We start from the raw sequence: 118,962 nt of genomic DNA on the forward strand, positions 1-118,962 counted from the left end.
AGGTTTATCAAGGGCTGTAGTCAGGTTGTTGGTCCCCTTACCGCCCTGACCTCCCCAAAAGTTCCCTTCACCTGGTCGGATCGGTGCGATGCCGCGTTTAGGGAGTTGAAACGCCAGTTCTCTACTGCGCCAATTCTGGTGCAGGCCTGATCCTAGCCGCCAGTTTGTTGTGGAAGTAGATGCCTCTGACTCAGGGATAGGAGCTGTGCTGTCCCAGAGCGGGGAGTCCGATAAAGTTCTCCACCCCTGTGCCTATTTCTCCCGCAGGTTGACCCCAGCAAAGCAGAATTATGACGTCGGCAATCAGGAGCTCCTGGCGGTGAAGGAGGCCCTGGAGGAGTGGAGACACTTGTTGGAGGGGAGCTGTGGTTCCATTCACGGTTTTCAACCGACCATCGGAACCTGGAGTTTATCCGGACCGCTAAGCGTCTGAAACCCCAGGCAAGCCCGTTGGTCTCTTTTTTTTTGTGGCTGTTTTGACTTTAGGATCACCTATCACCCCGGGACTAAGAACCAGCGGTCAGACGCACTGTCCCGGGTGCATGAAGAGGAAGTCAGAGTGGAGCTGTCGGATCCACCAGAAACATCATCCCGGAGTCCACTATCGTCGCCACACTGACGTGGGATGTGGAGAACAATCGTCAGAGAGGCCCTGACGCGTCACCCGGACCCCGGCGTGGACCACCTAACCATTTGTACATCCCACGAGACGTAGGACTGCAGTATTGGACTTCTGCCACGGTTCCAGGCTCACCTGCCCTCCAGGGGTGCAGAGGACCGTTGGCAGTCATTCGGCAGCGGTTCTGGTGGGCGTCTTTGGAAGCCGATGTCCGGGAGTAATGGTCCGGCGGGCCTGTACCAGCCTTGCCAGGGCCAAGGCATCCACCAACTGGAGAAGGGACTCCTCCAGCCACTGCCTGTGCCTCATCCGCCCTTGTCCCATAAGCGGCCTGGACGTCAGTCACGGGTCTAGCCTGTGTTCCCAGGGATGACAGCCATCCGTGATGATAGTGGACGCGGTTTCTCAAGGCGGCCCACTTTGTGGCCTCCCGAAGCTCCCGTCGGCCCAGGAGACTGCAGACCTCCTGGTCCACCATGTCATACGTCTGCATGGTATCCCTGCGACATTAGCCTTTCATCCGGTACCACCCACAGACCAATGGCAAGCAGAGCGGCTAATCAAGACTGGAACAGGCCCTGCGGTGTATGACCTCCGCACACGCCGACAGCCTGGAGTCAACATCTGGCCTGATCGAGTACGCTCATAACAGTCAAGTTTCCTCAGCAACCAGCCTCTCCCCATTTGAAGCGTGTTTGGGGTACCAGCCCCCATTGTTTCCAGCTGGGGAGGGAGGAGGTCGGGGTTCCCTCGGTCTAGGCCCACCTCAGGAGGTGCCGTCGGGTGTGGCGTACAGCCCGCTCTGCCCTGCTGTAAGCCCAGATGAGGGTGAAGAGCCATGCAGACCGCCGACGTGACCCGGCCCCCGGAATATCAGCCCGGGCAGGAGGTCTGTGCTGTCAACAAAGAACATTGCTCTCAACACGGAGTCGCAAAAGCTGATGGACAGATATATCGGACCATTTCGGATCACCAAATCATCAGTCCAGCCGTAGTGAAGCTGGGAGTTTCAGCTTCACTGCGGATCCATCCTGTTTTTCATGTCTCCAAGATCAAACCATACCACACCTCGGACCTTTGCACCCTCGGACCTGCGCCGCCTCCTGCCCGTAGGCTCTGGATGTTCGCCGGAGGGGTCGGGGTCTCCAATATCTGGTGGAGCCGGGAGGGTTACGGACCTGAAGAAACGCTCCTGGGTGAAGAGGACTTCATCCTGGACCCGCCCTCCTGGCCGAGTTCTACCAGTTACACCTGGACAAGCCGGGTCGGGGCGCCAGGAGGCGCCCGTTGAGGGGGGGGGGTCCTGTTATGTGGGCCGCCCGAAGAGGAAGTACTGCTGGCCAACGCCAGAGGGCGCCCTGCCTGTTGTTGGGTTTCAGGCACCAGAGGGCGCAGTCACCACCCAGGAGCCAGGACTAACAGCTGTCAGAAATCATCTCATCACCATCCCATCCCATATAAGACTGGAGGGACACCACATCTCTGCCGAGATATCAGTTTACCACTCAGATAAAACTCTCAGCCGTGTCTGTGCTCACGCACTACTCATTGTCTTTCTTTGAAAACCTTTGCAGACGGACCTGTTATCTTCAAATCAGCTGGAGCTGGGTTTTGGACGTTTTAAGAGTGACGGACTTTACTCCTCTTTCCAAAACCAGAGAAGTAACAGTCGGTCACTGCACGTATCTGTATTTTTGTGTCGAGGTGAGATTCTCCCACAAACGGAATCGAACTGAATTGCTGATTGTTCTGCTGGGTGTGCACACACCCACCATTAACCTGTCTTCTGTTCCTGCCAGCAGTACCGGATCTGACAGCTGAAGTAGAGGCCACCTGGGGACTCGGGACTTGGCGGCTTCGGTGTACTGCAGGTCTTCGTTGGCGGCGGAACCTTGTGGGCCCCGGCTCTTCTCTGGATAGGCGTCTCCTACCCTCGGACCTGCCCACACGTCACCTGTTGAATTTTGTAACTGACTGTCTAAAAGTAGTATTCGACCTGTTGTGCACATTTGCCACAATAAATTGTATTTATTTGACTATCTATTAACCGTTCATTTGCACCCCTGTTGTGGGTCCGTGTCATTACACTCCTCCCAACAGTTAAGTGTACTAAGCCATGATAGGAGTGAAGATTTCTCAATCATCACAACTTCCGAGTCTAGTAAAAGTAAAAAGTGTATTGCACAGTCCACACACACACACACACACACACACACAACACCACACCACACACACACACGACACACACACACACACACACACACACACACCAACACACACACACACACACCACACACACACACACACACCACACACACACATGCCTAGAGGTATCCCGGGACTGGGCCAGCTCAGGCATCTCGCAGTCCTTTGGGTTAAGCAAGGAAGAAGTATGTCCAGTGTTCATGAGAGTTCCATAGTGGCAGTGATTATCGTAGATAGTGCAGTGCAAACCGTCCCTGTGGTGAAAAATAGTGGGCTAAAAAACTGTTCTAGTGTCTTGTAGTAAAACTTAGCATCCTTGAATAACTGGAGGACATGGGGTCCTTAGGCAGTCCAGTCCCCAATGATGATGTCCTTCTTAGGTTGCCAACTGGCTCCTAAGGAGGTTCAGTCATGTCAGGGATGTTGGCAAAATGTGGCACCAGTCCATGCTCCCAGACATGACTTGGACAATAAACTTCCTCTGCATTGCCCTTTCTACCCAGCTGTAGCTGGGTACTGCCCTTGCCCAGGAAGTAACCTGTATGGAACTGGTGTCCCATCTGGGGCAGAGACTCATCTGCTTCACGCAATGGAATCTAGGATTAGCATGGGGCACCAAGATGATCAGGGCTGATATAGGTCCTTAAAATTTAGGCCATATATAATCTCAAAGCCTTCATTTGACTTTTAGAGCAGAATCTCTTGTTCCTGACCTGGTGACAGCCTTGGGTTTGAACAATAAAAACCTAGATGAGTGAGTCCATCCCAGTCAACCTGTGCAGACGGTAACTCTAAAAGATAAATGTGATTATCACAACATGTTACCTCAAAGTACTTCACAGGGGTAAAGGTCTACGATGACAACAGTTATAAGGAAATCTCCCCTGGGCATTTTTTTTTTAATTGTAGGAAGAAACCTCAGTGGATCCAGACTCAGTGGGTGACCATCTGCTTTGTCCAAACGACCAACAACAAAAGAATCGAATAAACCGAATAACTGCAGCCATGTTCATCCTCACAGACTTTTATCTAAGTTTTAGAGTTTTGCCACAATAAAGAAAGTAACTTGTAAACCCAAGAAAGTAACTGAACTCACCATCCTCTGTCACACTGGTTGCTGTTCGGATTCTTTGCAGAACCGACATTCTCTGCACTGCGAGGCGGACAAAGGAATCACTTTGTCTCCTAACGGACACAAAAGCAATGTTGATCATGTGATTTATCTGAAAGGAACGTTAGGATCATCCGAGATGGAATGAATGAAAACAAACAGTTGATGGGATGACTTTTAGATTACAGATTACTCCAAAACTAAGGAACCGATTTTCATGTGCAGGGAAAAAAGCCAAAGAAGAACTGACTAAGAAGTGGATCCCAGTGGATGATTAATTACTTAGACTTGGCTACAGGTACAGACAGAAACCCGAAAATATTACTATTGGTGTAATTCCGTTCCTTCCTTCCTTACAAAAAACATAGCAAACATTAGCAGTAAGTCCCTTCGGCTGCTCCCTTGTTTGCACTTGGGGTCACCACAGCAAATCCAAGGTGGATCTGCATGTTGAATTGGCACAAGTTTTATGCCGGATGCCCTTCCTGACGCAACTCCACATTACTGGAGAAATGTGGCAGGGGTGGGATTTGAACCCTGAACCTTCTGAACTGAAACCAAGCGCATTAACCACTTGGCCACCACCCCTTCCTAATGTTACTGATCAGTCAAGATCAAAGTGCAGTGAGAAGGATCAAAGTTGTTTTTAATGTCACTCAGTTCCATCTATCAACGGCTTTAATCAAACACAATTAAAGGATTGCATTGCCGAGCATCCTCACTGTCAAAGGGGAAGCAACACAATGTCTACAAGTTCTCACATATCGACTCACCCAGGTACCCTGTATATAAAGAAACATAAATAAAATGAGATGGTGAATTGAAAGTTGGATAATAATGAAAATTCCCAGCACAAAACAAGTTTTGATGCGTGTCTCACAGTGTCAATCCTACTTTACCACAAATAGTTTCATCTTTTCAACACAACAGGTCACCAGGGATCTTAAAACTACATTTCAGGTGGTCCAACATTCAAACTGGATTTCTGATGTGGATTTTTGGGATGAAACGGCACAAAAGTCTAAACCTTCCTTGGGGACAATAAGTTTCTTCCAGCACAGATGTGTATTTGCAGGATTTGATGACGTTCAGTATAAAACAACTGACTTTGCTCGACATCCAACTGTTTATAGTTCAAAACCTTTGCCAAGTAAAATTATTACTTCATTAGAAAGGGAGCGAAAGAGAAAAAGATTCAAGGTTTGTGTTTTCATTTTTTATTATCAGGAGAAAGCTGAAGGGACTTGGTGTTATCAGCCCCATTGGAGTCACATGGTAACAAAAACTAAACATCAACCTCCACCATATTAGTTTCCCCGGCTGTTTTTGTAACACTGCCCCACACAAGGGTGCAAAACCAAACTGTTTCCGCACTTTTAAATTTATTCAAAGTGAGAGTGAAAAATCAGGCTTGGATTCTTTAGAACTGTCTCTCACGTAGGAGATCCGTCCATTAGAACCACAAACGATGGACGCAGTGTTTATAAAGCCACAACAAATATTCCGCAAAATCCTTCTCTCTATTGGTCCCCGTGGGAATTCGAGGGAGGTCCCACCCCCTGCCACTGACCCGTGCGATAACGGGACATTTATGATTTCTAACTGGTTAAATCCAGTTCGATAATGCACATTCCAACAGAGAGCAGACAAAAATATGTGAATCTAGGATACAGTCCTACAGTAAAAATACTACCAAAGCAAATAAAGAAAACAAATAAGAAAAAAATAATTAAACACACAAATATATCTAACAACCACACACACACACACACACACACACCCCTACCTGGTACGAACTCAGTGACTCCGGTCCGACGCTCTCCACGATGCCGGCTGCTTCGTGGCCAAGCACTGCCGGGAAACCTTCTTTACGCTGACTTTCAAAAAGGTGGTAGAGGTCAGTGTGGCACACCGAGGTCGCCACAATCTGCACAAGACCAGAAGTGCATCCTGACAACCTCAACCAGTGAGGGACCTCAAAAACTGGCACTGCAATGCTGATGAATGATGGAGTCATGTTGGCAATTAGCAAGCGTGGTGGTTTAGGCCGCGGTCATCGTGTGATGTCTGTGTTCAGAACATACGAAGCTTATACGTGTGCAGGTTAGCACGATATCTTAGGAACACCTCATCACATTTTGGTGAACCTCGGTAGACAGATCTTTAATTTATGGAGGTATGATGTCTGTTATCAGTCATATTTTATGATCTTAATTGGTGTTGTAAAGACACAATCTATAAAAATGTGGCTGGACGAGGTGTATCAGGACTGCAGCTCTTTCTCACCTTGATGCGGACCTCGCCGGCCTGAGGCGGCTCGACTTCAATCTCCTCAATCACCAAAGGCTTACCGGGCTCCCAGGCCACCGCTGCCTTACACCTGATGACCTAGAAGATAATTTAACAAGCACAACTTATTAAACCATATGTAAATTGAATGCTTATTTTCCATCACGGTTGCTATGGCAACTGTATGGGCAATCACAATCCACTGATCTTCCTTTCATGAGTGATGATGAAACTACATCTGAATCAGAAGCATGTTTACGTGATGACAAAAAAAAAAGAATGGTGGGTTATGGATGTTTGGTAAACTGCAACAATAAAAGTATACAACAACACTGCACAAAAATTACTGAGAATTTGCAGACTTTTTAATTAAATTTGGTTGTGTTGTGAGATTAGGCAGTGGGTGTTTTTTTTAATCTGGTTGTGAGGATTTGCAGCGCAATTTTTTTTTTTAATTTTGATTGTGTTCTGAGAATTTGCAGCATGTTTAAAAAATCTGGTTGTGTTGTGAGAACTTGCAGCGCAATTTTTTATTAGGTTGTTTTGTGAGAATGTGCAGCACTTTTTTATTTGATGGTTGTGAGAATTTGCAATGCTTTTTTATTTGGTTGTGTTGTCAGAATTTGCAGCATATTCTTTAAAAGATCTGGTTGCATAGTGACAATTTGCAGCTCAATTTTTTTTTTTGGTTGTGAGATTTTGCAGTGTGTTTTTTTAATCTGGTTGTGTTGTAGGAATTTGCAGCTCAATTTTTTTTATTTGGTTGTGCTGTGAGAAATTGCTGCGCTTTCTTTTTTTAATTTGGTTTTTGAGAGAATTTGCAGTGTTTTTTTTTTAATCTGGTTGTTTTGTGAGAATTTGCAGTGCTTTTTTATTAGGATGTTTTGTGAGAATTTGCAGTGTTTTTTTTTTTTAATCTGGTTGTGTTGTAGGAATTTGTAGCTCAATTTTTTCATTTGGTTGTGCTGTGAGAAATTGCACGCTTTCTTTTTTATTTGGTTTTTGAGAGAATTTGCAGTGTATGTTTTTAATTTGGTTGTTTTGTGAGAATTTGCAGTGTTTTTTATTTGATTGTTGTGAAAATATGCATTGCTTTTTTATTTGATTGTTGTGAAAATTTGCTGTTTTTTATTTGATTGTTGTGAGAATATGCAGTGCCTTTTTATTTGGCTGTGTTGAGAGAATTTGCAGTGTGTTGTTTTTTTTTAAATCTGGTTGTGTTGTAGGAATTTGCAGCTCAATTTTTATTTGGTTGTGCTGTGAGAAATTGCTGCGCTTTCTTTTTTTATTTGGTTTTTGAGAGAATTTGCAGTGTGTTTTTTAATCTGGTTGTTTGTGAGAATTTGCAGAGCTTTTTTATTAGGATGTTTTGTGAGAATTTGCAGTGCTTTTTTTATTTGATTGTTGTGAGAATTTGCAGTGCTTTTTTTTAATTAGGTTGTATTGTGAGATTAGGCAGTGGGTGTTTTTTTAATGTGGTTGTGAGGATTTGCAGCGCAATTTTTTTTTTTAATATTGATTGTGTTCTGAGAATTTGCAGCATGTTTAAAAAATCTGGTTGTGTTGTGAGAACTTGCAGCACAATTTTTTTTATTAGGTTGTTTTGTGAGAATGTGCAGCACTTTTTATTTGATGGTTGTGAGAATTTGCAATGCTTTTTATTTGGTTGTGTTGTCAGAATTTGCAGCATATTCTTTAACAGATCTGGTTGCATACTGACAATTTGCAGCTCAATTTTTTATTTGGTTGATGTGAGAATTTGCAGTGTGTTTTTTTTTAAATCTGGTTGTGTTGTAGGAATTTGCAGCTCAATGTTTTTATTTGGTTCTGCTGTGAGAAATTGCACGCTTTCTTTCTTATTTGGTTTTTGAGAGAATTTGCAGTGTATGTTTTTAATCTGGTTGTTTTGTGAGAATTTGCATTGCTTTTTATTTGATTGTTGTGAGAATTTGCAGTGTTTTTTATTTGATTGTTGTGAGAATATGCAGTGCTTTTTTATTTGGCTGTGTTGAGAGAATTTGCAGTGTTTGTTTTTTTTAATCTGGTTGTGTTGTAGGAAGTTGCAGCTCAGTTTTTTATTTGGTTGTGCTGTGAGAAATTGCTGCCCTTTCTTTTTTTATTTGGTTTTTTGAGAGAATTTGCAGTGTTTTTTTTAATCTGGTTGTTTTGTAAGAATTTGCAATGCAATTTTATTTGATTGTGTTGTGAAAATTTGCAGCTCAATTTTTATTTGGTTTTGGTGTGATTTGCAGCACTTTTTTTTGGTTGTGTTGTGAGAATTTGCAGCAAGTTTTTTTTTTTTTTTACATCCATTGGCATTTATTTATTTGTCTGTCTGTCTGTTAGCAGGATCATGTCAAAACTACTGCATGGATCTTGACAAAGCTTTCACAACAGATAGACATTAGGTCATGAAAGATTCCATTAAATTTTTGGAGGCAATCTGGATCTGGATTCTGGATCAAGATTTCACATTATTTTGGCTTTGAAAGATTACGTAAAAAAAAAAAAAAAATCATGGATTCTAACCAGATTTCCACCACAGATAGATATTAGGGCATGGAAGAATTCTGGAGGTGATCTGGATCCGGATTGACGGATGTCAGAAAACTCAGATTGCTCTTGTTTGATTGTGTTGTGAGAATTTGCACTGCAGGTGTTGTCAAACTGATGAAGCTCTTTTTGCATGAGTTATGACTGTTTGCCTACATTTTCCCAGCTGCAGTGTGATGAGCTCTCTAGGCCACCGTACATACGCATGTCATGAACTTGTGCTCTTTAAATATAGACGCTGGAAGTTGGGCCTGCTGTTTGCTGCTCTGCAGTTACTCTGCTTCCACACGACACCAACATCCTGCTACTTTATATTTATATATAACACTTTAGATTTAACTTGATGCTGACCTGCAACTCAGCTCTTTTCACACACTTTAGTTTTTAAAATTCTTTTGATGTTCTGGTTTCAGTTTTATGAATCAATAACACAACAAAATCACCTACCTTCCCAGCCGTGGCCATTTTTGCTGCAAGTATGAATGCTGATAAAACAGAGTGAGGAAGAGCTAAAAAAAGAGGAGGAGGTGCTCGAGAGGGAGGAACAGTCTATATCAGTGTGAGTGGGATGGATTATCTCAGCAAAGGAGAAGTGCTCACTATCACAGATTTCGACTGGTTTGTGAAACATATTTGAGGGAAATGGTGATATTGTGTATGTGGAAAAAAGTTTTTAGATCTTTGAGTTCATCTCATACAAAATGGGAGCAAAACCAAAAGTGTTGCGTTTTATATTTTGTTGAGTGTAGTTATAAATAAATAAATAAATAGTAGCAGAATGCTTCAGATCAAAAACGTCTGTCAGACCAAGCCACTGTTACGATAAAACATAAGTCTTCAAATATTTTTACATAATGGACAAACCCTGATCTGGAAATGTCACAGGATCTGCATGCATGGACCATATGTCATGTAAAATCATAGACTGGACACAGACTGGGCATAGCCTGGACATAGACTGGACTGGACATAGACTGGACTGGACATAGACTGGACACAGACCGGACATAGCCTGGACATAGACTGGACACAGACTGAAACTGGACATAGCCTGGACACAGACTGGACATAGAATGAACAGAGACTGGACATAGACTGTTACACAAACTGAAGATAGGCCGGACAGAGACTGTACATAGCCTGGACATAGCCTGGACACAGACTGGACTGGACATAGACTGGACATAGACCAATACAGACTGGACACAGACTGGACATAGAATGAACAGAGACTGGACATAGACTGGACACAAATGGGACATAGAATGGACACAGACTGGACTGGACATAGACCAGACACAGACTGTACAACCCTGGGACACAGACCTGCACACAGACTGGACATAGAATGAACAGAGACTGGACATAGACTAGACACAAACTGGACATATCCTTGACACAAACTGGACTGGTCATAGAATGGACACAGACTGGACTGGACATAGACTGCACATAGACCAGACACGACTACACATGCCTGGACACAGACTGTACATAGACTTGACACAAACTGGACATAGGCTGAACAGAGACTGGACACAGACTGGACATCAGCTGGATATAGACTGGACACCGACTGGACATAAACTGAACAAACCCGCCATGTTGGTTTTCTGAAGAGTAGTTTGAAACTGAAATGGGGGTGCTCCAAATGTCATATTATCACGTCCTGACTCTGCCTAACTCCCAGAGAAACCATGAATGGATAAAGAGATGGAGCGATGGGCTCAGACATGCCCCACACCTTGGAATTGAAAAACATGCTAAGGCTAACAGGCTAATTGGATATTTTGTGGATGGTTTGTGTGCGGGTATGACGTAGTGGTGACAGACATATTGTCTTTGCAACCATTGTTCCCATCAGAAAATTTATATCACCCAGCTAATGATACTGCCATTAATGCAACCTGCTCCTTGGCAGTGTAAACATACAAATTAAATAATACTAAAATTTCACTTTTCAGTATACTGGAGCAGTGACTTCTTAGATGATCCAATGCAACAGTTAGATCCCAGCAGCAGCAATATTACTCAGATATTTGTGATTAAATGCTGAGAAAGGACGATGCGTTGAATCCACAGCCACAGCTAGCAGGGCCCTGGACTCAGCTCACTGGCATCTGTGGCTGCCACCCACTACCTGTCACTCAAAAACAACCACCCTATTATCACAAGTTTATAGCATAAATAATGAATTATACAAACTTCACACATACCTCCCGGTGTGCATTTGTCATTACCGGGGATGATAGCGCAAATACCAAACCTTTTTTTTTGGACCAGGCTGTTAACATATGTATTTCTGCTATGAAATGGCGATTTAACAGGGGTTCTACGGGGAATGCTTGACTTTTTGAGCCATCTTTAGGCAGTCATTCAAAGAACTGTCAGATTTGGCACTTCTGTGTTTGCTTCCTTTTTCAGCACCGGAGACTGGGACTTAACTGCAAGTCCTGAAAATGCAGTTATGTAGATTAGTTAAGAGTAAAAAAAACAAAAACAAAATACAAATATAATAAAATAATAAAAAACGAACATTTTCATGGTGTTAAACCAAAAAAGTGACAATTAACTTTTAGAGGTGTGAATCAGATACAGAAAGCTTTATTAATCTAAAAGAACAATTCAGTTTCTACAGACCACATATACCCATTACTACGACTACTACTACTATTTAGTGTCATGGGAAGCAATATGGTATATGGGAATAATATAGCTATAGGATCTTCAACCAAATGTAATGGTGTCTTCCTTTTGCAACAATCTGTATTTGAATCAGTGTTCTTACAGATCAATTAATCATTAAGTTTTCCTGCAAACATGCAGTCACGCAAACACATGACCTCCTGGGCAGAGGTAAGAGTGAAGGTAAATTTATTTTTCCTGTGGACCCTGTACTCATGAGTTGAGTACACTAACGTGATTCTGCTGATTGTAAAACTTTTTCACAGTGGCCAGTATGTAGAGACTAAAACGTCCTGTGCACCACTACTGCTATTACTAAGTTCAGGTGTGACCCCAATGCAAACAACAGACAGGATAACAAGTCCAAAGTGGTTTATTCCAATACCAGGGCCAGTCCAGGGTTATGCACAGGAGGTGAACACAATACTAAAGGTGTCCATGAGGGCAGGTAGATGCACTTATTGCAGAAATATCAGAGTGTCAAAACACAGAGACCAGTCGCTCCAGGCAAAAGTATACTCATCAGCAGGCCAGTCTCAGAAAGCCCAAACCGGCACCATAAATTGGCAAATGTAGCTCAAACTCAGAGGTGACACGGTGTCTATCTTGTCCTTGTCAATGCTGTGCCATGTGCTGCACATTTTCAGTCATTCTGCAAGTTTTCTTGTGTCAACATGTCGGTTCAACAATAAACTACAGGCAGAAAAACAGCTCTCCTGCCAAACCTGTCTGTATTAAACATCACTGTTAAACACACACTCAAATATGCTTTGTGTGTGTGTGTGCATGCATGTAGCTGCATGATTGGAAGCAAACCTCAATTTGTACAAGGACGTAGGAGAGAATTTTTTTTTTTTTTTGGGTTGAGCTTCAGCACCATGGACAGTGACCAGCATCTGTCAAAAAGCAATGCACAGACTGCCCACAAAACACTTTCACTTCATCAGTGAAGTCCCCATTAGGTTTAATTTCATCGTTAGCACACCAGAGCAGTCGTTACTACATTTTTTTTGTTTAACCACATTCAAAGTTCAACCACATCTTCCATGTTAAGAGATCAAACCACCTCCTTATCGGTTTCTACTGTGTTCCTGCTACGTGTTGAACGTTCTTACGGCGACAACCCAATTTTTTTCTGGATGTACTCCAAATGTGGCCAGACAAAAATCAAAACCATCAAAATGTGTATAAAACAGTTATGAGCATTTGCAAATTCAGTGTTCTACTCGAAGCCATCAAAAGAGATGATGTTGCTGGTTTTAGAGTGTTGGAGGCCTGCGATGGCTTTCATGGTTGACCAAGCAGATCCAAGATTATTCATAGTTATATTGTTAAGTACTGCGCAGTATATGCAGTACTCAATATAAATGATATAAATTTGGCCTACGATAGAGATTTGGACTCCACCGACCAATCACAATCATGCAAATTTTATGATCCAGGAAAACTGTGAAATATCAGTGCTCCTTTGCTGCAGACAGAGTGAGGGGAGGGGGAGGTGTTCTGAGCTGAGGCATGTCTCTCACTGAGATAAATAATGTTTGAGCAGTGTCTTCCACACTTAGCAGTCAGCTAAACAGGGGTTCTCTTGCAGACATGTCCGCTGAACACCGCAAACCATTATTTATTTATTTCAGCGGATGCTCATGACCTGAATCAAACATTTGAGAAAGTGCCACATTAAATAACTCAAGGATTTTTTTTAACCAGATAAGTAAATTAAGCACTTCTATTTATTTTTTATTTATTGGGTTTCTTGATGCATTTTGGAAATGAGGAAATGCCTCCATCCTGAAAATGGTTCATGTATTCAGAGTGAGTGTACCATCTCGTGTTCAAGAGATGAAATGTCAGCCACTGACCCAACAAAAAAATAAATGTATTTAATTCTTTCACCAAAACATCAAATCAAGGCTTGCATCTTAGATGTACCTTCTGGCAAATTGTAGCTGTAGTTTTGAGATCTGCACAATAAAATGTATGTTTTTAAAAAATCTATAACCCATTCAGAAATACTTCCATTGTAACTTTTACACTTAATTTTATATAGCGTTATATACCGTTACTGTGAAGGAGGACGAAAAAACCGTGAGACTGGGCTGAATATACTGATGGTGCAGAATATAGTGTACTTCATCTCATGTTTAATATATAGTTGTTGGGTAAGTATAACGGTCATTAAATATCAGCAGAGATGCATCAATTCCAGACTTTCTGCAAAGCTTTAAGACTCTTGCATACCCCATCAAACTCAAACCTGATTTTTTTTCCACACAAACTCTGAAATTCTTCTCAGTGGGCCAAAGAAGTATGTCCTCAAAGTGAGGTTCTATAACTTTACCCAAATGGACTTCATGCTTAGTCTTCAAGATGTTTTGCCACTTATCCAACTGATCTCAATTTCAGTTTGAAATGTCAGGAAGTCTTCAGAAATACTCCTTGCGCTTCAGTAAACTTGGATGACTGAGAACCTTCAATGACAGGCAGACTCATATAACTAAGGCAAAGCTTTGGACTGAATATCGAAGCAGGTTGATGTAAATATATCACGTCAACTGTATGTAATACAATGTAAAATGTAAAAATTGCTTGGGTGTATGAAGGTACTTTAAATAAACTGACATGATCTGGTAATGATAAACTATTGCAGGCTTTAATGGTACATACATGTGAGTTTATTAAAGGTATTCATGAAAATATCATTGCTAAGTAGAATAACAATTACAGAAACTTCTGTATTCTCAAGATTGGTAGATTTATTGAATGATCAATGTAATTTACAACAACAGTAAATAATGTGTTTATGTCGTTGACATTAATGAGCAAAGCTCTTCACCATCAGATTTTTTTTTTCAGTAAAATGGCTGTAGGGGGCATTAGCATGGCTAAAAACCTTCAGCCTCACTCGATGTTTGGTATAAAGCTCGAAAACCAGTTTGGCATTTTTCCTCATCATTGTGATCCTTTCATCATTATTGCCAATGGCTTGTGTTGAACTGTGGGAGATCCTTTGCAACAAAACTGATCTAGTACTTCTGCAAAAGGAATCTGCGATGAGCTTCCACCTTCCTGACCCTACGATGTTTTGATGTTCTGCAAAAGTAAACCAATCGAGTTTGGGTAACATTACTAGTCAGGTATGTAAACACTGCCCTTGGCCATATATGCCAAACAATACATCATCACCTTCTACTATTTTGACCTGTTGTATGTGTAAGTACTACTGCATTAAAAAGGGACACGGAACATTGTCAGTAGGAGTTTCCATGTTGTAATCAAACCATTTATGTCACAACCACACTTACGCCTGCCGAGACGGCCTAATAAGGGCTGATGGGTCCAAGAGTAAGGTGAACACCTCCAAGGGCTGGTATGGCATTGTACTTTGTGTGTGTGTGATTGTGTTTCCAATCAGTGGAAATAATCTTGTTTTTCACATCATATAATCTGGTTTACGCTGATGATTCTGGTCTCAGGCAGGATCCTGCTTGAACTGGATTGGGACCAAGGCGAGAGACGACTCTTGCCTTTGATTGTGTCTTGGTGCTGCAGGGTTTTACTTTGTTTTAGATGGAGCCAACATTTCATTGTTGGTTTTTGGATTTTCAGTAAAAATGGGAACAGGACTAATTCTGCTTTGCAGGCGTTGTTCGTTGTCGTCTTTGACAAAATTCTGTGTGTGTTCATTTTCAACTGGTTTCTCCCTCCCATTGGTCAAAGTTTAGGTTTGTTTGTGGGCCCCCACCTCACCTATGTACAGCAAAATAGGTTCTACAATTGACATCAGACAATGGAATCTGAATTTGTCTTTTAATTGCATAAAACTGCTGGATAGAACCTTATGTTCAGGCTTCAGTCATTATATTCCAAACAGTTTTCTATTGTATGTGTTCCAGTCAAGAAGTGATATTTCTTTCCCAGAAATCTGGATCCTTTTTGCTTTGGTCTTTTTATATTTTTTGTCAGGGCTGAGGTCTGATAGGAACACTCAACCCCGTTCAGGCTCGCTTTAAGTTTGTCCTTCGTTGAACTCAACAGAACTAAATCATCTGCATACAGCAGGAATTTGATTCCTAAGCTGTGCAGTGAGTCCCAGCTGCGTGGGACTGTTCCACTTCATTTCAATAGAGTTGAATAGTGCAGGTGATAAAAGTTGTTCTCGTGTCCAATCTTGATGTTGCACATGAATTTTATGTTGTACATTTTACCCCCTACACAACATTGAAGTCATTTATAAAATTAACAAATGTGCCAAAGTGAATTAAATGTTAAAAAAAAAAAAAAAACACATTTTGACACACATATTTGTTTACAAAGGTATAAAAGTGATCTGATGTGTGAAGATTTGATTTGAATCCAATTTGATGAGCTGGGAATTTATATGCAACAGAAAACCTTCCGTGGGTTGCTTTCACACAAATCCCTCTGTCCGTTGGTCAAACAAATGGATTTCTTGAACTGTAGTCAGAAAGACTTGGTTAATTTTTCTAACTGCTTGGTTTAAGTCTTTTTTGCTGTCAGCATACTCTGTCTCCAAAAAACCTGAGGCATTTTTTAATTTGTTGGTTTTCGATTGTTTCATGGAATTCTCATCCAGTGTTTGAATCCCGTTTGTATGTTCTTGTGGTGTTAAATAGATTGGTGTCCGCCCTGCAGATGGTGATTGGGTGGAAACGTCTGAGCAGGATAGTGCAGACTGTGATTTTTGCAAAATTCTGAGAATCCTTCAGTTGCGCATGTAGATTATAATTTCTTGTACCTATAATGATGACTTTGTTCTAATTTTGAGAGCAGTTCAAGGATGTTTTCTGTACTGTGACATCAAATCTTTACCTTTATACCAGGAAAAAAGAAAAAAAGAAAAAAGAGTTTTTCCTTTAAGAATTTCTCATCAGAATAATTGTCAGCATCAGTTATGGTCACGTTTTTCAGGTCTTATTGTTTTGTTGGCATCACTGGGGTTAACTGGATCTGCTGTTCTTTGGGACTCATATTTTTGTCTTTGAGGTACAGATTAGAGGTGGGCGTATTGATCCTAATATTGATACCAACGCAGGTATGATATTGAACGATCCTCGTGTAAAAAGATCGATACTCAAGCTTTTTTTCTCTCCCGCACGCACTGACTGCTGCGCACACAGATTCATCAAAGTCTACTCTCTGTAAGAGCAGCGCTGCGCTGTGTCACACAACACGGAGCAGCGCACCCGTGTATTGTGGTTTGTCAGCCCCTACCTCAGGAGATTTGTTTTAAGTTGTGCTGAGTGATATTTTAAACAAAAATGTTGATTGTGATAAGTATTTTGTTGTCACATACAATGTTTGGTGAAATTCTATCCTAGGCCTTTTGGATCCTTTGGATCTATGAAGCTTAAATATGAAAAGGTATTGGTAACGATATTGGCGATACTGGGTCTGTATTTACTTGGTATCGGATCAATACCAAAATTCCTGGTATCACCCACCTCTAGTACAGATCCGATCCTCTGGCTGCTGTGAGCTCCATTTTACACCCCTGCATTTGACATATATGGATGTAATACATGATATTCATTTTTCCATCTTTATCCAGATGACATTCAGCACAGCCCAACAGACAACCCGTTTACCTGTTTGTTTTCGGTTGTGTGCTTGATAAAGCACCTAATTTCACACACATTATTCAACATAATAAAACAATAGATATCATGCAAAACTCAGTTATTCTTCATTATTTATAAGATAAAAGAATATATAAAATTGTGATTTGAATGCATAGTCACACAACCTACTGTACGAGTGTGTGTGTGTCACCTCCTGTGTATAATTCAGATTACCTTCTAATATGGGCATGTATTCAACACACACACACGCACACACTAAGACTGCACACCCCCACCCCAAAATGACAAAAGGAACAAATCAAAGACAACACACAACAAAACACATAAAACTGGATAAAACCAACCACATCAAAACCACAAACCCAGATTCAATGTGCCTTCTTAAACAAAACTTAAAAGTTACACAAGTACCACTGCCATTATATATATATATATATATATATATATAATATATATAAAACACAACAACCCCCCCAAAAAAAAAAAAAACCCACATACATGCAGGGATTGTGGTCAGAGAGCTCCTTAAATGCACAGTGATGATTGCCAGAATGAGCTGCAGCCGCGACGGACAGCAGGTGAAAGTGGTCTAATCATTAAGACGAGGTTGTATCAGGCAAAGGTGAGTGCAGAGATTGCAGTAAGGAACATAGTGCCCAACAGAGGGCAGCAGAGTGGCAGATCCTGTAAAAATATAAATATGCAATAGTAAAGTAAGTCCCTTCGGTTGCTCCCTTGTTTGCACTTGGGGTCGCCACAGCAAATCCAAGGTGGATCTGCATGTTGAATTGGCACAGGTTTTACGCCGGATGCCCTTCCTGACGCATTTCCACATTACATGGAGAAATGTGACAGGGGTGGGATTTGAACCCGAAACCTTCTGCACTGAAACCAAGTGCATTAACCACTTGGCCACCACCCCTGCAAAAATATAAATATGCAATAAATAAATAAATAAAACATAATAATTACAACAGAAAGCTCATACCTCCATCCAAAGCTCTGTAGCCCCCTTTAATCCTGATCGCAGTGATCTTGATACCATCACTGAGAATATTTGGTTTGTCTAGATGTTGTCATGGGGAAAGAATACAACAATAGTGCAGCAGATAACTGAAACAATCCTTCACTTGGTGATACAAGCATCAGATTTGGCATGAATGTTCTTCATAAATTAGTGTTTGAGAAAAAAGTGTGGGCCACTTGAAAATCCAATATGGCTGCAGGTAGGGGTCAATGAAGAATTACACAGGAGTCAAAATTTTAAAATGCTCCAATCATATTGAAAGCTTTTTCCACATTATGTGTCTGATCACAAAGATTCCAAATAAGGTATAGTTTGGACTATATATGACTGAATGTTATGGAATTATGGGGTAAAAACAGCAAGAAAAGTGACAAAGGTCAGTTTCAGTTTGAACAGGAGTCAAAATTTTGGTATTATTTATATAATACTCATAATACTCATAATAATATTCATAATTTTGGTCCAATTTTGGTAAAAGGTGGTGCAAATTATTGGTTGAGCTAATAGGATTAATAAATGGAATAGTTTTGACTGTGTTGAATGCTTGGTTTGCAAAGTACACGTCAAACAATGTCGACGTACATTGGATTCTATGTCATCGACATATGTTACCCTGTAATGTGACAACTGAGCAACATGGTGCAAACTGTTCCTTTTTAAAACCCTATTAACCAATAATTTGCATCACATTTTACAAGAGCCCCTGGGCAAGGTCCTTAATCCCCTAGTTGCTCACGGTGTGTAGTGAGTACCTTGTATGGCAGCACCCCACATCGGGGAGAATGTGAGGCATTATTGTAATCGCTTTGAGCATCTGATGCAGATGGAAAAGCGCTATATCAATGCAATCTATTTATCTACTTGTAGCCTTGAATGGTGCAATGTACGTTCAAAAGTCCTACAGTTATGTTTGAGAGTGAGCAAGTTCTTGGAGTGTCAGAAAATTTCTTTTTGCTGGTGGGTGTCCCTTCTGTTCCTTTAAGGTGCAGTCAAGTCCAAATGTCCTAGAAGCACTGCATTAAGGTATCTATGTATAGACCATGCCTGTCCAGGGAAAGACTCGAGTACCCCAGTGCAGTCTAGTACTTATTTCTATTAATATGTGGGACCAATACAGCAAGTTGATCACATTACAGTTGCCATTCACACGGCAAGACAGCAACATTACAAATTTAATAAAGAGTGATCATGAGATCAGAAGAAATGATGTAAGAGAGAAAACCAAAATGTTGGAAATGTCAGAGCCCCAAACCACAGATCAGGAGGAACTGAGGGGTCCCACCTTTGCTTTGTCACAGCTACAGGGTGGAAAGTCCAGGTCAGTCAGCTTTTTGACTAACAGCCAGCTAACACATAAGATATTTAGTCCCAACAAGCCGTGATAATGATCATTACCTTTGCCAATATTGGGGACTAAACCTGACATAAATACAAACAAATGGCACTTGCTGTAGAATCTCCACCAAGTATATGAAGCCCCTTTTAAAGAGCGCTGAACCACATATCATTTCAGGACGAGTGTCATTCTTTCCAACACACAATAAGAAGTCTAGATGTTCCAGTAACAGGTGGACCATGTCGCTAATGGCACTGTTTTCAAAAATACTTTGCTTTGAAAGTCTCCTATAAATGACCACCTATCAACAGAGTGATTTGTTGTCATGACTGGTTTGATTAGCAACTTTTTTGAGTGCCTGGTGCGTGTCTGATTATTAGCATTAAGCCCTGTTTACACATAGACGGTTTAATCGGCGGGTAGTATGTAGAGACCGAAGTTCGCGTTGTTCCCGGCTCTTTTTCGCGTGGAAAGGGGTGGAGCACTTTTGCCGGCATTTTGACCGCCATACTATCCGCAAATAGGTGATAAAACGCCGCTAAATCCGCCGAATAAAGCGATGTTTTGACGCCGTAGCAATCCGGCACACGTCAGGCATGGGGGTTAATACCCAGTTCTAATCCCTTACAATCGCAGGTTAAGACGCGGGTGAGAACAGCGGTGTTCTGCTGCCGCCGATAATGCCCTGTGTACCGCTGGTTAATACCCAGGGTTTTTACCCAGGCAAAACAGGGTAAATCCTGCATTACTCCAGGATCATTTGCATATTAGGCACCGCCCCCAGAGTATCCAGTATAATAGGCTGGTTCTGCACACATTTTCCATCATTCTGGAGTTGCTAGCAGAGCTGTAAAAGGAGCACCATGGACTTCTTTGACCAAGAAAACTTCGACATGGACATGCCCATGGGCATTGATGAAGCTGAGGCCTTGCTGAGGCAACAGGCACCATGCTGGAACTTGGTCGAGGTGTACTACAGATCCTAGAATTATACAGAGAGCTTAATCCAGCTTAGGCAGGCAGCAGGTGAGGAGAGGAGGAGGAGGACGAAGAGGAGAAGGCAGAGGAGATGGTGGGTCAAAACTTGGCTGGCAAGAAGGGTGGACCAGGGACATTATGACAATTTGATGAAGGAGCTTGAGCTGGAAGATCCTGCGCATTCAAGAACTTTATGCGAAATAGGAGCCTGCAATGTTCCAAGAGATTCTGCAGAGGATCACACCTAGGATAGAGAAGCAAGACACCTTCTGGTTGAAAGCACTGGAACCTGGAGTCAAATTGGCCATCACCATCCGCTTCCTGGCATTATTGAAAAGTGAAAGTGCAATGGAAAAACATGATAGTAACAAGATATGAAAAATATGCTGAAATGTTACCAGAATTCACTTGTAATCTTTGTGGCTTTGTCCCATAACATGGGAATGGCTGCTGAAGAAGTCTGCTACTAACTGTTCATCCTCCTTCGTCAGCTGCAGTTTCTCCTTCTTGGCCCCGGACGTGCACTTCCTCCCCAGCAGACTGCTCTCTGGATCCACCTGGCTCAAGAGCTGGAGCAGCTGTAGCAGCAGGAATACATGCCGCAGTCACTGCAGGGGGAGGGGGATCATCCTCAGCCTTTTCTTCCTCCCTTCCCCTCCTCAATGTGTTGCTCCTCTGTCTCCACCACAGGCCTCCCCTCTGCTTCTGAACCAGACCTCTTGGTTTCCTTCTTCTTGCCAAAGTCCTTGCCGCTGCCAACTTTCTTTGGAGGCATACTGGAGCTTCTCTGCAAAAATATCTGGAGCTTCTTCTTCTTCTTCTTGTTCTTCCGTCTTCTGGCCGCGAGTGAGAGGCCCGCATGCAGCGCGCTAGCGTTTTTATACTGACCGCCGCCTATCGGCCGTTTGGAACACCGTTTTAACCGGGAGCTGGCGTTTAGAACGGCGTACTGTCCGCTAGCGCCGCCTTGATTGAACCGCCGATCTGGCTCCGCATGACTCTCTGACTCTGACTCTCATTGTTTGGATATGAGCTAGCAGTGTTAATGCTAATTGTAGCTTTAGCACAGGTAGTTTATCCAGAATGCTCAACAACCAAACTCCCGCTGATTCATCACTAATTCTCTGCTGTTTCTCTGGTCTCCATCGGCTGGAACAGGTCACGGGAACGTCCACCTTTCACCTGGACGTGACAGATGGATGGTCTCTTTTGGGAGGTGTGGATGGACCGGTTGTCTACCTGTTGTTATTGTTGGGGCCATTCAAGATCCAAGATGGTTTGGCAGTGCAGTGTGGCAACACCTGACCTGACCTGACCTGAAGTGACCTACAACATCAAAAATAAATGATGAAACCAAACATGCTATGTGGTTTAGCATGTAGCCTATTTATTTCAGTGTGTAAACTGCTTTGCTGATGTCATTTGGCGTCAGAACTTCTCAATGCCTCATATTATTGTGGAGACATGTTCAGGACAACCCGGATACTGTGGAGCAAAATACATGAAAAGATCATCACTTATAAATTCATTATATGTGTAATAGTGCAAAGACATGAATATGTGAATGTTAGAAAAAAACATAAATACCATGTGTAGTGTTTCATGAGTTCAGTGGCGTCATTTATGCGATCCAAGGTCATGTTGTGAGTGATTAACTCATCCAGCTTCAGCTGCTTGTTGAGGTAGAGTTTAACCAAACCGTTCATGCCGTCTTTAGTCTTATAACCTGAGTCACAAAGTACACACAGATCGGATCACATAAAAACAAAGAGTGTTTAAAGCACTTCATAAAGATCCAGAACTATAGATAAATACATAAAAATAAGAAATAAATAAATAAACAGGCCAGCAAGGTGGCTTAGTGGTTAGCACTATTGCCTCACAGCAAGAAGGTCATGGGATTGATTCCCATCTGTGGCCTTTCTGTGTGGAGTTTGCACGTTCTCCCCCGTGTTTGTGTGTGTTTTCTCCGGGTGCTCCGGCTTCCTCCCACATCCAAAGACATGCAGGTTAGGTGGATTGGAAACTATAATTGTCTGAAATATGAGGTCTGTTAGAAAACTATCTGACCTTTTTATTTTTTTAAAAAACTATATGGATTTGAATCATGTGCGCTTGCATCAGCCAAGCTTGAACCTTCGTGCGCATGCGTGAGTTTTTTCATGCCTGTTGTTTGCGTCATTCGCCTGTGGGCAGGCTTTGAGTGAGCACTGGTCCAGCCCCCTCGTCAGATTTTCATTGTCAGGAAAATGGTTGACCGATTGGCGCAGCGCTGAATCAAATTTTTCCAGAAACTGTGAGAGACAGCCAGGTGGAAACCATTCGGAAGATTCAGACGGCTTTCGGTGAAGATACTCTGGGCGTCACACAGATTAAGGATCATTACAACCGGATTAAAGACGGCCCACAGCGGCGCAGAGTGTGCCGCGCTCCCAGTGGCCATTGACAGGCTAAAACGACCAGATCATTTCCGAAGTGAAGGCTGTGTTGATCTGGGACGTCGTCTGACTACCAGAGAAATTGTGGAAGAGGTGTACATCAGCACTTTGCGGCACATTCCACTGTTACAGGAGATTTTGTAATGAAAGACGTGCAGAGGAATTCACACGTCGGGACGGAGCCGCTAATGGCGCACAACAAAAAGCACGTCCGTGTTGGAAACCATTTGGAAGATTCAGACGGCTTTCGGTGGCTTTTCAGTCGAGTGAGTATCCGAGAAATTGTGTAACAGCTGGGCATGTCACAACTTGTCCTGTGAGACTTCCAACACGGACGTGCTTTTTGTTTTGCGCCATGAGCGGCTCCGTCCCGATGCTCGAATTCCTCCGCACGTCTTTCATTACAAAATCTCCTGTAACAGTGGAATGTGCCGCAAAAGTGCTGATGTACACCTCTTCCACAATTTCTCTGGTAGTCAGACGACGTCCCAGATCAACACAGCCTTCACTTTGGAAATGATCTGGTCGTTTCAGCCTGTCGATGGCCACTTGGAGCGCGGCGCACCCTGTGCCGCTGTGGGCCGTCTTTAATCCAGTTGTAATGATCCTTAATCTGTGTGATGCCCAGAGTATCTTCACCGAAAGCCGTCTGAATCTTCCGAATGGTTTCCACCTGGCTGTCTCTCACAGTTTCTGGAAAAATTTGATTCAGCGCTGCTCCAATCGCTCAGTTCATTTTCCTGACAATGAAAATCCGACGAGGGGGCTGGACCAGTGCTCATTCAAAGCCTGCCCACAGGTGAATGACGCAACCGACAGGCGTGAAAAAACTCACGCATGCGCATGAAGGTTCAAGCTTGGCTGATGCAAGCGCACATGATTCAAATCCATATAGTTTTTTAAAAAATAAAAAGGTCGGATAGTTTTCTAACAGACCTCGTAAGTCCCATTGATTGGCTGAAAGCTGCAGTCCTCATACAAACAGTTCAGACTGTTACAAATATTTAAATCATTCACACAGAGTAAATATAAAGTCTACCTATTATGTCATTTCAGTCAGATTCATCATCACAGCCTGACAAAAACATATCCACATAAGCATCCTGATTTTGGAAAACGACATCTGGAAATACTTTAATTTCTTTGGTGTGGCTGAAGAAACATAGCATTTTAAAAGAAGTCGGTCTGTGTTTTGTGCCTGATTACCCGAGGCCATCGGGTATTACAAAGGCTTTACATCTGTCCGGCTGCCTGTCACTTCAATTCAGCTCAATTTATTTTCATTTACATAGCGCTAAATCACAACAAAACTGCCTCAAGGCGCTTCACATAAGTAAGGTCTAACCTTACCAACCCCCAGAGCAGCAGTGGTAAGGAAAAAACTCCCTCTGATGATGTGAGGAAGAAACCTCAAGCAGACCAGACTCAAAGGGGTGATCCTCTGCTTGGGCCCATGCTAAGACACACTTGACAATACACATATACACAAATTTTGGGAGTCCACGCTGGTATTCAGGATGGGAGGCTTGCAGAAGACACCACTCCCATCTCTGAATGGACCGCAAACAGAGAGAAAAAAAAACAATCAGGCATCAGAAAGACAACAAATACAGTATAATTTGTCGACATTAGCCACAAGAAAACAGAGAAATACTAAGGTGATTGCCGGCCACTAGCCCTAAGCTTCACTACAGACCCAGACTTTAGATAAAGTTGAGGCCGCGGCCCACTCTGTCTCCTAATAAAATGAATTAAAAGAGTAAAAGCATAGTAACATACTATGACAGTATGCTAGCCATACGAAAGGGAAAATAAGTACTTCTCAAGTCTGGACTTGAAAGTCTCTACAGAATCTGACTGTTTTATTGATGCAAGGAGATCATTCCACAGAACAGGGGAACGATAAGAGAAAGCTCTGTGACCCACCCAATAGGTACTATAGTGCCTATGAGATAATATCAAAACAGAACCAGGTACTAGGTTCCAGGTGTGGCCAATGAAAACCCAAAGAAGAAAAAAAAGAGAGGGTAAGGTAGAGCTGAGTTGGTACCATGCAGCACTAAAAGCACCATTAGATCTTTTTGGGCTTATGGATTTTTCCGTTGGAGTCTTGAGTTAGTGGTACTGGTTTTGTTGGACTGGTAGGTACCTCACCTCCAAGCAGAGATCCCTTCCATGTACGTCCAAAGATGAGCTCAATGGGTTGGGTTGAAATGTCCTTGTTGATGAACCCAACCTGTACGCAGACCCCCCAGCCTTTCACACATGACTCAAAGGCGCTGCGCTAGATCGGGAGAAACACAAAGGATTGATCAGGTTACTGGATAAACCTAAGCAGCAGGTGATTATTGAGACAGTCCAGTGAGTACAGAAGACTTCTGTCCAGTAATATTTTTAGTTGGTGGAATCAGTCCACGGTTCAGGCTTGCATTCTTAGCGTGATGCAAGCGTCTTCACATTGCTCACCATGACATCTACATTCCCGGAGCATTCCAGGGTGTAGTCTGCTCCTCCATCAGTCATCTCAACCAGCACATCTTTGATGGGTTTGCTGTAATCTTTAGGGTTCACAAAGTCGGTGGCGCCACACACGCTGGCCTTGTCGAATTTATCAGGTTGGTGTCGACAGCAATAATCCTCTTGGCTCCTGCAGCTTTGCAGCCCATAACAGCAGCCAGACCCACAGCGCCCAGGCCAAAAACGGCACAGGTGGAGCCCGGCTTGACCTAAAATGACACAGACTTCAGTGTTCATCTTACTTAGTTTGTAACATCAGTTCTGAGCAATGAGAAGCTTCCTGAACTTCTCCTCCTTTTCCTCTCCACTTGTAGTGTTTGTCGTTCTTCTCTGGGGATTGGAGACAACAGATGTTACTGAGGCTTCCAATAATCACAGAAGGGACACAATAGCATTTAGGCATTTGGCACAAAATAACATAAACAAAACAGAATCTCATTTGTTCACCATCCATGAACCCCCTGAGTTGAAGTCAACAGTTCTCACTGCCTTTCCTTGTGTTTTGGGTACTGGTTTAATAGTCCTCACGTACCTGTGCAGTATTTACTGCCGCCCCATATCCTGTACAGACTCCACAGCCGATGAGACAGACTTTGTCCAGAGGGGCTGCAGGATCGATCTTTGCCACAGAGATCTGGTTCACCACGGTGTACTCGGAGAAGGTGCTGGTTCCCATCAACTGCAAAATCTTCTGACCCTTACAAGTAAACCTGGAGTCACTTGCTGTCAAAATGTAGTATCGATCGGCCGCCCTGAACAACAGAATTTACTGCAGTGAATAATCAAACCTTTGACAAGAACTGGACATCCGTTCGGGGAGGGTCCACTGGTCATAGGGTCCAGTAGTCCTAGGTTCAACTGGTTCTAACCTCTTCATATTATTTGATGGTGTATATGGTGTAAAATTAATTTAATTGAATTGAGGGAAAAATGTAGTTCAGTTAACTAAAGCAAATTCAAAATATTGCTACATTGTCAAAAATGAAGCTGACAATGTACATAGGATATGAAAATATAACAAAATATAATACACCAGAGGTCACATGACAGCAAGAAAAAAAACGTCTCTCCATTGAGATTACTACAAAAAGTGCCTTAACAACTGAAACAGTCTATTTTAGACCAGAGTAAGTTAGTTCAGTGGGACAAGAAGATGAGTTTCTTATATGTAGACCTGGGTTCAGTAGAGTAGAGTAACTTTATTGATTCCCAGGAGGAAATTAAGGTGTCAAGTAGCTTACACAATACACATAATGCCCACATGGACATTTCAAGACACACATATACACAACAAGCATTAACACAGGTCAAAGTCAAGGAGAGGAAAAAACAAAAAACAATTGTGCAAAAACACATCCTGTGAGTTTAGGTAGACAAGAGATTAACATGACCAAGAAGCAATGAGTGTTGACAGATAAGTCTATGATGTAGTATTGTGATGTAGAAGTTAGAAGAACTAAGACATAAATAGTATTCAACAAAGAACAAAAATCCTGGTAAGGTGCATGAAGACATTCAGCAAAAAGTTAAACTGATCAAAAAGCAGTGTTAAGTGTTATGTGGGCCGCCCGAAGAGGAGGTACTGCTGGCCAACGCCAGAGGGCGCCCTGCCTGTTGTCGGGTTTCAGGCACCAGAGGGCGCAGTCACCACCCAGGAGCCAGGACTAACAGCTGTCAGAAATCATCTCATCACCATCCCATCCCATATAAGACTGGAGGAGACACCGAGATATCAGTTTACCACTCAGATAAAACTCTCAGCCGTGTCTGTGCTTAACGCACTACTCATTGTCTTTCTTTGAAAACCTTTGCAGATGGACCTGTTATCTTCAAATCAGCTGGAGCTGGGTTTTGGACGTTTGAAGAGTGACGGACTTCACTCCTCTTTCCAAACCAGAGAAGTAACAGTCGGTCACTGCACGTATCTGTGTTTTTGTGTCGGAGGTGGAGATTCTCCCACAAACGGAATCGAACTGAATTGCTGATTGTTCTGCTGGGTGTGCACACACCCACCATTAACCTGTCTTCTGTTCCTGCCAGCAGTACCGGATCTGACAGCTGAAGTAGAGGCCACCTGGGGACTCGGGACTTGGCGGCTTCGGTGTACTGCAGGTCTTTGTTGGCGGCGGAACCTTGTGGGCCCCGGCTCTTCTCTGGATAGGCGTCGCCTACCCTCGGACCTGCCCACACGTCACCTGTTGAATTTTGTAATTGACTGTCTAAAAGTAGTATTCGACCTGTTGTGCACATTTGCCACAATAAATTGTATTTATTTGACTATCTATTAACCGTTCATTTGCACCCCCTGTTGTGGGTCCGTGTCATTACACTCTCCCAACAGGATATCCCGGCCAACATCATGGATCCCGAGGGGCATCAACCATCTGTTGAACAGCCAATGGAAGAGCAGGGTGCACAAGCGTCTGCAGGAGGTGTGATTGGTGAGTTGCAGCAAATCCTCACCGCCTTTACTGCTCGGTTGGATCTAATGACTGAGCAGAACGTCATCCTCAATTGTAGGATGGAGGCTGTCACCGCGCAGGTGGAAGCGCACGCTCAGGGCGCTGCAGCAGCTCCTCTTCCTGCTGACCCGGTGTCGAATATAGACATTCCACTGGTCATTCAATGACCCCACCCACCATCCCCTGAAGCATACATAAGTCCCCCAGAGCCGTACGGGGGTTGTGTGGAGATGTGCGCGGACTTTTTAATGCAGTGTTCGCTCGTCTTTTCACAGCGTCCCGTGATGTACGAGTCGGACGCCAGCAGGGTGGCTTATGTAATTAATTTGCTTCAAGGCGAGGCACACGCCTGGGCTATGGCGCTCTGGGAGCAGAATTCATGGCTCCTTACCTCTTATACTGGGTTTGTGAGGGAGTTCAGAACAGTTTTTGATCACCCAAACAGAGGCGAGACTGCTTCTACGGCGCTGCTGTCAATGAGACAGGGGTGTCGGAGTGCAGCTGAGTATGCGGTCGACTTCCGCATTGCGGCTGTGAGGTCCAGCTGGAATACCGCTGCACTCCGCGCCACCTTCGTAAACGGACTGTCGTCAGTCCCGAAGGAGCATCTGGTGGCTAAGGATGAGCCGCGGGATTTAGATGGGCTTATTGATCTGGTCATACTGTTAGACAACCGATTGGAAGAACGTCGACGGGAGCGAGACGAAGGACGTGGCCGGGCACGCGCCGCCCCTCTCCCTTCCCGGTCCGAAGCAGCCCTGCCTTCCCCACGCTCCAGAGCCAGAATGCTCCATGTGACAACAGCTCCCCCTGCTGACAAAGCTATGGACACGAGCAGGGCCAAAATAAAATTAGAAAACAGACAGAGGAGGCTGGCCCGCGGAGAGTGCTTTTTCTGCGGCTCTAACGAGCATCTGCAGAAACAATGCCCCAAGCGGTTAAACACCCACGCTCACCCTTAGAGACTGGGCTAAGGGTGGGCCATAACACACACGCGGGTAATGCACGAAAATCTGCACGAATCCCAGTTGTGATCCTCTGTGGGGATTTAACCCTTCAAGCCCCAGCACTAATCGACACGGGGTCGGAAGGGAATCTGCTTGATAGCAGATGGGCTACAGAAGTAGGGCTCCCTCTAGTGGCTCTTCCTTCACCAGTGAGGGTACGGGCACTAGCTGGCACCCTTCTTCCATTAATCACACACCAGACACAGCCCTTAACACTGATTGTGTCTGGAAATCACAGGGAGGAGATTGTGTTTTTTGTGACACCTTCTACCTCCAGAGTTATTTTGGGCTATCCATGGATTAGTAAGCACAGTCCCCGGATCGATTGGCCATCTGGGGTTGTAGCTCAATGGAGCGAAACCTGCCACCGGGAGTGTTTACGATCCTCGGTTCCACCCGGTGTGACTGCTAAAGAGGAGGTTCGAGTCCCTCCCAATCTCACGACGGTGCCTGTTGAGTACCATGATCTTGCTGACGTTTTCAGCAAAGATCTGGCACTCACGCTTCCCCCGCATCGACCGTATGATTGTGCCATTGATTTAATCCCGGGCGCTGAGTATCCGTCCAGTAAACTGTACAACCTCTCACGCCCCGAGCGAGAATCAATGGAGACCTACATCTGGGACTCTTTAGCCGCCGGGTTGATCCGGAACTCGTCCTCCCCGTTAGGTGCTGGTTTCTTTTTTGTAGGCAAGAAGGACGGCGGTCTCCATCCATGCATTGATTTTAGAGGGCTGAACGAGATCACAGTTCGCAACTGATACCCGTTGCCCCTGTTGGATTCAGTGTTCACGCCCCTGCATGGAGCCAAAATATTCACTAAATTGGATCTTAGGAACGCGTATCACCTGGTTCGGATCTGGAAGGGAGATGAATGGAAGACGGCATTTAACACCCCGTTAGGTCACTTTGAGTACCTGGTCATGCCGTTCGGCCTCACTAACGACCCCGCGACGTTCCAAGCATTAGTAAATGATGTCTTGCGGGACTTCCTGCATCGGTTCATCTTCGTATACCTAGACGATATCCTCATCTTCTCCCCGGATCCTGAGACCCATGTTAAGCATGTACGTCAGGTCCTGCAGCGGTTGTTAGAGAACCGGCTGTTTGTGAAGGGCGAGAAGTGCGAGTTCCACCGTACTTCTTTGTCCTTGCTGGGGTTCATAATCTCCTCCAACTCTGTCGCCCCTGAGCCGGCCAAGGTAGCGGCGGTGAGAGATTGGCCCAACCGGCAAGCCGTAGGAAGCTCCAACAGTTCCTCGGCTTCGCTAATTTCTATCGGAGGTTTATCAAGGGCTGTAGTCAGGTTGTTGGTCCCCTTACAGCCCTGACCTCCCCAAAAGTTCCCTTCACCTGGTCGGATCGGTGCGATGCCGCGTTTAGGGAGTTGAAACGCCAGTTCTCTACTGCGCCAATTCTGGTGCAGCCTGATCCTAGCCGCCAGTTTGTTGTGGAAGTAGATGCCTCTGACTCAGGGATAGGAGCTGTGCTGTCCCAGAGCGGGGAGTCCGATAAAGTTCTCCACCCCTGTGCCTATTTCTCCCGCAGGTTGACCCCAGCAAAGCAGAATTATGACGTCGGCAATCAGGAGCTCCTGGCGGTGAAGGAGGCCCTGGAGGAGTGGAGACACTTGTTGGAGGGAGCTGTGGTTCCATTCACGGTTTTCACCGACCATCGGAACCTGGAGTTTATCCGGACCGCTAAGCGTCTGAACCCCAGGCAAGCCCGTTGGTCTCTTTTTTTTGTGGCTGTTTTGACTTTAGGATCACCTATCACCCCGGGACTAAGAACCAGCGGTCAGACGCACTGTCCCGGGTGCATGAAGAGGAAGTCAGAGTGGAGCTGTCGGATCCACCAGAAAACATCATCCCGGAGTCCACTATCGTCGCCACACTGACGTGGGATGTGGAGAACATCGTCAGAGAGGCCCTGACGCGTCACCCGGACCCCGGCGGTGGACCACCTAACCATTTGTACATCCCACGAGACGCTAGGACTGCAGTATTGGACTTCTGCCACGGTTCCAGGCTCACCTGCCATCCAGGGGTGCAGAGGACCGTGGCAGTCATTCGGCAGCGGTTCTGGTGGGCGTCTTTGGAAGCCGATGTCCGGGAGTATGTCCGGGCCTGTACCACCTGTGCCAGGGGCAAGGCAGTCCACCAACTGGAGAAGGGACTCCTCCAGCCACTGCCTGTGCCTCATCGCCCCTGGTCCCATATCGGCCTGGACTTCGTCACGGGTCTGCCTGTGTCCCAGGGAATGACAGCCATCCTGATGATAGTGGACCGGTTCTCCAAGGCGGCCCACTTTGTGGCCCTCCCGAAGCTCCCGTCGGCCCAGGAGACTGCAGACCTCCTGGTCCACCATGTCATACGTCTGCATGGTATCCCTGCGAACATTAGCCTTTCATCCGGGTACCACCCACAGACCAATGGACAAGCAGAGCGGGCTAATCAAGAGCTGGAACAGGCCCTGCGGTGTATGACCTCCGCACACCCGACAGCCTGGAGTCAACATCTGGCCTGGATCGAGTACGCTCATAACAGTCAAGTTTCCTCAGCAACCAGCCTCTCCCCATTTGAAGCGTGTTTGGGGTACCAGCCCCCATTGTTTCCAGCTGTGGAGGGAGAGGTCGGGGTTCCCTCGGTCTAGGCCCACCTCAGGAGGTGCCGTCGGGTGTGGCGTACAGCCCGCTCTGCCCTGCTGTAAGCCCAGATGAGGGTGAAGAGCCATGCAGACCGCCGACGTGACCCGGCCCCGGAATATCAGCCCGGGCAGGAGGTCTGGCTGTCAACAAAGAACATTGCTCTCAACACGGAGTCGCAAAAGCTGATGGACAGATATATCGGACCATTTCGGATCACCAAAATCATCAGTCCAGCCGTAGTGAAGCTGGGAGTTTCAGCTTCACTGCGGATCCATCCTGTTTTTCATGTCTCCAAGATCAAACCATACCACACCTCGGACCTTTGCACCCTCGGACCTGCGCCGCCTCCTGCCCGTAGGCTCCTGGATGTTCGCCGGAGGGGTCGGGGTCTCCAATATCTGGTGGACCGGGAGGGTTACGGACCTGAAGAACGCTCCTGGGTGAAGAGGAACTTCATCCTGGACCCGGCCCTCCTGGCCGAGTTCTACCAGTTACACCTGGACAAGCCGGGTCGGGCGCCAGGAGGCGCCCGTTGAGGGGGGGGGGGTCCTGTTATGTGGGCCGCCCGAAGAGGAAGTACTGCTGGCCAACGCCAGAGGGCGCCCTGCCTGTTGTTGGGTTTCAGGCACCAGAGGGCGCAGTCACCACCCAGGAGCCAGGACTAACAGCTGTCAGAAATCATCTCATCACCATCCCATCCCATATAAGACTGGAGGAGACACCACATCTCTGCCGAGATATCAGTTTACCACTCAGATAAAACTCTCAGCCGTGTCTGTGCTCAACGCACTACTCATTGTCTTTCTTTGAAAACCTTTGCAGACGGACCTGTTATCTTCAAATCAGCTGGAGCTGGGTTTTGGACGTTTTAAGAGTGACGGACTTTACTCCTCTTTCCAAAACCAGAGAAGTAACAGTCGGTCACTGCACGTATCTGTATTTTTGTGTCGGAGGTGGAGATTCTCCCACAAACGGAATCGAACTGAATTGCTGATTGTTCTGCTGGGTGTGCACACACCCACCATTAACCTGTCTTCTGTTCCTGCCAGCAGTACCGGATCTGACAGCTGAAGTAGAGGCCACCTGGGGACTCGGGACTTGGCGGCTTCGGTGTACTGCAGGTCTTCGTTGGCGGCGGAACCTTGTGGGCCCCGGCTCTTCTCTGGATAGGCGTCTCCTACCCTCGGACCTGCCCACACGTCACCTGTTGAATTTTGTAATTGACTGTCTAAAAGTAGTATTCGACCTGTTGTGCACATTTGCCACAATAAATTGTATTTATTTGACTATCTATTAACCGTTCATTTGCACCCCCTGTTGTGGGTCCGTGTCATTACACTCTCCCAACAGTTAAGTGTACTAAGCAATGATAGGAGTGAAGATTTCTCAATCATCACAACTTCCGAGTCTAGTAAAAAGTAAAAAGTGTATTGCACAGTCCACACACACACACACACACACACACACACACACACACACACACACACACACACACACACACACACACACACACACACACACACACACACACACACACACACACACACACACATGCCTAGAGGTATCCCGGGACTGGGCCAGCTCAGGCATCTCGCAGTCTTTGTGTTAAGCAAGGAAGAAGTATGTCCAGTGTTCATGAGAGTTCCATAGTGCAGTGATTATCGTAGATAGTGCAGTGCAAACCGTCCCTGGTGGTGAAAAATAGTGGGCTAAAAACTGTTCTAGTGTCTTGTAGTGAAAACTTAGCATCCTTGAATAACTGGAGGACATGGGGTCTTAGGCAGTCCAGTCCCCAATGATGATGTCCTTCTTAGGTTGCCAACTGGCTCCTAAGGAGGTTCAGTCATGTCATGGATGTGGCAAAATGTGGCACCAGTCCATGCTCCCAGACATGACTTGGACAATAAACTTCCTCTGCATTGCCCTTTCTACCCAGCTGTAGCTGGGTACTGCCCTTGCCCAGGAAAGTAACCTGTATGGAACTGGTGTCCCATCTGGGGGCAGAGACTCATCTGCTTCACGCAATGGAATCTAGGGATTAGCATGGGCACCAAGATGATCAGGGCTGATATAGGTCTTAAAATTTAGGCCATATATAAATCTCAAAGCCTTCATTTGACTTTTAGAGCAGAATCTCTTGTTTCCTGACCTGGTGACAGCCTTGGGTTTGAACAATAAAAACCTAGATGAGTGAGTCCATCCCAGTCAACCTGTGCAGACGGTAACTCTAAAAGAATAAATGTGATTATCACAACATGTTACCTCAAAGTACTTCACAGGGGTAAGGTCTACGATGACAACAGTTATAAGGAAAATCTCCCCTGGGCATTTTTTTTTTAAATTGTAGGAAGAAACCTCAGTGGATCCAGACTCAGTGGGGTGACCATCTGCTTTGTCCAAACGACCAACAACAAAAGAATCGAATAAACCGAATAACTGCAGCCATGTTCATCCTCACAGACTTTTATCTAAAGTTTTAGAGTTTTGCCACAATAAAGAAAGTAACTTGTAAACCCAAGAAAGTAACTGAACTCACCATCCTCTGTCACACTGGTTGCTGTTCGGATTCTTGCAGAACCGACATTCTCTGCACTGCGAGGCGGACAAAGGAATCACTTTGTCTCCTAACGGACACAAAAGCAATGTGATCATGTGATTTATCTGAAAGGAACTTTAGGATCATCCGAGATGGAATGAATGAAACAAACAGTTGATGGGATGACTTTTAATACAGATTACTCCAAAACTAAGGAACCGATTTTCATGTGCAGGGAAAAAGCCAAAGAAGAACTGACTAAAGAAGTGGATCCCAGTGGATGATTAATTACTAGACTTGGCTACAGGTACGAGACAGAACCCGAAAATATTACTATTGTGTAATTCCTTCCTTCCTTCCTTACAAAAACATAGCAAACATTAGCAGTAAGTCCCTTCGGCTGCTCCCTTGTTTGCACTTGGGGTCACCACAGCAAATCCAAGGTGGATCTGCATGTTGAATTGGCACAAGTTTTATGCCGGATGCCCTTCCTGACGCAACTCCACATTACATGGAGAAATGTGGCAGGGGTGGGATTTGAACCCGGAACCTTCTGAACTGAAACCAAGCGCATTAACCACTTGGCCACCACCCCTTCCTAATGTTACTGATCAGTCAAGATCAAAGTGCAGTGAGAAGGATCAAAGTTGTTTTTAATGTCACTCAGTTCCATCTATCAACGGCTTTAATCAAACACAATTAAAGGATTGCATTGCCGAGCATCCTCACTGTCAAAGGGGAAGCAAACACAAATGTCTACAAGTTCTCACATCTCGACATCACCCAGGTACCCTGTATATAAAGAAACATAAATAAAATGAGATGTGAATTGAAAGTTGGATAATAATGAAAATTCCCAGCACAAAACAAGTTTTGATGCGTGTCTCACAGTGTCAATCCTACTTTACCACAAATAGTTTCATCTTTTCAACAACAGGTCACCAGGGATCTTAAAAACTACATTTCAGGTGGTCCAACATTCAAACTGGATTTCTGATGTGGATTTTTGGGATGAAACGGCACAAAAGTCTAACCTTCCTTGGGGACAAGAAGTTTCTTCCAGCACAGATGTGTATTTGCAGGATTTTGATGACGTTCAGTATAAAACAACTGACTTTGCTCGACATCCAACTGTTTATAGTCAAAACCTTTGCCAAGTAAAAATTATTAACTTCATTAGAAAGGAGCAGAAAGAGAAAAAGATTCAAGTTTGTGGTTTTCATTTTTTATTATCAGGGAGAAGCTGAAGGGACTTGGTGTTATCAGCCCATTGGAGTCACATGGTACAAAAACTAAACATCAACCTCCACCATATTAGTTTCCCCGGCTGTTTTTGTAACACTGCCCCACACAAGGTGCAAACTCAAACTGTTCCGCACTTTTAAATTTATTCAAAGTGAGAGTGAAAAATCAGGCTTGGATTCTTTAGAACTTCTCTCACGTAGGAGATCCGTCCATTACGAACCACAAACGATGGACGCAGTTTTTATAAAGCACAACAAAATATTCGCAAAATCCTTCTCTTATTGGTCCCCGTGGGAATTCGAGGGAGGTCCCACCCCCTGCCACTGACCCGTGCGATAACGGGACATTTATGATTTCTAACTGGTTAAATCCAGTTCGATATGCACATTCCAACAGAGAGCAGACAAAAATATGTGAATCTAAGGATACAGTCCTAAGTAAAATAACTACCAAAGCAAATAAAGAAAACAAATAAGAAAAAAATAATTAAACACACAAATATATCTAACAACCACACACACACACACACACACACACCCCTACCTGGTACGAACTCAGTGACTCCGGGTCCGACGCTCTCCACGATGCCGGCTGCTTCGTGGCCAAGCACTGCCGGGAAACCTTCTTTACGCTGACTTTCAAAAAGGTGGTAGAGGTCAGTGTGGCACACCGAGGTCGCCACAATCTGCACAAGACCAGAAGTGCATCCTGACAACCTCAACCAGTGAGGGACCTCAAAAACTGGCACTGCAATGCTGATGAATGATGGAGTCATGTTGGCAATTAGCAAGCGTGGTGGTTTAGGCCGCGGTCATCGTGTGATGTCTGTGTTCAGAACATACGAAGCTTATACGTGTGCAGGTTAGCACGATATCTTAGGAACACCTCATCACATTTTGGTGAACCTCGGTAGACAGATCTTTAATTTATGGAGGTATGATGTCTGTTATCAGTCATATTTTATGATCTTAATTGGTGTTGTAAAGACACAATCTATAAAAATGTGGCTGGACGAGGTGTATCAGGACTGCAGCTCTTTCTCACCTTGATGCGGACCTCGCCGGCCTGAGGCGGCTCGACTTCAATCTCCTCAATCACCAAAGGCTTACCGGGCTCCCAGGCCACCGCTGCCTTACACCTGATGACCTAGAAGATAATTTAACAAGCACAACTTATTAAACCATATGTAAATTGAATGCTTATTTTCCATCACGGTTGCTATGGCAACTGTATGGGCAATCACAATCCACTGATCTTCCTTTCATGAGTGATGATGAAACTACATCTGAATCAGAAGCATGTTTACGTGATGACAAAAAAAAAAGAATGGTGGGTTATGGATGTTTGGTAAACTGCAACAATAAAAGTATACAACAACACTGCACAAAAATTACTGAGAATTTGCAGACTTTTTAATTAAATTTGGTTGTGTTGTGAGATTAGGCAGTGGGTGTTTTTTTTAATCTGGTTGTGAGGATTTGCAGCGCAATTTTTTTTTTTTAATTTTGATTGTGTTCTGAGAATTTGCAGCATGTTTAAAAAATCTGGTTGTGTTGTGAGAACTTGCAGCGCAATTTTTTATTAGGTTGTTTTGTGAGAATGTGCAGCACTTTTTTATTTGATGGTTGTGAGAATTTGCAATGCTTTTTTATTTGGTTGTGTTGTCAGAATTTGCAGCATATTCTTTAAAAGATCTGGTTGCATAGTGACAATTTGCAGCTCAATTTTTTTTTTTTGGTTGTGAGATTTTGCAGTGTGTTTTTTTTAATCTGGTTGTGTTGTAGGAATTTGCAGCTCAATTTTTTTTATTTGGTTGTGCTGTGAGAAATTGCTGCGCTTTCTTTTTTTTAATTTGGTTTTTGAGAGAATTTGCAGTGTGTTTTTTTTTAATCTGGTTGTTTTGTGAGAATTTGCAGTGCTTTTTTATTAGGATGTTTTGTGAGAATTTGCAGTGTTTTTTTTTTTTTAATCTGGTTGTGTTGTAGGAATTTGTAGCTCAATTTTTTCATTTGGTTGTGCTGTGAGAAATTGCACGCTTTCTTTTTTATTTGGTTTTTGAGAGAATTTGCAGTGTATGTTTTTAATTTGGTTGTTTTGTGAGAATTTGCAGTGTTTTTTATTTGATTGTTGTGAAAATATGCATTGCTTTTTTATTTGATTGTTGTGAAAATTTGCTGTTTTTTATTTGATTGTTGTGAGAATATGCAGTGCCTTTTTATTTGGCTGTGTTGAGAGAATTTGCAGTGTGTTGTTTTTTTTTTAAATCTGGTTGTGTTGTAGGAATTTGCAGCTCAATTTTTTATTTGGTTGTGCTGTGAGAAATTGCTGCGCTTTCTTTTTTTATTTGGTTTTTGAGAGAATTTGCAGTGTGTTTTTTTAATCTGGTTGTTTTGTGAGAATTTGCAGAGCTTTTTTATTAGGATGTTTTGTGAGAATTTGCAGTGCTTTTTTTATTTGATTGTTGTGAGAATTTGCAGTGCTTTTTTTTAATTAGGTTGTATTGTGAGATTAGGCAGTGGGTGTTTTTTTAATGTGGTTGTGAGGATTTGCAGCGCAATTTTTTTTTTTTAATATTGATTGTGTTCTGAGAATTTGCAGCATGTTTAAAAAATCTGGTTGTGTTGTGAGAACTTGCAGCACAATTTTTTTTTATTAGGTTGTTTTGTGAGAATGTGCAGCACTTTTTTATTTGATGGTTGTGAGAATTTGCAATGCTTTTTTATTTGGTTGTGTTGTCAGAATTTGCAGCATATTCTTTAACAGATCTGGTTGCATACTGACAATTTGCAGCTCAATTTTTTATTTGGTTGATGTGAGAATTTGCAGTGTGTTTTTTTTTAAATCTGGTTGTGTTGTAGGAATTTGCAGCTCAATGTTTTTATTTGGTTCTGCTGTGAGAAATTGCACGCTTTCTTTCTTATTTGGTTTTTGAGAGAATTTGCAGTGTATGTTTTAATCTGGTTGTTTTGTGAGAATTTGCATTGCTTTTTATTTGATTGTTGTGAGAATTTGCAGTGTTTTTTATTTGATTGTTGTGAGAATATGCAGTGCTTTTTTATTTGGCTGTGTTGAGAGAATTTGCAGTGTTTGTTTTTTTTAATCTGGTTGTGTTGTAGGAAGTTGCAGCTCAGTTTTTTTATTTGGTTGTGCTGTGAGAAATTGCTGCCCTTTCTTTTTTTATTTGGTTTTTGAGAGAATTTGCAGTGTTTTTTTTAATCTGGTTGTTTTGTAAGAATTTGCAATGCAATTTTATTTGATTGTGTTGTGAAAATTTGCAGCTCAATTTTTATTTGGTTTTGGTGTGATTTGCAGCACTTTTTTTTGGTTGTGTTGTGAGAATTTGCAGCAAGTTTTTTTTTTTTTTTACATCCATTGGCATTTATTTATTTGTCTGTCTGTCTGTTAGCAGGATCATGTCAAAACTACTGCATGGATCTTGACAAAGCTTTCACAACAGATAGACATTAGGTCATGAAAGATTCCATTAAATTTTTGGAGGCAATCTGGATCTGGATTCTGGATCAAGATTTCACATTATTTTGGCTTTGAAAGATTACGTAAAAAAAAAAAAAAATCATGGATTCTAACCAGATTTCCACCACAGATAGATATTAGGGCATGGAAGAATTCTGGAGGTGATCTGGATCCGGATTGACGGATGTCAGAAAACTCAGATTGCTCTTGTTTGATTGTGTTGTGAGAATTTGCACTGCAGGTGTTGTCAAACTGATGAAGCTCTTTTTTGCATGAGTTATGACTGTTTGCCTACATTTTCCCAGCTGCAGTGTGATGAGCTCTCTAGGCCACCGTACATACGCATGTCATGAACTTGTGCTCTTTAAATATAGACGCTGGAAGTTGGGCCTGCTGTTTGCTGCTCTGCAGTTACTCTGCTTCCACACGACACCAACATCCTGCTACTTTATATTTATATATAACACTTTAGATTTAACTTGATGCTGACCTGCAACTCAGCTCTTTTCACACACTTTAGTTTTTAAAATTCTTTTGATGTTCTGGTTTCAGTTTTATGAATCAATAAACACAACAAAATCACCTACCTTCCCAGCCGTGGCCATTTTTGCTGCAAGTATGAATGCTGATAAAACAGAGTGAGGAAGAGCTAAAAAAAAGAGGAGGAGGTGCTCGAGAGGGAGGAACAGTCTATATCAGTGTGAGGTGGGATGGATTATCTCAGCAAAGGAGAAGTGCTCACTATCACAGATTTCGACTGGTTTGTGAACAATATTTGAGGGAAATGGTGATATTGTGTATGTGGAAAAAGTTTTAGATCTTTGAGTTCATCTCATACAAAATGGGAGCAAAACCAAAAGTGTTGCGTTTATATTTTTGTTGAGTGTAGTTATAAATAAATAAATAAATAGTAGCAGAATGCTTCAAGATCACAAACGTCTGTCAGGACCAAGCCACTGTTACGATAAACAGAAGTCTTCAAATATTTTTACATAATGGACAAACCCTGATCTGGAAAATGTCACAGGATCTGCATGCATGGACCATATGTCATGTAAAATCATAGACTGGACACAGACTGGGCATAGCCTGGACATAGACTGGACTGGACATAGACTGGACTGGACATAGACTGGACACAGACCGGACATAGCCTGGACATAGACTGGACACAGACTGAACTGGACATAGCCTGGACACAGACTGGACATAGAATGAACAGAGACTGGACATAGACTGTTACACAAACTGAAGATAGGCCGGACAGAGACTGTACATAGCCTGGACATAGCCTGGACACAGACTGGACTGGACATAGACTGGACATAGACCAAATACAGACTGGACACAGACTGGACATAGAATGAACAGAGACTGGACATAGACTGGACACAAATTGGACATAGAATGGACACAGACTGGACTGGACATAGACCAGACACAGACTGTACATACCCTGGACACAGACTGCACACAGACTGGACATAGAATGAACAGAGACTGGACATAGACTAGACACAAACTGGACATATCCTTGACACAAACTGGACTGGTCATAGAATGGACACAGACTGGACTGGACATAGACTGCACATAGACCAGACACAGACTACACATAGCCTGGACACAGACTGTACATAGACTTGACACAAACTGGACATAGGCTGAACAGAGACTGGACACAGACTGGACATCAGCTGGATATAGACTGGACACCGACTGGACATAAACTGAACAAACCCGCCATGTTGGTTTTCTGAAGAGTAGTTTGAAACTGAAATGGGGTGGCTCCAAATGTCATATTATCACGTCCTGACTCTGCCTAACTCCCAGAGAAACCATGAATGGATAAAGAGATGGAGCGATGGGCTCAGACATGCCCCACACCTTGGAATTGAAAAACATGCTAAGGCTAACAGGCTAATTTGGATATTTTGTGGATGGTTTGTGTGCGGGTATGACGTAGTGTGACAGACATATTGTCTTTGCAACCATTGTCCCATCAGAAAATTTAATATCACCCAGCTAATGATACCTGCTCATTAATGCTAACCTGCTCCTTGCAGTGTAAACATACAAATTAAATAATACTAAAATTTCACTTTTCAGTAATACTGGAGCAGTGACTTCTTAGATGATCCAATGCAACAGTTAGATCCACAGCAAGCAATATTATCTCAGATATTTGTGATTAAATGCTGAGAAAGGACAGATGCAGTTGAATCCACAGCCACAGCTAGCAGGGCCCTGGACTCAGCTCACTGGCATCTGTGGCTGCCACCCACTACCTGTCACTCAAAACAACCACCCTAATTATTCACAAGTTTATAGCATAAAATAATGAATTATACAAAACTTCACACATACCTCCGGTGTGCAGTTGTCATTAACGGGGATGATAGCAGCAAAGACCAAACCTTTTTTTTTTGGACCAGGCTGTTAACATATGTATTTCTGCTATGAAATGGCGATTTTAACATGGGGTTCTACGGGGAATGCTTGACTTTTTGAGCCATCTTTAGGCAGTCATTCAAAGAACTGTCAGATTTGGCACTTCTGTGTTTGCTTCCTTTTTCAGCACCGGAGACTGGGACTTAACTGCAAGTCCTGAAAATGCAGTTATGTAGATTAGTTAAGAGTAAAAAAAACAAAAACAAAATACAAATATAATAATAATAATAAAAAACGAACATTTTCATGGTGTTAAACCAAAAAAGTGACAATTAACTTTTAGAGGTGTGAATCAGATACAGAAAGCTTTATTAATCTAAAAGAACAATTCAGTTTCTACAGACCACATATACCCATTACTACGACTACTACTACTATTTAGTGTCATGGGAAGCAATATGGTATATGGGAATAATATAGCTATAGGATCTTCAACCAAATGTAATGGTGTCTTCCTTTTGCAACAATCTGTATTTGAATCAGTGTTCTTACAGATCAATTAATCATTAAGTTTTCCTGCAAACATGCAGTCACGCAAACACATGACCTCCTGGGCAGAGGTAAGAGTGAAGGTAAGTTTATTTTTCCTGTGGACCCTGTACTCATGAGTTGAGTACACTAACGTGATTCTGCTGATTGTAAAACTTTTTCCACAGTGGCCAGTATGTAGAGACTAAAACGTCCTGTGCACCACTACTGCTATTACTAAGTTCAGGTGTGACCCCAATGCAAACAACAGACAGGATAACAAGTCCAAAGTGGTTTATTCCAATACCAGGGCCAGTCCAGGGTTATGCACAGGAGGTGAACACAATACTAAAGGTGTCCATGAGGGAGCAGGTAGATGCACTTATTGCAGAAATATCAGAGTGTCAAAACACAGAGACCAGTCGCTCCAGGCAAAAGTATACTCATCAGCAGGCCAGTCTCAGAAAGCCCAAACCGGCACCATAAATTGGCAAATGTAGCTCAAACTCAGAGGTGACACGGTGTCTATCTTGTCCTTGTCAATGCTGTGCCATGTGCTGCACATTTTCAGTCATTCTGCAAGTTTTCTTGTGTCAACATGTCGGTTCAACAATAAACTACAGGCAGAAAAACAGCTCTCCTGCCAAACCTGTCTGTATTAAACATCACTGTTAAACACACACTCAAATATGCTTTGTGTGTGTGTGTGCATGCATGTAGCTGCATGATTGGAAGCAAACCTCAATTTGTACAAGGACGTAGGAGAGAATTTTTTTTTTTATTTTTGGGTTGAGCTTCAGCACCATGGACAGTGACCAGCATCTGTCAAAAAGCAATGCACAGACTGCCCACAAAACACTTTCACTTCATCAGTGAAGTCCCCATTAGGTTTAATTTCATCGTTAGCACACCAGAGCAGTCGTTACTACATTTTTTTTGTTTAACCACATTCAAAGTTCAACCACATCTTCCATGTTAATAGAGATCAAACCACCTCCTTATCGGTTTCTACTGTGTTCCTGCTACGTGTTGAACGTTCTTACGGCGACAACCCAATTTTTTTCTGGATGTACTCCAAATGTGGCCAGACAAAAATCAAAACCATCAAAATGTGTATAAAAACAGTTATGAGCATTTGCAAATTCAGTGTTCTACTCGAAGCCATCAAAAGAGATGATGTTGCTGGTTTTAGAGTGTTGGAGGCCTGCGATGGCTTTCATGGTTGACCAAGCAGATCCAAGATTATTCATAGTTATATTGTTAAGTACTGCGCAGTATATGCAGTACTCAATATAAATGATATAAATTTGGCCTACGATAGAGATTTGGACTCCACCGACCAATCACAATCATGCAAATTTTATGATCCAGGAAAACTGTGAAATATCAGTGCTCCTTTGCTGCAGACAGAGTGAGGGGAGGGGGAGGTGTTCTGAGCTGAGGCATGTCTCTCACTGAGATAAATAATGTTTTGAGCAGTGTCTTCCACACTTAGCAGTCAGCTAAACAGGGGTTCTCTTGCAGACATGTCCGCTGAACACCGCAAACCATTATTTATTTATTTCAGCGGATGCTCATGACCTGAATCAAACATTTGAGAAAGTGCCACATTAAATAACTCAAGGATTTTTTTTAACCAGATAAGTAAATTAAGCACTTCTATTTATTTTTTATTTATTGGGTTTCTTGATGCATTTTGGAAATGAGGAAATGCCTCCATCCTGAAAATGGTTCATGTACTCAGAGTGAGTGTACCATCTCGTGTTCAAGAGATGAAATGTCAGCCACTGACCCAACAAAAAATAAATGTATTTAATTCTTTCACCAAAACATCAAATCAAGGCTTGCATCTTAGATGTACCTTCTGGCAAATTGTAGCTGTAGTTTTGAGATCTGCACAATAAAATGTATGTTTTTAAAAAAATCTATAACCCATTCAGAAATACTTCCATTGTAACTTTTACACTTAATTTTATATAGCGTTATATACCGTTACTGTGAAGGAGGACGAAAAAACCGTGAGACTGGGCTGAATATACTGATGGTGCAGAATATAGTGTACTTCATCTCATGTTTAATATATAGTTGTTGGGTAAGTATAACGGTCATTAAATATCAGCAGAGATGCATCAATTCCAGACTTTCTGCAAAGCTTTAAGACTCTTGCATACCCCATCAAACTCAAACCTGATTTTTTTTCCACACAAACTCTGAAATTCTTCTCAGTGGGCCAAAGAAGTATGTCCTCAAAGTGAGGTTCTATAACTTTACCCAAATGGACTTCATGCTTAGTCTTCAAGATGTTTTGCCACTTATCCAACTGATCTCAATTTCAGTTTGAAATGTCAGGAAGTCTTCAGAAATACTCCACTTGCGCTTCAGTAAACTTGGATGACTGAGAACCTTCAATGACAGGCAGACTCATATAACTAAGGCAAAGCTTTGGACTGAATATCGAAGCAGGTTGATGTAAATATATCACGTCAACTGTATGTAATACAATGTAAAATGTAAAAATTGCTTGGGTGTATGAAGGTACTTTAAATAAACTGACATGATCTGGTAATGATAAACTATTGCAGGCTTTAATGGTACATACATGTGAGTTTATTAAAGGTATTCATGAAAATATCATTGCTAAGTAGAATAACAATTACAGAAACTTCTGTATTCTCAAGATTGGTAGATTTATTGAATGATCAATGTAATTTACAACAACAGTAAATAATGTGTTTATGTCGTTGACATTAATGAGCAAAGCTCTTCACCATCAGATTTTTTTTTTCAGTAAAATGGCTGTAGGGGGCATTAGCATGGCTAAAAACCTTCAGCCTCACTCGATGTTTGGTATAAAGCTCGAAAACCAGTTTGGCATTTTTCCTCATCATTGTGATCCTTTCATCATTATTGCCAATGGCTTGTGTTGAACTGTGGGAGATATATAGAAATATGCTACTAGAGCTTGTGTTGAAATTCTGTTGTACCTGCATTAACTCTATTTTACCTGCATTAATATTAAATGCCCACTAGGTGGAGATATTGCTCCATTTCAAGAACCTTGGGATAAGATGATGAGCAACATGTTGCTTATAGTAGTAGATGGCACAGCTGGCCAAGCAACACGTGAGAGGGATGCAGTTGTCAAAGTATCACTGGCATCCCCTCTGCACCCATTTTTAAATCCAAATTTAGGGTTTTACGTGGAATTTCATCTCTCTTCACTATGCTTTAATCCCATTCCATTTACACATCTTATAAAAACTTTTAAGTGTTATATTATCATAAGCTCTTTATTATGACACACAGCAAAAGTCATCTTACAATTCGATATAAGCAGAGGTTATGAAATGACATTATGCTGCTTTCACTGCCCAAACAATGGGTCATCTTATTGTGGTGAAATATTCAGGACCACTCGGATGCTGTGGAGCCAAAACAAGACACATTAGTAGGTTTTGCATAGTTACTGACTGAGTTATCGATGGCGTAGAAAGGATATAGTGAGAGTGTAAAATTACCATTTGCTTGCTTTCATCAGATCAATGGCATCATTGATCTGATCCAAGGTCATGTTGTGAGTGATAAACTCATCCAGTTTGATCTTCTTGTCCAGGTAGGCTTGAACCATCAGGGGCACACTGTCCTTACTCTTGAACCCTGATCCACAAAATAAATTCAGTGTTTAAAACACGTCAACAACTGGATCACCAAAAACACAACATGTACATTTGAGTGATTTCATGGGTCAAGTTTGTTGTATTTTGTCACCTCCAAACAAGGAGCCTTTCCATGTGCGACCTACGATGAGCTGAATTGGCTTCGTGGCAACGTCCGCCATATCAGTCCAGCCAACCACGACACTGACACCCCAGCCTTTCACACAGGACTCCAAAGCGCTGCGCTACATCAGGAGAAACGGCACCAGGTCATGATCTCTGACAAGGAGTATTTTGCTGCAGTTTGTGCATCTATCTGTAAACTGTTAGCTGAATATCACATTAAGACACAAACTACAATGAAATTCAGTGGAGATGTAGGCCTTGGATCAAGGAAGAGCTGAGTAGATTTTGATGCAGCTTTGGATCTTTGATCTCAAATTCTGATAATGGATCTACTCTGCAGTCCTGATGAATAAAGGGCACCAGGGCCACTGAAAAAGACAGAGACAGATGGCAATGAAATAAAATCCTTGGTGAAGTTCCAATGTCAAAGATCAGGATCAAAGATGAGAGATCAGTATTAAAAGTAAGCAACCAGGATCAAAGGTCTAATCAATATTGCAGGCCAGCGATCAGAATCAAAGGTCAGCGATTAAAGATGAGTGAACTGGATCAATGGTCATGAGTTAAGATTAGAAATCTATGATCAAAGATGAGTTATAAAGCACAAAGGTCAGGATCAGGAACATAGGTTAGCAATCAGAAAGGTCAACAATAATGAAAGTACAGTGATCAAAGGTGAGTGATTGTGATCAAAGGTCAAGAATTAAGCTCAGAGGTGAGGTATTAGGCACACAGGTCAGGATTGAAGGCATAGGTTAGCAATTACAAACAAAGGTAATCAAGATAAAAGATCCTGAATCAGGATCAAAGATCAATGATCAGGTGAGTTATCAGGCTCAAAGGTCAGGAATGTGGAGCACAGATAAACAATCAGAAACAAAGGCCAACAATCATGTTCAAAGAGCTGGATCAAAGATGAGTGACCAAGATCAACAATGCAGAATTAGGATCAAAGATCAGTGATCAGAATAAAAGGAATTAAGATAAAATATGATTTTTCAGGGACAACGTTCAAGATCAGGAGCATAGGTATCAAAGGTAATGGATCAGGATCAAAGATCACGATCAGATGAGCAATCAGTATCAAAGCTCAGCAATCAGGAATTGAAAATATGCTTCTCGTAAAGGGTGAAGCCAGAAGGGCACTGGTTCAAATCAGTTGGTTTTCACTGATTAAGGTGGGAAAGAAAGAATCTTCTCACTAATGAACCTTCTTCAGCGAGATGAAGTGTAATTGTGTGCACACTTCTTCATTTCTCTCACCATGACTTCCACATTCCCAACACATTCCAGGGAGTAGTCCACTCCTCCATTAGTCATTACATACAGCACTTCATTGATGGGTCTGTCATGATCTTTGGGGTTCACAAAGTCGGTGGCACCAAACACTTTGGCCTTCTCAAACTTCTCAGGGTTGAGGTCGACTGCAATAATCCTCTCTGCTCCTGCAGCCTTGCAGCCCATGACAGCAGCCAAACCCACAGCTCCGAGGCCAAAGACAGCACAGGTGGAGCCCGGCTCGACCTAAAGTCACACAGAATCCAAGAAGAAAAGCCCTTTCATTTCTCAAACAGGCTTTTCCATTGTAAACATGAATGTGCTGGTACTGGACTTGAAGAATATGCCGGCACCTTTGCAGTATTCACTGCCGCTCCGTATCCTGTGCAGACTCCACAGCCGAGGAGACAGACTTTGTCCAGGGGAGCTGCAGGGTCAATCTTAGTCACACTGATCTGCTTCACCACGGTGTACTCTGAGAAGGTGCTGGTTCCCACAAACTGATACAACTTCTGACCCTTGCAGGAAAGCCTGCTGTCCTCCTCACACATCTCCTTATAACGGGCGGCCCTGCACAAGACAACTTCAGTCTGACAACTCATGAAAATTCAGTAAGGTATATCTTCTAGAATATATTCCATTTCTAAGGTAGAACTCTATGAGTGTATACTAAAGTATATCTAAATATCTAAAAAAGGAAGGGTAGAATAGAGTAAAGTAGAGCCTCTTAGGTGCCTGGTCTTGAGAACCAGGGACCTGCGTAGTTATTGTCTGCAGCCTTGTCAGGGTGTGGTACATCACTGGGGGAGTTTATCCATAAACCTCCTCTTTGGAAGGGTCTTTTAATAGTCTAAAATGTCATTTTCCATGTACTTTAAAAAGTAAAAAAAAAAAAAAAAGTACTGTCCGTGTCTGTGATGGTATCCTCACGCCTTGCTTTGTGGAGGACACGGGAGGGATCTGTAGCCATCAGGTAGAACTTTCCTCAGAGTTGCCCTGACAAAGTGTCCAATCACAATGTAGTCTGAGTGGTTGCATTAGAGTCTTTGTCCATGATCCTGAAGGCAATTTTGACCTAACTGGTACCATTAATTGGGACTAAACAATACTTACAATCCAGCCTCAGTAGGGTTAGAGTCTACACAAATGTAAGGTGGGTAACCCAGGGTGCCAACTATAGCAAGGTAGGGGTCAATGAAGGATTACACAGGGGTCAACATTTAGAAATGCTCCAATCATCCATCCATCCATCCATCCATCCATCCATCCATCCATTTTCTATACCTGCTTACTCCAATCAAGGGTCACGGGGGGCTGGAGTCTGTCCCAGCAGTCATAGGACATGAGGCGGGGTGCACCCTGGACAGGATGCCAGTTTGTCTCAGAGCCACAGTTTAAAGTTAAAGTTTAAAGTTTCCAATCCACCTAACCTGCATGTCTCTGGATGTAGGAGGAAGCCGGAGCACCCGGAGGGAACCCACACAAGCACGGGGAGAACATGCAAATATCGATACCATGACCTTTATGCTGTGAGGCAACAGTGCTAACCACTAAGCCACCATGCTGCCCTTATTCCAATCATATATCGTTATTCCTTATTCCTATCATATGACAGATCATTTGTCTGATCATAAAGACTCTTTATGACTGAGTTATGGGGTAAAAACAGGAAAAGAAATGATGACAAATGCCAATTTCAGCTATTACAGTTGTCAAAAGTTAATGTTTCCCCAATTTTGGTAAAAAGTGATGCAAATTATTGGTTGCGCAAACATGGTTTTCAAAAGGAAGAGCCTGCACTGTTATACTTAGTTATCACAAACATTCAACATGATCACAACTATTCCAATTATTGATCCTATTACCTCAACTAATAGTTTATTTATGTAAAGACTTATTAAAACACACTAAGGTAACAGTAACAGGAAGACAGAGGACGGGAATGAGAGGAACAGTAGTAGCCAGTAAACCAGTATGTCTGGTATTTATATTGTATATTTATATTTGCAAACTGTATTTCTTTTTTACTTTTGAAACCCTCTGTGTTTCTTACCCTGTGTGCTGCTATATAATGCTCCTGGAACCTCAGTTTCCCTGAAGGAGTCTTCCCAAGGGATCAGTAAAGTTCTATCTAATCTCTGTATCTAATGCACAAAAAGATATGTGTTTGCCCGGAGCTCTCAACACCAAGTAAAATTTTGAGCAAATCAACTTTACTGTCCACGGTCTGCACTTAATGAAAACATACATGGAAATGTAATGTTTAAAGTGTATTTTCAGCAATTCTTCAGTTTTGAGCTCACCATCCTTTCTCACAATGGTTAGATTTTGGATTCTTGCAGAAGCGACATTCCCGACACTGGCTGAGGAACAAAGGAATCACCTTGTCTCCTAAAGAAAAAAAGGGCAATCTAAATAGTCGTTGAATGTTTGTTTTGACAGTTACCATAGTAACATCTCATTCTGAGGATATTAGGGCTACCTGGACCAAATATTATCAACTGCTAAGTGCTACCTTTGATGGAACTGTACCCACGTAGGTGACACATGTCCTCATCTGCAGACTGAGGTGTGGGTGCTTTAACTAACCTGGTTGAAATTCAGTAACTCCAGAACCGACGCTCTCTACAATGCCGGCTGCTTCATGGCCGAGGACGACCGGAAAACCTCCTTCGTGCTTATTTTCCAAAAGGTGATACATATCCGAGTGGCAGATTGCAGTCGACACAATCTGCAAAGGATAATAACCAAGAAATAAGAAACACTGATCAAAAAGCACAGTTATTGTCTGCAGCCTTGTCAGGGTGTGGTGACATCACTGGGGAAGTTTATCCATAAACCTCCTCTTTGGGAGGGTATATGTCTTTTAATAGTTTAAAATGTCACTTTCCATGTACTTTATGCACTTTAAGTTTGTCAGTGTTTCAGATTGGTGCCACAAAGGTAGTACAGCAGGAATGTAATGTCAAATCACAATACACAATGCCACACTGCATGCAATATTCTTGTCAAAACCTGTTGAAATAGTTTGCAGTCTGGTTGGTGCGCCACAGTGCACACGAGACTGCAGAGGTTAGTGACTTTTGATGCATTTCACTTGGTGGTCATTTAATGGGCCTATGAATGTCTAATTATTTTCTTTAATACCTTAAAAGTGGTGGACATACATACAGCATTATAACTCTGGACATTTTGAAACTTATAAAAAAAAAAAAAAAAAAAAATTAGATGGCTTGCCAGACTCTTTCCCCATTCTTTAAACCAATATAATTGTGATTCAGCATGTATTAAAACATAGAAAATTACACTTCATTTGTGTCTCTCTGACATACTAATAAAGGCAGCGCATTCTGAAGATACGTGGCATGACAGCCATCATGGATTTTGTGTTTTATTATCCTTTAGGGTGAAAAAAACTGAGCATGTTTTTACAACCTCAATTTCAATGAAGTTGGAACATTGTCTAAAATGTAAATAAAAACAGAATACAATGATTTGCAAATCCACTTTGTCCTATATTCAAGTGAATACACCACAAAGACAAGATATTTAATGTTCAAACTTATAAACTTTATTGTTTTTGTGCAAATATTTGCTCATTTTGAAATGGATGCCTGCAACATGTCTCAAAAAAGCTGGGACAGTGGTATGTTTACCACTGTGTTACATCACCACTGCTCAAAGAACACCTGTTTGGAACATTCTACAGGTGAACAGGTTAATTGGAAACAGGTGAGCATCATGATTGGGTATAAAAGGAGCATCCCCAAAAGGCTCAGCCGTTCACAAGCAAAGATGGGGTGAGGAACACCACTTTGTGAACAACTGCATGAAAAAATAGATTCAGAGAATCTGGAGAACTTTTTACACGTAAGTGGCAAGGCCAAAAACCAACACTGAATGCCCGTGACCTTTGATCCCTCAGGCGGCACTGCATTAAAAACCAACATCATTGTGTAAAGGATCTTACCGTGTGGGCTCAGGAACACTTCAGAAAACCATTGTCAGTTAACACAGTTCGTCACTACATCTACAAGTGCAAGTTAAAACTCTACCATGCAAAGCGAAAGCCAAACATCAACAACATCCAGAAATGCTGCCGCCTTCTCTGGGCCCAAGCTCATTTGAAATGGACAGACGCAAAGTGGAAAAGTGTGATGTGGTCTGATGAGTCCACGTTTCAAATTGTGGAAAAAAAGACCCTCCAGATTGTTACCAGTGCATTAACTTGATTTTTATTTCTTTTTATATAATGTAAAAATACTTTTCACTGTGAGTTTTAACATAAAAAACTGATTTTTTTTCTTTGTTTTTGATGTCCTAAAATATGTCAAATGTGTAAAAGTTCAAAGGGTTCACAAAGGTTCCAGCAGCACTGTATAGATATATATTAAACAATGTCTGGCCAATATTTGGTGGTATTACCATAAAACCCACAATTGTTGTGGAATAGTTTACATATATCTGCCTCTCCAATAGAGATAATGTGAAATTTTTGTACATCTGCTTTTAATTGTGTTCATACAGTATATCTCAGTTTTTCTTGCATGTTACTTGATCATTAACTGAAACATCTCACCCATTCTGTTCTGCACGATGTACATTTGTTTTAAATGTGCTGTGTGAATGGAACCTCACTTGCTGGGTGTATGTGTACGTCTTGATAAAGAATCCATCTCACCTTGATTCGGACCTCATTGGCCTGGGGAGGGGCTACTTCTATAGTCTCAATCACCAATGGTTTGTTGGGTTCCCAGGCCACTGCTGCCTTGCATTTGATGACCTAGAAGATATCAATGAAGGTTCTCAAGCATCCAGGTTGGAGATGTTTAAGATGTTTACTTTAAAGCAACTGGGCTTCTTGCTTTGTCTTCTAGAAATGTAATATTTTATCCAAATTACTTTCTAGAACTATACCACACACACACACACACACACACACACACACACACACACACACACACACACACACACACACACACACACACACACACACACACACACACACACACACACACACACACACACACACACTTTAACCTTTAGAAATTATGTAAAAGGATGAGGGGTTTTATCTGACACAATGTATTGTGTTTATTGTAGTTAACCATCTACAGGAAAAATCCCGGTTTCATGCTGTACAGGGTGGGACGAAGAGGGTAAAACGTGAATAATGGCTTTGATCTCCCTTTTCAAAGTGGTGGACAGTTTGGGTAGGGGTCCAAATTAAAAAATGGTCAGGTCCTGTTGTAAACCAAATTAATTGTCTTGTTATACATAATCCAAAAATATGTAGTTCTTCCCATCTGCAACCTTCTGTAAAAAGAAAAAAAAAATCACAATGCTAATTGTGGAAGGAACAATGTGCTTTTGCACAAGGGTCAAATTTATGAGCAGTGTTGCCACCATTACTTTGAAAAGTTACGTTATTAGTTAGTTTATGTAGTTATAATGTAACTAATAAGGTAACTCTTAAGATTGAGTAACCAGCAAAGTAAATAACTCAGTTACTTTTCTGAGTACGCCATCTTAAAAATAACCATGTTAGATTACTAATTACCTTATTAGTTACATTCAGTGGCTGCCAACAAGTTGTCGGCAGCTGCTTTTACGTTTATGTTTACAAGTACTGATAAAATTAAAATTAAAATTAGAATCAATTTGAAGGATTTTGGCATGCATACGTTTGATACACCAAGTTCAGCTCAGTTACTTTCAAAACCCAAAATGTCAGCTGTAAGCTTGAAATTTCAACATGGCAGCCAAAATTAATGTTTTGAAAAGAATCATAAAAAACCTCAAATGTGAACAAAGTCTGTGATGAATGATGGTTGGGTTTTTGTGTACAACAAATTTGTGGTTTTGAAAGAATCTGGTTTATTTTGGAGGTTTTTATTGAAGTCAGTTTTTACCTGTACAAAATACAGAATTTTAAAAGTACAAAAAGTACAAAGTGCTACTTTAAATGGAATTTAATCCAGTTCAAAGTAGACATCAGCCGCTTTTTTCCCAATAGACGGCAACTTGACTTAGCCCCTATAGGAAACTGGTTTAACTGGTTACTGATGCTGGAGAAATATTTGTGTTTTGGATCGCTGGGAAATGTTTTGGATCTCTGGGAAATAAAATCTAAAAATAACTGATATAATAATCTTAAAAGAACATAATCATTTGTGGCAGCTTTACACATAAACTGAAGGGTTTTTCTTTCTTCTTTAAAGGTTGTCTGAACTGGAAATGCACATTAAATAAAGTCATATTTACTTGACATGTTGTATGGCTGGGGGGCCTGGCTGCCTTTTTGTTTCTGTCTTTTGTTTTTCCTTCCAGGTGGCTTGCATTTGGGACTGAGTGGCTGTGTTGCTGAGGTTATCAGGACCTCACCCTGATCACCTGCGGCTCGTCAGGACTCACAGCTGTGGTGCATCTATATGGATTGGAACATGGTGGCATTTAAGACTGGAGTATACAGTGTGTATTTGCCAGAGACTCGACCTTGTGACCAGACGGGTGAGATCGTCGTCTCGGGAGCCATCTCATCATCAGTGGATGCAGAGAACGTCCAGGGTTTGATGCACGGTCTGTGAAAGAGGAGGGGGTGAGGTCTCACGCTCGTCAGCACACTTCCTGAGGTACGTTAGATTTTGTGACTAACGTTTATACAGTCAGTAAATGTGGTGTCCCTCACACCTTTTTATATTGAGCTGTACGTTAGTCATGTATCGGCTTCCACTGCAGTGGAGTTTTGTGAACTGGATGTTCCATGCCTGCAGGTTGGGAAGCTGATTAGTAATTAAGCCAGGAAGTGTTTGCTGTTTATGTACACCTTTGAGTGGTCTCTCTGTGTGTAGAGTGTGGACTCACATAATGGTTCCTTCTTTCACAGACTCGGTTTGTTGCGGCCACCTGGGGGGTGTCGGCGGGGTCCTTGGGTCAGAACGGCTTCTGGCTCCGGACCGTTAGCGCTGCTGGGAGCGCACCGTATCACCACCACGCCAGACCGCACACTCTTTTGTTGTTTTGTATCACATCACTGTTATGTATTAAATTCAGTTGGTCTTTGTACCGTGCTCTGCTTATTTCATACTGGGTCCTTCAAACGCTGGTCGGTTCTCCGAGCTGCGTCCGACACATAACATGACAATCAAGTAAAAAGGTTATTTGCTTTGGAAAAAACTGAGTAAATCCATGTAAACCAGCTGCCATTAGACATAAAACACACATTCTTTAATTCAGCAGTAAAACAAAAAAGTTTATTTTTGGCTCCCAGCACTTTGTCTCTGCCGGCCGCCTGGATTGTTTCAAACCCTGTCAAGATTCAACACGTGATATTGGAATGTTGGAATACAGTGGATGGGAAAGAAGGAACACCAAAGATGGATAGTGTCAGGCTTTGTAAGAAATTCAAATTTGAGTTGTCTAATATTTAAATATGTCATATTTCTGAGTTGCTGAGCCAAACAACCTAAAACAACAACAACAAAAACTAAATATGTTTCTGCATAAAATGTTCCAGCTGAGGAAAATGTACACACAAAGGTGGATTTGTTGATTTCCAGGAGAGGTCACAGAGAAGTAAAGACCCCATTCCAACCGTACTATACTGCCTTTGAGATGACCCCCATCGTTTTCTGAAAAGCCTAAAATGGTGCAGACAAACTGGATCTGTGTTGACAGTACTGAGAAACAGTTTTATTGTTTGTTTTTAAGCAAACTGGTCTGATATTTTGCTTTATTTATTAAATAATCTTAATTTAGATGAGGAATATTAGGCAGTTTACATCCAACCGAGAGTATAGTTTGGCAGATTACACTGTTTGCGATAAAAAAAAATTCATACAAAATTATGGCCAATGTCGTTGACGCCTTATTTTATGACTGAAAATGTACCACAAATTTAAATAAAAATTGATCACTTCCTTTGAATATGTTTAATATATGTTGGTGTGTGTTAAATATGTTCATAAAAATATTTTGTTGATTACAGTATTTTCAAAATTATAATTCACTTTTTTATCTAATGTGGGAGGTCCTGTGTATGTTGAAGTGTGTTAATTATGTTTATGAAAATATTTTTTGTTGATTACAGTATTTTCCGAATTACAAATCTCGTTTTTATCTACTTTGGGAGGTCCTGTGTATGTTGAAGTGTGTTAATTATGTTTATGAAAATATTTTTTTCTGATTACAGTATTTTCCAAATTACAAATCATGCTTTTTTAAAATCTACTTTGGGAGGTCCTGTGTATGTTGGTGTGTGTTAAATACATTTATAAAAATATTTTTTGCTGATTACAGTATTTTCCAAATGACAAATCATGCTTTTTTAAATCTACTTTGGGAGGTCCTGTGTATGTTAATGTGTGTTAAATATGTTTATGAAAATATTTTTTGCTGATTACAGTATTTTCCTAATTAAATTAAAAATCATGTTTTTTAACTACTTTGGGAGGTCCTGTGTATGTTGAAGTGTGTTAATTATGTTTATGAAAATATTTTTTTCTGATTACAGTATTTTCCAAATTACAAATCATGCTTTTTTTTAAAATCTACTTTGGGAGGTCCTGTGTATGTTGGTGTGTGTTAAATACATTTATAAAAATATTTTTTGCTGATTACAGTATTTTCCAAATGACAAATCATGCTTTTTTAAATCTACTTTGGGAGGTCCTGTGTATGTTAATGTGTGTTAAATATGTTTATGAAAATATTTTTTGCTGATTACAGTATTTTCCTAATTAAATTAAAAATCATGTTTTTTAACTACTTTGGGAGGTCCTGTGTATGTTGAAGTGTGTTAATTATGTTTATGAAAATATTTTTTTCTGATTACAGTATTTTCCAAATTACAAATCATGCTTTTTTTTAAAATCTACTTTGGGAGGTCCTGTGTATGTTGGTGTGTGTTAAATACATTTATAAAAATATTTTTTGCTGATTACAGTATTTTCCAAATGACAAATCATGCTTTTTTAAATCTACTTTGGGAGGTCCTGTGTATGTTAATGTGTGTTAAATATGTTTATGAAAATATTTTTTGCTGATTACAGTATTTTCCTAATTAAATTAAAAATCATGTTTTTTAACTACTTTGGGAGGTCCTGTGTATGTTGGTGTGTGTTAAATACATTTATAAAAATATTTTTTTTTATTGATTACAGTATTTTCTGAATGAATCACATATTTTATATCTATTTTGGGAGGTTCTGTGACAACCCAGTCTCATGGCAGTTCTTGGCGGCCTTACGAAAAGTACATTAATCTATAGGTTCGTGACGGGGCACGGCAATGGGGTGCTTTTTGTTTACGGGGGAGCGATTTAATTTTGTAACGGGGTTACGAAATCTGGGATGACGGGGTGAGGTATGAGGCAGTTATGGTTAGGGAGACACTAACGCTATGGTTATGGTTATGAGAAAAGGGAAGATTAAAAATAGGAAAAAAAACCAAAACAAAACAAAAACAAAACATGTCAGGAAAATGGGCTGCTTTTTTTGTGATGGGGGCATGGAAACAAATGTGAGACTGGGCTCGATTTATACTATGGTGTGAGTTACATACCAAAATAAATAAATAAATACATGAATAAAAACACATTCCTTATTCATAATAATTATAATGGCTATATACAGGACTTGCAGGGATCAAACCATGAAACAAAATAAAGTATAAAAAAAATAATAAATGCCAATAAAACATACACTACAGCATATGCACAAAAGTCCAAATTAAAGTGGTGATAAACAGAAAACAGGTACAACATAGACTATAGAAAATATGATAATTTACTGCTGATATTCCCAGGCTCTTGATTGGCTCAGCACACTTTATTGAATTAATTAGCTGTGGGTGAGTTTTAATACAAATAAATAAAACAAACAACAGAAAAGGATCAAATCTAGGAATTCTATAACTCCTGCAGTTATTGCGGGTGTTTTGCTGGAGTTTGTGAGAAGTGTCAGACAGGTATAAACTTTTTTTTTTTTTGTGGAAGATTTTTTTTCTGACATACCACATTAATTAAGTCATTTGATAAGATAACGAGGAGTGACAGGAAAGGCGGAGAGGAGTTAAAAACATACTGAGGGGCCCCACATTGGGAATCAACCCCCACAGCCAAAAACAGGAAGCCCTGCCAATAACTATTTAAAAAATAAAATAAAAATCACATGGTACAATCTCATATTTCATGACATTAACACGTTCTTTATGAGTGTTTTCCTCGTGACTGATAACACAAAGTGATCAAACATCTCGTTTGCACTCATATTTAAAATAGTTTTTTTTTTCTATTTCATTAGTACATATTTCTGCATTTAATTTTCATAAACACATAAAAACCTGAACTGTAGCTCCGAGCTCACAGTCGCTGCAGACTCCAAACAAGAAAGTAAAGTGGTTTAGATCATTACCTCACCAGCTGCGGCCATTTCTGCCGTCAAGAGCAACACCCAGAAAGAAGAGGAGCTGAGGAAGAAGAAGCCTGCAGTAGAAATGAGGAGGAGGAGGAGCAGTTTAAATGGGATCCTGGGCAGGAAGTTACATACAGGGGCAGCAGGTTTGGCTGGAAAGCTGCCATGTGATAGCACCTCAGGCATTCCGCATACACAAACCAAAGTCCTGCTTCAGTAAACCAAACCGATCCCAGTTTTTTAGTTCACATTAGAACTCCCAGTTTGTGTTTGCATCCGTTTGGAAAACCAAAATCCTATATTTTATGTGAACATATGCTCAGAAATACATGCAAACAAAGCAATTTGGTTCATCATTTAAAAAAAAAAAAAAAATCTAACTGTATTTGGCAACAACAACAAAATAAAATTCTTTTATGAAGTGGAAATAAAAAAGCATAAGAACACAATTATTGGCACCTTTTGAAGAATTTACAGTAAATCATTAGTTTTACAACAACATATCCTCAGACAACTCAAGGGGATGCACTCAAAAAATAACTTGCTCAGTAAACATAATAAAATGATGGAAAGTATCTCTAGCCAAGTAAAATGTGTGACTTAGCCACAAACTATTTTGTTGAGTGAACCTAAATGTCAAGGGTTGAGTTTTGTTTGGTTCTTATTTCTTTCTTTTGATCTGTTTGTTATTTTTTTGTTTGTTTATTCTCTTGCTAGGGTTTTCTGCTTGGGTCTGTCTGTCTCTGCTTCTCTTGTCTTTCTCTTGGTTCTTGGTGATGAGTGTTTCCCCCCTTGTTCTGGTGCTTTCTATGCACACCTGTTCCTGATTTGATGATTACCACCTGGGTTATATAAGCTCACTGGGTGCGTTAGTTTCTCGCCAGTTTGTTGTGCCCTGTGCCTTCATTCCAGCTCTGTACTTGCGTTCCTCAGTCCTGCCTGCCTCCTTGTGTGTTCCTGACCTCCAGCTTGTTGTGACGACCATGCCTTTTTGCCTGATGATTTTTGTACTGCTGCTTTTCTTTGACTGCCTACTCATGTACCAAACTCTGCAATCCCTTACAGTAAAGCCTTCTAAAAACCAGAGCTGTGTATTCAAGCTGTGCATTTGTGTCCAGCAATTCCTGACCATCCAGCCTGATACTAAATGCAAATTTGTTGGGTCAACATGGTGAAGTTGAGTTACTGTTACTTAATTACCATAGTTCAGACCAACTACATAGATTTGTAGGGGTAAATGTAACAAAAAAAAAAAAAAAAGGAAAGACCCCTCGGCTGCTCCCTTGTTTGCACTCGGGGTCACAACAGCAAATCCAAGGTGAATCTGCATGTTGATTTGGCACAAGTTTTATGTTGGATGTCCTTCCTGACACAACTCCACATTACATGGAGAAATGTGGCAGGGGTGGGGCTTGAACTGGGAACCTTCCACACTGAAACAAAGTGCACTAACCATTTGGTCACCAACCCCCTGCTCTGTACACACTGATGTCATTTTCTTGGGCTTTCTTTTAGACTTGTTTGATGTGATTATGAGTTACTTAATTTAATAGCAGTTATGAGTCATTTTTAAAATGGTACAGTTACATTCAACTTAACTTTGCTTTGTTCAATCAGCACAATTTATTCATGTAACTCAAGAAGAGATGGCTGTTGCTGCTGCTACTACTATCAATAATGCTGCTACTACTGTTACTTGCAAAAAATTAAGAGGTGAGAAGTTCAAATGAAAAAGAAATGAGGAGAAAAGTACGCCACCAACTTTTTAACACACTTGCAGATGATGATGCAGCACAAAAGTGTCACTTCCCTTAACTACTGCTACTCCTACTACAACTACCACTACTACTGAAAGGCTCAATAATCTATTTCAGTCCAAATGTCAAAGTATATGTGTACCACATTTGGCTTAATTCTGGAGGACAAAAGTGTCTCTCCTCTTAACGACGACTACTAATACCACTACTACTACTGATGTTCTCAATCGCCCATATTACTCCAAATGTCAAAATAAATATGGGAAGTATAAATATGGGGAATATTGATCCAAATGTGTCGTGTTTGGCTCAGAAGTGTAAAAGTGTCTCTCCTTTTAACTACTACTACTACTACGAGTGCCATGACAACTAAAGTGCTCGACAGCTTATGTCACTCCTTGTATGTTGAGGTTTGTGTGCCAAGTTTGTCTCAGCTCTGTGGCAAAAAAGTGTCTCTCCTCATAACTACTACAACTACCACTACTATTGCTAAAGTGGTCAATAGCCTGTATCGCCCCCCCTCCATGTCAAAGTACAGAAAAAGTATTGGAGCATTGCTATCATGAGGCAGCACAAAGTATATATATATATAATACCGTGGTTGAATGTCAAGTGCAGTTTCTTGCTGTTTTTTTTCTCTGTAACATTTACAGCCCCAGTTCCAATGAAGTTGGGACGTTGTGTAAAATGTAAATAAAAACAGAATACAATGATTTGCAAATCCTCTTCAACCTATATTCAATTAAATACACCACAAAGACAAAATATTTAATGTTCACACTGATAGACTTTATTGTTTTTGTGCAAATATTTGCTCATTTTGAAATGAATGCCTGCAGCATGTTTCAAAAAAGCTGGGACAGTGGTATGTCTACCACTGTGTTACATCACCTTTCCTTCTAACAACACTCAATAAGCATTTGGATAAGGGGTTCATATCCAAGAAATTGTAAATGATCCTTGTGACTGTCTCACAGAAACAATCCAGTCATTGTCTGAGTTTGACTGAGGACACACAGCATTGGAATAAAATGTTTCAGTGACGTTAAAAACCCAACTCCTCCCCAGAAAAGAAAAAAACTGACTGTCATCTTCAGGAAGGATACTGCTTTCCAATGATTAAAAAAAAACAAAACAAAAAACAACAAAAAAAACAACAACTGTGGTCCTGTGAATGACACCTATTGTGTTATTTGTGACCTTGCGCCTGCTGACACTGTGTTTCTGTTTCAAACTGGAATAGTAGAATTATTTTAATGAAAGCAATCAAAACTGGATGTTTTTCATCAAAGTACTCCACCAACACTTTAAAAGTGTGTTCTGGAGAGGTCAGGTTGTTTTTTTTGTTTTGTTTTTTACAATATTTCACAATTATTCTTGTTAAGCCAATTTCTAGCAAATTTGTGTATGACACGCCAGTGCCTCTTGAGGTCACAGCACTACACCAGCCTTTCGAAATGTGGTGAAAGCGGTAACCAGCTAATTCCATTAATATGCATTTCTGGGAAAAAGTTCTCCCATCATGCACTTCAGTCTGCCATATTGCTTCTTGTGTACTTCCTGTTTGTGGTCACAAAAACTGAGCTGGATGGGCTACAAGAACACACTCATGCTTATCTGTTGTTATCCTCGCTGCTCGATATCAGTGACCCTAGCCTGTATCGCCAAGCCCAAATTCAAACTTGTCCAACATCTTAGCAAGGTATAACTTACAATGACAAGTTTGATCGCAAACGGTGAAACCTCACGTTGTTCTCGTATTTGTTCGGTTTTACAGAAGCTGCCAAAGTGAGAACCAAAATAAGTGTTGTGAAAGTGTAGGAACACGGACCCACAACAGGGGGCGTAAAAGAACGGGCAATGGATAAGCCAAACAGTAACAATTTAATGTTGTAAATTGTGCACAACGGAATACAGACAACAATCAGTTTGGGACTATAGTCAATTACACGTTGGGTGACGTGTGGGCAGGCTTGAGGATAGGAGACGCCCGTCCAGAACCGAGCCGGATCCCACACGGCCCTCACCGCCAACGGGCCTGAAGAACACCGGAGCCGCCAAGTCCTGGGTCCCCAGGTGGTCGCTGTCTCCAGCTGTCAGACCTGGTACTGCTGGCAGAGAACAGAAATAGCACAGGTGAGTGTGAGTACGCACACTCAGTAATCCCACAGTCTGTGTTCAGTAAGGAGGGAGAACCTCCACCTCCAATAACACACTCGGACAGCTCCTGTGAAAACCACTTATCTGGTTGGGGTGGGAGGCGAAGCCGTCGCAGTCCACACCAAACGCCAATACAGCAGATAAGGAACACGTCACAGGAAAACGACTGCAAATGAGATCAGACTATTATTCAGAGTTAAGTTTATCAGAGAAATTACCTCCAAGGTAGCTGATTTCTCGGCGGGGAGGTGGAGTTGCAGTCCGGCCTTTATGGTGATGGTGTTGAGTAGTGGATGAGTGACAGCTGGTACGGATGATGAGTGACAGCTGTCACTCCCGGTTGCTCCGACGCCCTCTGTGCTTGAAGCCCGCACTTCAAGCAGGGCGCCATCTTGTGGTGGTGGGCCAGCAGTACCTCCTCTTCAGCCGCCCACACAACAATAAGTCCCAGCACCAAATTTGGTTTGATCACAATCGGTGAAACCTCATGTTGTTCTTGTATTTATTCGGTTTTATAGAAGCTGCCAAAGTGAGAACCAAAATAAGTCCCAGCACCAAATTTGGATTGATCGCAATCTGTGACACCTCACGTTGCTCTCATATTTATTCAGTTTTACAGAAGCTGCCAAAGTGAGAACCAAAATAAGTCCCAGTACCAAATTTGTGTGAGACATTCATGTGGTGAGTTGTGTATAGGTTCTCTGGAATACACAAAGTCTTTTTCAAGATATCACATACACAACTTTTCAGAGACCCCAGAGCCCTGGAAGCCACAGTGAGAGTCTAAACAAGTCCATGACTGAATTTGTCTCAGATCTTATGGAAATGACCTTTAGGACTGATTCTCACCTTGATACAGACAATTTGTGTGAATAGATTACATACACATTGACCACGTGGTGTGCACACACACACACACACACATATGCACGCACAGAGTCAAGAAGTGCAGAAAATGTAATGAAATCAAACTGAGCTTGAGTTCAATGACAAACATCACATTCTGCTTTTTTTAAGTTTTCCTGAATACACAAAGTCTTTATCATCTATATCACATACACAACTTTTTAGAGACCCCGGACCCCTGGTGGCCACAATGAGAGTCTAAACAAGACCACAGCTGATTTGTCTCAGGTCTTATGGAGGTGACCTTTTGGACTGATTTTCACTTTGATACAGAAGGTCTGTGTAAATATGGACACACACTGACCATGTGCATGCACAAAAAATAAAAACAAACACCAGTTACGAACTGTTGGTTGAAATCAAACTGAGCTTGAGTTCAATGACACGCATCACATTCAGGTTTTTTTTTGTTCCTTTTGTTTATTGGCAGAAAAGAGAAAAGAAATGCATTTAAATGTGTACAGTACAATTAACGGTACTGTTGGCCGAGTTGGCTGAGTGTCTGCCCCCTGCTGAATAGTTTGTGTATTGGTGGTGGATTAGAAACAGGTGTAGCCACCAATAAGGATATCACAGGATATTACAAAGCCAAAAAAAGTTGTTTTTTTTCCCCAGAGATGGACATCAAGGGCCAAGACAGTGCAGCTTTTCTTTGCTACTGATCACCTCCTCCTACTGTGCTGATGGCTGCAAGGAAAACTTGCACCATCTTGGCCTTACATGGAGTATCTGCCATGATTTTTCCAAAGCCTAGAAATAGGAAAGTGGCCCATCCCAAACGCACTTTTGTTTTATGCTGTCGGCTGATCACCCATTGAGGTAAGGTTCAATATAATACAGCTGAAGGTTCTTGAATGACTTTGGGTGTGGCTTCAAGAGAAGTGGACATCATCTTATGGAGAGACCTTCATAACTGTCCGGATGCTGTGGAATAAAATCCAAACAGAAATGAGTAGATTACCTGACTTCATTGATTGACTGATGCAGGAAGTAGACCAACCATTTCCCTTCTTTCATCAGCTCAATGGCATCATTGATCTGATCCAATGACATTTTGTGAGTGATAAACTCATCCAGCTTGATCTTCTTGTCAAGGTAAGCTTTAACCATTTGAGGGACACCATCCTTACTCTTGAAGCCTGAAAAAACACACGATAAACTCAAAGCACAGAGTATTTAAGGCATTTAACATACAGTGTCATTGCTCATGACTTGTTTGATTCGCTGCCGGATGTCTGACCTCCAAACATGGAGCCCTTCCATGTACGACCACCAATGAGCTGACCAGGTCGGGCTGCCAAGTCGGCCAAGTTGGTCCAGCCCAACACGCAGCTGACGCCCCAACCTTGGACACAGGACTCCAAAGCACTGCGCTAGATCAGGAAAAACAGTAACCTGAAGGTTACTGGCTCAAATCCCAGCACATTCTGATAAAATCTCTTTGCAGTTTCATTTTGGGAAAAGAATTTTCATCCAAATCAAACATTTCGAATGACACTATGTCAATATATTCAGTAAATTTCTTTCCGTATCTCACCATAACTTCTACCTTCCCGACACATTCCAGGGAGAAGTCCACTCCTCCATCAGTCATCTCATGAAGGACTTTGCTGATGGGCTTGGTGTGTTCCTTTGGATTGACAAAGTCAGTGGCACCAAAGAGTTTGGCCTTCTCAAACTTATCGGGGTTGATGTCAACAGCAATAATCCTCTTGGCTCCTGCAGCCTTGCAGCCCATGACTGCAGCCATTCCGATGGCACCAAGGCCAAAAACAGCACATGTGGAGTCTGGCTCGACCTAAAACAGAACAAGGTTTGGTCAGTATAACAGTTCCGGTTACTGTACAAAGATTTAAACAATCATATCTGCTCTGTTTGGGTTCAGAGGATTTATACAGCAACAGACCAAAGGGTTTATAATTTTCAGCACAAACGTTACAACCGTAAAACATAATGCTTAATTGTCAGTCAGTCTGTTCAGAGTTGGGTTTTACTGGTCTTCAGTGGCCTGTGTTGGTGTGATAACGACATATTTTATTGAACTGTTTAAGTTTTTCATTTCAGCATTAGTTATTTGAGGAGGATATTACAATGAGTCAAGTATAAGGTGTCGTCTCCACTGTTCTTAAAACTGGAGAACTAACTCAGGAACAATTTCCCTCAATCTAATCCAGTCCAAGTTGGCTCATGAAGGTTCCTTGGTGGCCAACAGTTTGAGGCTTTGGAAAAGGAAGAAACTGACTCAGAAGCTCATTTCAAAGCCACATATACATTAAGAGACACAATGAGAAATGAAGAAGTGTTAGTTTTTTCCCACATGAGCATCAATATCCACACTTGGAGCCATGATAGGTGGACCATAAATGGCCAGCCCGGTCTCACGTTTTTTTTGTGCTCTCATAACAAAATGAGTCATATTTTTGTGATGGGGTTTTTTAAAACTCACTATTCCTAACCCTACTCCGGCCCCCAGCCCTAACCTTAACCATAACCTAATGTTACTCCTTCCCCCCACCCTAACCATAACCACCCCAACCCCCCCGCTTCACTTTTAATTTCATGCAGCCATCACAGAATGAATTAGAATGAATTCGTGCTGCCATGACGAAAATGAGGCGTTTTTCGTCACAATATCACGAACCAACAGATTAATGCTGCTGAATCATGACTTGCCATGAGACCAGGTTGAAATGGCGGCATTTGGGGACATGCTCACACACCTTTGCAGTGTTTACTGCCGCTCCGTATCCTGTGCAGACTCCACAGCCGAGGAGACAGACTTTGTCCAGAGGGGCTGTAGGGTCGATCTTAGCCACAGAGATCTGGTTCGTCACGGTGTACTCAGAGAAGGTGCTGGTTCCTGCAAACTGCAACACCTTCTGTCCTTTACAAGCCATCCTACTTACTATGTCGGACTTGATATCGTAGCGATCACTTGTCCTTCAAAAGAAGATTTGTTAATGTGAAAACGTCCTGGAAAAAGAACAGTTGCTGTATTGTCATCCTTAATTGCTGAAGATCTAAAAGACATGAACATCTTCGTATGTCCATATCAACCAAGAAGTGTCTTTATGATGATTTCCCCTCAAATTCCAACCTTTGCATATAAACAAACATATTTAAAGCAATAAAACCATTTTTGGTGAGCTCACCGTGTTCTCACACAGTGGTTGCTGTTCGGATTCTTGCAAAAGCGACATTCGCGGCACTGAGCAACAAAAAGAGGAATCACCTTGTCTCCTGCAAGACAATATAAATTATGCCATTTGAATGACAGACGCTGAATTTAAGACAATGTGAGGTTAAGCTAATAGGTCTGTATGACTAAAATAGATTGAATGACACAGACAGACTTTAATTTACCAACAACAGTAATGGTACCCAAATGCATGGACACAGCAAGGGGTACGGCAATCTGACATTTGAGCCCAATGACCTTGACCATTACTGATATATTAGATTAGATAGAACTTTACTGATCCCTTGGGAAGATTCCCTCAGCGAAATTGAGATTCCAGCAGCACTGTATAGCAGCACACAAGGTAAGAAGCACACAGAGTATAAAAAAGTGAAAGTATAAAAAACAGTTTGCAAATAAAAATCTAAATACACAAATATAAATACCAGACATACTGATCAATACTGGTTTCCTGGCTACTGCTGCTCATCTCCTTCCCATCCTCTGTCTTCCTGTTACTCCTCTCCCTGAGTGAGTTGTACAGTCTGATGGTCTGAGGTGTCAAGAAAGATGACTTTAAGCTTGCTTTCAGCTTGTTTTCATCTTGGAATATAGTACGTGCCATTGGATTAATATACATGCTGTTGGATTAAAGTGGACAGTGTTCGGTACTTTCCCGGAGTAAGTGAGGTCATACCGGACTTTTCCATTGCAGATGGGGAGGCCCATGGAATGAACTCAGTGGTGAAGATGATGGAATATGTCTAAGATGATTCTAAAATGACAAAGTATGATCAAATGAAGTATTAATGTGTTAAAAGTAATATCTAAGAATGATTCTAACATAACAAGTATGATTAAATGAACTATTAATGTAATAAAAGTAAGAGTTGATTAGAAAAAGTATGTTACAAATAAGTGAAATGAATGATTGAAGAAGTTGTTTTTCAGTGCAGAGTCAGAAGAGGAAGTGAAGAAGTTGGTTTGATAAAGAGTGCAGAGAGAAAAGAGGAAGTTAGTGATGTCGCAAGCGGAGCAAGAGAAGCTGATGATAAACAACTAAGATGTGGTAAAATATGAAAATGAATAATAAGGAATGAAAATGTTGTATATGATCATATGAATTGTTTTTCTGTGAAAGAGAGTTGTAATGAAGTGATTGAATATGATTGATGTGATTCTAAAGACATGATTTAAAAAGAATGAATTCTCAGAAAAGCTGAAGTGTTAACAGGAAAGAGGAACTTGAGAAATAAGTTACTGGCAAAGGGCCGCAGATGGCTTCCAGTAAGGGACGGAGAAGGGAGGAGGTTTTGAGTCACCAGCGTCCCCATGGTAACCAAGATCATCTAAATACAAAGAATCAAGCTCATATATAAACTGTAAAACACCAGGAAACGGGGTTATTCATCCAGAGAGAGGTGCTGTTGTCACTTCTCCCCTGCTACGAGGAGATCACAAGACTTGACCATCTTGTGAGCAGCAATTGGAATCGTGGAGTGAGAGGATTGGAGCCATAAGAGATCATTTGAGAGAGTTTTCAACTCCCACTCAGGCCGTCCAGTCACGGAGTAGCAGAGCACTGGAGAATAATCACTGGCCTTAAGTCTGAGTGAGGAAGTTTCAACGTTTTCTCTCTCAAGGAACATCACATCATACCAGAATGGATTAGATCAACTTTTGGTTGACTGAAGAAGGAATAAACTCTTATGTGGATTAATTTCCTGAAGGATTACAACATCACACAAGGATCGTGGTCAGCTAACAACTAATAGCTGATGTGTTGGGAAAGTGTAGGTACACGGACCCACAACAGGGGGCGCAAATGAACGGACAATGGAGCAGGTCAAATAACAACACTTTACTGTTGTGAATGTGCACAACAAATACAACAGATTACAACAATAGACCAGAGTCAATTCACAAAGGTGTCGTGTGGGCAGGCTCGAAGATAGGAGATGCCTGTCCAAAGCAGAACCGGAACCACACGATTTCCTCCGCCACCAGACCCCGGGAATACTGGAGCCGCCAAGTCCCGAACTCCCAGGTGGCCACTGCCTCCGCGTGTCGGGCCTGGTACTGCTGGCGAGGAACAAGAACACAATTAAACGTGGGCACGTTTGCACCCAGCAACCTGCACGGCAGGGAAGCTACCTCCACCTCTCGTTGGAGAAAAAGTCTGCTGTCACTCACAAAAATCACAAAAGGTTACTGTCAAGCAGTCAGCTGAGAATATTACCTTCCAGGTAGAACGATATCTCGGCAAAGAGGTGGAGATGTCGTCCTGCTGATATACCCCTGCCGATCAGATGATTGGTAACAGCTGTTGCAGGTGATGCGTGACAGCTGTCACCCTGGCTGCTCCTGTGAGGCGGCAGCGCCCTCTGGTGCCTGGAGCCCACACTCCAGACAGGGCGCCCTCTGGTGGTGGTGGGCCAGCAGTACCTCCTCTTCAGCGGCCCACACAACAGGACCCCCCCCTCAACGGGCACCTCCTGGCGCCCGACCGGGCTTGTCCGGGTGGCGGCGGTAGAAATCGGCCAGGAGGGCCGGGTCCAGGATGAAGCTCTTCTTCACCCAGGAGCGTTCTTCAGGTCCGTACCCCTCCCAGTCCACCAAATACTGGAAGCCCCGGCCCATCCTACGGACATCTAAGAGCCAGCGCACAGTCCAAGCCGGCTCGCCATCGATGATCCGGGCAGGAGGTGGTGCCGGACCGGGAGTACAGAGGGGTGAGGTGTGATGGGGCTTGATCCGGGACACGTGGAAAACAGGATGGATCCGCAGTGAGGCTTCCGGCCTCACTGCGGCTGGACTGAGTACCTTGATGATTTTAAACGGACCGATATACCGGTCCTGCAGCTTAGGGGAGTCCACTTGAAGGGGTATGTCCTTAGTAGACAACCACACTGCCTGCCCTGGCCGGTACGTAGGGGCCGGGGTCCGCCGACGGTCTGCATGGGCCTTCGTCCTCATCCGGGCCCTCAGCAAGGCAGAACGGGCGGCACGCCACACCCGACGGCACTTCCGTAGGTGGGCCTGGACCGAGGGCACACTGACCTCTCCCTCAACCACCGGAAACAGAGGAGGTTGGTACCCCAGACATACCTCGAAAGGGGAGAGGCCGGTGGCTGACGACACCTGGCTGTTATGGGCATACTCGATCCAGGCCAGATGGGTACTCCAGGCCGCCGGGTGCGCGGCTGTCACGCAATGCAGGGCCTGCTCCATCTCCTGATTGGCCCGTTCTGCTTGCCCGTTGGTCTGGGGATGATACCCGGATGAGAGACTCACCGTGGCCCCCAGTTCCCGGCAGAAGCTCCTCCAGACGTGCGAGGAGAACTGGGGACCGCGATCGGAGACGATGTCTGTTGGGATCCCATGCAGCCGGACGACATGGTGGACCAGGAGGTCCGCTGTCTCCTGGGCCGTCGGGAGCTTCGGGAGGGCCACGAAGTGGGCCGCCTTGGAGAATCGGTCCACTATCGTGAGGATGGTGGTGTTGCCCTGGGACGGCGGGAGGCCCGTGACAAAATCCAGGCCGATGTGGGACCAGGGGCGATGGGGCACGGGCAGCGGCTGGAGCAGTCCCGAAGCCCTGCGATGGTCAGCCTTGCCCCTGGCGCAGGTGGTGCAGGCCTGGATATAATCCCGGACGTCGGCCTCTAGGGACGCCCACCAGAAGCGCTGCCGGACAACTGCCACGGTTCTTCGCACCCCTGGATGACAGGAGAGCTTAGAGCCGTGACAGAAGTCCAGGACTGCAGCCCTAGCTTCTGGTGGGACGTAGAGTCTGTTCTTCGGCCCAGTTCCGGGGTCCGGGCTTCGTGCCAGGGCCTCCCGGACGGTTCTCTCTACGTCCCAGGTGAGGGTGGCCACGATAGTGGACTCCGGGATGATGGGTTCCGGTGGATCCGACAACTCCGTTTTGACTTCATCTTCATGTACCCGGGACAAGGCATCCGATCTCTGGTTTTTGGTCCCGGGACGGTAGGTGATCCGGAAGTCAAAACGGCCGAAGAACAGTGACCAGCGGGCTTGCCTGGGGTTCAGCCGCTTGGCGGTCCTGAAATACTCCAGGTTCCGGTGGTCAGTGAAAACCGTGAATGGCACGGACGTTCCCTCCAACAGATGTCTCTACTCTTCAAGAGCCTCTTTCACCGCAAGGAGTTCTCGATTGCCGACGTCATAGTTCCGTTCGGCTGGGGTCAACCTGCGGGAAAAATAGGCACACGGGTGAAGGACCTTATCGGTCTTCCCGCTCTGGGAAAGCACAGCTCCTATCCCTGAGTCCGAGGCGTCCACTTCAACCACTAACTGGCGACTAGGATCGGGCTGCACCAGAACGGGTGCAGACGAGAAGCGCCGTTTCAACTCCTTGAACGCGGCATCGCAACGATCCGACCAGGTGAAGGGGACTTTTGGTGAGGTCAGGGCTGTCAGGGGGCTAACTACCTGACTGTAGCCCTTAATGAACCTCCTGTAGAAATTTGCAAAGCCGAGGAACTGTTGCAGCTTCCTACGGCTAGTGGGTTGGGGCCAGTCTCTCACCGCCGCAACCTTGGCCGGATCAGGAGCGACGGAGTTGGGGGAGATGATAAACCCCAGGAAGGACAAAGATGTGCGGTGAAACTCACACTTCTCGCCCTTCACAAACAGCCGGTTCTCCAACAACCGCTGCAGGACCTGACGTACATGCCGGACATGAGTCTCAGGATCCGGGGAAAAGATGAGTATATCGTCTAGATATACGAAGATGAATCGGTGCAGGAAATCCCGCAAGACATCATTAACTAATGCTTGGAACGTCGCGGGGGCGTTTGTGAGGCCGAACGGCATGACCAGGTACTCAAAGTGACCTAATGGGGTGTTGAATGCCGTCTTCCATTCGTCTCCCTTCCGGATCCGAACCAGGTGATACGCATTTCTAAGATCCAGCTTAGTAAAGATTTTGGCTCCATGCAGGGGGGTGAACACGGAATCTAATAATGGCAACGGGTATCAGTTGCGAACCGTAATCTCATTCAGCCCCCTGTAATCAATACATGGACGAAGTCCGCCATCTTTCTTGCCCACAAAAAAGAAACCTGCCCCCATCGGGGAGGTGGAGTTCCGGATCAGCCCGGCAGCTAATGAGTCCCGGATGTAGGTCTCCATTGATTCGCGCTCAGGTCATGAGAGGTTGTACAGCCTGCTGGACGGGAACTCAGCGCCTGGAACCAAATCAATGGCACAATCGTACGGACGGTGCGGGGGAAGGGTGAGTGCCAGATCCTTGCTGAAGACGTCAGCAAGATCGTGGTACTCAACCGGCACTGCCGTCAGATTGGGAGGGACTTTGACCTCCTCCTTAGCCTGGGAACCGGGAGGAACCGAGGATCCTAAACACACCCGATGGCAGGTTTCGCTCCACTGAACCACCACCCCAGACGGCCAATCGATCCGGGGATTGTGCTTTAACATCCATGAGATGCCCAAAATCACGCGGGAGGTAGAAGGAGTTACAAAAAACTCAATCTCCTCCCGGTGGTTTCCTGACACCACCAGAGTTACTGGTTGTGTCTTGTGTGTGAGTAAAGGGAGGAGGGTGCCATCTAGTGCCCGCACCTGCAATGGCGAAGGAAGCGCCACCAGAGGGAGCCCATCCGCTGTCTAGCAGATTCCCTTCTGACCCCGTGTCCACCAGTGCTCGGGCTTGAAGGGTTAAATCCCCGCTCAGGATTGTGACTGGGAGTCGTGTGGCAATTTGTGTGTGTCTCACTTGAATGTCTTGACCCCCCCTTAGCCCAGTCTCTAAGGGCGAGTGTTGACGTTTTGGCCGTTTGGGGCAGTCTCTCTGTGTGTGCTCTGTTGAGCTGCAGAGAAAACACTCTCCACGGATCAGCCTCCCCATTTTGGCCCTGTGCGTTTCCCTAACAACGTCAACAGGGGGAGCTGTTGCCCCACAAAGCGCTGCGGCTGTGGAGCGTGGGGAGGGCGGCCCCTTTTCGAACCCGGAAGGGAGAGGGGCGGCGCGTATCCGGTCACGTCCTTCGCCTCGCTCCCGACGGCGTTCCTCTAACCGATTGTCTAATCGTATAACGAGATCAATAAGCCCGTCCAAATCCCGCGGTTCGTCCTTAGCCACCAGGTGCTCCTTCAGGACCAACGATAGTCCGTTTACGAAGGCGGCGCGGAGGGCAGTGCTATTCCAGCTGGACCTCGCAGCCGCGATGCGGAAGCCGACTGCATAAGCAGCTGCGCTCCGGCGCCCCTGTCTCATTGACAGCAGCATGGCTGAAGCGGTCTCTCCTCTATTTGGGTGATCGAACACTGTTCTGAACTCCCTCACAAACCCATCATATGTCAGAAGGAGCCGTGAATTTTGCTCCCAGAGCGCTGTAGCCCAAGCGCGTGCCTTGCCGCGAAGCAGATTAATCACTTAAGCTATTTTGCTAGCATCAGTCGCGTACATGACGGGTCGTTGTGCGAAGACGAGCGAACACTGCATAAGAAAGTCCGCGCATGTCTCCACACAACCTCCGTACGGCTCTGGAGGGCTTATGTATGCTTCCGGGGAAGGTGGGAGGGGTCGTTGAACGACCTGTGGAACGTCACTGTTATGCACAGGATCGACAGGAGGGGGAGCCGCAGCAGCGCCCTGGGGGCGCGCTTCCACCTGCGCGGCGAGAGCCTCCACCCTGCGGTTAAGGAGGACGTTCTGCTCTGTCATTAAATCCAACCGAGCCGTGAAAACGGTGAGGATCCGCTGCAACTCGCCGATCATTCCTCTTGCGGACGCCTGTGCGCCCTGTTCTTCCATTGGCCGTTCAACAGCCGGTTGATGCCCCTCGGAGTCCATGACGCTGGCCGAGATATCCTGTTGGGAAAGTGTAGGTACACGGACCCACAACAGGGGGCGCAAATGAACGGACAATGGAGCAGGTCAAATAACAACACTTTACTGTTGTGAATGTGCACAACAAATACAACAGATTACAACAATAGACCAGAGTCAATTCACAAAGGTGTCGTGTGGGCAGGCTCGAAGATAGGAGATGCCTGTCCAAAGCAGAACCGGAACCACACGATTTCCTCCGCCACCAGACCCCGGGAATACTGGAGCCGCCAAGTCCCGAACTCCCAGGTGGCCACTGCCTCCGCGTGTCGGACCTGGTACTGCTGGCGAGGAACAAGAACACAATTAAACGTGGGCGCGTTTGCACCCAGCAACCTGCACGGCAGGGAAGCTACCTCCACCTCTCATTGGAGAAAAAGTCTGCTGTCACTCACAAAAATCACAAAAGGTTACAGTCAAGCAGTCAGCTGAGAATATTACCTTCCAGGTAGAACGATATCTCGGCAAAGAGGTGGAGACGTCGTCCTGCTGATATACCCCTGCCGATCAGATGATTGGTAACAGCTGTTGCAGGTGATGCGTGACAGCTGTCACCCTGGCTGCTCCTGTGAGGCGGCAGCGCCCTCTGGTGCCTGGAGCCCGCACTCCAGACAGGGCGCCCTCTGGTGGTGGTGGGCCAGCAGTACCTCCTCTTCAGCGGCCCACACAACATGATGAAGAGGAAATCAAGTTCATCGAACTGGGGATTTTAACATCAAAAACCTCCTTCCCTCACTCCTAGAAAAATTGTTAATAAGTTAATCCAGTCCAGTCAGAGTGAGATCAGACAGCATTATTGAATCAAAAACAAAAATCTCTGCCAATCATTATTCTGATTATATTTGAATTTCTGTTGTGAAATTATCATCATATAACCTATTTTGATTATGTTGTCGGCACTTGCAAAACCTGCAATAAATTTCCAAGCATGCAGTTAAAGTGTTAAGAATCGGACATTCGATTTATTGATTCTTCTTAAGGTGTAAAAGTTAAAGTTTATTGGGTGTATAACATCAAAAAGTGTTCTAAAAGGTTAGTCTGGTTTTTAATGAAATTAACGCATCCTGGGGGCTCGCTGTACGAGTCACTAAATTCAAAATCTAGCAACATTCCAAGAGCCCTGATCCATAAAAGGAGAGCTGCCGTTAACGGGCGTGGCCGGCTCGTATCCTGGTTCCAGAGAAGGCTATTCGACCGGGGTGCGAGATCAGCGTCAGCGGGGTGGACGTCCGGATGGAGGCAGTGAGCGGCTAGACGAATCTCCTCGCCACCAGCTTGAACAGCCTTTGTGCAGCCCTGCCGGGTAATACCCAGAGACGGAGAGCTGGTTTTTAGTACACAAACACATTCATCGGAGGGTGAGCGTGTGCCGCGTGTATCTAAAAAATAATAATGGGATCTGACAGAGGGACAAAGGAGTTTTTCAGTCTGTTGGTCCTGCACTTGGGAAGGAGCAGTCTGTGGCTGAAGAGGCTCCTCTGGTTGCTGATTACAGTGTGCAGAGGGTGACTGGTATCATCAGTAATGTCCATAATGATATAACTGACCTCTGGTTGCCCTTACCAGGGTAATTCTGGGATCCACCTCTATATTTTTGCCAAGTTTGGTGTAAATCAGAGTGAAAACTTTAATTTTCTTCTTTGACTCCAATGACATTGACCTTTGTTTAAATAAAGTCTTTAAGGGCAGTTCTGGGGTTGAGCATATATCAAATTTCGTGGAACTGACCAAAGAACCTGGGATGACTAGTGGAACAAATAAACAAAAAGACAGCTGTAGCCCTGTCTAAAGTCACTGACTACAGTATATAAAATCAGTAACATATGTAAATAGTTGTAGGATACACCAAAAGTTCATGATATTAAAACTGGTTAGAAGGTGCATTAGATACATTTGAATAAATGACATATGTACTGTTTAAAAGTTAAGCTACACATTTCTAAAATGTGCCATGGTCCTTTAAAATCACGAACTTAGGAGAATATGAGTTTGTTTGAGCAAAAAGTCTGTGCAATCTAACCTGTTAACAATTTAATGTCAGTCAGTTTGTTTTAAGTATTGCTATTGGATTTTACTGAAGTAACAGCCAATCCCAAGATGTTTCCTGGAAAAAGGGGGCAGAACAAGTGACGTGAGCCAGAGTGTAGTTTGCCAGAAGTCCTGAGGGTGAGAGGAAAAGAGTCAATCGGTGTAACAGAGCGTGCTTCAGGTTTTATCTGCACGGTCGACTATTCGTGGGCCTGATAATAACTTGTTTGTAACTTAAAGGTAAAGAAAAACCGTGTGCCATTCGTTCTGTGTTGTAACGAACAGTTATAGTGATAATTCATGTGTGGTGTTGGTTAGCGGTCTGCTAATTAGCGTAGCATACCATGAACATGTGCCTTGATACCATACTGTTCCGGTAGTATTGAAATGCTTGCTAGTTGAAACAGAGTTCACGTATTTCATCACGAAATAAGTGTTGGTATTGTGACTCAGCTGAGTTAATTTGCTTAAAGGAGACGTGGAGAGAGAGGTTTGGAGCGGTTGTCCCAGTCTTCCCAGTGGATGGACTCTGCTGTTTGTCCTGGTGCTGTTTCGTGTTCCTCCTTCCTGGTGGTTCCTGAGGTCCCGACAGCTCCGGTGGTTCCTGGAACTCGATGCTTTGCTCTTACTGCCATTGCCTTGGTGACTGTTAGCTTCCCTATAAATTCATTCGGGATTCGTGAGTATTAAGTAAATCCACTGAACTGCACGTGCGTTTTTTTTTTGCTCTGCTTGGGTCAGGGTGAAGTGGCCAAAAAAGTTTTAGGCTCCATCGCACCCTAGCTTCAGCTCAGGCCTGCAACTTTTGAGTAAGGAGAGTGTGTGTGTGTGTGGGTACCCTGAGGATAGGAGGTTATTGAGTTTTTTTTCTTTCATGTCTTATGGTGCTAAACCAGGTTAAAGAGTAATTTTCGTTTCCTTGGTTTTAAAGAAAGACAGGTCATTGTATATTGTAGTAGGTTAAGACCCGGAAGTAAATGTCCTTTCATATAAAGGGTAAAAGTTGTTTTGTTTTGTTGTGGGTTACTAACGAGAAAAAAAAACTTGGAACACAGAAACCTCCATTCAACTTACACAGTTTTTGGTTATAACATGTTTATTTTTGTTTATGCTAATTTTACTTTAACCAAATTATTGTTTTGTCCCTTCAAAGGATGTAAATAAATTGCCTGTACAAGGGTTTTGTATTCAAAGTACTGTGGTACAGTGTCCTTATTAATGTTGTAGAAAAATTTGGAGTTCAAGATTTAGTGAAAGTTAAAGGGAGGTATCTTACAGGGTAATAAAACGTAAAACGGTTTAATTAACGAACTCAGGCCCGATCCCATAACTACAGCTACGTGGGACAAGGGTTACATAAATGGAGGCACCGCTGGGATTCATTAGAATAAATTAAAGTATTTCTCTGTCAAAAGTAGCTGGACCCAACAACTTCAAGGATAGTACAGTTATAACGTGATGCAAGAACAGTAACCATAGCAATGATGGCAAATCAAATGAGCAGTCCATCCCAAAGTGAGTTGGTTAATTGGTGTAAAGGAGAATCAGTAGACATAAGACATGCCCTCCTGTTATATGGAGTGCCTGAAGGTGTAACAAAAGAAGAGATAAAAGAAACAGCAGAGACTATCAAAGCCCTGGGAAAAGTTGTAGTTAGGGGCAAAAATTTTAACCCGTCATTACAGTCTGTAATGGTGTTATGTGAATGTCGTGAAGTGGTAGACCCCACCAAGATTCCCCCAGAGATAACGCCGATAAGTGGTGGAAGTGGATGGAAAGCAGTGTATTATACTGAGCCCCAGTTGGATGAGTTTGAAGAAAAGCTACGTGCATTTTTACAGAAGGAAGGGAAAACCTTAGAAGATATCCAGGGTTTGAGCACTGTTAGAGAAGAGAACAGTAATCCTGAGGCCATCATCCGTGCAGTTGGTGATATAATGGTCAGAACGAACAAACCGCCCGACAACCACTCTTACAGACGTTTAAGGACATTTTCTGGTATCAGTCCCACCCCTATTGGAGAAGAGTCACTAGACAGCTGGTTGGAGCAAGCCTCACTTCTAGTAGATGAAGGTGAATGCTCTAATAAAGAGAAACGAAGGCGAATACTGGAAAGTCTCAAAGGGCCCGCTATGGAGATCATTCAAGCAGTGCGTATGACTCAACCTGATGCTAGTCCCCATGACTACATAGAGGCCATAGATAGCATTTTTGGTACAGCAGAGTCAGGAGAGGAACTCTATTTGTTATTCAGGGCTCTCCACCAACAGCCTGGTGAGTGCATGTCTGATTTCCTGCGAAGATTGGAGAGGTCCCTTGTCAAAGTGGTGCAGAGAGGTGGGTTATCTGCTAGTGATGCTAACAAAGCCCGAGTAGAGCAGCTCATAAAAGGATCCATTTCAGACCTCATGCTGCTTCAATTGAAAATACGGGAGCGGAGAGATAACCCCCCTACATTTTTGAATCTGCTGCGAGAGGTGATTGAAGAGGAAAATCGCCAGTCAGTTAGACAAAGTCAAACTACACCTACGCGCCATCAGCGTGTACGTACCATACACATGGAAAAGGAGAAAGAACCTGACCCGGTCTCTAAGGATGAACTACGAGCCCAGATTAAAGAGTTGAGAGAGATGCTGGAGGAAAGAAATCACTCACAACCTCAGTCTCTGTCCGATTGGCCTTGCCAGAGTCAGAGAGAAAAAAAGAAACGGAAAACTGAGACCCAGGGTGAACTACAGTCACTAAGAAAACAAGTGAAAGCACTAGAGAACCAAATGAGTGTAATGGCGGTGAAATACACCTCGGGACCCCAGCGAGAACACCGGACACAGTCCGGCCAAAACCAATCAGCCCCCAGTTACAAGTCAGCGCCGCCCAAAGAAACCCCTCCCAAAGACTGCGATGAATATTTCTGTTATAGGTGTGGGGAAAATGGTCATATAGCTACGAGATGTACTGAGACGGAGAACCCCCAGAAAGTCATAAGTAAGCTTATACGTTCGGTGCGAAGAGCACCTGATCTCACCAAAGGGAAGCCAGATCCCACTGCAGAAGAGCAATGTGTGGCTAGGGTTCGCAAGGTTGAAGTCCCAGAAAATGACACTGACCTACCTGAGGGTCTTGTGGGCCCATCATTCATTCATACCATCAAAGTGAATGATGCATCTTGTGACGCTCTCATTGATAGTGGGTCCAATGTAACTATCATCTTCGAAAGATGGTATAACGAGCACTTGACAGAGGTTCCAATCGTCCCTTTCTCTGGACTGGGACTCTGGGGTCTCTCCGACACTGAGTTTCCTTATAAAGGTTATGTCGTGGTAGAGATGGAGTTTGCTGAGGAGATCACTGGCGTGTCGGGGAAAGTAGAAGTACTCGCATTGATTTGTCGTGAGCCCAACCACCCGCAGCAAACGCCTGTGCTTGTTGGCACCAATACATCTCTGTTTCGTCGTTTATGGGAAATTGTGAAGACAGAAAGCAATAAGAATGCTGTTCACTCAATGAGAATTCAGTCTGTATATGCTCCAGTCAGAGAACAAGAGGAGCTAGTTAAAGACAGGCTGGAAAAGGAGGAGGTTCTGGGCCAGATCAAATGGAAAGGACCCGAACCGCTGTCCATCCCTCCCGGTGCAAAGTATTACGCAACATGCAAATTAGACAGACATGTAGCCCCCTCTAAAGACTTGGTATTGATTGACGCTCCCACTGCCCAGCCACTCCCAGCCGGTGTGATGGTTCACCCCGGGGTGCTTCCCGATGTTGATATAGACAGTAACAGTTTCACTGTGCTCATTCAGAATGAGACCAAAAAGACAACTTTCCTACCAGTGGGAACTGTTGTGGCTGAAATGTATACTGTTGACACAGTTACAGCGATCCACCCATCCGACTACGTAACTGATGCGGTAGATCCAAGTCTTTTCGATTTTGGAGATTCCCCTATCCCCGAGGAGTGGAAGAGCCGGCTCAGGCAGAAATTGGCGGAGAAGCGGAACGTTTTCTCACTACATGAGTGGGATGTTGGTTTGGCCAAAGGAGTCGAACACCACATACGTCTGCATGACAACAGACCGTTCAGGGAAAGATCGAGAAGAGTAGCCCCAGCAGACATTGACGATGTGAGGCGGCACATACAACAATTGCTGGCCGCTGGAATTATAACAGAGTCACGTAGCCCCTATGCTTCCCCAATTGTTGTAGTGCGGAAAAAGAATGGGACTATAAGAATCTGTATTGATTACAGAACACTCAATAACCGCACTACCCCAGACCAGTACACAATGCCACGCATTGAGGATGCCTTGGACTCCTTATCTGGCAGTAAATGGTTCTCTGTATTAGATCTGCGTAGTGGCTACTACCAGATACAGATGGCCGAAGAGGACAAAGAAAAGACAGCATTCATTTGTCCCCTCGGGTTCTATCAGTTTGAACGCATGCCGCAGGGAATTACTGGAGCCCCAGCAACATTTCAACGCTTGATGGAGAAAGCTGTTGGTGACATGCATCTCCTGGAAGTCATTGTGTACTTGGATGATATCATCGTTTTTGGCAAAACGCTTGAAGAGCATGAGCGGCGTCTCCTTAAGGTGTTGGACAGATTAGAGGAGATTGGTTTGAAAGTTTCCATTGACAAATGTCAGTTCTGTCAGCCTCAAGTGACGTACATTGGCCACATTGTCTCCATGAATGGTATAGCCACTGATCCAGAAAAGGTGGAAGTGGTGAAGCACTGGAAAGTACCTACTCACTTGAAACCTCTCAGGTCATTCCTTGGATTTTGCAGTTATTACCGCAGGTTTATTGCAAACTACTCTGCCATTGTCCGTCCCCTCTCCGAGCTCACCAAAGGTTATGAACCCACTTGGAAAGATCCCAAATCCAAGAAGAGCATGGGCCAAAACAAAGTTTATTTAAAAGCATCAGAGCCCTTTGGAGAACGGTGGACACCAGCCTGTCAGCATGCTTTTGAGAGAATCCGTGAATGTTTGACGAATGCCCCAGTGTTGGCCTTTGCCGATCCAACAAAACCGTATATCCTGCATGTGGATGCCAGTATGAATGGCCTTGGTGCTGTCCTGAACCAGGAGTACTCTGAGGGACTTAGGCCAGTAGCTTTTGCAAGTCGGAAGCTTAAAGACTCAGAGCACAACTACCCAGTCCACCAACTGGAATTTTTGGCACTAAAGTGGGCAGTTGTGGACAAATTCCATGATTACTTGTACGGTGCAAAGTTTATTGTAAGAACTGACAACAACCCATTAACGTATGTGTTGACCTCAGCAAAGCTCAGCGCAGTTGGGCATCGTTGGCTCGCTGCGTTAGCCACATACGATTTCAGCATCCAGTATCGCCCTGGTCGACATAACATCGATGCGGACTTGCTGTCTCGACAGTATGCACCAGAAGAGGACAAAGAATGGATTAATGTTCCACCTGATGGCATTAAAATCCTTTGCAAACGAGCCTGTAACAGAGATGAAGCAGTTGTAACTGACAGATTTGTTGATCAGTTAGGAGCTCCTGCTACAGTAATACCTGAAGCGTATGTGTTCCCAGTCAACCTCAGTATAACCACTCTTGACCAACTGAGCTCAAAGGACCTCCAGACCTCACAAGATATGGACCCAACCATTGGACCCTTAAAGAGAGCAATCGAAAGCAATAAAGGTTTGAGTCGCTCTAAGAATGACTCACCTGAGACTGTTTTGCTTCTCCGTGAAAGCCGCAAACTGGAGTCAAAGGATGGATTGCTCTACAGAGTAAAGGAAAGACCAGGTGGAAAACCAATCAGACAGCTCATCTTGCCAAGAAGATACCGGCCTATGGTGCTAAGATCCTTGCATGATGAATGTGGACACCTGGGGGTGGAGAGAAGTACTGAACTGATCAAAGACCGATTTTACTGGCCTCGGCTGGCAGCTGAGGTGGCACAATACATTCAAACCTGTGGGAGATGTATTTCTCGTAAGACCCTCCCACAGCGTGCCGCGCCTTTGAGCCAAATAACCAGTAATGGCCCCTTGGATCTAGTCTGTATTGACTTTCTACAGATAGAGCCAGATTTCAAAGGCGTTGCTAATGTGTTAGTAGTGACTGATCACTACACACGGTATGCACAGGCATTTCCAACCAAGGACCAAAGAGCTGTCACCGTTGCAAAAGTACTGTGGGAAAAGTATTTTGTGCACTACGGTCTGCCTGCACGGATACACTCTGATCAGGGCAGAGACTTTGAGAGTCGACTTATCAAGGAGCTTTTGTCCATGCTGGGAGTACGAAAGTCACGAACTTCTCCCTACCATCCTCAAGGTGACGCACAACCAGAAAGATTCAATCGAACTCTCCTGGCAATGCTTGGTACTTTGGACACAGTACAGAAACAATGTTGGAGTCAGCATATCACCTATCTGGTACATGCGTACAATTGTACAAAAAATGATGCCACTGGATACTCACCATATTGTCTCATGTTTGGAAGAGAAGCAAGGCTCCCCATTGACATCTGTTTTGGAATTTCACCAAATGGTGAAAGTGAATCCTCCTACCAGCAATACGTTGCCAGAATGAGGAAAGAGTTACAGAAAGCATACCAATTGGCATCTGATGCCGCTACCAAAAGTCATCTGCGAAACAAAGCCTACTATGACCATCGAGTGAGAGATTTACCTTTGGAGAAAGGTGACAGAGTCCTCATTCAGAATGTTGGACAAAAAGGCAAGCATAAGTTACAAGATCGCTGGAAATCGACACCGTATGTTGTTGCGGAGAAATTGTCTAACCTGCCAGTGTACAAGGTTAAACCAGAACATGGTCCAGGAATAGTCAAAACTTTGCATCGAGACCATCTATTGCCCATAGGTTACTTGGTCAGGATGTCTAACCCCCCAGATGTTGCAGGAACGACTCAGAGACCTGTCACCAGATCACAACATCCCCGGCCATGTCCAAGAACTAAGCTTACTGATCCAGTTGAAGAAAGTGACACTGTGTCAACAGATACAGAATTTGATACTGTCCAGAATCCTCAAGGTTTTGTTGTGGATGAGGTCAGGAAACAAAACGCATCACCAAAGCAAGAGTCACAAGAGACTGAGAACCGTGGAAGTTCTGAAGAGGAGGAAAGCTCTGGAGAAGACAGTGAAGGCTCTGGAGAGGAGGAAATTCAACCAGTTATAGAATCAGAGAGTGAAGGATCTTTCATAGATGATACATCTGCTGTGATGGATTCTGATGCCCAAGAGACAAATTATGATTCGGTAGAAGATCAGGTTTTAGAAGGGAGAGCAAGCTCACCCTTTTCAACCCAAGTCAGAAGTGAAAGATCAGTTAAAAGTACAAGAAATGGGAGTGAAAAGTCCTCCGCTGTCCGAAGATCTCAGAGAGAACCAAAACCAGCCATTAGATTGACCTATGACAAACCTGGTTACCCATCTAGTGAGCCAGTGACCATAATGCATCATGGTATGGTCATTCAACTCAAGCTAAACCCACCAGATCAAACTGGCCCTGAACTGAGACAGAATCCTAGAACGTCCAAAAGGATGTCAGGGAACAAACGAAAGAGCACATGTCGAAGTGAGGAAAAGTGTGATGAGGACATCTACACATTCAGAAGGGGGAGGGTGTAGCCCTGTCTAAAGTCACTGACTACAGTATATAAAATCAGTAACATATGTAAATAGTTGTAGGATACACCAAAAGTTCATGATATTAAAACTGGTTAGAAGGTGCATTAGATACATTTGAATAAATGACATATGTACTGTTTAAAAGTTAAGCTACACATTTCTAAAATGTGCCATGGTCCTTTAAAATCCCGAACTTAGGAGAATATGAGTTTGTTTGAGCAAAAAGTCTGTGCAATCTAACCTGTTAACAATTTAATGTCAGTCAGTTTGTTTTAAGTATTGCTATTGGATTTTACTGAAGTAACAGCCAATCCCAAGATGTTTCCTGGAAAAAGGGGGCAGAACAAGTGACGTGAGCCAGAGTGTAGTTTGCCAGAAGTCCTGAGGGTGAGAGGAAAAGAGTCAATCGGTGTAACAGAGCGTGCTTCAGGTTTTATCTGCACGGTCGACTATTCGTGGGCCTGATAATAACTTGTTTGTAACTTAAAGGTAAAGAAAAACCGTGTGCCATTCGTTCTGTGTTGTAACGAACAGTTATAGTGATAATTCATGTGTGGTGTTGGTTAGCGGTCTGCTAATTAGCGTAGCATACCATGAACATGTGCCTTGATACCATACTGTTCCGGTAGTATTGAAATGCTTGCTAGTTGAAACAGAGTTCACGTATTTCATCACGAAATAAGTGTTGGTATTGTGACTCAGCTGAGTTAATTTGCTTAAAGGAGACGTGGAGAGAGAGGTTTGGAGCGGTTGTCCCAGTCTTCCCAGTGGATGGACTCTGCTGTTTGTCCTGGTGCTGTTTTGTGTTCCTCCTTCCTGGTGGTTCCTGAGGTCCCGACAGCTCCGGTGGTTCCTGGAACTCGATGCTTTGCTCTTACTGCCATTGCCTTGGTGACTGTTAGCTTCCCTATAAATTCATTCGGGATTCGTGAGTATTAAGTAAATCCACTGAACTGCACGTGCGTTTTTTTTTGCTCTGCTTGGGTCAGGGTGAAGTGGCCAAAAAAGTTTTAGGCTCCATCGCACCCTAGCTTCAGCTCAGGCCTGCAACTTTTGAGTAAGGAGAGTGTGTGTGTGTGTGGGTACCCTGAGGATAGGAGGTTATTGAGTTTTTTTTCTTTCATGTCTTATGGTGCTAAACCAGGTTAAAGAGTAATTTTCGTTTCCTTGGTTTTAAAGAAAGACAGGTCATTGTATATTGTAGTAGGTTAAGACCCGGAAGTAAATGTCCTTTCATATAAAGGGTAAAAGTTGTTTTGTTTTGTTGTGGGTTACTAACGAGAAAAAAAAACTTGGAACACAGAAACCTCCATTCAACTTACACAGTTTTTGGTTATAACATGTTTATTTTTGTTTATGCTAATTTTACTTTAACCAAATTATTGTTTTGTCCCTTCAAAGGATGTAAATAAATTGCCTGTACAAGGGTTTTGTATTCAAAGTACTGTGGTACAGTGTCCTTATTAATGTTGTAGAAAAATTTGGAGTTCAAGATTTAGTGAAAGTTAAAGGGAGGTATCTTACAGGGTAATAAAACGTAAAACGGTTTAATTAACGAACTCAGGCCCGATCCCATAACTACAGCTACGTGGGACAAGGGTTACACAGCCAAACAGACAGACAGACAGACAGACAGACCTTTCTCTAACTGCACTGATACATGGAGAGACTTCCATACTTTCAATAAAACTTGTCACCCTTATTACAAGCTCACAACATGCTCTATTGGCTCATAGCAGTGGCTAATTTATGACAATCATGTACCAACATTAATGACAGACTTAAGAGAATTCAGTCAGTCACAAAATAGCGGCCCCAAATTTGAGTTTTCTGCCGATGATTTAGTTTTATAGCAGTATTATCCACTCACAATACTAAACATTTATACCATTTGGTTAAAATCTGGAATTTGGTGGAGCCATTTCATATTTACCCATTTTGTTGACAGGTCTTTATAAGTAATTTCCACATTCCTTTAAAGGACATGTTGCACTGAAATCATAACAATAAAGATTTAGGCTGTTAGTGACCATCAGGTGATCCACCGGGATTAGTATGTGCACTTCTGTGACCGGTTTCAAAGTATGCAGCATTTGCGACAAACAGCTACGGAGACTTCCAAAACAATGTACTGGTGAGTACTCGTGTGTTTCTTACAGCGGGGGCGTGACTATTAGACCCGTCCCAGCACACACTTGAATGGAATGTAGCTGCTAACATTAAGAACTGTACCATTTTTATATATATTTATATGCCTTGCAACTGGGGACCAATAATATGTAACGGATATTTAATAAATAAAACAATCAGCTCACACCAGGACACCAATATACGAGGTCTCTTAGATAATAAACCGACCCTTTTATTTTTTTTTTTAACTATATGGATTTGAATGACATGCGATTACACCAATCATGCTTGAACCCTCGTGCGCATGCGTGAGTTTTTTCACGCGTGTCGGTGACGTCATTTCCCTGTGGGCAGGCCTTGACTGAGATGTGGTCCCGCCCTCTCGGCTGAATTCCTTTGTTTCACACGCTGCTCGAGACGGCGCGCGTTGCTTTATCAAAATTTTTTCTGGACCTGTGAGGAATATCCGAGTGGACACTATTCGAGAAATTAAGCTGGTTTTCTGTGAAAAGTTTAACGGCTGATGAGAGATTATGGGGTGTTTCTGTCGGTGTAAGGACTTCCCACGGAGCGGGACGTCCTGCAGCGCTTCCAGGCGCTGTCGTCGGCCTGTTTCGAGCTGAAAACATCCTAATTTAAGGCTTAATTCACCCAGGACATCGTGAGAGAACAGAGAAGATTCAGAAGAGGCCGGCATGAGGAATTTATGCGGACATTCCACTGTTTAAGGACATTTTTTTAATGAAAGACGTACGCGCAAATTCACCGAGTCGTTTCCGTGACGACTCTGCAAATCTGTGTGCGCCGCGACAGGAAAAACACCTCCGTGTTGAAAACCATTTGTAGAATTCAGGCGGCTTTTAATGGCTTTCAACAAGTGAGTAACTGAGAAATTGTTTAACAGCTTGGGCATGTTCCAACTTGCCCGTTAAGATTTCCAACGGAGGTGTTTTTCCTGCCGCGACCCCCCGCGGTCGGGTCCGGCCCGACATGCGACTCTGCCCGCATGTTCTTTCATTACAAAATGACCGTTAACAATGGAATGTCCGAATAAACTCCTCATGCCAACTTCTTCTGAAAGTTCTCTGACGACTTACTGCGTCAACAGAGCCTGAAATGTGGAAGTTTTCAACTTGAAACGGCGAGATGCTGCCGCCTCGAAGCGCAGATCGCTGTCAGGCGCCGTGGACCGTCCTTAAAGCGACACTACCAGACCAAAATCTCTCATCAGCCGTTAAAATTTTTACCGAAAACCAGCTGAATTTATTGAATGGTGTCCACTCAGTTGTGCCTTACAGTTTTGAAAAAATTTTTATCAAACAAAGCAACAGTCTCTGAGCCATTCCTAAACAATGAAAAAAATCGACGAGCGGGTGGACGACTCCTCACTCAAAGACTGCCCACAGGCGAATGACGTAACCGACAGGCGTGAAAAAACTCTCGCATGCCCACGAGGGTTCAAGCATGTCTGATGTAATCACACGTGATTCAAATCCATATGGTTTTTGAAAAAAATAATAAGGTCGGATACTTTTCTAATAGACCTCGTATGTAACGTATTTATTTATTTATTTATAAAACGTTACATATTATTGGTCCCCCATTGCGAGGCATATAAATATATATAAAAAAGTTACATATTTATGGTGCCCCATGTGAGGCTTTTTTATTATTTTATTTTATTTTTTATTATTAAAACTGTTACACATCTATTGATGCTCCCATGTGGAGGCATAAAGATTTAAATAACGAACATTACATTTTATGGTGCCCGTGTGTGAGCCAATTGTTTTATTCAGTAAATATTGTTACATATTTTTGGTGCCCACGTGTGATGTTTTATTTAATAAATAATGCTACATTTTCATGGTGCCCCGTGTGAGGTGATCGTTTTATTTATTAAATATCTGTTACATATTATTGGTCCCCAGTTGCGAGGCATATAAATATATATAAAAAAGTTACGGAACTGAGGCACTGATTAATTACAAAGTTTACATAAGTGTGATGACGACTCATTTTTTTTTTAAGTGAAAACTGTTCACTTTGATGCAGTCAAAATCAGAATCACATTTATTGTCATTGCACAGTAAAACAGCACAATGAAATTTACAGTCATGGTAAAAGCAGCAGCTCTGAGAAGGTTTAGTGCACCAGCATGGCCATTAGTCATAAATGCAGCATGTTAAAATCAATATAAATGCTGTATGTAACTATGTAAATGTTGTAGGTAACTGTGGAAAATTAAAAAAAGAACACACACACACACACACACACATATATATATACGAGGGCTGTCAATAAAGTTACGGTCCTTTTTATTTTTTTCAAAAACTATATGGATTTCATTCATATGTTTTTACGTCAGACATGCTTGAACCCTCGTGCGCATGCGTGAGTTTTTCCACGCCTGTCGGTGACGTCATTCGCCTGTGAGCACGCCTTGTGGGAGGAGTCGTCCAGCCCCTCGTCGGAATTCCTTTGTCTGAGAAGTTGTTGAGAGACTGGCGCGTTGTTTGATCAAAATTTTTTCTAAACCTGTGAGACACATCGAAGTGGACACGGTTCGAAAAATTAAGCTGGTTTTCAGTGAAAATTTTAACGGCTGATGAGAGATTTTGAGGTGATTCTGTCGCTTTAAGGACTTTTCACGGTGCGAGACGTCGCTCAGCGCTCTCAGGCAGCGTCATCAGCCTGTTCAAGCTGAAAACCTCCACATTTCAGGCTCTATTGATCCAGGACGTCGTGAGAGAACAGAGAAGTTTCAGAAGAAGTCGGTTTCAGCATTTTATCCGGATATTCCACTGTTAAAGGAGATTTTTTAATGAAAGACGTGCGGACGGGTCCGCGCGTCGGGACGCAGCCGCCGCGACGCTCCGCCACAGGAAAAACACCTCTGTTGAAAGCCTTAAGGACAAGTTGGAACATGTCCTGCCTGTTAAACAATTTCTCATATACTCACTCCACTGAAAGCCATCAAAAGCCGCCTGGATTTTACAAATGGTTATCAACACGGAGGTGTTTTTCCTGTGCCGCCGCACCGCGTCGGCTGCGTCCCGACGCGCGGATCCGTCCGCACGTCTTTCATTAAAAAAATCTCCTTTAACAGTGGAATATCCGGATAAAATGCTGAAACCGACTTCTTCTGAAACTTCTCTGTTCTCTCACGACGTCCTGGATCAATAGAGCCTGAAATGTGGAGGTTTTAAGCTTGAACAGGCTGATGACGGCGCCTGAGAGCGCTGAGCGACGTCTCGCACCGTGAAAAGTCCTTAAAGCGACAGAATCGCCTCAAAATCTCTCATCAGCTGTTAAAATTTTCACTGAAAACCAGCTTAATTTTTCGAACCGTGTCCACTTCGATGTGTCTCACAGGTTTAGAAAAAATTTTGATCAAACAACGCGCCAGTCTCTCAGCAACTTCTCAGACAAAGGAATTCCGACGAGGGGCTGGACGACTCCTCCCACAAGGAGTGCTCACAGGCGAATGACGTCACCGACAGGCGTGGAAAAACTCACGCATGCGCACGAGGGTTCAAGCATGTCTGACGTAAAAACATATGAATGAAATCCATATAGTTTTTGAAAAAAATAAAAAGGACCGTAACTTTATTGACAGCCCTCGTGTATATATATATATATATATATATATATACATATATAACTGTAACTTTCCCTTCAGCTGAAATTCTGTCACGATTGCAGTGCATTAGATCGAGAGTCCATTATCTCATGAAAATAGCATCTTCTGAGTACAGTGGTCCCTCGTTTATCGTGGGAGTTACATTCTAAAAATAGCCCGCGATAGGTGAAATCTGCAAAATAGTCAGCGTTATTTTTTACAATTATTAAAGATGTTTTAAAGCTGTAAAACCCCTCACTACACATATTTTCTCACTTTTCTCTCCTGTGTAAACACTCTCAAAATTCAAACCTTAGTAGAAAAATAAGACCAGTATTATAGAATGAAACCAAAGATCAAAACCTATTTTCAGGCCCAAACATTTGTTTGAGAAATAAAAATAGAATGTTTTCCTATAAATAATTATGATGGCTTTTAGAACTAACAAATTTAATTTTAACAATCAACCTACGAGGTTGGACACATAAGAAATTATTAATAGTGACTGACCAGTATTTCACAGTTCCTCTGATCGCACCTCTTCGTCCTGGCGCCACCCCGCAGCGTGTTTTTCCACTGAGAGACACCTCAGTGCAGGTGTCTTTTTCCGAGTGAAAAACACAGTTATGGGTAGCTGTTGGCGCTCTTTTTTTCTTCTGGGCAAGAAGATTCTTATAAACAGACACACGCAGAACACAATGCGCATGCTCTCCCTTTGCTCACTGCCTCCAGTGTTACCGTTGCAGGACGGATGCGGGACCCGCAAAGAATCCAAGTCATTAAAAAGATACAAACTTCTTCCAGTGGCCAAGGAGCTCTGCGGCTGCGGTTACCGAGACCATGCAGCGCTGCTGAATTCTATCCTTGTGGGCTGCTGGAACGCTCTGCATCAAAACAGTGAGCGTAGTCTCTGGACCTGTTGCCAGATTTTGGCTGCAACTCCGCACAGCAGACAGTGGGGCGGTGTGAGTGGCCCGCTGCAGCGCTTACCGAGCCCGCAGACTCAGTAAGCACATCGGAGGCAGTGAGAGCAATCACGGTGATGCCGACCGGCCCGCCTGATGAGGACGCAGAACACAATGCGCTGTTAAAAAAAAAAGAAAAAGCATGCAAAATTGCACTAAAAAAAAATCTGTGAAACTGCGAGGCCGCGAAAGGTGAACAGCGATATAGCGAGGGACCACTGTATTTCCAATATGAGACATACATTTGTGTGTCCAGGCAGTCTGTAAAAACAGCGTGATGGAGACAGTCCATGTCCATGTTCACAGCAGCACAAACAGTGACACAAACAGCAGAGTCACGGCACTTTAAGTTCCAAAATCTGACAGACTCTGAAAAAGTTAAGAGTTTCGGGGTGAAGTGTGTCATATTCTCTGTAAATCTGAACCATCACTTTCAAATAAAAGCTCAGGAGGTTCATTTTCAAATGGAAGAGGTTTGTTTCCCTCTGTCCGTTAGTCATCGAGATGTTTCTGCTCATTCTAATATGTACGTCACACTCCGAGAAATGCAGAGAACTGCAGAGTGAGACGTATTCTGGAAATGCACCCGTTAACTTGCTCAGAGAGAGCAATAAAAAACATCAGAGACCACTAATTATGAGCACATGTGTGCTGAGAGACTTACAATCATAAATGCTTTGATATTGTGTTGCTAACTGGGACGTTAAAAAACACGCAAGATGTCCTTTAAACATTTTTATGGCAATGTACAGAATGAAGAAACAAAACAACAACAGGTATTTATCAAACTTTTAATATTGCACAGTCACAAACTCCACAAGTGACACACAAGACTGTACCAATTTCGAAACGAATGACAGAAAACAACATAGTGCATGTGATGGAAAGACCAATGTTGTCATTTACATCACCTCGTGTCGGCCACGGACTGTTTTAACTGACCTGGCTGAAATTCCGTGACTCCAGGCCCAACGGTCTCAACAATACCGGCTCCCTCGTGTCCGAGGACGATTGGGAAGCCATATTTAGGCTTCTCCTCCAAAAGGTGGTACAGGTCTGTGTGGCACAACCCTGTTGCCACAATCTGAAACCAGCATAAGAGCTGCGCTGAAAACACTGATTATCCCGTCACATGAAAACATGAAACACCAAAAGTTCATTTTGTGTGTCCTTGTGAAATAGTTTGCTCTTCATTTCATGATGAAGAAAGTCTTCTGTTTTGATGAACAAATGTATAAGTAGAGCTGAATATAATTTTTCCGAGGCTGTTTCGATTGCAAAGTGATTTTAACATAATGATTCTGGTGGGATCGTGTTTAACTTCTAATAATCGCAAATGGACAAACATTGATTTTGTGTTCACAGTGAAAGTTTCTCACCTTGATTCGGACCTCGCCGGCTTCAGGAGGAGCGACCTCGATCTCCTCAATCGCCAAAGGCTTGTCAGCCTCCCAGGCAACAGCTGCCTTGCACTTAATGACCTGGAAGAGAAGTGAGGATGGACATGTGTCTACGAGAAAACCGTGGAAGTTTATTCAAGTTACCGAGCAAGAGTATGAGAAGGAAGGGCTGGCGAGGGAGCGATGCCGGGTTAGTAATCTCAACAGGACAGCTGTGGTGTCCTTACAGGACTTTGATGCAGTAAGCAGCACTGCTAGCTGTTAAGAAAGTCTATGCTTAATGGGTTTTTGATGTTTTTTTGTACAAATAAAGACTTAAAAAACACCAGTGTAATGTTTAATGACTGTGATGTGGAACTCCTTTTTGAAGCGAGAAACAGCGTCGGATCGCAGCTTGGTATTCTCCGTGGCTGCTGAGGGCCACCTGAGGAGAAGTAAAATCAGCGGGATGCAGTTGTGTTGCACGATATGTATTTATTACTTAGTTTGTCTAGTGTAGTTTACACTTATTGGATGGATTTTTAAGGCTCGCTTTATGAACACTGTAATAGTTATTACGCCCCCGTTGCACCGATGTCTAATTGTAAATCTCAGCAAAATAAAGCAATAAAAATTGTGTGCCCCCTATTGAGGCGCTCTATTACTTACATTAAAGAAAGGTGACTAAGTATATTGTAATGCTTGCTGGTGAATGCACTGGTGTGAACAGATTATGTAAAATTAAAATATGAGTGAGTATAAGTATGTATAGATATAGTAAAATTATTGCACAAGATAAATGGCACAGATGTGCATGTAATAAAGCACAAAAAGTGGCGGTAGACGTGATTAATCACCAGGTGGTTATTGTGCTAAACACATTTTGAGGTATTATACAGTTTAACTGCAGTTGGAATAAATGACTTGTGGAGGCGTTGTGTTTTGCACTGAGGGTGCAGCAGTAACCAGGTATGTAATATTTAGATCACTTCATGTGAGACTGCCCGTCATGTGTTTTGTTCAATGTTTAAAAAATAAATCTGCCACATTGTGGATTCTGTTTGACTTACTTTCCCAGTTGTGGCCATTGCGACTGCAAAGTGGAATATTTGAGAAGGAGAAGAGCTCAGCCGGTGTGAGGAACGCTGCAGACAGATGAAGCTGTACCTGCAGATGTTGGTATGGGCAGTGACTCTGGATGTTTTGCCCTACTGTAACACGACGTGGACCAATCAGCAACTCCAGTAGCAAAGCCTGGGATGCCAAAACTTCAGAGTGTAGCTGATACCATTATATAAAACCCTTTTTACAGGTTTACAGTGAACTCTTCGTTGAAGTTCAGTGAGACTCAGGTTCCAACTGTTGATACCACTATATTTACATAGTGTTAATGGTTCCAATTTCCAACTGAAACAGTACTGGTGAAAATGCAGGCAAACACCACTGATTCTCCAAGACTGATGGACTCGAGCCTGAAAAGCTTAAACTTTGTTTATGAATGAGAACATTTTCAACAAAAAGATCTCATGATATGTTCACTGTGATGGTCACGGCAAAGGGTTTGGACAGACTCATCAGCATCTTCCATTTAGGACTGACACACACACACACACACACACTCATCTTCAACCGCTCAGTTCACTGAAGGTTCGCGGGGTGCTGGAGCCAATCCCAGCAGTCATGGAGCACGGTAGCTTAGTGGTTAGCACTGCTGCCTCACAGCAGGAAGGGCATGGCTCCACCCATGCCAGGAAGTGTACAACATCTGACATTTCCTATTTCACTGTGGACTCAAATTTTGGCACTTCCTGTTTCAGTGTGAACTTACCATTGTATTCCCATGAGATTCCATGAGATCTCATCTGTCAGTCCAGGAAATGACAATCCAGGAAATGTTTGACATTTGACATTTTCTGTTTCACTGTGGACTCAAAATTTGGCACGACCTGTTTCGGACTCCCTGTACCATGAGTGAGCTTTGTGCTGCTGCGCGCCGCTTCCATTGCATGAATAAAAGGTTCAATTTCAGAATATTAAAGTAACCTACGTGGATCAATAAAAATATGTTTGCTATTGTTGCTGGTATCTGTTGTAAATGTGTTGGCTGTGGTTACACTACTAAAAACATTGACCATAACAAGGATATTAATGACCCTAGCCTGAATCGTCAAGCCCAAATTTGAAATTGCCCAACATCTTAGCAAGGTATAACTTACAATGGCAAGTTCTATCGGAATCCATGAAACCTCACGTTGTTCTCGTATTTACTCAGTTTTACAGATGCTACAAAAGTGAGAACCAAAACAAGTCCCAGTACCAAACTTGTGTGAGACCTTCATGTGGTGAGCCGTGTATAGGTTATCCTGAATACACAGACTTAGTCAAGATATCACATACACAGCCTTTCAGAGATCACAGACCCACAATGAGAGTCTAAACAAGACCAAAGCTGATTTGTCTCAGGTCTTATGGAGGTGACCTTTTGGACTGATTTTCACCTTGATACAGAATGTTTGTGTAAATAGACTGCACACATATTGACCATGTGTTTCCACGCACACGCATGCACACACACACACACACACACACGAGTCAAGAAGTTCAGAAAATGTATCTGTGACCAACAGCTGGTACAAATCAAACTGAGCTTGAGTTCAATGACACGCATCACATTTTGGCAGCAAACCTTTTTGATTTCAAACCAGTATATTCAGTTACAAACATTTAACAATTAATTAAACAGGAAAGGTTTGATGAAAGACAAGAAGTTCAAACATCAAGGACGACCTTCTGAATGCCTGTCCCCTGCTAAATAATTTGTGGATTGGTGGTGGATTAGAAACAGAGATGGGCATCAAGGGCCAAGACAAATAGAGCTTTTCTTTGCTACTGATCACCTCCTCCTACTGTGCTGATGGCTGCAAGGAAAACCTGCACCATCTTGGCCTTTCATGGAGTATCTGCCAAGGTTTTTCCAAAGCCTAGAAATAGTAAAGCAGAGCTGGGCCCACCCCAAATGCACTTTGCTTTATGACAATCACCCATTGAGTTAAGGTTCATTATAATACGGGAGAAGGTTCTTGAATGACTTTGGGTGTGGCTTCAAGAAAAGTGGACATCATCTTATGGAGAGACCTTCATAACTGTCCGGATGCTGTGGAGAAAATCAAAACAGAAATAAGTAGATTACCTGACTTCATTGATTGACTGATGCAGGAAGTAGACCAACCATTTCCCTTCTTTCATCAGCTCAATGGCATCATTGATCTGATCCAATGACATTTTGTGAGTGATAAACTCATCCAGCTTGATCTTCTTGTCAAGGTAAGCTTTAACCATTTGAGGGACACCATCCTTACTCTTGAAGCCTGAAAAAACACACATGATAACTTCAAACCACAGAGTATTTAAGGCATTTAACATACAGTCTCAGTGGTCATGACTTGTTTGATTTGCTGCCGGATGTCTGACCTCCAAACATGGAGCCCTTCCAGGTACGACCACCAATGAGCTGAAGAGGTCGGGTTGCCAAGTCGGCCAAGTTGTTCCAGCCCACCACGCAGCTGACGCCCCAACCTTTGATACAGGACTCCAAAGCACTGCGCTAGATCAGGAAAAACAGTAATCTCAAGGTTACTGGCTAAAATCCCAGCACTTTCTGATGAAATCTGTTAGCAGTTTCATACTGAGGAAAGAATCTTTGTTCATGATGTCACTATCTCAATATATTCAGTAAATTTCTTTCCGTATCTCACCATAACTTCTACCTTCCCGACACATTCCAGGGAGAAGTCCACTCCTCCATCAGTCATCTCATGAAGGACTTCGCTGATGGGCTTGGTGTGTTCCTTTGGATTGACAAAGTCAGTGGCACCAAAGAGTTTGGCCTTCTCAAACTTATCAGGGTTGATGTCAACAGCAATAATCCTCTTAGCTCCTGCAGCCTTGCAGCCCATGACTGCAGCCATTCCGATGGCACCAAGGCCAAAAACAGCACATGTGGAGTCTGGCTCGACCTAAAACAGAACAAGGTTTGGTCAGTATAACAGTTCCGGTTACTGTACACAGATTTAAACAATCATATCTGCTCTGTTTGGGTTCAGAGGATTTATACAGCAACAGACCAAAGGGTTTATAATTTTCAGCACAAACGTTACAAGCGTAAAACATAATGCTTAATTGTCAGTCAGTCTGTTCAGAGTTGGGTTTTACTGGTCTTCAGTGGCCTGTGTTGGTGTGATAACGACATATTTTATTGAACTGTTTAAGTTTTTCATTTCAGCATTAGTTATTTGAGGAGGATATTACAATGAGTCAAGTATAAGGTGTCGTCTCCACTGTTCTTAAAACTGGAGAACTAACTCAGGAAGAATTTCCCTCAATCTAATCCAGTCCAAGTTGGCTCATGGAGGTTCCTTGGTGGCCAACAGTTCGAGGCTTTGGAAAAGGAAGAAACTGACACACAAGTTCTTTTCAAAGACACACATACATTAAGAGACAGAATGAGAAAGGAAGAAGTGTCCGTTTTTTTCCACATGAGCATCAATAACCACACTTGGAGCCATGACAGGTGGACCTTAAATGGCGTAATCTGGGGACATGCTCACACACCTTTGCAGTATTTACTGCCGCTCCGTATCCTGTGCAGACTCCACAGCCGAGGAGACAGACTTTGTCCAGAGGGGCTGTAGGGTCGATCTTAGCCACAGAGATCTGGTTCGTCACGGTGTACTCAGAGAAGGTGCTGGTTCCTGCAAACTGCAACACCTTCTGTCCTTTACAAGCCATCCTGCTTACTATGTCGGACTTGATATCGTAGCGATCACTTGTCCTTCAAAAGAAGATTTGTTAATGTGAAAACCTCCTGGAAAATAACAGTTGGTGTATTGCATCCTTAATCGACGAAGATCCAAATGACATGAACGTCTTCATATGTCAACACCGACCAAGAAGTGTCTTTATGATTTCCCCTCAAATTCCAACCTATGCATAAAAACAAACATTTTCAAAACAATAAAACCATCTTTTATTGAACTCACCGTCCTCCTACACAGTGGTTGCTATTCGGATTCCTGCAAAAGCGACATTCGCGGCACTGAGGGACAAAAAGAGGAATCACCTTGTCTCCTGAAAGACAAAATCAATTATATCATTTGAAAGACAGACGATGAATTTAAGACAATGTGAGGTTTATCTAATAGGCCTGTATGACTAAAATAGGCTGAAACGTACTGTTTTAACTGACCTGGCTGAAATTCCGTGACTCCAGGTCCAACGCTCTCAACAATACCAGCTCCCTCGTGTCCGAGGACGATTGGGAAGCCATATTTAGGCTTACTTTCCAACAGGTGGTACAGGTCTGTGTGGCACAACCCTGTTGCCACAATCTGAAACCAACACGAGAGCTGCGCTGAAAACACCGATTATCCCATCACATGAAAACATGAAACACCAAAAGGTCATTTTGTGTGTCCTTGTGAAATAGTTTTGCTCTTTGTTTTCTTAATTTCTCCAAGGCTGTTTCAATCGTAAAGTGTTTTTAGTGTAATGATTCTGATTGGATTGTATTTAACTTCTAATAATTGCAAATGCACAAATGTTGATTTTGTGTTCACAGTGAAAGTTTCTCACCTTAATTCGGACCTCGCCGGCTTCAGGAGGAGCGACCTCGATCTCCTCAATCGCCAAAGGCTTGTCGGCCTCCCAGGCGATGGCTGCCTTGCACTTAATGACCTGGAAGAGAAGTGAGGATGGACACGTGTCTACGAGAAACTGTGGAAGTTTATTCAAGTTACCGAGCAAGAGTATGAGAAGGAAGGGCTGGCGAGGGAGCGATGTCGGATAAGTAATCTTAACGGGGCAACTGTGGTGTCCTCACTCGACTTTGATGAAGTTAGAAACACTGGTAGCTGTTAGCAATGTCTATGCTTAATGGATTTTTGATGTTTTTTGTACAAAGAATCGAGAAACACTAATGAAGTGATGGCAATCGGATGTTCAATAACCGTCATGTGGAAGTTTGAGAGGCTGTTCTCTGTGGCTGCTGATGGTAGTTGTGTTGCAAGATATGTATTTATTACTTAGTTTGTCCAGTCTGGTTTGCACTTATTGGATGGATTTTTAAGGCTCACTGGCTCACTTTATGAACCTTATGATAGTTATGATGCAAACGGGAGTATGTCTGACTGTAAATCTCAGCAAAATAAAACAATAATAATCCCGCATCCCCTACGGGAGCTTGGACATGACTATATGTGGCAGGAAGAATTCTGACAACAGAAAGCAAACAAAACTCCTGGTAAGAATGAACGGAATTGAATAGAATCAAGCCTTTATTGTTTTTCTTTTATCTTTATTGTCACGACAAAAAAGATAAAAGAAAAACATCTCAAAATGCAATAAATAAATAGATTTTTGAAAAGTTGGAAGGAAACATTCTCAGAAAGTGTTGAATCACTGTCAAAATTTACCCAACTCGTCCCAGGTGGAGGCAACATCTGTCAACATTTTTCAAAATCCATCCACACTTCATTATGCATGCATCACAAAGGTTACATGACCTACATCCCCACTGCTGGTCTAATAGAAGCTACATTCCAATGTATGGCACGTGAGCACCACACCAGTCTCCACTCTCATGTGGTTAAAGAGATTATTTTTGTTGCTTGTGTATATAATTTTAACCAGTACACTTATGTTTCTCTGTGTAATCATTGTGCACTTACTGTAACTGGATATGGAACAATGTGATCATATCATCTGTCATTTCCCTCTTACAACAAAGTACCTAAAAAGTATATTCTCATAATTCCAGCTTGACATGTGGGTAAAATCTGATTTTTCACATCCTTGAGGCAGTGAAGCTTCTATAAGCTGTGGGGGAAAATATACTTTTAAAGTTTGTGGCTACATGTGTGCACAGTGTTTTGGGTTATTTGAAAGTCATTTGTTTGCAACAGAAACAGTTTTTAATCTAATAAACACCAGGTTTTAGGGACAAAGTTCACATTTGTGCTGCAATGATAATTTGGCCAAATGTACATTTTTAGGGGAAACTGGCGCTTGTCGCGTTCTTTAATCATGGATGACTGCCATGTCCTTTATCAATCGAGAAAATTTATTGAAAACTTATACAGATAAAAATACAGGTGCTAAATGCAGAGGTACTTGGCGCGCTTCCCCATGCTGCAGCAAAATCCAGACTTTTGACTCGGTGGAGTGCCCGTCCACTTTTAAAATTTCCTCTTCACACTTGGAGATGTGCTCGAACAAAGAAAATTACTGTATCTCTGAGGTTTTGAGAAAAATAGCTGAGCTCACCACATCCTGTCCTTGAAACACTTGGTTTTCTTATTGCTAATGTAGACATTCCATTTAAGGGCATGACACATACCACTGACTCACTGCAGCTTTTTGCGCAGACAGTGCTTTGCAAAGTTGCATGACAATTCATTGAAGTCAATTTTATCACTAAACTAGGTGATTACCTGCCCAAGGGCTGGTTTGATTCAGAGACTGAAATAAAAACTTTATCTTCAACAAAACTATTGTGGTGGGCATTCAACATGTAATGGACATAATTCACCATACCGCATGCTCCCTGTTTGGGATGTGGTAACACTCCCAGATGTGCAAATCACATACCAAGTGTCACTGTTTGCACGTAGAGTGTGTCCCCTGCATGTGTTAACACAATGAGGTGTGCATCCTGATGTTTCCTGTCTCAGCCCCTGCATGGGTAATTGCCAATGTTTATTCCTACAATGGCTATGACAACCTGTCTCAGATATTGATATTACCAGTCTCACCCCCGGCATGAGCAATGGGCAATGATTACTTAAGCTATGCATATGACAAGCTTTGTCAGCCCCTGTGGTGCTTTCCCTGTCTGGACTCCTGTGAGGTTAATAGGTGGGGCCGAGCCGTTATAAAAAGTCTGTAAATTGAATGAAAAGAAATAGTGACATGCCGTTGTGTTGATATGGGAAACTGTTGCTTCTTTTTTCATCCATCACAATTTCCACACTATCACCTCCCACCTACCTTGGATCCCAGAGAACTGTTCAGGCACAAATAAAGCTGCTATTACTACTACTGCTATGCAACTTACTTGCAAAAATGAAGAGGTAACAAGTTCAAAGGAAAAAGAAGAGAATAGAAAAGTGAGACACCAACCTTCTCTTAACTATTACTACAACTATGAAAGAGCTCAATAGCCTATGTCACTCCCCATATGTCAAAGTATATGTCTCCCTAGTTTGACTCAATTCTGAGGTGCCGTTTGGACAGAGGTGGGACACACACACACACACACACACACACACACACACACACACACACACACACACACACACACACACACACACACACACACACACACACACACACACACACACACACACACACACAGATTTCTCACTTCGTCTATAGATACCAGTATACCATGTTACAAACAGGGAATCTGTAATATTGAACAGTATTGGTCTATATTTGATAGTCATCTTAGTAATTTTATTGCAATGAATAGCTCAAACTTAGTTTGGTGAAACAATTCATGCATGTGCAAATGTGCAACCAGAAGAAAAAAATACCCCACAAAAATGTGTAGTTGTTTACTGTGTACTCAGTTTATATTACACAATCCACTTTCTAACAACTGAACCAGATTTACATGCTTTTAAAGTACCACAGGATCAAATATGTAATATTTCCATCAGTTCATATGAGACTGCCCCTTCACGAGTTTTGTTGAAAATCCATCCATCCATCCATCCATCCATTTTCTTCCGCTTTATCCGGAGTTGGGTCGCGGGGTGGGAACCCCAAGGTGTTCCCAAGCCAGCCGAGAGATGTAGTCCCTCCAGCGTGTCCTGGGTCTTCCCCGGGGCCTCCTCCCAATGGGACGTGCTCGGATCACCTCTCCAGCGAGGTGTCCAGGGGGCATCCGGAAAAGATGCACCAGCCACCTCAACTGACTCCTTTCAACGTGGAGGAGCAGCGGCTCGACTCCGAGCTCCTCCCGAGTGACCGAGCTCCTCACCCTATCTCTAAGGGAGCGCCCTGCCACCCTGCGGAGGAAACTCATCTCGGCCTCTTGTACTCGCGATCTTGTTCTTTCGGTCATGAGCCAAATCTCATGACCATAGGTGAGGATCGTAACGTAGATCGATTGGTAAATTGAGAGCTGTGCCCCCCCAACTCAGCTCTCTCTTCACCATGACGGTCCAATACAGCGACAAGCATCACTGCAGATGCTGCACCGATCGGTGTATCGATCTCACGCTCCATCTGTCCCTCACTCGTGAAAAGTCCCAGAGATACTTAAACTTCTCCACTTGAGGCAAGGACACTCCACCAACCTGAAGAGAGCAAAGCACCTTTTTCCGGTCGAGAACCATGGCCTTGGATTTGGAGGCGCTGATCTTCATCCCGGATGCTTCACACTCGGCTGCAAACCGCCCCAGTGCACACTGAAGGTCCTGATTTGTCGAAGCCAACAGAACCACATCGTCCGCAAACAGCAGAGATGAGATTCTGTGGTTCCCAAACCAGACCCCTCTACACCCTGGCTGTGCCTAGAAATTCTGTCCATAAAAATAATGAATAGAACTGGTGACAAAGGGCAGCCCTGGCGGAGACCAACGTGCACTGGAAACAGGTTTGACTTACTACCGGCAATGCAAACCAAGCTCCTGCTGCGGTCATACAGGGATCGGATAGCCCTTAGCAAAGGACCCTGGACCCCGTACTCCCGGAGCACCCCCCACAGGGTGCCCCGAGGGACACGGTCGAACACCTTCTCCAGATCCACAAAACACATGTGGACTGGTTGAGCGAACTCCCATGAACCCTCGAGCACCCGATGGAGCATGTAGAGCTGGTCCAGTCTGCCGTGACCAGGACGAAAACCACACTGCTCCTCCTGAATCCGAGGTTCAACCGTCGGTCGAATTCTCCTCTCCAGTACTCTGGAACAGACCTTACCGGGGAGGCTGAGGAGTGTGATCCCCCTGTAGTTGGAACACACCCTCCGGTCCCCCTTCTTAAACAGAGGGACCACCACCCCAGTCTGCCAATCCAGAGGCATTGTCCCCGATTGCCACGCAATGTTGCAGAGGCATGTCAGCCAAGACTGTTTACGGTGCGGGTGGCGAGCTGCTTCCACCTCCTGAGGCGTTGGACGGTTTGCCAGAATCTCTTCAAGGCCGACCGATAGTCCTCCTCCATGGCCTCCCCGAACTCCTCCCAGACCCGGGTTTTTGCCTCTGCAACCGCACGGGCTGTGGCATGCTTGGCCTGCTGGTACCTGTCAGCTGCCTCCAGGGTCCCACCTACCAACAAAGATAAGTAGGACTCCTTCTTCAGCTTGACGGCATCCCTTACTTCCGGCGTCCACCACCGGGTTCAAGGATTGCCGCTGCGACAGGCACCAGAGACCTTGTGACCACAGCTACGAGCGGCCGCATCGACAATGGAGGTGGACAACATGGTCCACTAGGACTCCATGTCTCCAACCTCCCCCGGAATCTGGGAGAAGCTCTGCCGGAGGTGGGAGTTGAAGACCTCACTGAGAGAGGGTTTCGCCAGTCGTTCCCAGCAGACCCTCATGATATGTTTGGGCCTGCCAGGTCTGACCGGCTTCCTCCCCTCCCAGCGGATCCAACTCACCACCAGGTGGTGATCGGTCGACAGCTCTGCCCCTCTCTTCACTCGAGTGTCCGAGACACGTGGCCGAAGGTCAGATGATACGACTACAAAGTTGATCATCGACCTCCGGCTTAGGGTGTCTTGGTGCCACGTGCACTTATGGACACCCTTGTGCTCGAACATGGTGTTCGTGATGGACAGACTGTGACTAGCACAGAAGTCCAACAACTGAACACCACTCGGGTTCAGATTGGGGAAGCTGTGCTTCCCGATCACCCCCTTCCAGGTCTCACTGTCGCTGCCCACGTGGGCATTGAAATCCCCCAGGAGAACAATGGAGTCCCCAGTCAGAGCGCTATCTAGTACCCCTCCCAGGGACTCCAAGAAGGTCGGGTACTCTGCACTGCTGCTTGGCCCGTAGGTCGAGACAACAGTGAGAGACCTGTCCCCGACCCGAAGGCGTAGGGACGCGACCCTCACGTTCACTGGAGTGAACTCCAACACTTGGCGACTGAGCTGGGGAGCAATAAGCAATGCGACCCCAGCTCTCTGCCTCTCCCTGTGGGCAATGCCAGAAAAATGAAGCGTCCAGCCCCTCTCCAGGAGTTGGGTACCAGAGCCCAAGTTGTGCGTGGAGGTGAGCCCGACTATCTCTAGTCGCTATCTCTCAACCTCCCGTACAAGCTCAGGCTCCTTCCCCCCCAGCAAGGTGACATTCCACGTCCCAACAGCCAGGGGCTGTGAGCATGGACCGGGCCGCCGGGCCACCCGCCCTCGACCACCACCCAGGGCTGAACTGGGGAAATTTTTCAGGCCGGGCCTTTTTAACCAAGACCAGGCCACCACCGGGTATCGAAGGGGAAAAAAATGAAGCCTGCTGTGACAGTGTGGTTTTTTTTTTTGGTCCCTTAACCGATCAATGTGCACCAGGAGACATACATTTTAACACTATAAGAAGCATTATGAAAAGTTCTCCCGAAATACAGTTATCATAGGCTTATCAAAAGTACGATCTATTGACAGTAGGTCACATTACTTTTTAGACATAATAAGCCGTCATTTCATTCAGCCTTGTTACTTAAATTTAGAAATAGAAATTATTATTATATAAAAACATTTGTTATAGAAATACTGTAGGCTATACTATAAATAATATATCATTACTTGTGTGATACAATTCTTCATATAAAGCAAGAAATGACTGGATGACTGGACCAATGACTGGATACAAAGGTTGAACTTTTGAAACTGCAATACACAAAAAGGCCACAAGATGGAGACAGTTGTCTATCTCACTACAAGCTACAAGTAACATCAAGGATTTCTTTTATTACCAATTTGTGTTGCTAATCAACTTAGAGAATGACTCTCAATTTAAAGTAAAATGTTAGGTATGTGAAATTATGCCAGGACTTGGGAAAATACATTTTAGACAGGGACACCGTTATACCACGCCACCGCACCGCAGACTGTGCAAAACAGCATACTTTGTATGACCGACGCACGACCGTCAAACAAATAGAATAAAGAATAAAGAAACAACCTGGCGGCGACAGCATGGTAGCTAGCCATGCACACCATTTGCACAGGTTACATTGCTAGGCTAGGTTACGTGACTGGCAGAGTTAGCATGAACGGAAATAATATCCAACCTTAATTCATATCTGAATGACCCAGTTAGACAGCACTTTACTTCAGACCAGAAGATCAGAATGTCTCTCTCACACACAGATGTCTGATTTATGAACAAGTTAGGTTGCTGTTCATCAATTAATAGCTGAAGTTAACCTTCACTTACCGTCATGGCCGTAGTGGTCCCCACCTCACTTTATAGTCACCCTTTCTTGACTTCAATGAAAATATATACTTGTTTTATAAAAAGTAAAATAAAGACCTCTTTCTTGACCTCATATTTAACTGTTGACAACACTGTAACAGTAAAACTTGTAATTTCTAACCTGCGTTGTTAATAAATGTAACTATTAAATTCTTTCTAACATTTTTCTAACATTTAAATTTTCTCTAAACATTTTACTTGTCGAAATTATTATTACTTTAAGTAGTATTAGTAGTTCTAGTAAAAAAGGCTTCAAAACTGGACCTTTAATCTAGGGGTGTTGTGAGGGGGGGGCATCCTTGCCCCATGCCCCCATTCCATCTGGATTCGCCCCTGCTTTGGCGTTTGAGCACAAAGAATGGATAACATTTATTTATGCAGAAAACATGACCAGATTTACAGGTCAGAAAGTTTTATTGCGTTTTCACATCATGTGGTCCTCAGAAAGAGAGTTTAGGTGCATTTGAGTGGAAAATAGTGTTAGCTGATCAGCTGTTTTAACGTGCAGATATGGAGCGGATCAGCTCAGCTCTAAATAAAGGAGGAAAAAAGCATAAAAATGTCTTTGTAAACCTCAGTACAGGTGTGCTGTTATCACTGCGCTTTAAGAGGTGAGGACGAGTCGTAGCTGCTACAAAAAAAAAAAAACAAAAACGCGGATGAAAAGCTCACAGCTCACTTTACTTCGTAAAAATAATAATAAAAAAAAAAACGCAGGCCAGTAGGCTATCAGGCCACCGGGCAAATGCCCGGTGTGCAATACTATCAGTCCAGCGGTGCCACCACCCAATCCTCTCTGCACCCGACCCCCATGGCCCACTCTGCAGGTGGTGAACCCACAGGAGGGTGGGCCCACATCGCTCTTTCGGGTTGAGCCCGGCCGGGCCCCATGGGCTAAGGCCCGACCACCAGGTGCTCGCACACGAGCCCCAACACCAGGCATGGCTCCAGGGTGGGGCCCCGGCTCCGCCATTCCGGTCGACGTCTTGGTCCTTGATTTTTTCTGGTCATGGAGGTTCTGAACTGCCCTTAGTCTGACCCATCACCTAGGACCTGTTTGCCTTGAGAGACCCTACAAGGGGCACAAAGCCCCTGACAACATAGCTCCTAGGATCATCCGGGTACGCAAACTCCCCCACCACGATAAGATGGCAGCTAGAGGGGGAATTTGTTGAAAATTTAAAAAGTAAATCTTTCACCTAATGGATTCCGTTTGACTTACCTTCCCAGCTGTGGCCATTGCAACTGCAAAGTGGAATGTTTGTGAAGGAAAAGAGCTCAGTTGGGGTGAGGAACTCTGTGGACAGAAGATGCCGTACTTGTAGACCTTGGTATTATCAAGGACTCTGGATGTTTTGTTGTACTGTAACACTACATGGACCAATCAGTAACTACATTGTTTACTTTGTCAGTCTGCAACTTTCAGCTATTCATTCACTCAGATGTGGATCTTGAGACGACAAAAGGGTAAGAGTGCAGCATATTTTGTATTTTTGACTTGGCACCTCTTAAATATAGCAGGACGTACTGTAATTATGAGTATTTCTTCTATCAACATCGCTTAATGACAGTATGACTTACTGTATTCTGCAAAAAAAAAAAAAAAAGCAAACTGTCAAGGCCACACTGATTCGTAAAGTTGATGTGTTTATGCTGTACTACGTTTAATCACTAAACAGGACAGAATAATTCAGCATTATGTCAAATATCAGTGCAGTCGCCCCATCAGCCCACTAAAGGGCTGCTGGTGGAGATATTTACTCTAATTCATGTTGGTCTTGTCTGATGAAACAAAATAATTGCCCCACACCTCCACTGAAGGCTAATCAGTTTACCTCAGGGTCAGTAAGTAAGCCAAAGAAAATACAAAACCTTTCATCATAGGTAAGCCAAGAACCTTTACCAATTCCTTTATATGATGCAACTCTTCAGTTAATGAACTTCAGAGAAGCTTTTAGAAGAGGCTGAATTCTATATATTAAAAGCCAAGTGGCCTCTGTGTATATGTATGCAGGTGTGTGTATGACTTCGATCACGGACAAACTGGGGAGAGCTGCCATTTGCTGTTTGGTGTGCTTATGTATTTTGGGTCAAGGATGAATGCCATCAAAACAGATTGTTGATAGGACTGATATTTTTTGGAGAAACTATGGATATTAGCTAACAAAATGAACAATGGATGGCGATAATTACATTCTGGACTCACACACCATTCCAGTCGGGGGCGGTAAGTCATCAAAATATTAAAAGCGAAGTGGCCTCTGTGTATGTTTATCCATGTATGTGTGTGTACCTTTGAACATGGAGAAACGGTGCACTCTTCATCACCTCAGTGTGTACTGGCTGCACACCACATGTGGCTGAGTTGCGTATAGGTTTTCCTGAATACAAAAAGTCTTTGTCAGGATATCACATACACAACTTTTTAGAGACCCTGGACCCCTGGTGGCCACAATGAAAGTCTAAACAAGACCACAGCTGTTTTGTTTCAGGTCTTATGGAGGTGACCTTTTGGACTGATTTTCACATACAGATACAGAAAGTCTGTGTAAATATATGGACACACTGACCATGTGAAGGCACAAAAAAACAAAAAGAAACACCAGTGACGAACTGTTGGTTGAAATCAAACTGACCTTGAGTTCAATGACACGCATCACATTCGTTTGTTTTGTTCCTTTTGTTTATTGGCAAAAAAGAGAAAAGAAATGCATTTAAATGTGTACAGTACAATTCAGTTACTGTGGACCAACCAACAACAGGAGGCGTAAGAGGGAATGGGACAACTAAAACCTGACAGGACCTCAGTAGATCACAAAAACTGTGTGTTTGGCAGCAAACGTATCTGATTTCAAACAAAATCAAACGGAACATTCATTTACAAACATGTAACAATTAATTAAACAGGAAAGGTTTAAGGCACTAATTAATGAAAGACAAGAAGTTCAAACTTCAAGGACAACCAAATGAATATCTGCCCCCTGCTAAATAGTTCATGGGTTGGTGGTGGATTAGAAACAGGTGTAGCCACCAATAAGGATATCACAGGATATTACAAAGCCAAAAAAAGTTTGCCCCCCCCCCCGCAAGAGATGGACATCAAGGGCCAAGACAGTACAGCTTTTCTTTGCTACTGATCACCTCCTCCTACTGTGCTGATGGCTGCAAGGAAAACTTTCACCATCTTGGCCTTTCATGCGGTATATGCCAAGATTTTCCAAAGCTGAGAAATAGTAAAGTGGCCCACCCCGAACGCACTTTTGTTTTATGCTGTCGGCTGATCACCCATTGAGGTAAGGTTCAATATAATACAGCCGAAGGTTCTTGAATGACTTTGGGTGTGGCTTCAAGAGAAGTGGACATCATCTTATGGAGAGACCTTCATAACTGTCCGGATGCTGTGGAGAAAAATCCAAACAGAAATGAGTAGATTACCTGACTTCATTGATTGACTGATGCAGGAAGTAGACCAACCATTTCCCTTCTTTCATCAGCTCAATGGCATCATTGATCTGATCCAACGACATTTTGTGAGTGATAAACTCATCCAGCTTGATCTTCTTGTCAAGGTAAGCTTTAACCATTTGAGGGACACCATCCTTACTCTTGAAGCCTGAAAAAACACACGATAAACTCAAAGTACAGAGTATTTAAGGCATTTAACATACAGTGTCATTGGTCATGACTTATTTGATTTGCTGCCGGATGTCTGACCTCCAAACATGGAGCCCTTCCATGTACGACCACCAATGAGCTGAAGAGGTCGGGCTGCCAAGTCGGCCAAGTTGGTCCAGCCCACCACGCAGCTGACACCCCAACCTTGGACACAGGACTCCAAAGCACTGCGCTAGATCAGGAAAAACAGTAACCTGAAGGTCACTGGTTCAACTCCCATCACATTCTGATGAAATCTCTACATAGTTTCACGCTGGGAAAATAATTTTCATCCAAATCAACCTTTTTGAATGCCACTATGCCCATGTATTCAGTAAATTTCTTTCCGTATCTCACCATAACTTCTACCTTCCCGACACATTCCAGGGAGAAGTCCACTCCTCCATCAGTCATCTCATGAAGGACTTCGCTGATGGGTTTGGTGTGTTCCTTTGGATTGACAAAGTCAGTGGCACCAAAGAGTTTGGCCTTCTCAAACTTATCGGGGTTGATGTCAACAGCAATAATCCTCTTGGCTCCTGCAGCCTTGCAGCCCATGACTGCAGCCATTCCGATGGCACCAAGGCCAAAAACAGCACATGTGGAGTCTGGCTCGACCTAAAACAGAACAAGGTTTGGTCAATATAACAGTTCCGGTTACTGTACACAGATTTAAACAATCATATCTGCTCTGTTTGGGTTCAGAGGATTTTACAGCAACAGACCAAAGGGTTTATAATTTTCAGCACAAATGTTTCAACCGTAAACCGTGTTGGTGTGATAACGACATATTTTATTGAACTGCTTAAGGTTTTCATTTCAGCATTAGTTATTTGAGGAGGATATTACAATGGGTCAAGTATAAGGTGTCGTCTCCACTGTTCTTAAAACTGGAGAACTAACTCAGGAACAATTTCCCTCAATCTAATCCAGTCCAAGTTGGCTCATGGAGGTTCCTTGGTGACCAACAGTTTGAGGCTTTGGAAAAGGAAGAAACTGACACACAAGTTCATTTCAAAACCACATATACATTAAGAGACACAATGAGAAAGGAAGAAGTGTTTGTTTTTTCCACATGAGCATCAATAACTACACTTGGAGCCATGACAGGTGGACCATAAATGGCGGCATTTGGGGACATGCTCACACACCTTTGCAGTATTTACTGCCGCTCCGTATCCTGTGCAGACTCCACAGCCGAGGAGACAGACTTTGTCCAGAGGGGCTGTAGGGTCGATCTTAGCCACAGAGACCTGGTTCGTCACGGTGTACTCAGAGAAGGTGCTGGTTCCTGCAAACTGCAACACCTTCTGTCCTTTACAAGCCATCCTGCTTACTATGTCAGACTTGATATTGTAGCGATCACTCATCCTTCAAAAGAAGATTTGTTTATGTGAAAACTTCCTGGAAAAGAACAGTTAGTCTACTGCCATCCTTAATTGCTCCAGAGCCAAATGACATGAACATCTTCGTAAGTCAACATTGACCAAGAAGTGTCTTTATGATGATTTCCCCTGAAATTCCAACCTATGCATAAAAACAACCATTTTCAAAACAATAAAACCATCTTTTATTGAGCTCACCGTCCTCCTACACAGTGGTTGCTATTCGGATTCCTGCAAAAGCGACATTCGCGGCACTGAGGGACAAAAACAGGAATCACCTTGTCTCCTGAAAGACAAAACCAATTACGTCATGACAATGTCAGGTTTAGCTAATAGGCCTGTATGACTAAAATAGGCTGAATGCCACAGACAGACTTTAATTTACCAACAACAGTAATGGGACCCAAATGCATGAACACAGCAAGGGGTACGGCAATCTGATGTTTGAGCCCAATGACCTTGGCCATTACCGATATAACTGACCTCTGGTTGCCCTTACCAGGGTAATCCACCACCATATATGTGCCAAGTTTAGTGTAAATCAGAGCGAAAACTTAAATTTTCTTCTTTGACTCCAATGACATTGACATTTGTTTAAACAAAGTCTTTCAGGGCAGTTCCGGGGTTGATGAACCATATATCAAGTTTTGCGGAAATGACCAACGAACCTGGGATGAGTAAGTGAACAAACCAGACCTCTCTCTAATTGCACTGATACATGGAGAGACATCCATACTTTGAATAAAATTTGTCACCCTTATCACAAGCTCACAACATGCTCTATCGGCTCATAGCAATGTCTACTTTGTGACAAAAATGTACCAACATTGTTGACAGACTGTCACAAAATAGTGGTCCCAAATTTGAGTTTTCTGCTTATGTTTTTTTTATTTTTTTTTTTATAAACAGTATTTATCCACGAACAATCCCCCAAATTTATGCCATTAGGCAAAAATGTAGAAGTTGGTGGAGCCACTTCACATTTTCCCGTTTTGTTGAGTTGAAAAGTACTTTTTAAGTAATTCCCACATTCCGTTAAACACTTATGCCTATGTACATAATGAAGACGAAAAAACAGGGATTTATAAAACAGTTAATATTGCTCCAAGCACAATCACACACTCCACAAGTGACACACAAAAATAATGTCAGAAAACACAATAAAGAGCAAATGATAAGACCAACTTTTACAATTACATCACCTCGTGTCGGCCACAGACTGTTTTAACTGACCTGGCTGAAATTCCGTGACTCCAGGCCCAACGCTCTCAACAATACCGGCTCCCTCATGTCCGAGGACGATTGGAAAGCCATATTTAGGCTTCTCCTCCAAAAGGTGGTACAGGTCTGTGTGGCACAACCCTGTTGCCACAATCTGAAACCAACACGAGAGCTGCGCTGAAAACACTGATTATCCCGTCACATGAAAACATGAAACACCAAAAGTTCATTTTGTGTGTCCTTGTGAAACTTCTAAACTTCTAACTTCTAATAATCGCAAATGGATGAATGTTGATTTTGTGTTCACAGTGCAAGTTTCTCACCTTGATTCGGACCTCGCCGGCTTCAGGAGGAGCGACCTCGATCTCCTCAATCGCCAAAGGCTTGTCCGCCTCCCAGGCAACGGCTGCCTTGCACTTAATGACCTGGAAGAGAAGTGAGGATGGACACGTGTCTACAAGAAACTGTAGAAGTTTATTCAAGTTACCGAGCAAGAGTATGAGAAGGAAGGGCTGGCGAGGGAGCAATGTTGGATTAGTAATCTCAATGGGACAGCAGTGGTGTCCTCACAGGATTTTGATGAAGTTAGAAGCACTGCTAGCTGTTAGCAACATCAATGCTTAATGGATTTTGATGGTTTTTGTACAAACAAAGAATTACATTGCTTGCTCTAGGGGCTCGGAAGGTTAGACCTTACTTGTGTGAGGCGCCTTGAGACAGCTTTGTTGTGATTTGGCGTAGCAAACATGGCTTCAAAATTAAATCACACAAGAATAAAATACATTAATGTTTGCTTTTGTGAAGAACTGTCTTCCCAAATAAACTGAACTGTTGTCACAATTTGACCTGAGGGTACCACTTCACAGGAGATCATACATGAAAAGGTTCTTCAAACAAACAGTATCAGTCACACTGTCTTCAGAGTGAAGTATGGGATGCTTTAACACCTCACACAAACACACCAATCCAGAGACACTCCAGGCCAGTAAAGATCAAAGCCCGCAACCACGGGACCAGTATCGCCTACAGTAACTCCACAGTGATCTTCAAAACATCACCGGTCAAACCTTATCAGCAAAGCCAACTTCATTAAAGATCATAAAAGTGACCATCATTGACAAAACCACAGCTTCTCCTCCAGGTCAATCAAGGAAAGGGCACATCTGTTTTTCAGTGTACAAATAACATTATTTTATCCAAGTATGAAAGTTCTAATGTTTTTCTTGTGTGCAAGATTAATCAAAAGTCCTCATGTCTTGCAGTTTACTTGTGACATGCTTTCTTTCAGGAAAGTTTCTGGTAATATATGTATATGATTCTTGAATTATTAATGCTTTTCCATGGTGAAATGTTTTTCTTTTAATCAATGGTTTGTTTGTAGGATGTATTTAGGGAACTTTAATGATCTTATATTCAGTAGAAACTAGCCTAAGAACAGAATGTATTTCAAATGTGAAGTTTCTTTCAAAGGGGTGGAGCTTAGTGATGCAGGCTCCACCTTAAAAGTCCAAGAACAAAGCTGTTCTCTCTCTCTTGCTCTTACTTTGCTTACTTTACTGTTATTTTCTTTTTTTTTTCTGTGCAGGCTCCATGTGGGCTAGCATTAGGTTAGCTAAAAGCTACCACGTGGCTTCTTTGTTCTTCGCGCTTTGGTTCATTACTTTGTAACGTTTGATAGCGACGCGCCCGCCTTAATATACTTGTTAAGGTCTAAGTCAAGTTTAGTGCCATTTATAGACAATGTCCGAGCTGAGCTTTTCAGATTAAGAGCGAATTTACCAAAAACCATTTCCTTTTTCTGTAACTTTACAATGTTCAAATTCAAGTTTTTTTTTAAAAACTCTTTCTAAGTTACAAAGATGTTAATTCTACCTTCCACGAGTTTTTTTTTTTTTTTTTTAGGACACCAGAGTACCATTTTTTACAAACACTTAAACCTTCATCCATGGGTTGAGCAAACCAACAGATGGACTCATAGAACCATCGGCCCGTCCTGCCAGCAAACCAAGGCAAAACAACGTCTGGTGTCACCGGGGAAAACCAGCGGTTCAACCCCAGAGCCAGGCAAGCTCAGGCCACACAGACCCACCAACCGGATAATCGAACTGGACCAGTCATCATCTTCATAGGACCACCTAAGTGACCCATCAAAGTTGCAGCAGGGCCTTAAGTGGTACAAGGTGGCTTCATACATATTTGTTTGATAATGTTTTTTTGTATAATAATTGGCCTCATCACTCAATTCCAATCAGATTTATTCACTTAATTTCTTAAACTTTGTTCTTTCACTGCTTTAGCTTTCAACGTCTCATGAGTAACAAAATGTGTCCATAATAAAACTATTTAAATTGTTCATATCCTCAAAAATGCCAATAACCTGCTTATCTCTTGAATATTTGAAAATAAATGTATAAATATTATGGCAGTGGTTTTATTGTGTTCAGGCTGAAACAGAGTGTTGGTCAATCATATCGTAGAAATTACGACTTTTAGAATATAGACTGATTAATGTGATTAATGTTTAAATTAAGGTTCCTGTGCTTAAAAAAACACAGGTAATTAATTGTCATTCCAGATAAATACTGTCTTTACTAATGAGGTGTGATTTACCTTGGTCCTCATAAGGAGGACATTTCGATATTAAAGATGAATAAATCTTTATATTCAAATTCATTATAATTTTGGTCTGCCCATTTGATCCAAATAATTATTATATCTTCACATTGTTAATTATTTTGCTGTCCCGCTGGTGCGGCCCACTCCAATTTTGATCTTAATAATTATGAAATATTTAAACTTGCTACATCTTATGATGCCCACATGTTCTTTATCAATTGAGAGAATTTATTGAAAACTTACACTGATAAAATACAGGTGCTAAATGCAGAGTTATCTGGTGTGTTTCCACATACTGCAGCAAAATCTAGACTTTTGACTCAGTGGACTGCCCATCCACTTTTAAAATTTCCTCTTCACGCTTGGAGATGTACGGAGCCCTGGAAGTGTCATCGCAAAATGTTTTGCATGCGGAGAGAATGTGCACACGTTTTATGATATTGTGCGCACGTTTTATGATATTGTGTGCAAAGTATCACGGCCATTAAAACGTGTGCACAAATTGTCAAGGCCAGCAAAACGTGAGCACGTTTTATTAATCCGTGGGCTCATTAAAGGAAAACATGCGCACAAATGATCATGGCCAGAAAAAAAATATCACTTTAAGTGACCTCTCCCGTGTTCCGTAGAGATGTGCTTGGACAAAGATAAGTTATCACTGAAGTTTTGAGAGAAATAACTCACATCCTGTCCTTGAGACAGTCTGTTTTCTTCTTGCTGATGTGTACTTTCCATTTAAGGGCACGACACATACCACTGACTTGCTGCAGCTTTTTGTGCAGACAGTGCAGTTTTTGCAAGGTTGCATGACAATTGTTACATAACAGAACCAACATAGCTGTGACAGGCTTTTGCAACCCATAACGCTTTGCCACATGCACTTTCCCTTAAAGTCAATTTTATGACTAAACTAGCCGATTACTTAACCCAGTGAGAGTTTGATTCAGAGACTGAAATGAAAACTTCATCTTCACCAACAAAGCTATCACCTCCAACCTACCCCGGATTCCAGAGAACTGTTAGGGTGCGACCAAAGCTGCCTCAAGAAGAGGCAGCTGCTATTACTATTACTACTACTATGGTAGTAACTTGCAAAAATGAAGAAGTAAAAAGTTCAAAGGAAAAAGAAGAGAATTGAAAAGTATGACACCAACCTTTTAGCACACTTGCTGATGATTCAGCACAAAAGAGTGTCTCCCCTTAACAACTACGAAACCGCTCAATAGCCTATGTCACTCCCCATATGTCAAAGTATATGTCTGCCAAGTTTGGCTAAATTCTGAGGTGCTGTTTGGACAAGAGCGGGACATATACGCACCCACACACACACACAGTTCTCTCTTATTATATACAGTAGTGTTCAGAATAATAGTAGTGTGGGGTATATTTCTTATTGTTACATGGGAAACAAGGTACCAGTAGATTCAGTAGATTCTCACAAATCCAACAAGACCAAGCATTCATGATATGCACACTCTTAAGGCTATGAAATTGGACTATTATTAAAAAAAGTAGAAAAGGGGGTGTTCACAATAATAGTAGTGTGGCATTCAGTCAGTGAGTTTGTCAATTTTGTGGAACAGGTGTGAATCAGGTGTCCCCTATTTATGGATGAAGCCAGCACCTGTTGAACATGCTTTTCTCTTTGAAAGCCTGAGGAAAATGGGACGTTCAAGACATTGTTCAGAAGAACAGCGTAGTTTAATTAAAAATTTGATTGGAGAGGGGAAAACCTATACACAGGTGCAAAAAAATTATAGGCTTTTCATCTACAATGATCTCCAATGCTTTAAAATGGATAAAAACCAGAGATGCATGGAAGAAAATGGAAAACAACCATCAAAATGGATAGAAGAATAACCAGAATGGCAAAGTCTCACCCATTGATCAGCTCCAGGATGATCAAAGACAGTCTGGAGTTACCTGTAAGTGCTGTGACAGTTAGAAGACACCTGTGTGAAGCTAATTTATTTGCAAGAATCCCCCACAAAGTCCCTCTGTTAAATAAAAGACGTGCAGAAGAGGTTACAATTTGCCAAAGAACACATCAACTGGCCTAAAGAGAAATGGAGGAATATTTTGTGGACTGATGAGAGTAAAATTGTTCTTTTTGGGTCCAAGGGCCGCAGACAGTTTGTGAGACAACCCCCAAACTCTGAATTCAAGTCACAGTTCACAGTGAAGACAGTGAAGCATGGTGGTGCAAGCATCATGATATGGGCATGTTTCTCCTACTATGGTGTTGGGCCTATATATCGCATATCAGGTATCATGGATCAGTTTGGAAGAGGTCATGTTGCCTTATGCGGAAGAGGACATGCCCTTGAAATGGGTGTTTCAACAAGACAATGACCCCAAGCACACTAGTAAACGAGCAAAATCTTGGTTCCAAACCAACAAAATTAATGCCTCGCAGATGTGAAGAAATCATGAAAAACTGTGATTATACAACTAAATACTAGTTTAGTGATTCACAGGATTGATAAAAAAGCAGTTTGAACATAACAGCTTTGAGTTTGTAGCGTCAACAGCAGGTGCTACTATTATTGTGAACACCCCCTTTTCTGCTTTTTTTTTTTTACTAATAGCCCAGTTTCATAGCCTTAAGAGTGTGCATACCATGAATGCTTGGTCTTGTTGGATTTGTGAGAATCTGAATTTGTGAGAACTGGTACCTTGTTTCCAGTGTAACAATAAGAAATATACTGAAAACCTGGATTAATCTTTTAGTCACATAGCACTACTATTATTCTGAACACTACTGTAGATACCAGCACACCGTGTTATTAACAGGGAATCTGTAATATTTAAACATATTGACCTACATTTAAGTGAGATATTCCAGAGGAGGGTGTTCATGCTTAATAGTAATCTAAATCATTTTATTGCAGTAAATACTGCACCAGAATGCATCATTCTTTACTGTGTAACCAGTTTATATTACACAATGCACTTTCCAGCAAATGAACCAGAATTACAACCTTTTAAAGTAGCACAAATATGTAATATTTACATCGGTTCATATGAGACTGCCCCTTCAGGTTCCTTGATACGTGTTTCCTTAATGAGGAGCGTCCAACTTATTAAACATATGGGGCAACACTGACATACACGAAGACCTGACACAGACATGAACGTGCTCCGAGCCACACTCGACCACAGCCCGGCAACCACTGGAAATGGTGCAAAATTTGCTACAATGATTTATTCATCAGAATAATAACTGTTCCTGTAGCACTTTGTTCTGGTCTTCTCTCGGGCAACAAAAAGCACGACCATAGCATTTCAGTTCTGGCATCTCTCCAGTGGCTTCCGATTCAATATCGTGTTGTCTTTAACCTTCTTTTGTTTTTAAAGCTCTCAATGGCCTGGGCTGTGTACCTCTCCAAGCTTCTGCTCCCTTACACCCCAACCGGAACCTTAAGGTCTTCTGCTGGAGGTGCCTAAAACTAGATTGAAGACTCGAGGTGGCAGGGGCAGCATTAGAATGGTTTAACGGCTACGTCAGTCAATTTTATTTATATAACATATTTTCAGCAACACCAGCTGCCCAAAGTGCTTCACATGTTAAAAAACAATATCAAAAACATTACAAAAAAACAGGGAAATTAAAATCCAAATAAACAAAAGACAAGTAAAAAAACAAAAAACAAACAAACAAACAAACAAAAGACACATACAGCTTAAATTGTATTAAAGCCAAAGCAAAAAGGTCAGTCTTAAGAGCAGATTTAAAAGACTATGGAGTTGGAGCAGCTCTGACATGTAAAAGCAAACTGTTCCACTGTTTGGGTGCAAGGCCACTGAAAAGGCCTGATCACGAGTCTTTAATCAAGATCTGGGCACATTTAATAAAACTGGTTTTCAGACCTCATCTGAGTGGTACAAATGGAGTCAAAAGCTGAGAGATATTCAGGAACCAACCCCTTTAAACACAAACAACTGAATCTTGAAATCAATCCTAAATGCGACCGGGAGCCAATGGAGCGAGGCAAGCACAGCAATATGCTCCTGCTTCCTCGTCCCTGTGAGCAGTCGTGCAGCAGCATTCTGGACTTGCTGCAGACACTTTAGAGAGGACTGATCCAGCTACAGAATCACTTTGAAAGATAAATGTGTCACATTGTGGATTCTGTTTGACTTACCTTCCCAGCTGTGGCCATTGCGACTGCAAAGTGGAATGTTTGTGAAGGAGTGAGGAACTCTGCGGACAGATGAAGCCGTACTTGCAGACGTTTGCAGTGCTGTAACACTACGTGGACCAATCAGTATAACAACAGTATCAACTTTATCATTCTGTGGACAGCTGGGCATTTACTGCACACGCAGCCCGATGAACTTCCGCCCTCTCTGCCTAGCAACGGTAGAACTGCTAAAAACAAACCCTTTAGTGTGTTGACATCATGACAGAGCCCTCGAAGTGTTTTGCATGTGGAGATAAATTGTGCACTCACTTTACTGCAACCCCAATTAAAATGAAGTTGGGATGTTGTGTAAAATGTAAATAAAAACAATACTTGCGTAATAAATAAATATGACTTGCAAATCCTCTTCAACCTATATTCAATTGAATACACCGCAAAAACAAGATATTTAATGTTCATACTGATAAACTTTTTTTTGTGCAAATATTTGCTCATTTTGAAAAGGATGCCTGCAACGTTTCAAAAAAGCTGGGACAGGGCAACAAAAGACTGGCAAAGTTGATGAATGCTCAAAGAACACCTGTTTGGAAACAGGTGAGTATCATGATTGGGTATAAAAGGAGCATCCACAAAAGGCTCAGCCGTTCACAAGCAAAGATGGGGCAAGGATCACCACTTTGTGAACTGCGTGAAAAAAATAGTCCAACAGTTTAAGAACAATGTTTGTCAATGTTCAGTTGCAAGGAATTTAGGGATTCCATCATCTACAGTCCATAATATAATCAAAAGATTCAGAGAATCTGGAGAACTTTCTACAAGTAAAGCAGCAAGGCTGAAAACCAACACTGAATGCCCGTGACCTTCGATCCCTCAGGTGGTACTGCATTAAAAACCGACATCATTGTGTAAAGGATCTTACCATGTGGGCTCAGGAACACTTCAGAAAACCATTGTCAGCTAACACAGTTCGTCACTACATCTACAAGTGCAAGTTAAAACTCTACCATGCAAAGCAAAAGCCATACATCAACAACATCCAGAAACGCCACCGCCTTCTCTGGGCCCAAGCTCATTTGAAATGTACAGAAGCAAAGTGGAAAGGTGCACTGCGGTCTGATGAGCCCACATTTCAAATTTTTTGTAAATCATGGACGTCGTGTCCTCTGGACAAAAGAGGAAAAAGACCATCCAGATTGTTATCAGCGCAAAGTTCAAAAGCCAACATCTGTGATAGTATGGGCAACTTCAATTATTGGTTGAGCTAATAGGATTAATAAATGGAATAGTTTTGACAGTGCTGAATGCTTGGTCTCCAACGTAAAGGTCAAACAAGGTCTACGTCTATTGGATTCTATGACATGTGACATATGTTACCCCGTAACGTGATAAGTAAGGATGATACATGGTTCAATCTATTCCGTTTTAAACCCGTGTTAACTTACATCACTTTTTACCAAAATTGGAGCAACTTTAACTTTTGACCCCTGTACAAAATGAAACTGACCTTTGTCACCATTCTTACTGTTTTTATCCTGTAATGCCAAAGAATTCAGTTACAGATAGTCCAAACTATACCTTTTTGGAATCTTTATGATCAGGCAAATAATGTAGAATATTTTTCAATATGATTGGAGCATCTTTTAATTTTGACCTCTGTGTAATTTTTCAATTGACCCCTACCTGAACACCGATTGAAAATTCAAGTGGGCAGTCGGTTTTTCAAAAGAGTTTTGTCTGAGGACTATTTCTGCCGAATTTGATGCTTTTATACCATTTGCAGGATTCCCCTCTAAATATTCTCTTATCCGCTGCACTAGTTTAATCACTAAACAGGACAGAATCATTCAGCATTATCTCAACTGTCAGCCCAGTCACCCTATCAGCCCATCGCTGGCTGTTGGTGGAGATATTTGCCCTACTTTGTGTAGCTCTTGAAGTATGATGTAACAAAAAATTGCCCCACACCTTCACTGAAGGCCAATCAGTTTACTTCAGGGTCAATAAGTGAGCCAAAGAAAATACAAAACCATTCATCACCAGTAGGCCAATAACCTTTACTCATTCCTTTGTAATGTAACTCTTCAGTGAATGAACTTCAGAGAGGCTTTTAGAAAAAACAAGCAATACTTAAGAACCATACACTTGTACAGGAGACATTATTTGACAAAAAGATTTAACAAAAAGGGAAAACTCCTGATTCTATAGCAATATACACAAAGACGTTTCAGTAATTCTGAAGCACTTCCTGTTTGAACGAGACACGCGGGCAAGCATTTTTAAATTCAACATTACAGGGTTTTTCTGCAGTAAGAAAACTAAATACATTCATGAGAGACATTTTACATGGACAATAATAACAGGAGGAAAAAATTAAAATAAAGGCTTAGACTTCTCAAATGAAGAAAATAACATTTTCTGTAACATTCAAACACGTCATACGTAGTGGAATAGTGCACCACCAGCTGGTACCTAGAGCAGCTTCATTAAACAATTCTTTCATATGTAACACGTGGGGACAGAATGTGTGTCTGCAGCTGCCTTCAGTAAACAGTAACTTCATCCTGTGATTCAAGCGAGGGCTGAAACTACACGTCGTTTTATCCTTTTCAAAATTTCGACTGTACAAAATGTCAAAAAATAAAGTACAATGCCCACAATAAACTCTCAGAATATTTCCTTTTGCACCAAACCAAAATACTTAGTCTTCCGACCAGTTTAATCCGACATCGCTGTCAGATTAAACTTGTTTAATTGACTAAAAGTTGGAAAGGTTTAAAACTTAAAGCGGCGCTAAAGAATTTGTTGGTGGCAAACTGTTTTAATGTCGTACATTTTTAAACATGACCAAATTACAGCCAGTTTTAAGTCATTTTAATGCGGTTTTAAAGACATGTAAAGCCACCTCCAAATAAGTCGGTTAAACCAGTTTCAGACATGTCTGAAGGTATTTCAAAGTAGTCTGAACCATTCTTTCAGGTGAAATGGTTTGAAACCACTTCACCAAAAGTAAGAGCTAATAAGCAATAGCATCACAATAGCTATTTTAGCTTCATGGCAGATACATTAAAAGACAACTGTGAATGCTCAAGGTACAGAAATGCACATCACTTCCCGTAAAACCATGCGAGGGTACTGCTTAAAACCCCCCACCAGCACACATTTCAACAGTAACAGTATAAAAAGAAGAGGGGGGGGGGGGGTGGTGAAAGCAAAGCAATGAGATTATCCTCCAAATTAAGAGTGGCAACCATTATCACCCCACCAACCAGCAGAGAAAGACTTGAGTTGCTTTATGACATCATAAGGCAAGCTTACATTAAAGTCAGAATTCTGAATAATAATAAAACAGAAGTGAGAGATAAAGGGATACATTACCCCCAAATTATTATATATTATACACATTTCTGTAGGGTGCATTCACATGCTGCAGTAAATTCAGTTGCATTACAATTATGAGGAGACAATGAATTAAATTTCTGATGAAACAGTTTTCTTATTTTTTAAGCTTCCATGTAATTTCAATCTATTCTTTCTTAACTTGACCATACGGCTTATGTTGTTTGCAAAATGGTTGATAGCAATGTTACAGGTATCTTAATTGCACATTTTGACCTAAAATATTGGAATGGATAATATGACCTTTCAAGATCATGTTATTTCTGTTAAATCCATTTGTAACTAAGCACCAGGAGTTTAAA

General features: G+C 42.9%; 6 protein-coding genes and 1 pseudogene across 9 annotated transcripts; 1 reads left to right on the forward strand and 6 right to left on the reverse strand.

Annotated features, from left to right (window-relative positions):
- Positions 1–9,313, reverse strand: part of LOC117532034 — a 17,660-nt pseudogene extending 8,347 nt beyond the window's left edge.
- Positions 9,314–21,771: 12,458 nt separating this feature from the next.
- LOC117532033 (alcohol dehydrogenase 1-like) lies at positions 21,772–39,407 on the reverse strand. Its single transcript, XM_034195253.1, is given in 10 exon segments — positions 21,772–21,891; positions 21,994–22,132; positions 24,999–25,128; positions 25,311–25,459; positions 25,462–25,570; positions 25,894–26,113; positions 34,014–34,101; positions 35,802–35,943; positions 36,303–36,404; positions 39,320–39,407. Coding segments are annotated over 10 exon segments (1,131 nt in total). The 5' UTR covers positions 39,338–39,407; the 3' UTR covers positions 21,772–21,857.
- A 4,905-nt stretch (positions 39,408–44,312) lies between these two features.
- Positions 44,313–57,203, reverse strand: LOC117532032 (alcohol dehydrogenase 1-like). The gene is made up of 9 exons (XM_034195252.1): positions 57,124–57,203; positions 51,393–51,494; positions 49,301–49,442; positions 49,015–49,102; positions 47,065–47,281; positions 46,697–46,957; positions 45,420–45,552; positions 45,170–45,308; positions 44,313–45,073 (listed from the first exon to the last, which is right to left on the reverse strand). The coding sequence occupies exons 1-9, from the start codon at positions 57,139–57,141 to the stop codon at positions 45,040–45,042; spliced, it is 1,134 nt and encodes a 377-aa protein (XP_034051143.1). The 5' UTR covers positions 57,142–57,203; the 3' UTR covers positions 44,313–45,039.
- A 5,219-nt stretch (positions 57,204–62,422) lies between these two features.
- Positions 62,423–90,941, reverse strand: LOC117532038 (alcohol dehydrogenase 1-like). The gene is made up of 9 exons (XM_034195261.1): positions 90,830–90,941; positions 89,760–89,861; positions 89,323–89,464; positions 65,099–65,186; positions 64,667–64,886; positions 63,484–63,744; positions 63,187–63,319; positions 62,947–63,085; positions 62,423–62,870 (listed from the first exon to the last, which is right to left on the reverse strand). The coding sequence occupies exons 1-9, from the start codon at positions 90,845–90,847 to the stop codon at positions 62,840–62,842; spliced, it is 1,134 nt and encodes a 377-aa protein (XP_034051152.1). The 5' UTR covers positions 90,848–90,941; the 3' UTR covers positions 62,423–62,839.
- LOC117532037 lies at positions 80,831–82,465 on the forward strand. 2 transcript variants are annotated; one of them, XM_034195259.1, is made up of 2 exons: positions 80,831–82,152; positions 82,386–82,465. In XM_034195259.1, exon 1 carries the CDS (start codon positions 80,908–80,910, stop codon positions 81,661–81,663), a length of 756 nt encoding a protein of 251 aa, XP_034051150.1. In that variant the 5' UTR covers positions 80,831–80,907; the 3' UTR covers positions 81,664–82,152; positions 82,386–82,465. The 2 variants fall into 2 exon arrangements, with proteins under 2 accessions (XP_034051150.1, XP_034051151.1); XM_034195260.1 differs by having other exon boundaries at positions 82,389–82,465.
- Positions 90,942–92,609: 1,668 nt separating the features above from the next.
- LOC117532036 (alcohol dehydrogenase 1-like) lies at positions 92,610–115,308 on the reverse strand. Of its 3 annotated transcripts, none has more exons than XM_034195257.1 (9): positions 115,265–115,308; positions 95,391–95,492; positions 95,005–95,146; positions 94,799–94,886; positions 94,371–94,590; positions 93,515–93,775; positions 93,231–93,363; positions 92,989–93,127; positions 92,610–92,913 (listed from the first exon to the last, which is right to left on the reverse strand). In XM_034195257.1, exons 1-9 carry the CDS (start codon positions 115,280–115,282, stop codon positions 92,883–92,885), a joined length of 1,134 nt encoding a protein of 377 aa, XP_034051148.1. In that variant the 5' UTR covers positions 115,283–115,308; the 3' UTR covers positions 92,610–92,882. The 3 variants fall into 3 exon arrangements, with proteins under 3 accessions (XP_034051148.1, XP_034051149.1, XP_034051147.1); XM_034195258.1 differs by lacking the exon at positions 115,265–115,308 and adding an exon at positions 103,466–103,558 and having other exon boundaries at positions 94,371–94,584; XM_034195256.1 differs by lacking the exon at positions 115,265–115,308 and adding an exon at positions 103,466–103,558.
- Positions 105,092–115,383, reverse strand: LOC117532035 (alcohol dehydrogenase 1-like). Its single transcript, XM_034195255.1, has 9 exons — positions 115,265–115,383; positions 108,827–108,928; positions 108,516–108,657; positions 107,481–107,568; positions 107,049–107,268; positions 106,255–106,515; positions 105,958–106,090; positions 105,718–105,856; positions 105,092–105,641 (listed from the first exon to the last, which is right to left on the reverse strand). Exons 1-9 carry the CDS (start codon positions 115,280–115,282, stop codon positions 105,611–105,613), a joined length of 1,134 nt encoding a protein of 377 aa, XP_034051146.1. The 5' UTR covers positions 115,283–115,383; the 3' UTR covers positions 105,092–105,610.
- Between the last annotated feature and the right edge of the window lie 3,579 nt (positions 115,384–118,962).

This window comes from Thalassophryne amazonica, chromosome 19 (assembly GCF_902500255.1).
Source record: "Thalassophryne amazonica chromosome 19, fThaAma1.1, whole genome shotgun sequence".
Lineage (NCBI taxonomy): Eukaryota > Metazoa > Chordata > Actinopteri > Batrachoidiformes > Batrachoididae > Thalassophryne > Thalassophryne amazonica.

What these genes read in the sequence shown, in the direction of transcription:
- LOC117532032 (XM_034195252.1), bottom strand. An exon ending in AACCATTGTGAGAAAGGATG is followed by an intron (nt 47,282 to 49,014) that starts GTGAGCTCAAAA and finishes TGTCTTGTGCAG; the next exon opens with GGCCGCCCGTTATAAGGAGA. An exon ending in GAAAGGCTCCTTGTTTGGAG is followed by an intron (nt 45,309 to 45,419) that starts GTGACAAAATAC and finishes TTTGTGGATCAG; the next exon opens with GGTTCAAGAGTAAGGACAGT.
- LOC117532037 (XM_034195259.1), top strand. Translation starts at nt 80,908, where the DNA reads ATGTCTAACCCCCCAGATGTTGCAGGAACGACTCAGAGACCTGTCACC.
- LOC117532038 (XM_034195261.1), bottom strand. An exon ending in CGGCAGTAAACACTGCAAAG is followed by an intron (nt 63,745 to 64,666) that starts GTGTGTGAGCAT and finishes GTTCTGTTTTAG; the next exon opens with GTCGAGCCAGACTCCACATG. An exon ending in CTGATGAAAGAAGGGAAATG is followed by an intron (nt 62,871 to 62,946) that starts GTTGGTCTACTT and finishes TTTATTCCACAG; the next exon opens with CATCCGGACAGTTATGAAGG.
- LOC117532035 (XM_034195255.1), bottom strand. An exon ending in AACCACTGTGTAGGAGGACG is followed by an intron (nt 107,269 to 107,480) that starts GTGAGCTCAATA and finishes CTTCTTTTGAAG; the next exon opens with GATGAGTGATCGCTACAATA. An exon ending in GAAGGGCTCCATGTTTGGAG is followed by an intron (nt 105,857 to 105,957) that starts GTCAGACATCCG and finishes GTGTTTTTTCAG; the next exon opens with GCTTCAAGAGTAAGGATGGT.
- LOC117532036 (XM_034195257.1), bottom strand. An exon ending in AACCACTGTGTAGGAGGACG is followed by an intron (nt 94,591 to 94,798) that starts GTGAGTTCAATA and finishes CTTCTTTTGAAG; the next exon opens with GACAAGTGATCGCTACGATA. An exon ending in GAAGGGCTCCATGTTTGGAG is followed by an intron (nt 93,128 to 93,230) that starts GTCAGACATCCG and finishes GTGTTTTTTCAG; the next exon opens with GCTTCAAGAGTAAGGATGGT.